The sequence below is a fragment of the Typopeltis vanoorti genome, chromosome 24 (assembly GCF_054136105.1).
Source record: "Typopeltis vanoorti isolate ZY-2024b chromosome 24, IOZ_Tvanoo_1.0, whole genome shotgun sequence".
NCBI classification, from domain to species: Eukaryota; Metazoa; Arthropoda; class Arachnida; order Uropygi; family Thelyphonidae; genus Typopeltis; species Typopeltis vanoorti.
Window position 1 is genome coordinate 53180795 of NC_143572.1, and position 125721 is coordinate 53306515.

Here is a 125721-nt window from a genome sequence, read left to right on the forward strand (position 1 = left end):
AAAGAAAACAAACAAAAAAAAAAAAAAAAAATCGAATTTTTAATGAAATGTGATCCCTGGAGTCCCATGAATTGATAGCCAGATAATAATAAATATTAGTTTCGTGTAACAGTTTTGAAAAATAAACGGTTTCTGAGTAATCCACCTAAAGGGTAGGTCGAATTTGTTAAAGATAGGAACGAATGATTTTCCAAAATGAAAAATAAAAAAGAAAGATGAAATGATTGTGAAGGATGTTGCATATGAGATTTGCAGGTGTTAATTATTTAATGTAGTTACATCATTTAAAATATCTTTGCTGGTAGGCAATATATTAGGATTTAACGTAGGCATCAACATCATTTATTAGCCCTTCTTCGAAGGGCTAATGGATGGTGACCGAACCATGGCATGTTTTTATAAATGGTTGTTATTATTACGTCCATAAGAGTTAGAGAAACATTCAAGAAAGTGTCACTCCCCACCCCCCCTTCAAACAATCCTTAACACGCTTAAAAACATTAATAGATAAGTATTAGCATGCTGGTATCGTAAATCAGAATTAAGAAAAAAAGATTGCACTTAATTTGTAGGTGTTGAAATCAAACATATATTTTTCAACTAGAATTCTGTAATCGCGCTCCTTCTTCAGCCATTTTCTGTTCACTGCTGGACGAAGGCCTCTCCCAAATTCTCAATTCAGTCCTATCTTGAGCTTTTCTATGCCACTGAGTTGCAGCTATCCCTTTAATCTCATCCTCTGGCAGTCTCCTTGATTTTCCTGTAGCTCTTTCCATCTCTGGGATACCATTCAGATATTAAGTTTGTCCACTTTTGAGTGTTACTTAATGCAATATGACCTGCCTGTTCCATTTGGATCTTTTAATGGCTGTATAATGTCTATCACCCTATCCAAGAATTTCGCATTCTATCTAGAATGGTAATATCGAGTAATGATCTTTCCATTTTCCTCTGGGTAATTCTCAACTGTTGGTCAATTTTTTTTTTTAGTAAAAGTCCACGTTTCACTTTCATATGTCATGACCAGAAGTACATGATTGTCGAATATTTCTTTCAAGGCAAATCGAGATGTTTCCTTTGAGTGCTTTCCGGTGTTTTCCAAAGGCTATCTAACCACGTATAATTCTACACGTAATTTCTACGTCACAGCTTCGTTCTACTGTGATGTTTTGTCTGACGTAAACATGGGAGGTTGCCATAGCAATTTCCTGGTATTTAAATTTATATTGGCTTTCTAGTGATTATTTTATTTCCACTAGGAGGAGTTTGTTTTGGAGCCTCCGTAGCTCAGTCGTTATAGACGAAACCCTTTTTCGGAAAGACCTGGAGTTCGATTTCCGTCAGTGACGTGAAGATCATTTATCTGGTCTCTTGCGATGAAATTTGAGTTAGCCGGTCTTATACGAAGATAGGGTTTTTTTGCACTTGGAATTCCACTCTGGTTTTTCGTCCCCCAAAGCAAGCCGGTCCTTGAACACACGCATCTACAGACGCATCAGGAAGCACAGGGCCAATCACCTTATCCTATATATATATATATATCCCACACACGAGAGGTACAAGAACCTATAGCACATCAGTGCCGTGTGTGAGGTACAGATAAAGGTTGAGAAAGAAGAGAATCTATATCAACTATATTAATATTTAGTGTGATAGACGAACGTGTCTTTTATGCAAAGTTTTTCATAGCGCGGTAGCTTTGGTGTTTTCTACTGATATAAAGTTCTTTTATTTTTTAATATGAATTCTACCAAGGAAACTTTTGAGTGAGTGATACAATGGGAAATAACCTGAAAGCAATTCTCTAGACTAATCTGGTGGATTTTCAAGCCACTTGTCTCAACAAGCAGAGTGGTGTTTCACAATGGGAGATAAAAATTATCCACCATTTCATGGACCTATTTCGATATTATTTCACGTTCCCATCCCAGTGAACGCTCCGCAGTTTGAAATTATATTTCAAAGGTGATTTATGTGAAGAGGTTGCAGGAACAAATGGATTTCAGATATTTTGTGGTTAAGTGCTAACAAACCAGAATTAAATAATACAACCGCGCAAAATTTTTCAGCTAGTCATTTTAAAAGTACATCACAGAATTAGTGGTCATCCCAAACCAGGGATGCGATTCCGGAGAACGTAAAAGAAAAAAACAAACAAGTGTCCAGTGACATGAAATGCGAATTGAATAACTAACAACCACGGATGGACAATCTCCACTAACAATTTTAATCCGTCTCATATATATCAATAAATTGGTTTAAAACTTGAATAAAATCAGACCGATTATCAAAATTGGCATTCATAACAATTAATTGTTCGTTATCCCCAGTTAAGTTATAATTTCTAACCCACTGTAGGCCGACACTTGTAAGCAATTTGGTCTGTCATCTCTGGAACCCAAGATTTGTTTTTGTAATATCCCAAATCCACTGACGTGTATATTTTTGAAACATAATAGCAAATTGATTTGGAGTTAAAAGAATCCAATGCACGCGTTAATACACTTTTATTGGAATAGCTTTATATATGGGTGATAGCACTTTCTGAATGTTGACTTGGTGTAATCTAGATGCCTAATAAAAATGTAAATACAACATCAGTTCCATTCTTTATTTAGCTTTATTGAAATATGTAGTTGAACAATTAGTAAGTAAACCTCATGTTCACTATGAATACTTGCTTGTAATAATAGTCACACAATGACAGACAATAGTCAGAACTATTGTTAGGTACATTGGTAAACATTACTTGCAAAGGGAGTATACGTGATATAAACTTCAATGAAAAAAAAAAAATGGTCCCATGTTACTACTGATAACACGGCACTTGAGATATGTATACATACATATACATATATGTGTATATATAAACAGCGACCAAATGTAGTCGAGATGCCATTTCTACAAGAAATTTTAGTAAGAAAAGAAATCATCACAGTTTAAATAGTTTCCTGAGCAGTCTTCTTACAGATGAAAAAACGAAATAAAAAAATCCTTCAGACACTATTTCCTGACGAGTTCCGTTGCATTCTTCTACTTATATATGGCGTAGCAAACAACATTAATCCACTGACCGCTATCATGGTTCCAGCTACATAAAATCCAGGGTCATACGATCCTGTTCCGTCGTAGAGCCAACCTAGAATACAAAGAAACGAAAAGATTTCTAAATTGGCGTATTTGTATTTTTCAAGAATAACTAATAGTGCACAGTAATTTAAAAATAAATTAAACTTTTTTGCAGATTATTTTAATCAGGAGGGGTTGTCTAAGTAATAATGAGCAGTATTAGTTATAAAACCAATGTTTTAATCATATCTAACATTCTGGATGGCGAGATGTAATGGATTTCGCCGGATCCAGTTCTGATGGAATTAAGGGGAAAGATCGAGAACCTTTTATAATGAAAATATTTATTTTGAATTTTATTATACTCCATTCAAGAATGTGCGAGCAAAACTAATCTAAGATGGTATGGTCACTTAAACAAAATGGGAGAGAAAAGGTTAGTAAAACAGTGATTTGATGCCAAGAGTGCAGGAAAAGATACAGAAGTCCAAGATCTAGTTGGATGATTCAGGAAGATTGACTTAAAAAACCGAAAAGCTAGATGAGACAATATTGGCAGGCTGACAAGTAATAGACTAATTTAGAGGAAAATTAATGAGCCTGCGTAACTCAGTCGGTATAGACGAAGCCCTTTGGTCGGAAACATCTGAGTTCGATTCCCGTCCGTGAAGTGAAGTGAGGAACCTTTATCTGGTCATTCTCGCGGAAAAGTGAGTTAGCCGGTCTCATACGAGGGCTTTCCGGGTGAAAAAACCCGGAAAATCGGGTTTTTTCATGCCTCAGAACAGACAAATCGGCTCTTCGAACACGCATCTATAGACATAGAACACTCAGGAATAAGGATTGACCGATCTATTCTGTGGGATTTCCGGTTTCGAATCGTAACGGGCTATTAGGCCTAATACGTAAAGGAAGAAGAAGAAAGGAAAATCACAGTGGCCTGCGCACCTCTTGAAGGTATATATCAGAAAATTAACAATGATGATAATATAGTATTTACTTCTTTTGAATATAGAATTCATGTCACCGAATTAGAGATTGCAAAATGTAGCAGGTCGCTTCATTATGACTTTATATAAGCCTTTACCCTAAGTTTTAATTATAATCCATTTATGTATTCCAATACAACGTTATATGAAAAGACGTAAATGTATTTCAATCTTATGCTTACATAAAGAGTGATTATAAAGTCCTTGTGCAACTTCAAAAACTTTGGATGTACAAAACAGCATGCGAAAGCTGAATTCTTACAGTTTTACAGCTCGAATTTTAAACCTTCAACATAACCACCATCTTTCATGAGATATCGCAAACAGCTTTTTCAACTAATTGAATTCCCTAGTTTATGCTCGGTGATTTCGTGAATTACTTTTGCGGTTTTATCCCATAAAAATTGACCGGTGGGTCAAATCAGGTGAACGAAGTGGCCAAGCAATTGGTCCACCTCTAACGATCCAACTGTATTGAAAGATGCAATTCAAAAATCGTCACACATGGGAAGCTCAGTGCCAGGCTGCGCCATCTTGCTGAAAATAAGTAATACGGTCAGTGGTGAGCTATGGAAATTTAAACAAAGGGCTCGCATCGTCGAGCAAAAAAGGCCTAACTTATCCCTTATAATACTTATATTGCGACTTTGTAGAGCTTCTGAGATATGATGTGATAATTCCTGGGATATCAATCATTAATGCTAGATCTTTTAAAAATTCCAAATTGGGAAGTCGGTTTAAAAAGTCCTTATATTTATCGTTCGATGCAAAATGCTTGCATAAAGCTGGGTAATTTCTCTACAAAGCAAGAGCCGTTCGTAAACTGCAAGCTGCCCATCGTGGTCCAAATACACAGCCGATCTTTAAAATTTCGATACCAAGGTCTTTTGCAATCGTATTTAATTCTCGTTGATTTTTTGGTGATTGATGATAAAAAGCATATAATTTATCCATAAATATTCAAAATGATTTACAGTATTTCTTTAATGTTTTTTATCGAATCATCTGATGCTAATTGTAAACGATGAGCGCAATGGCAAATCACAACGTTGGGAAATTTTTGTAGAAGTTTGATTGCAACACCTGATTTGTTTCCTAATATTACACTAGTTCCATCAGAACAAAATGCAATGAAATGATTTTTTATATAGTTATCAGAAAATCCATATGAATTTAAAGTAGCAATTATAGTAGCATGTATACATTGCACGGTGGTATTTTCTACTTCTACAAGATTATTAAACAAGAAGAACAAGGGACTCCCAAATTTGAGAAAAATTTAACAAAGGACTCGCACAAGACCCTTATAGCTCACCTGAATACGGTGCTATCTAAAAAATTCAACCGTTGTAGTTTGAGGAAGAGGAAATTTTGCTATACTATAAGTTACCATTCATTGTTATTTCTCCAAAAATGAAGGGGCCGATAATGCATGGCTTTCTGAGGGCATATCACACATTGATTTTTGGAAAATCTTTTATCTTGTTTCTCTTTTCTTCAAACGCAGCATTTGTAGCGGTTGACGTTAACCAATAATGTGGAAAGCTGCCACATCAGAAAACGTCAACACGTCTAAAATCTCACGGGAATTGGCAATTTTTGACATTAGTGTTGACCGAAATTCAGTCTCACATGATAGTCTTTTTCCTGTAACATTCGAACCATCCCAATCTTGTATGCATCTTTTTATGCAGTTCTGCTTTCAAAAATTTCCGCACTGTTGATGGCAAAATGTTTAGCTGAGCAGATGTACACCGCATCGATTTTCGTAGACTCCTTTCAAATGCTTCCTGATCTATAGTACAGCCTCCTCGCTTGACTGGTGACCTAGTTTTTCCAAACTTTTTCATCCAGTTGTTAAGTGAATTCCTAGACTTCATTTCTAGAAGCCATATTACACACAGTTAACCCTTTCTCCCACCATTTTCAATAGATTAAAGGTCTGGAAATAAAATTCACAAAAAGACAACATTGATATGTCAACACTGTAAGAATTAAGTTTTTATATGCTATTTACTATTTATTTCTATCATGTGTAATTTCGTAGAGGGCGCTCTAGAAAGTCAATTATTACAGTCGTCTGCTGTCAATGTGCCATGTTAGCAGTTTTTCGATTATAAAGTTGTAGTTAAAAATGTCAGCGCTCTATCAAGTTGTAACAGTAAATGTAAGTAGCCTTTGGTATCTGTTTTGCCCTACCATTTGCTATTTGAACACGTTTGCAATTTCTGACTAAATTTTCAATAAATCGTGTGGTTGACTTACGTCACGTTCTGGAATATAATTTCTGTGATTGCAATATTGTCCGAGTTACACGCTCGCATATTTCTGGATCTGGAATATGTAAATAATACAACAAAAATAAGTAAAATAATAAATGCTTTAGCTCTAGGTTTACAACCTTTCGTGGGTGAGAAATATTAAAAAAAAAAAAATTGCACTAGTCATAAAAACTGCAGTAAATTTAAGAATATGTCTGGTAAGTAAAATTTCATATATTATTAGTAGTAGTAGCGTTTCCAACAATTCAAGAAAATTACTATGCTAAATTTTTATAAAATTTAGTATCGTCAGTATAAATTTTCCTGCGTTCGATTCTCGTCGCTGACGTCCTTATAAGGACTGGCTTAAAGGGGCGAAGCAAGAATGCTTTTCATCTTCCCCGTTATCTGTAGAGGACAGTGTAGGGATACGGTGTTATTGAGCTATTAAAGCTCTGATCATAGCAGGAGAGTAACAGCAATAGCCGAGCCTCAGTTAGAACTTCATTGGCTACAGCATTGCCATCCATTACCCTCCAAGGGTATTAATCACCGCATCTCACGGTCGATTAATTCCAACTGCTAAGGATCTTTTTCAGATATAGCCAAGTTAGCCGGTCTTGGGCGTGGGTTGCGCAGTTTTTCTCCCCAGTTTATCTGGAGGCTTTCCTCCCGCAAAGCAGGCAAACCGGTCTTAAGAGCACAACGCTTCACAGACAATTACACATGGTTGAGCGTGGTGGTGGTGGTGGTGGGGGGGGGTAATGACCCCACCTCGTAGTGAGTTCTGAAACCCAAAAATGGGAGGCGAACCTACATGGGGCTGTAGTGCCGAAGAATAAGATTGCAATAGTGGTTGTCAATATAACTGAAATCTTACTAGTGAATAAGTTTATGTGGAAGTTGGTAATTATATTTATATTTGGTATAGATATTGTCAGCTGTAATAAAATAGAATAGTTAGCTTAATATCAAGACCTGTTATTAACCTAATTTTAAATCTAATATCATATCCGTATTTAAAATCAGAACAATTTCGCTTACAGTAATATAATTTTTGACAAGATACTAAAACAGATTCATACTTCCTTGCTTCATTATTTCGGCCTTCGATTTATGATTTGTTTGAATGATAAAGCTTTGCAAGATAATCTGGTAAAACAAGACTGTTCTGTTAGCAACAGAAGAGCCATGGCAATTCGGAAAAACAAGCTTGGCAGTCTATAAATGCCTGATAGATTTATTATGGTCTTTTGGTATCATGAAAGATGAATTTCGTCGCTTCGCTTATTGGAAGCCTGGGCGTGTTTGATAAAGTTCCATGTTTGGTCTTGAGTAGGGTTTCTGGAATATGTAAAAAAATACAACAAAAATAAGTGAAATAATAAATGCTTTATCCCGCGCACAGTACTGATGTGCTCTAGGTTTACAGCCTTTCGTGGGTGAGAAACATTAAAAAAAATTGCACTAGTCATAAAAATTGCAGTAAATTTAAGAATATGTCTGATAAGTAAAAGTTCATATATTGATTATTTTTAGTAGCGTTTCTAGCAATTCAAGAAAATGACGATACTAAATTTTTATAAATAATAAAGGCCAAATCTTTATGAAATTGGAAGAACGACGTCACATGTGCCTTTCGATTTTGGAAAATGGCGTTTGTTCAATTCTCGTCATAATAGGGTGAATTTTACATACGCTAGTTACTTGAAGATTGTTTAGTCGGCCTTGTGCGGAGGTAACAGTTCTTTTTTCTTTTCTTTTCTTTCTTTATCTCTTCCGAAAATTTGAGTTTTTCATTTCGCAAAAGTTAAATGAGTGAAACAAGCCCTAAGTAATTTTGTAATTCTTCAATAACACTAAATTATCATGTCATAAATTATCTAAATAATCAGATTTGATCGATGATTTACCTGTAATTGGAGGACCCAAAAAGCAAGCAACACCTTCAAACACAAGTAGCAGTCCAAATCCATTCGTTAGTTTATCCAGACCAAGTAAATCCACAAGAATAACAGATGTGAGGCTTACATACGCACCTGGTATTGTGAAAAAGAAATACAATTTTAAAAAAATAATAATAAATAATAAATAAATAAATAAAAAAAATATATATATATATAGCATTATATAAGAAGTAAAGCTAAAATATGAAATCGAATGTCTTAAATTGCACTCCTTAATCAAAATTAAATTTACAATTCCGTTATATTAAATCATTTAGATTTAACTCAAGCGATATAGAGATTATGAGATAATAGTTCTTTTCTAACTCACTGATTAAAATGCGGTTATCGGATCAGGGAATGCCAAACACAAACAGTTGGCAGATTATATTCTTTACTCTGGTGTACACACATCAACCGTTAAATTTTTTTTTTTCTTCTCTTCATTTTCACCATTTCAACTTTCTGGCATACCAGATTTAAGTTTTGTGTATCATTGAAGTGATTTTATACCTCAGTGCTTAAATCTGTGTGTCTCCTGTCGTATCATCGGAAGTGCGAGGAAACAAAACCTACCGATTCTATGTATTTGAGCTAAACGTTTTGCGTACTCTCTTTGGGATAAGTACTTAGTGATTTAGGAACTAGAGTATATGAAATTAAACTTTGAACGCTGATATCCACTATGCTGTACAGCAAAGGTTCCTGGTTAAATTATATTGCACATGTTTTTAAATTTAAAAAAAAATCATGTACGGAATATACAGTCTTACCATAAATACAGTTACAACTTCAGCACGCCCACAGAATTGCGCGAGCCTGATTCCGTTAGTGGCACTGTGGGCAGCCAACATTTGCGTGTTTTTCAGTAGAGAGAGTCTAGCTGTATAGGTTAACATACATTGGGGAGATTATGAGAACTGTGTAGCTATAATAGCACTTCACAAGGTTGGAATGCAACCACCTGCTATTTTCAACCCGCTAAAAACACTCGGGATCAGCGGGTGTGTTATTGGACTACTAATATATTGATATTAGTAGTCCAATAACATTAGGACGCAACAGCTTGTGAGGGCTGTGAAGGCCTCCACCGTAATCCTGTAAAAATGCAGAAAGTGATGTTGCAAGAGATGAACCTTTCGCAGAGAAAGATGTCACGTGTACTAGCTGATGACCTAGGGACGAAAGCCTATCGTCGTTCTACTGGACAGTTCTTAACACCACAACTTATGCGGCAGAGGGTGATAAAATCAAAGGCACTTCTCCGGGGGTATGCGAACAGCAGACACAGAGATATCCTCTTCACAGATGAAAAGATTTTCACCATTACGAGAAAGAGGTCAAAATCTCCGTCAAAGTGTATCAAGACACCGTGCTGGAACCTGTGGTAAGGTCCATGAACAGCACCTTGTTTCACGGTAAGCAGGGGACCTTCCAACACGACTCCTGTATACAAAGCGAGGACCACACAACAGTGATTAGAGGCGAATGTGCTCGATCACATATCACCATGTGATTGTCCGTCTGGAAGTTTTTTATTCGATGTTATTATAGAAAACATAAAAAATCTTTAAATTATGTGTGCATGTAAATAACACAGTGTGCCATAACCCGATTCCTTAAACATTTTGTTTTCTTCCATCGACTAAGTTTCAGAGGTTGTCGGATTTCCCCCCCCCCCAAACGATTTTTTTTTTTTTTTTTTGTAAAGCAAAGAGAAGAAACAATTGATAGCCATATTTTGCCTTCTCCAGTTTTTGAGAGAATTAACTAATTTACTTAATTAACCAAATGAACATGAACAAGAGAGGAGGTGGAGATGTGAAAAATTACATATTGAAAGCCTCATGACTTAAGTATGAAGCATTCTTCAATGAGCCAAAGGATGTAAAAATGTATGGCATAAAATATAGGAGTGTCAGCCCAGACTATGAACGCCCACGCCTGAACGTAATAAAGGCTTACACTCTTCTTTTTACGAAAAAAAAAAAAAAACATTATTTTTTTAAAGAATCGTAATGTTAATAATGTTCTCTTAAACTAGAATGTGGAAAATTGTAATTCACAGATTAAAAAACATACCTGCTGTGGCTCCAAATGTAGCTGCATACATCATCATCAACACATAGCTGGTGGAAAAACAACTCAAGGCTGTGGCCAGACCGCTAATTGTTAGGCTAATATTGTACAGCCATAATCTATTGATCCACGGTTTGTCAGACAAGTAGCCTAGAATAACCCTTCCTACAGTATTAGAGATACCGATGACAGACAGTACATAGCTGCTACTTTGTTCGTCACCGATCTTCATCTCGGTGACGCGGTCTTTGGTATAGACGTATGGTACATTAAAGCCAATATTGGTGAGAAAGTTGGAGAAGCCAAACAGTAGAAAAACAAGATTCTTCAGCAACGAGAAATCCATCATTTCCAACAATGCTTCGGATATTTCTTTGGGGCAGAACCGAATCCTCTTCTTCTTCAGAGTCACATCGCTCTTCTGCGATCGCGTAGATGACACCAGATGGGTCTTGTACAGCTCAGGATTGGAACGAAACTCAGGCAGGTTGCAGACACTTCCACTATAGAAGATGTCTTTTTGCAGCATCAATCCCACGCGTCCCGCGCTGTGATGACGTCGACAGGCCACTTCCAGAATGTGACAGTCTGAAAGTTCGTGTGCAATAGCGTCCTCATGGAGGACAGGTAGAGACATGTCATCCTTGGTGCCTTCAAGCAATATTCCATTGCCTAGTCGGCGGACAGATGACATCGTGATGAAGTCTGATTTAGGCCTGGGTAAAGGCACGAGACACTTGGACGGCCGCAAGGTGATATCGCCTTGACTACTATACTGGCGTAAAGGAAGGTTGCCGTTTGAAAAGCACTTCCTATGTGTCTCCTCGACGGCGTCGTCCGTCTTTCTACTAATGCAAGGTGTCTCTTCTTCTCGTACACTGGCCGAATCAAGAACAATAGTCTGCGGAGGTTTTGACTGCTCCAGCGGCCTAAAAAGGGCGCCAAAAACGGCGCAATTTAACACTAATCCAGAAATAATGAGCATTGCTCCTTTCCAGCCATAAGTATCTACTAACCACTCCGTTAAGGGTGCCATTACAAAAGTGCCGATCCCGGATCCACAGACTGCAATTCCTGTTGCAAACGCTCGCCGTTTCTCGAAGTAGCAAGTGACGCAGACAATAGCTGGCAAATACATTAATCCAAAACCAGCACCTGTAAGGAGAACAAACAAACCAAAAATTAATTAATTACATAATTTAAGAAAAAAAAAAATCACGATAATAACTTCTATTAATAAAAACAGTCACAGAATTTGACATTGCTTTACATTCTTTTTTTTAAGAGTCTGAACAACTTAAAATTAAAGAAATGTAAACTTCAAATATATTTGGAGGTCCTCTACCGATGGGCATCTTTTACCGTCTCAGATCACCAGAAACCCAACCCAAAAGACATTTTGGGATGGGCTTACAGATCTAGGTGAATTTCATTTCCTAGACTGTATTTTATTTATTTATTACATGACATATTTGACATGAAAATCTTTTTCTGATGAAGACTAGAATTTCAATTTTTAAATTGAAACTCAGAACTCTACCGACAGATTCATAACATTCCAGACAGTAATGTCATTTTAGGACTAGAATCACAAGAATGCAGAGTTATCTGCCTTATCGTTCTGTTTCGTCTATTGGTGGCAGCTAGAAAGAGAGAGACAGTGGTAATCTTTTGGCGAATAATGAAGGTGGAGACCGACCTCCAAAAAGGACTAGTACCATATATGCCCTTTTGGGAATGAAAAAGAGTGGAGGATTTATTTATTTTTACTTTCTATGTTAATGAAAATCTGTAGGTTAAGAATTCAAAAATGCATAGTTTGTTCAAGGAAAAATTAATTACGTTATATATATATATATATATATATATATATATATATATATATATATAATTAATTAATTAAATTACAGGTACTCACCTGTGCAGAAACCAACAGACACAAACAAATAAGGGACATTTGGAGCCGGGAGACTGAGCAAAAGCCCTGTTGACGCCAGTAATGCGCCTACAATGGTAACTGTACGACAGCCATATTTATTAGTCAGACCACTGGCAAATGGACCTAAAGAATGAGGGGAAAAAATAAATAAATTGGCACGAAATGTGAAACAGTTCATAGAAAATGAGATATTTGCTTTAAATGAATAGTGACATTCATATACTAACTAATGTAAAATTTTCAGCAAAGCTTAGAATGTTATTCTAATTCATTTCTAGAAATTTCTGTTCCTATTGCTGATACCATAAAATAAAAAAAAATAACAAAAACAGAATTTAATTGAAAGATAAATATCAGAACCATCTGTCGATTCCATTTTAATCAAATTATCCAGTATTCAGCTTTGATAATCGTTTATCAAAGCTGAATACTGGATTATAATTCAGCTTCATTCATCACAGCAGATAAGAACTGGGATGAATGAAATTTGGATTCAGTGATTCAGGAAAAAAAAACTGCATATTATTTTCTAGTTATGCATATCTCGCCATCGGTTAATTGGAAATGAACGTAGACTTTAATTAAAAAACGACATTAATGATTCAATTGTTATTCAGTATTTACAAGCTTTCGGTACCTATCGACGTTGTCTCCTCCTCTTTTTTTTTTTCTTTCTTTTCTGTTGTTTTGAAATCTTCCTCAACTCTTTTGCCATCTTCCACTGGACCTCCCCGAACAATCCAGTTGACTTCATTGAACAAAAGTGTGAGCCGCATTCTGACAGTGTCCAAATTCTGATCCTGATCAAGATGATGCTCTTCTTGTCCAAATTCTGAATTTGGACAAGAAGAGCATCATCTATTCTGTTCATAACACCGATCTTACCACTCGTAATAATAATTGGAGTATCTTTAGTGATAAATAAATATTAGTAAATTTGTAATCGTGGCAGCATCAGTCTGTTTTTCTCATCAAAGATAACATCAAAGTCATTGGTGAACTTATCTTCAATGTCGAAAAAATGAGAAACTCATCGTGGAGAATTCATGAAGATTAATCAAAAGAAGAAATCGCGTATAAAATTCGCTAGTAAAGTCATTTATGTGTGCTTTTAGAGAATATCAAGAAAAAAATTTCTATTTTCTCTTGAGAAAAAAAAAAAGAAGAAAAAAATATATATATAAACTCGTGGTTCAAAATGTTTTCGTGATCATTAGAAATAGATGAAGAATTACCACAAAAGGAATCAAAAATCAAAAAAACGATACAAAAAGGTAAAGTATTCAGAATATCTGGAGCGTAGGCCTGGTAGGCTGAGTATATAACACTTGTACTCTCTAATCAATAGGCCATTGGTTCGAATTCCACTGCGAACATGGATATTTGTGAATGTTTGTAGGTAGGCGATGATTTCATCTCCTGATGTGAGGCTACCGCCGCACTTTAGTGGTGGCTTGAAAGTACTACTTGGAAATTTATCATGTATGGTGTCCTAGAGTAAGGTTTCCAAATTATCTAAGTTTTAGCCCGACCATGGTGTTGATGTAATATGTAGAATTTTGCAGTCCTTCTTGGATATGATTTGCTTAAAAAATTACTTCGAAAAGTTTTTAAATGACATAGCCACAGACAGAACTGTAATAGGAAATATCTAGGATAAATTAAATCGTGACAACATAATAGTTCACTAGAAATAATCGAGAAAAGTCAGATGGAATAGATGTTCGATTTGGAATGTTTTAGAAAAAATCATCCACCACCTAAAGACATCCAGTGCCCACTGTGGAAGTTGACTCCTCGGCACACAGGTGAATGGTACACTATTCACTTGACCAGCTAGCTAGATGCAGCATTAATTCTTATGAGAAAAACTACATACTTTCATGTGCGCATTCACAAGAAACGGTGCATGTATCAGGAAAAGTTTTTTTTTTTTTTTTGTTCTTGTTGTTGTAGATCTTGATATAGCATATAATAAGAAATTGTACTATTTATACACCAGTACTGTAATCTCCAAAGTTCAGCTTGCATGTGAAATTTTAAATATTGAATATATTATTGATAATTGGCGCCTCTTATGCTGAAATCAAGAAATATTAAAAGAAATTCCATTTACGTTAATTTCCTAAAAATAAAAATCTATTTGAGGTTTCTTTCAGGGTAAGCATTCTGCCTTAGTAAACAGCATTGGTGCACTTTGTTTATTGAAGTATTGCTTCTGTAAACGAGTTGTTCGTGTACTTTTTTTTTTTTTGATCAAACGTTAAGTTAAATTTTTCTCTTATTATTCCTTCAGTTTCGCATATCCAACATTACGAATGATATTAACAATGGAAATCTTTTTATTATCACTTGTTAATTATTATCATTCAAAATCTCTGTAGCTCCTTAAATATTAAATCTCTTCATTAATCACAGAGTACTTACCAATACAGAAAGTGACTCCAACCATAATGGAAGCAATCCATGCTGTCATTCCTTTGCTTTGGCCAAAGTATTTGAGGAATTCGTAGTAAAATATACCAAATGTATAAGTCACTCCATCGGCTATAACGTGTATCATGAACGAAGCAAAAACCACCACCCATCCCCATCCTCCATCGGGGGGTGTTATTGCCGATGTTGTCCCACTATCCTCAGAACGTTCTTCCGCTTCCTCTTTTGGTCGTTTTGCCAAACCGTTCTCCATGACCTACTGACTCTGACACGCAAGAAGAGATTCTGCTTGCCCACCTCACTTTGGATCACACCAATAACCATGAAGTCAGTCACCTTTAGCCAATTATCCGCTTCACTGATAAGCACCCCTTCCAGTGTGAACAAATAGCGGAATCTCAGCAGACGTTAACTAAAATACGGGACGTCAGCGGCCACCAAAGATTCTAAACACCTGCAAAACGGAAGGGAAAAAATAATATAAAACTCAGACCAATTTCTGGAACTATTTAATACTTATTATTTTTATTTTATAATTAATATTAATCCATTATACAGTACTTTTCTTTTTGATTTTGCAACTATAATGTTAGCCGATTTTTTTTAAATCTTTTTATTAAACGGTACCGTTGTCTGACATAAAAATAAAGTCTGTAAAATGTTTGCTCTTAACAGTAATCGATAGGTTACTGTCATTTAATAAATTTAGATCTTATATATTTTTTTCCAATAAATACATATACTTTTATTGAGCAAAATAACTTAAGTTTTCGACATGATCTTCTCTGTGGTAAATTAAAAATGTCCAATAGCGATTATGGGGCTACTTTGTCATTGCAAGCCGAACAAAGGATTACACGATCAAACGAGATGATTTATTATAGAAAATGTTTCTCCCTGTCACTCATACATAAATCAGTTGCCAGCATACTTTTAAATAATAAAAGAAATATAAAAATGCGCATATCTTTCAATAGGATAGAATAGTATGGTATCGTGGGCCAGATTTGATTCTTCAACTGTATAAAATACGCGTGAGTTTTTTCCATTTATTTAGAGATGTTTGTCTTTTTTGGGGAAAAATTAAATGCATTCACCAATCAATCCTCTTGGGAGAATTATGTTTTTGGAATGTGCTAAATTTATAACAGTCATTTATTCACCCCCCCCCAGTTTCTCCCACATACGTATATATGTTCGTAATTCAATGTCTCTGAGCAAATGGTATGCGGAATGCAATGCATGTGATGGTGTGCGTGTCGTATCTGTTTAGAGCATTGCGCTTCGTATGATCACGTGACAATTTCTGTTTCCACAGTCGTGTTCTAAAATTAACATCCTCCATGCACAGCTGGACTTTTCAATCTCAGACTGCGGAGGACTTGACGGAAATAAAGCACGAAGGACAACACTTACAAACGGGAAAATGATGCGAAGCACTACTGAGCTCTCATAGAGCTTTTCTTTCTTTTTTTTTAACGTGATGTTGCTGCAATCGGTCAACGGGATGATGGAAGATGAAAACATGAAACGCACCAAGTCAGTCATTAAGGCTGAGATTCTCTGCGCTGGTGTAAACGTTTTAGTTAATGATGTAAGGTTCATAATATCTACTTGCAGTTTCATTTTTTTAAACATGTTTGCGAAGGAATCAGAACCGAAAAAATGAATCTCTAAAATGTTCATTTACTTAAATATAAAAATTAAGACTTAATTAATAAGGATTCCCAAGAGTTAAAAACCGTGAAATTTTTTTTTACCTTTCTAATAAAAAGAGGGTTGGATAGAAAGAAAAAGAAATAGTCGTGGCAAACTGAAAGCAAAATTCTCAACCAAGTGTCAACCTGTAGGGTTAATGCTAAAAGCATATATAAACAGGATATATAACCGAATAACATAAAAATAAGCGTTGCAGTGCTGTTGCACAACAAGAGAAGAGTTCGGTAGATGAGCTGGGAGAACCCATCACTATCCCTTTGATCTATTTGTATAATTATTTTTCGGGAGATGAAACAGCCAGCATTAATTGCCGAGTCAAGTAATTTAATATCTATATTTTTTTTTAGTAATTCTAAGATAAGTACAAAAGAGGGAAATGCCATCCAGACTAATTAAAACGTTGGAGGCCTAAAGTAATGTTTTAATAAGGATACATTAGCATCTTATTTTGAAATTCTTCAGTTTTGTGTGGTTGTTAGCAGAGGAATATTTGCAGGATCCTAACTTATTTAATTTCGGCTGTCAGGTGGCTCTGATGATAGCACGCGGATATTGTGCGTGTTTTACGTAATAATGCCATTTTTAGTATAAATAAATGTACAAATGAATGGGCATTTTAGCCGATGCCTTGCATTTTTATCTCATACTAATTTGGCATTTTTATTTTCTCGAGCTGGACGTATTTTTAGAAATTTGATAAGCTTCTACACTGGCTACCATTTTAATTGCAAACGATATCATAACGCGATTTCTCTAGCAGTAAACGCCGTTACTATAGAAACTCCAGATCGAGGGTTATTGCACATAAAGAATGCAAAATACGAATAGCATCACGGCTTTTAGAGGATGACTCATTAGTGATGCCAGCGAACTGCAAATGGCTGTTTTGCCGTTCTTTGTCGTATAAATAAAGTGTTTTTCATATGGTGAGGAGGGAAGAATTACCTGTAATGATTGAAGGGACGATGAATAGATTAAAATGAATTATTGGTCTGTGCGGAAGTTTCCTTCAAGTACTTCAGGGAATACCATACAACATGTGAGGCCTAGCATAATGAACCTAGTCCTTATCTTTGGTTCCGCGATTGCATCTCATCCAGAAGTTTATTTTTATTCATTAGAGATTATGCCAGATTTCATAAGATACATCGGTAATAATAACTTGTGTTTCTTATAATATCCTTTATGCCCTGAATTAGTACTGTTTATCCTTTGTCAGACCTGGTTGTAATAATACAGTCGATTTCTTCGCAGTAGGTACTGGTAAGTTTGTTACTATATGAATGCCCACTACACTAATCTTTTGATATTTCTTATCACATCATAAGAAAATATATCGTCAAAAGGCTAATATCTCGAAAAATTTTAGTGACCATCAGTGATTGATTGACTTTGATGGGGAACGACAGTAATGCCATTATAAAGAAGTTACATTTTCTTAATTTGGTTAGCGAGCACGGTTATTTGAAAATATCAAAGAGAAAAAAAAAATTAAATCACTTCAACGTTAGGCCATATATTTTAAAAATATATATTGAAAAAAGGCTGATTTATATAATTTAAGTATTATACTGAAGTCCTAGCAATTTATCGACTGTTTTTAACTCCATTCATTCTCAAGAATATGACAGCAGCTTTATCTTCTAGTGATGGAAATAAACAGACGAGTAAATACGACAAAGAACGGTAAAACAGCCATTTGCAGTTCGCTGGCATCACTAATGAGTCATCCTCTAAAAGCCGTGATGCTATTCGTATTTTGCATTCTTTATGTGCAATAACCCTCGATCTGGAGTTTCTATAGTAACGGCGTTTACTGCTAGAGAAATCGCGTTATGATATCGTTTGCAATTAAAATGGTAGCCGGTGTAGAAGCTTATCAAATTTCTAAAAATACGTCCAGCTCGAGAAAATAAAAATGCCAAATTAGTATGAGATAAAAATGCAAGGCATCGGCTAAAATGGCCATTCATTTGTACATTTATTTATACTAAAAATGGCATTATTACGTAAAACACGCACAATATCCGCGTGCTATCATCAGAGCCACCTGACAGCCGAAATTAAATAAGTTAGGATCCTGCAAATATTCCTCTGCTAACAACCACACAAAACAGCACTAACAGAGAAAGTCAAGTGCTATAAATATTAATAAAATGATATTAGTGGCCATGGAGGCCTAAGAGTCATCTATTATGGTTATAACAGTTAATAAAACTACTAGCGATGCTACAACAACAACAACAAAAAAGCTAATAAAATAATCCGGTCAGAATGGAAAAAAAAAGAAGAAAGAGAGAAAATCATCGTATTAATAACAGAATGCCAACAAGGAGAAGAGAAAATGCAATTGTAATTTATTTTTATTTTATTTATGTTAAGTGTAACATAAAAGTACTCAAATAATAAACCACGGAAAATTTTTTTTTAGAAAAAGCAATGTCCTTGCATGTACTTAACATTCACTGCTTATCGCCATAGCAACAGTAACTTTTTTTCTTCTTTTCGGTCTTTATAATATTAGTCGTATTTACCGTTAACCTTCATATATTCTGGCACCTGCCACGACCTTGCTATTCTTGGCTCATTAGTGCTTTCCGGCGAAGTCTCACACAGGGAAACGCTTGGATTTACAAACACTCACTCAAACGTCAATACTCAGAAGTATCTGTGCTATCCAACACTAATACGTGGAGTTGCCAGATTTTTCATAGGGGATAGACCTATTTCGAGACAGTTCGCGTACCTACAGTAAATGCGATTATAGCAGCAGCTAACCTTCTCTATCTTCTTCTTTCTTTCTATCCTCCCACTCGACGTCTGATGGGCATGTTTGTTCATAGCGAAAAGCAACCACTTCAAAACCACAAATAGCCGTGTTTACAAAGTTAATTCTCTGAAGGTCTCGCTTTTCCCCGTAAACACCGTAGCCTTGTTATAAGGTTACTCTATGACAACGCAGGACATCGTCGTAAGTTCTAACAGCTGCACAAGGCAATCTGAATCACAAACAACCTTGACAATAGAGAAAATGCCAATCTCCATGCACTACGACAAATAAGTATTTTTTTTTTGTTACGGATTTTAATAAATAAAAAAAGTTATTGATTAAATGACGTACAGAGTGCACTGATATTTTGATACTATGGTAAGGTCTGTATTATGTTTGAACATACTTCGTAAGATTTGAATGTAATGTAAAATTTTGTATGGTTTAATTAGTTAACAGCGTTCCCCCTTTCAAATTCTAGAAATTATAATGAAGCAATAAAATGTCTTGCCTACCCTTCCCTCTCTACGTACACACATCTTCGAAAACTTTCTGGAAAATACTTCGGTTCATATCTTCGCATAAATCATAAAAGCCAAATGTCTCCTTAGAAGCCATTTCTCATTGAGGGCTCTATGTAATTCCAAGAACGAGATGCTAAATAGTGGGATGACAGCGTTAATAATTAAATAGGTCCGTAATTGATAATTTACTTACAAATACGTCACATCTTTTCGCCTAAATAAACATAAGCAAATCAGACAGGATACTTACTATAACTCCCTACCATTTCTATAAAATTGCAGCATTCAGAATAAAGATGTCGTTTTACACTTATGTTCCTTCCTTCCTTACAACAATTAAGAATGCATATAGTACAAGTTGCTGAGTAGTATACTTACTGGACAAGTTTTGCATAATTAAATCATTAGTTATCTGTATAAGATATTTTGAAGTCACTTAAAACCATTATAGACAGAAAGCAGATAATAAGTAAAACATCCTTATTATCTTATATAATTACATGAATTGTTTTTGTACTGGTAATTATAGTTTCCAAGAATTTTTTTCGGAATTTTCAGTGTAAGAAATTGACCCGATCTTGCAATACTAATTATTTATTGTTAATAGTATTACGATTGCTGTTTCAAGTGTTAAATGATTATTATCAAGCGATGTATGATCACTGTTCTCCTTATGTATTCAAGATACCATGTAATTTTATATAAACTTGGTTTTTAATCCTATTTTCCAAGTAAGCAAACAGACAGGTAAGTCAAGTTTGCACCTGCATGTAGTGCAAGTCCGAGGCAACTCATGGTAGTGCCACTCTAGGCAACTAAGCTTTGATCACTTTCCTTAGTATTTTTCCCTTAATGTAAAGCACATTCCCTTGCGTAGATGTATGATGCTATGCATTAAAGGCATTGGTCACTACCCATACCGGTTTCGACCTTTATTGAGGTCTCGGCAGTGGGAGCCCAGACCTGACAATGCTAAGGTTGAAGTAATGCAGAGCTTATGAATTTTACCTAAACAACTTGCCACAAGGTGCTTTGACCTTTATACCCAAGTTAAAAAACTTTCTACATCTCTCTCTCTCATCCTGAGATTTTATTTAATAAGGTCAAAGCACCTTGTTAATCCACCTTTACCACGAGTTGCCTAGAGTGGCACTACCATGAATTGCCTCAGACTTGCACTACGTGCAGGCGCAAACTTGACTTATCCGTCTGTTTGCTTACTTGGGACATAGGATTAAAAACCAAGTTTATATAAAATTACTTGGTATCTTGAATACATAATATACCCTAGTTAAAAAAACTTTCTACAACTGTCCTCCTTAATACAGGCCTAAACCGTACTCGTAGAGTAGAATTTCAGGATTATGTATTAGCTCATCAAGATACTAAATATACTGTTGGTTCCCAACTTTTTCTATACTGGATTACCATTAAAATTTATCTCGAAGTACAGTCTGCTATTAAGATGAATAAAAAGATAAGTTATGAGCATAAAAAAGACCTGAAATGTCTTCCAGATCTGTTTTATAAGCATAAAACATGTCGAAAGGTATTTCGTAGTAGTAATATTTATTCTTTATATCTTTTACGAGACAGGTGCGCTTGTCCGTAAAGATATAAAGAATAAATATTGATAATTCCATAGCTAATATTGTTGCCACATGAAATGATAAACTCTCCTAGCGAAGTCTTATAATAATAATCGCAATAACTTGGGATCATTAAAAACAGGGAAAAGTTTATGATTAAGATTAGAGGTAAAATGACTTTTACCTCTAATCTTAATCATGTTAAGATTTTCCTGCTAGGTAATTCGGTGTATACCTACTATATTTATAATATATAATGAGAATTCAATTTGAAATCAGTGGTATAAGAAGGTCGTTTTTTAGCAAAATCATATTTGGAGAACAAAATGATCTGTGCCAGACCATGCTTGTTGGCAGAGAAGTTGAATATTCAATACGCTATCCCAATCTAAATACTACCATAATTTAATACATTACTTAATTAACGAATTAAAAATACCACGCTAAAGTAAATAAAATATTTACATACTATTTTTTAAAACTGTGAAACCAGAGTGACAGGCTTCATTTCGTTTTACTTGATACACATCACAGAAAGGTCGACGAACTGGGTGGTTTCATAAAAGGTAAGATGTATTATCTTTAACAATAGCCTTGAGCTCCACTGGTGTAGAGAAGAAAAAAGATGCCAGAAGGAAAAACAGGGGAGATGAGGTCACACCAGTCTTTGAAATGAACAATAGCATATGTCATTTGATACTTTTTGCTTTCCTGCATTTGTCATTGACTTGATGTGCTTATATAAAAACTATACATAATGACGCAATGCTGATTTCGATAGTAGGTTTGCTGGCTTCAGTTCATTGGTTGCTATATTATTACGATGACTATGTCAAACGAATAAGCATTTCAGGTTAGCATTCTAAGGCATTAGCAATGAGGTTTGAGTAAGAATAGCTTGTATTTCTTATGTTGTATTACCATCACGTTTTCTTAATTACGCAACTAACTAGCTTGCAATCGACAAAATATGAATAGATGGTCACTAGAAATATCGACCCTTTTATATCTATTTGCATAGCAAGCCTATATCCAACTGGAAATCAGTCATAAAACTGAACGCTTTTCACAGAAAGAAGTGACAGGAACGAAATCCGACCATATATACGAGATATGGCAACGAAGTAACTAAGCTAATTTTTTTTTTTTTTATGTGATACGTAAGCAACACTGGGTGAGGCAATGCGTGTTGGAACATATGCATAACAAGTATTGTGTAACAATACTTGTTTAAAAGAAATGTTATAAAAGAAAATAAAAAAAGTCAAAGCATTTCCTTACAAATTTTGGAATGTTTCAATATGTATCTTATTTTAATTTTAAGATCATTAAAACAAATTCAGAAAATGATTATGAATTTTTGCATATGATTTCAAAATATAAACGCATATATTTTATTATCCATAATTATAAAATTTACAATGATAGGCACTAATTTAATTGGTCATTTTAAAAACAACACTTCATTTATTTAAGATATTTTACTTCATTTTAGGTACTTTGGGGACATGGGGAATGGACGAAAAACATCTGAAACTGTCATCCATCCATTTCTCCACCGTCCGAGACGGGTTTAGTTCCTTAATTAAAGGTTGCAGGTAATTAATGCAGCTGAATTGTCACTCATGTAGTGCATCCCTTAAGGGCGAGTATTTTATGTTTGCAGATGTGTGTTCACGGGACCGGTTTTGTCATCCCATTTTGAGAGACGAAAAACACAGAAATCGTCCTTCTACTTACATAATTGAGGATAGGAAGACCAAAGTCGAAGAGCTAACATCATGAAAAGGGTCATGTGCTTTTTTTTTTTTTTTAATTACATCAGTTTGCTGTAAAATAGAAGAAAGGCATACAAAGTTGAAGAAAGTTAATTGCTTCAGATTTTGAAGCGACATCTCATTATTATTTATAATATTTTAAAAAATGCATTTATTAATTTTTTTTACATAATCCGAAGCTGCTGTTCTAGAGACCAAACTTGGAACGTTTACAAACCACTTCAGACCGTGAGGCGTTGATCTCGTATCAGGCGATGAACTCCATTCGACCAAACAGGCCAGAAAATTTATTTGGAAAAGAAGCCGTCTCACTCCATCAACCGAAACGACAGATCAACGTAGATCATGATCCTCCTGTATTAAATTGTAGTTGTTATCCGAGTCCAATCCGACTTGCGGAGGGAAACCTATCTCCACGTGAGACATCCTAACTTCATTTGAAAAGCTCTTACGAAAATTCCTTGCTTCATAGACTGGATTCGAACTCGGGTCTTTCCAACCAGAGGACACTACTGCTACTTGCAGTTATGACCGAAGCAACTAAGGCTATGAGTCCAGTGTATTATGTCTATTTAATTGCATGTGTTCTTCTAGTCGGTTTGTTTTGCGGGATGAAAAATTTACGTTTTCGGAAGGGAAAACCCTTCCACCTCCATATGAAACCAACTAACTCACCAGTTGAAAATCCCTTATAAAGGTTCTTCACGTACTAGACGGGATTCGTGTCAACCGAAAGACATTGTCGATACCGACTGAGCTACGACGCACTACCACGAGTGTTTGCAATCACACATATCCCTGTTAGGATATTATGTACAGGGTGTCCCAAAATTCACACAAGAAGTAATTTTGATAGAAAACACAAGTTTTTAATTAAAAATTGTAATTTCTTATTGATTCATAAAGTATATAGTATAGGATTATGCATGGAATAACATATCGGGTAAATGGCTTCCACGGCTTTGCTGGCACATATGCACTCTTTTGTCGAAATTTTCCATGACCGTTTTGCATAAATGTGGCTGAATTTCGTTGATACAGCGCTCAATTTCCTCCTTCAAGGCGTGGGTGGTCGTAGGCTTGTTGGCATAAACCTTAGACTTCAAAAAACCCCAAAGAAAAAAGTCCAACGGCGTTAAGTCACATGATCTGGGCGGCCAATTCTGATCACCAAAACGGGAAATTACACGACCAGGAAATGACTCATGCAGTAATTGAATTATTTCTATATACTTTATGATGCCACATAAAAAAATAAAAATAGCACACGCAAGTCTTAAAATGTTCTACCATGATGGCCTAGCCAGCTTGTGGTTGTTTCCTGAGGAATATTGGCAAGCTCTTCAGTTAAAATAATATTACACACACACACACAATTAATCGATAAGTCTTCGATCAATTGTCTCTGAACACTCAAGCTGAAATAGAGTTTTTTTTTTCTTTTTCAGAGTTTTATCTTCAAAGAAAATGAAGATGGCCATGGATCTATTAACGGTTGATGTAAATTTTGAAAATTTACAAAAATTTGTAAATTAATCTGAGTCCTTTTAGACTTCATACAAAATTCAACTCGTTTTTGAACTTCATGCATGTCTTTGATTTGAAAAGTGTTGTATACATTCATACAAATACCTAACCGATAGACGTGTATAGGAATATTCTTTTACCGAGATGTTGGTCTAATCATTAATAGAAGTGCTCCATTAAATTTTGTTCCATCCGTGCAGAAGCGAGACAGCCATTTTTCATTGCCTCTCTGCTTAAAAAGAAATGGCGCGACAGATCTTTGCAGTGATTCCAAATACTCAATGGGATTAAATCTCACATCGAGATGACTGCTATATGCTTACGGATCGACGTATAAAAGAAATCATAAAAGAAAAAGGTACTTCATGAATTGTGAAATTTTAGGCACAAATACGATATTCTTAAAAGTTATGAAGGAAAACACTATAGATATTAATGTACATTTAAAAAAACGAGCAAGAAATGCTGCTGAGATTGATATAATAATAAGCAAAAAAAAAAAAGTTTTTCCCATAATCGTTTGCACTAATATTTTTGTCATGCATTTGAGGTAATTAAAAGTGACATTTACTCTCTTTAAATGTCCCGTTGCAAGACAATGGCGCGTCAAGCTATCCATGCCTATTTTTATTCAAGGTTGGCTGCCTTGCATCAGTTGATCGCATAGCAGATTATCCGATTTGTTTCATAACATCAACCGGTTATGTATTTACGTAACATTTATAATTAATGTGAGAAACAAAGAATATGAAATCTTTTCCCAGTCCTTGTTGGGATCGACGTGTTAGTTGAGTTTTAGTACCTTATATTGTATATGGAGTGTGCGCGTGCATTTGAGGGAGCAAAATATCCTTCTTTTATGAAACCCGCTAACTCACCTAAATAAATACTCGGATGTTATACATCAAAAGATCCGCATTAAGTCTAGAGCCGTATTGCGAATGCAAGAGTAATGTCAATGAAAATACTTTATATTTTCAAATGTAATCAACTGCTTTTAATTATTTTTTTTTAGATACCAAGCTTGATGCTTTACTATAATAAAATTGGCATTTTACAGATAAATTTAAAATTTTGATATTATGCAGTCATAAATAAAATAAACATCATAATACAAATTAGTCAAAATAATTCATTAAGTGGATATTGAATACCACATTATTTCTTAGCCGATTAAGAAACTCAAAGAAAGGAAATTTAATCTAAGAGTTTCGTGCCGAGTATAGAAAACTATAAAGTTCGGCGAGTCCAAGTGTAAGCCAACACCTGGTAGTGCAATACTAGGGCAACTCGTAGTAAAGGTGACGTTGGCTTATGCTCGGACTCGCCGAACTTTATAGTTTTCTATACTCGGCATGAAACTCTTAGATTTCATACCGGAAATGGGTTTTCCTATCTTTGAGTTTCTTAATCGGCTAAGAAATAATGTGGTATTCAATATCCACTTAATTTTGAATAATTTTACTTCGCCGAGGTGAAGCCTGTTGGCTCTTATTTCAATAATTAGTCAAAATAATAAATTAAGGAATGTAAGGTTTGCATGAAGCAGCATTTAAAGTCGGATTAAAATAAACTTTTAACCGGTGCCGTATATATGCATACGTGTGTGATGATTTCCGCCAAGGAAAGGTTGTAAACCTCTAGTTCATTAGTATCGTGAGTAGGCAAGAGATTTTATTTTCTTATTTTTTGGAAATTTATTTTATTTATATTCAATGCCAAATGGGCAGATTGCTTTTAAAGTAACTGTTATTTCAGGATTATGTTCTACCGCCTTTCTGAAAATTACTGTACAAATCAAAATATTGATCTGCAATTTATTTTTTTGTTGTGCTCAAAACTGGTATTAACATCAATGGGAATGCTACATAAATATTTGTATGTCAATAACAGTATTTGCTTATATGGATAGGTTTAGATTAAATTATTATTTTTGCTTAAAGAATTTAGAGCACGCGTAGCAGTATTTATATCAGATATCATGGGGAAATATTTTTGGAATTAATAAGATTATTTCTTATTTAACAGAATGTACACACACACACACACACATATATATAGCTGTTTTATTCGATATTTTATGGTTTCAAGACTTGTATACCTGTGTCCCAAGTATGTATTACAACATCACAGAGGTGGAAGATCAGCTGCCCTTAACAGGTGTCTGTGACCCGACAGGCCTCGAGTCAACACTCCCGTCCAATTACACGGCTGTTGCGTCTGCTAACAAAGAATGCTAATAGTTTTAACGGAGTCTGGAAACGCCATATGTTTAGTTCTGTTGCTAGGCGCATTAAATGCACTGCTGCATGTTGAATAAAACGTATTTTCTTCTTCCTTTTTTTACTCAAAGGATTGACAGGCTCGAACTATTTTTAAAAGGATTTATATTGTATAACTTCTTCATTTAAAAAGTAGATCAGTTCACAATACAGACCAATATATATATATATATATATATTTTTAATAAATAAATAAAAACCAACCAATTTTATTATCCTTGGGAGAAATGTAGATGTTCATATTTGGTATCACAAAGTATCGTCTGCTGAAATAAACAATGTTTATATAATTTTGCAAGTCGACTAAGAGATTTTTTTTTAATTTTAATTTTGCAATATCTGTGTAACAACAAAATAAATAGCGCTTACAGAAGAAGGCAAATTTGAAGTTCACCTTGACATTGGAATAGTAAAGTAGGAGTGAAATGATTCACGAAGGCATGTTTCATAACGCGAAGGAAGTTTCGTAATATAAAAAATAAAACAACAAAAGTCTTCATAAAATATAATCGAGTTAGAGATAATTACATGTTATTATAATGTAATAGAAATACTGATTTAAATAATTACTATAAATAGTTCTTATTTTACCGCTTTCGCACAAAAATACATAATTCAACGATAGAATGGCAGTTTTTTTAAATCTCTTGAACTCTCGTTCAACAGATAAAAAAACGCAGTTTTTTTAAGTGCTGTTGAGAGTTACTTTTCTTACAAATATAATGTACATAGAAATACTGATTTAAATAATTACTATAAAGTAATTTTTTTAGTGTTCAAATGAACGCAACAGTAAATTCTAAAAGAAAATTAACAGAATAAAATGCTTAATAATTATTTATTTTTATTATTATAACAGATTTAACTCGTGTGACGCAGTTTTTTATCGGTGTAAAAATGATCAAGAATTTTACATCAGCATTCATTATTGTCAAATAATCATACTATTTACTTGTAAACTAGTTACTTTCTTGTTGTTAAAATTCTTTATGACATGACATTATAAGAAGTTTATACTGGACTGTTTTGTCATTCACACTCAAAATAACAAGTTCTGCTACCTAAATGTATGGTAAATTCATTTTGGTAACAAGAAACTGTAAAGATAATTTATCATAATTAATAAATATCTCATATCATAAAAAATAAATATCTGAAATCTTTCTCTTTCTTTCCATCGTTTAACGTCACGCCTGTATAAGTTATTACCAAAGATCCATAAATTAGGTCTTGTGGACGAAATGCGCTGTCTAAATTATCCATTATCAACAGTAACCTTGCTCCTAAAGAATCATATTAGAACTTACGAATTAGTACATCAAAAATACCTTCAGATGTGGGTCCAAAATTTTCTGAACCAAATAGCTCTCAATTCGATGTTTCAGCTAGTCTAATATAACATCCTTATTCACCAATGTTGCGGTAGATGCACATCGAAAAGGTCGACTGTTTTCTCCAGTAGTGGAACCATACATGCACTGTCTGAATCAATAATATGGTTTGCCAATGGGTAGTCCTTATCTCCATCGTTGCCGCTTTATATATATATATATATATGTGTGTGTGTGTGTGTGTGAGAAAGAAATTGAAGCAGTTCCCTCTGTCTCCCAAGCCAATCTTATGTTTTCTATTTGCTGATGATGTGTCGATGACATCTTCGTCATTTGGAAACATGCCGGTTTGGTTGGTCGAGTTAATTGCGTAATCGCTCTCCCTCCAACAAGTTGTGGGTTCGAATCCTACTGTGACATGGATGTTCTGAGAAAGTCTTAGCGATTACCACCCTGCTTATACAAGGGAGGCCTAAATTGGCTTGCAAACATTCCATGTTTGGTTTCTAGATGAGGGGAACCGAACTGATCCTTAGCCCACCGCGATACTAAATGTGTGATACAACCTTTTTTGTGGGAAAGATTCACAAAATTACTATTAAATTTCAGAAAAGTAATACATTACAATTTGTTCTGGTAATATATATATATATATATATATATATATATATATATATATATATATATTTGGAAGTTTATCGTAAATTCGCACATAGAAGTTGCTGTCTTCATGGTAAATGTTTACACCACCCTGCATAATATATTATACACCTCGAGAGATGAGAACAAAAAAGAAAGATCAGCTATAATCATCCTTAATCTTCAAAAAGCCATTTATAAATTATTATTTCGATGGAATTTCCACTCATATTTCTTTGTTAAAAAAATTAAATCCAAGGGCTGCTTACAAAACAGTCCAAAGTCACATAGCCTCTTGAAGTTTCCTACAGACAGTGAATCCTGTCCTAAAATATCTAGGTGTCTGTAGAATTTAGTGTTTTTGCAGAAAGAAGCTTTGGTAGAAATGATAGAAGATGAACATTTTATCGATTAGCTGATAAAAGACAAGAGAAAATTAGGTAGTTACCCAGTAAACCGCACTATGGAATGAAACATACTCTTATTTGAAAAATAGTTTCGTTTTAAGGGTTGTAGCGAAGTTATTTGTTCACTTGGGACCCTTAATAGGAATCAAAGCTTGATTTTGTATGATGCGTGGAAGTCGCTTAGTAGATCTAAAAAATAATGCGGTAATGTTGTTTCAATAACAGCCTTTCAGACTTATTGATTTTCTTCAGTTGGATTGGATATTTTGGCCGATGTCACTAAATGTATGGAGGCTAGCGTGTTATATATGTTAATTGGGTGTGTTCTGCAGACGGGTTTGCCTGTTTTGCGGGTTGAAAAAAACCGAGTGTCCCAGAGGGAAACCCTTTTGTATATGAGACAGGATAACTCATCTTCAGTGAAAAAGTCCCGATAAGTTTCCTTCAGTAGTAGATAGGTGTGAAAATGCAAAGCAAGTCAGACGTGTTGCAATCATGTTAAGCCAAACCGCTATGTGTTTAATAGTTGCAGATTTAATGAGTGGTGCAAGAAACACAAATTCATTAATAATCCTAACATCAATATCGTTCAATGTTCTTATTGTGATAAACTCATAATCATTCTAATTTAATCTTTATATTTTGCTCTAGAATTTTTAAAACCTGATTTTTTTTTTTCTCGGAAAAAAAGAATTATGATTAAGCTAACTGTTGAAATACGCAATACATTCACCCCTTCTCTGCCTAATTTGGACGGTATTGACACAAAATGTTTTTAACTGTAGCGTAGTCACTAGCATGTGTACATTGCATCACACCAGGAATTACCAGTAAGTATATTTTTGGTTCTTCTTAAGCTTAACACATTCTGCGAAGTGTGTCAATAAAGTAGAACATAGAAAAACCTGGCTGTTACTATGGTCTCTGTAAAGAGACTTCAAGAAGGACTGTTGTCGTATTTTATTTTTCTACTTTTAATTCTTGCTGATGTGTGTGTGTGTATAGCATTTGTTTTTCAGGGCATTGACATTTTAACAAACTACTTCCTATGCTACCTAATTCTCCGAATCTACTTATTTAGGAGTACTAATGAAATTCGAGACATTAATCTAATTACTTTTACAGTGTTGTGCAACTGTGTCAGCCTTATATAACAGAAACATATATTAAAACTAGTTAACACTGTTTTCCATCTTTCTTAACATCCGAAGTTGTAATATTGTGTTAACTAAACAGTATACAATTTTACCCGATTTTTCCTTCTTAATTATAAAAATTAACATCCGTGCAAAAATTACAATAAAAATGGTTCACCCAAATAAATAAGTACACAAAACAAAAAAGTATTGAAATAATTAAAAACTGAATTTTAAGTTTTGTATTAAATAATATTTAATTAAAATGCCACTTCCATTGAAGTGATAAAATCATATGATAAATACGATAAATCGTAATTTAGACTGCGTAAAATCCCGGTGTCGATTTTGAGAATTAAAGAATTGTTTGGAGATAAGTCTTTCATAATAAATCATTTTCCAAATGGTTATGTGTATTCTCTACTGCACTGCTTACTGCCCCACCCCTCGATCAGTTTAAAATAGATCATTGGGAGTACTTCATATAGAAGTCGAAATAATGCAGATATCTTGGTTTTAGATACTTTAATATTTGAATAACTTGCGTTTATCTGCACTCTTGCGTGCATCTGGCTGACAGCTGAAGATAGATGCTAAAATGTTTATCCCCTTTCTCCCTTACCATCCAAGTTGATAGAATTCGTATTTATAAGCGCGAAGACAGCTGGAATGCGAGAGAAATTACAACATTCGTTGTGCGACAGATGTAAACATTTTGGAAGGCTGCCATAAGAAATTATATGAAGTTTATAACTTCAGTGACAAAGTTGTTGTATGAATAACAGTTTCATTTTTTCTTATCAAAAAGAGTTATTAAAACCACCTCACCGGCCATTATGGATCAAATAGGCATCCTCATACCCTTCGTATCCATCATATGTTTCAATGTAATATCAATGGTATTACAATTTTAATATGCACTTCGCATCCATGGTAACTTGGACGTATATATACGTCCTGACCGGTAGCGTGGTTAAAAGTTTCATGGATTGATTTTCCCTTTAGTAAACCTTAACATTAAGCTCACCGCTCGTTTTTATTCTTTCATATATGGTTAGCAGTTGGAAGCATTTTTAAACTAGTTGATAATGTGTAGTTACTCTGTTCCTGTGATAATATGAAGCGTTAAGCTGATTATATATTATGTTAGAGATCAAGGTTGGCCACAACGTGTCTACGCGTCACTTCACGAAAAGAGGAACAAAATAATAATAAAAAAAAAAAAAGCAGAGAGGAGAGAAAAAAAAAAGGATTAATAAAAATGACTGCAATTAAAAAACGTTTAATTCGAAACATTAAATGAAGTTTACTTTGAAGAAGTAAAATAATTTTAAAGTCGAAACACAATAATTTTAGTTGCTTATTTACTAGTAGAGGCCTTCTTTGCATCCGTTTTCTTAGTAAGCTCCTTAAAATTAGGTGTGTAATTAGTCAAAGCAGTTCTTACAGCTCGTTACAACCTCGCCATGCGCACACTCACTCCCATACAATCGCATCGATCAAAGGCTGCGGCTCTTCTTGAGTCTTAACGGAATTATTTTGGCTCCAAAAGGACGCTTAGTATGACCACCCATGTTATAGATCATAAGTGGACGAATTGGAATATGTGACACCTCTAGGGAATCCAAGGACTCATTGCAGGAGGGCACTCTAAGCTACACAACCCATGTCAGGTGATGTTTACAGTAATTGATTCTTTGTCTATAACCCTACGCTATCTGCTGCCAATAATAGTATTTTTTATCTGTTAGTTGAGTGTGTTCTCTGGCCGAGTTGTCTGTATGTGGGGTGAAACACCCGAAAACTCAGGCGTTTCATCCCACATACATATTAGAAATTCATGATGAGAATCGAACTCAGATCATTTCCAGTTGAAAGGCTCAGTCCCGTCGTTCTTCCAACTGCGGTACGATAAATGAATGAAATAATAAATGAAAGCAGTAGTTGATTTTAATCTGGTAAATTTAATGTACTGTATTCCTATTATCACTTTAGTAAGATACACGTTAAAATATTATTGGCGAAACTCACTAAATGCATTGCAAGAAAATCGCTCCTCTGTTTGAATTGATGCATGCATATAAGAAAGTACGTCAATGACCAAACATGTTAGCAATATTAAAAGATTTTAAGATGAACTCCTCCAATTCCATTATAAATAGATGAAAAAATCCAGATTTTCAGGAGGGGAGAAAAACTCTTTCACCTTCATTGGAAAAGCTTTAATAAAGACTATTCTCTTCTTAGATGAAATTCGAACCCGGTTTTTCTTCCTCCTCTGAGATATAAAGGCTCTGCTCTGTGATGAGGGAAAGTTATATCTAGAATGATGTCACCTCAACGAGAAATCCAAAGAAGATGAGGTCATTTTCGTATAAAAATTTCAACTTTTTAGATTAGAAAATGCTTCGACATATTTTTAAAATCCTAAAAATCATTTTAAAAATCAATTTTTAATTTGTATTCTAATAGGAGAGCTACTGAATGCAAACAGCATTCTAGTTGTAGATTCTTCTTCTGATTTCACATCGTGGTAGTTTGGGTAATACTATATGGGATTATGAAATTACAAAACAGAAAAAAAGTCATTCGGAAATTATAAAAACAAACCCCTCTGTTTTCTTTAAAAAATTGTAACGTGATATGAGGTTTTATTATATTTTGTTACAGAAGATACAAAAATCCTAGAGGACAAATGCGACATCATTTAAGATGATCCCTGAGCGCTTCTTTTAGCGCTTAGTATCCTACCAATAACTAAAACACTGAAACCATTGTTTTTTTGGGTTTTTTCTGTTCTCCATATATATATATATATATATATATATATATATATATATATACACCAAACCTGTATACCATCCAAAGAGAGTGGCGCACAGTCTTCTCGTGTCATTATCTTGAATCTACTTCAGTTCATGTTTTAGTGTAGTTTGTACAGAATACTGCATACAATATGAGGCTGTTGCTCATAACCAATCTTGTGGCTGGATAATACAGCCAGGAAGATGGTCCTTGGTAATGTAATTCATTTTTTTTTTCAACAAGGATTTCTCTTCTTTTACAGATCCCTCCTCCGAAGAGACTAACGGTTAAAATAACAGAAAACCGCGAATAATCAAAGTCTCTAACTCTTCAGTGTTCTTTCACTATCACTGAGATATGTGAATGGAGGTCTTTGTCCAACGACAGTGGGTAAAAGGTGATGAAATGCTGAGTTTAATCGCACGAAAGAGTGAAGTCATGTGCTGACGTCCCACAAAGTTTTGCAAACCCAAATCAGAAACCAAACGATGACTACAAATCTTAAAACTATTTTTCTTACTTCCAACATCTCCTGGATGGCGTATTTACTTTAATGGAAAGATATATGCAGTCCGTTGAATTAAACCATTCTCTGACTGCTGGCTTCTGTATTCTTTTCATGACGACCCACAAGTCCTAAAACAAGATTACAAAAGAAGCGAAACGATTTCTCTGTTTTCAGAAACAAAGCTTGAAACATAACGATTTTTAATGCGAATTTAATGTAGCAATTGTTGTTAAGATGTCATATCAACACATAAATAGTTGTTACGTAAGATGAATATGATAAATTTACCTCTCACTGAGGGAAGTAATGAAGTTTTCATTACAATGAATTAATAACTTAGGCTCCCTAAGTAAATGATTTTCACTATCCAGTTGAATGATAGCACTTTGCTTAATAATAATTAAAAAAAAAAAGACCTGAAATATAAATGGAACGAAGAGGTGGATAGGTAGGCATAAAAACGCTTGGGGTGGACATAAATTTCATTTCCAGTCCAGGATTGTCGTTATGGTCTCATCGTTTGAACATTAGTATGAAACGGATAATTTTCAATTTCAATAAGAAAATAAATGCTGAGCTACTTCAGAACATTATTCAGCAATCTCTGCTAATCGATGACTCAACCAGGAGGTTGAAATCATCAGGTTCAAATACCGCGATAAGAAGTATGACCTAACGGAATTATTTGATGATTGCGTTTTTTCCCAGAGTGGTGGCTATGAAGTTGCCAGTTTTTTTAATGTAATTTTTTCTCTGAAGTCTGGTTTCCGGAATAAGCTATGCGCACAAAAAAAAGTCACATTGTCGATGTTCGTGCAATAAATGAACTGTTTGTCTCAGAATACAGTGTTAAATAAATAAATAAAATCGCAGTAAGAGGTTTAACATTTCCAGAACAGTCACATACACATTATAGTATATTGTGTATGTATCTAATAATATAACAATATGCAGTGCTATACAGTTGATAAAATGTAGTTAGTTCACTATATGGATTGTATGTTAATGAAACAGAGCATGTATTGTTTTATGTAAAGAAATTGAGATCGATGTTATCTCTCTTTACATGAAGAACGTGCATAGAAAGAATTTGAAGTGGTAAACGAGATTATAAATAACCTACAGTTCAAATATAACCTTGATCTTGAAACATTACGAGCACCGTAAAAACCTAAATATATCTAGATTCATTTTTGTGACGCATTTGAAGCCCAGATGTTCTCGAGGTCTGATATAGCAGACATTAATGCTGCAGTCCAAGTTAAACGTGTTTAAATGCTTTAATACGGAAAAATGTATTTTATACTATAATTAACATTTTTGAATGAATATCATTAACACTCTTAATTGTCATGCGTATAAATCGCAGCTTAACTCTTATTTGAACCAAATGACATCGGTAAATAACTTGCAGAATGCGACAAATAAAAAGATAACGTTTAATTAGATGAATCGTTAAATCTTATTTACACAGCGGATTTATTTCATTCACTTGTGGTGTTTATTTCACCGTTATTGAGCACATGTAACCATGACAACAGCCGTTGCTCGAAGAAAGTGGCTTTTTTATTTAATTAATATGAAATATATATTGATCTTTAATTGACCATGATTTATAAACATCTAATACCAACAAGTTCCGCCGACGAGGCTGTCCGGCTTCTTCAGGGCTTATAACGGTAAAAAAAAAAACTCAAATTGGCTAGTACAGAGAAAATGGAGTAACACTATCGTATAAATTAAACATTAAAACAGAACGCGTAACATTACACGCATGGAGCGCGTTGTGTTAGCCACTGTTATGAGAGCACGTTCTGAATAGTTTTGAGCGAAATTAATTTCTGGCAGACTGAGTGATCTTATTAAGGTTTTCCATATGTCAGCTATTATCATTCCCTGCCTTCTGTTAAGATTTTCTCCAGAACGGAGGACCAAAATGGCTTCTTTGGAATTTCTACAACGGAAATCTTCTTCTAGGTAAGGCATGGAACTGCTATCCCAATCAATGGTATGGTTAGGAATCGCGAAATGATGGGCTAGACCTGATTGTCTGTTCTGTTGTTATTAACACCTCCTATATGTTCTTTTCTTTCGGATTTCGAGGCTTCTCGACGTCTGTCCTATATAGTTTAGACTGGGATGTTGTACTTTTATAAACCTTTCAACATCAGAGTTGCGTTCAAACCAGTCAAGACTGTCCGTCACGTTTTAAGATCGCCAAAAGACATTAATGCTTTTTTCAAACACGCTGGAGTGTACAACGTCTTATGTGCTTGTGGTCTAAACTATATAGGACAGACGTCGAGAAGCCTCGAAATCCGAAAAAAAAGAACATATAGGAGATGTTAATAACAACAGAACAGACAACTCAGGTCTAGCCCATCATTTCGCGATTCCTTACCATACCGTTGATTGGGATAGCAGCTCCATGCCTTACCTAGGCATAGAGCTGCTATCCCAACTTATTTACAGTTTTAGTCCTCCGTTCTGGAGAAAATCTTAACAGAAACCAGGGAATGATAATAGCTGACATATGGAAAACCTTAATAAGATCACTCAGTCTGCCAGAATTTAATCTCGCTCAAAACTACAGAGCATGCTCTCATAACAGTGACTAACACAACACCTCCATGCGTGTAATGCTACGCGTCCTGTTTTAATGTTTAATTTACATGATAGTGTTACTCTATTTTCTCTGTACTAGCCAATTTGAGTTTCTTTTTTTCCCCTCTTCTTACCGTTATAAGCCCTGAAGAAGCCGACAGCCCGTTGGCGAAACTTGTTGGTATTAGATGTTTATAAATCATGGTCAATTAAAGATCAATATATATTTCATTTTAACTATAAGTTTGAATGATCAAATAATGAACAGTGAAACCTAAACAATGAACAGGTCTTTTATTTATTTATTTCGTTTAAAATGCACAGGATATGTTACAGATGCATAGACCAGTAATGTAAACTATAAATGAGCGTTTTTTTTTTTTTTTGCATTTTACGATAAAAACATTAATCGTCCAAAAATGCGACTGAAGCATTCTATCAGAAATGATGACACAACAATTTTACAACGCAAAACGTAAAATATAAGGATTTCTCAACTTTCCCCAAAACTGTTACATGACTTTTTTTTTCTTGATAGCAATAATGAGAGACTACGTACTCAAACATTTTCTAAAGTGAGTTCTGTATGAATCATTTTATTTCTTTGATTTCTTATTCACAACAAAAAAATGAAGAAATTTTTCTCCATTTTTTTGATCAGCATCATCTAGAATTTTATTTAATTTTCAATTTCATTCTTCGGGTAGGACTGGGCTTAAGGGCGATACTGTCCACTAGCGTCAAATCAAGAGATCGAACTTCCTCCCCCCTCAACAAAGCTAAGACTGAGTGAAGGTTGACAACCATCTGAAATTGAAACTTCACACTTTATATAGGACATATAAAGTCCTATATAAATTATCGTACCTATATATCGGTACGATAATTTATGATAATTTAAATCAGGGATGGCCAACCTATGGCACATGCGCCAAAAGTGACGCATTGAACTCCAATGATAAAAATGTAAGCCTATTTATGCAAAACGTGTTAACCAAAAACCGATTTGTAGAAAAAAAAAGCTAAAACTTAGTAATTATTTTTAACGATTTCGTGCACATTCACTTGTTTGATCCTGAGGCGCCAAGCGTTAGTAACAGCAATGCGTCGCAGGTTTTTGTCAGTTAGTTTACAACTGATATTCGTGCGCTAAGGAGTTGTCCTTTGTGAACATTTGCAGTTCTGTACTTTTTCGAAAATTAAGCCTTGTTTTTACATTCAGTTATCCATCACAGTGCAAAAGAAGAAAAACAGAAGGTAATAGTAAGCGTGAATTCAATGAACAGTGGGAAAATAAGTACTTATTTATAGTTCTTATTTTCACATAATAAAAGACATTATCTTAATAAACACTATAAAACACATCAGACTGAAATAGAAAGAAAACTGAAGTTAGTGCTTGGGTCTGAGTTACGGAGACAGAGAATTTTGTTTTTATATTAAATCAGTATATCATGTCTATATTAACATAGTTTTACTGGGTGTTTTCAAGGGTACAAGAGTTGTATGACATCTCAACATACATGAAAAAATTGGCGCATGGAACGTAAAAGGTTAGCCACCCCTATTTAAATACCTTTCCTATTATAACACTTTAATTCACGATTACTTCGAATTTTAAGTGTGTTTTCAAATTGTGTAAGCTCATATTAGATTCTTGCTGTCCATATTCAGACTGTGTAGTGAATTTTTTTGTCGTTTGATATTTGAAATCCTTACAGAATTTCAAGAGTAATCGAAACATTTTATCAACTATGGAACTTTTTTTCAAGAATCAGTTCAGACCTCCAAATAAGCAACACAGTAGTCACAGTGAAATTCATTTCCCACTTAAAAACATTCACAAAGTTTTCATGCCCACAGTGCGGTACGAAGCATTCAGTTGGTTGGACAAGTAAACTGTCCTTACAAACCAGACTGACAACCTTTATTTTCAGCCATACAGAGAAGCTTCTTAAGATTCCTGATGCGAAATTGTAGGACAGATATTCTTTAGATACATGTGCATTAGTTGGTCCTTAGATGACTTTCATACCCTACTAATGTATTGAGGCCTGAAGTGGCTTAAAAAGTACTATATTTAGTCTCTGAAGTACGGTTGGTGTTAACTCACCAGTTAGTCCTCGCTAGTCAGGTGTGTAAGCCTAGGATGAGTACCACAGTCGCCTGATATATCATAGTCGGGTATTAAATCCAAGAATCAGTCAGTTTATAAGATTTTGTTAATGCTATGGTTAATTTTTACCCTGTGTAACAATCAGTGTTGAATAAAATGTTAAATACTTAACAGTGTACTTAATCAGTCTGTGAGGCATGGAAGAAAAACAAACATTTTGTTAGTGATACATTCGCATTATTTATTGATTGATGATATATGATCATTTCCACACACACGTTTTTAATTTTAGTACTTAGGTCTTGTATGACTTTTATTTAAAAAAAAAAAAACCGTCAAACAGTATCTTTTGCGCTGCTATAAACAACTGTCGAGGATAAAAGCATTCGGAACTGTCCTACAAACTCTCAATAAAAGAAACTATTATTAGGTCTACATACATATTCATTATTATTAATGTGTTTTCTGAATTCTGATTGGCTTCGAAACAATCAAAGAACATTTAGGTTACGTTTTAGAATCTATATAACGAAATTATATATTTGGGGAAATATACAAAAAAAAAAAAATCTATGATACTTCTTTCTCCTCTTTTGAAGTTTTTTTTATTATGTACTATTATCACTGGGTACGAAATAAGCCTAATTATACTCCTACCTGCTGTTCATTTATATAGTTTAGGTTACCGTGTCGCGGCATCCCTGAGCGTTCTAAAGATAAAATGCTTGCGTATTATATGTTATATTTTTTTTATTGATCGTATTCCATTATGATAAAATCAGTGATAACCGACAAAAAATATAGGCGCTTGTAATGTGCCCAGCATGTATCAATAGGCGCGATAAACTTAGATAAAAATACAAACCACTTACGAGATAAGAAACATGTCATGGAATTGGCAAACCGACGATTCAACTGAAACTGCTTTTTAATTATTTTAAAATTTTTATTTTTATTTTAACTCAACTAGAAATTCTTACTCGTCACGGACAAGCAGGAAGTACTTTTACCATGTTGTAGTAGTGCATTATCATTTGTCATGGTAGTGAAATACCATTTGACAGGGAGCTTCAGATGCCTCCGCTATGCCACGTTCAAAATGAAATAAACAGGCAAATACATAACATATTTTCTTTAAAATTTCCAGTTTAAAGCTATTTTTATAACTTCAGTAGTTTGGTTTCAAGAGTGGGATTTTCGATGTATCTAATCCTTAGCACTAATCTGCTAAAGCTGGGATTGAAAGAAAAAATACGTATTGATATTCCTGCCATATTTGGAAATAAGTTTTTTTATTATTTTTAATTTTTTTTGTTAAATATTATGTTGCTTTTCTAAAATGTGAAAAATTCAAGGTTTTAATTTAAATTGACTAGCCCGATATTGTGGCATTCATATCATCATTCATGATTTAAAAAGGTTTATTTATTTATTTAAGCACAATTCGCTTGGGAATGCTTATTTTATTCAAGATACTGCTGCATTTTTACCACTTAGAGGCTTTGCTAAATTAACTTGGACGTAGGTTGACAGGGAATGGTTAACTTCAACGTCATAGAGTTCTATAATCCAGCATTTGTGCCAGTGAGCTACGATTCGATAAAATAGTCCGGCATTTGGTAAACAAAGTTGACAGCAGTCAAACTGATGAATTGGGATTGCCAAGAGATAGATAGCACAGACAACTACTGACCTGGATCTGAAAGAAAAGAAATACGTTGGTGTGTGTGACCGAGAGGGATTCGACGGAGCACAAAAACAGAAGGGAATGTAAAATCTTTTTCGCAGTCTTTCGATAAATAAATAAACTTAGCTCCGAAAAAGAAGAAACTTCCTAGAAGGAAGCTTAAAACCTGATTTGAGTTTATTAAAGGAGACCAAATTACTATAATTGCAAAGAATGTGACTCAATACTTAAAAAAATTACTATTTAAATTTTATTTAGATTTTTAATAATAACGATGGCCAATAAAAACATTTTTCGCTTAAGGCTCCCCTAATCCTAGAATGGCTCTTGTTTATCGGAACACTAGAATCATTCTGTAGACAGTGATATCCGGTTATAGAATACGAACCGGGCACACTCACAGCTGACAGGCTTGATAACAATATATGATGTCATCGCCTCACTCCTCCCACCGCTTTCTGCATTTGGCCCATAGCAACAAGGTTCTTACCGGCCGGCTAGGACGTGTTGCATTTCCCCCCTAACCGTACAACTACTTCCATCTCGCGTGTCAGCGATACGTGGAAAATAAAAATCGAGAAAAATGAACTAGATAGCCTGTAAAGGCCTCGGTACGTAATCAGAGTTGGTTGCGTTGTCATTATGATAGGGAACGTGTACCGAATGACAAATTTGTACCAAAGAGATTGCTTAAAATTCTTCAAGGTTAAGCTGTTTCTTACCAAATGGTTCCCACGCATGCATGAAATTCAAAGAAGTCAGATAAATACATATTGAATTCTAAATAATTATTTGGTCGATAATTTTAAGACATTATTAGTCAATCTCTTTCTATCTCCATGGAAAATGATATAATAACGCCGGGTTAATTTCTTTTTATTTATTTAATTATTTTTATTTGATTTTTTTCTCATCTCATTATTTCCTACATCAGAGACATTTCTATAAAAATATGGCAGTTATTTAAATGTGAGCCTTCGTAGCTCAGTCGGTATAGACGAAGTCCTTTGGTCGGAAAGATCTGGGTTCGATTCCTATCCATGACGTGAGGAACCTTTGTCTGGTCTTTTTCGACTAAAGGTGAGTTACCCAGTCTCATACGGTGGTAGAGAGTTTTTTTTCCACCAGGAAACTCGGGTTTTTCGTCCCTCAGCCCAGGCAAACTAACCCCATAAACACACGTTATGAATACTTGCCCTTAGGGAATGCAGCATTATAAATATCCTGTGAAAGACTCTTTGTCTCTACTTACAGTTAAGTTTGCAATCAATTAGTTATTAATAATAACTATGGTCCTTCGTGTAACCCTTGTAATTAGTTCATTATGAAGTAGTGTCATTTTTATTTCAGTGCAGTTGCCATCGCAGCTGATGAAATGGGATGTATTGTGTTACCCTGATTCATCCTTCGGGTTCTCCTCGAAGGTCATTTATGGATCCCGGAAAAGTCAGACCAGTTCTGGAATGTCATTTAAGCAGGTGTTTGTAGGACAGAGAACTGTCGTGCTAAGATTTGAAGAATCATACTTCACAGAATTTCTATTGCAGGTTGTGGTTAATAGTACGGTTTGGAATTAGCTAAAGCTATAAGGTCAGTGTATTATGTCTGAAAATTGCGTTTTTCTGGCTGGTTTGCCCGTTTTGAAGAAAAAAAAAAAATCTCCATATGAGTTCGTCTGATTGACATGATTCATAGAGGAAATCGAACCCAGGTGTTTTCAGCTGAAGAATCCAGAGTATAAGGTGTCAATCGGTTGAGCAAAATGTCAATACATTTATTTTAGGCTCTGGCATGAACCAAACATTTTGGTTCAAAAAAAAATTTAGAACCAAAAACTGTTACTGATTCTCTTACTAGTTTTTTGAAGCATCTGAATACTTTAGCGCAGGAGTATACCTGGGATCTCGACACGTTTTAGCCGAGATTTCAAATGTTAATTAAAAAAAAAAAAAAAAAAAAATGGACAAATCGATTCTAAAGATTTTTTTTCAAAAAAAAAAAAAAAAAACTCAGATTGATTGTTAACTGTTTTAAATTCCATTACTAGTAGCATAATTACCAAACAGAAAGAATGCCGGGGGGAGGAGACCTTAGTGGATTAACTCAATAAAAGTGCTAGTTTTCATTAAGTTGACTAAATTGAGACTATCTAAAGCTTTCAAGGGATTAACTGAAAACTGAAAGTTAACCCACCATACCCACTAACTCAAAAAGTTTTAAATGTCTGTATAAATCATTCTGCAGTTTTCCAGGATTACTGTCCTAAATCGTAATATATTCTGTTATTTTAAAGCTAAAACTTCATAGATCCAACAAAATAAGGACTGGATAAAGTAATAACAGTTATTATGAATTGTTCTGCCATTTTATTCTTTATGATTCCTCAGTTAGTCTTCAAGTGAACACGTCGTTATTCAATTTTTCTTTGTTCCCACTTATCTGTTCAATTGCACTGACCATTTACAGTATTTACTTCCGCTTACATAAGCAGAAGGTCGTTATAACATTAAATGATAGTTGACGTTGCAGTACAGAAGATGCATAATACATAAGCTCCTCATGTACAAAGATAATCACATTATTTACTATAATGTTTTGTAAAATTTTGGGGACTGGAATGGAATAACCATACTGAAACGTACCGTGACAAAGATGTATGGAAGTAAATCTTAAACTGATCGATGTATCATCGAAATTATTATAATCAACTAAATATTTTTGTACACTGAAAATAAGCTCATATTTTGGCATATTTTTGTATTATATTTTCGTAGTGGTGACGCTTGGCGAACGACTTTAAATGGAAGACCACGAAAGTCTATCTCATCAGTGGCATTTTATTCTAAGGAAAGCCAACTATGTGATGATAAATAAAACGGAACTTGAGTGTTTTCTTTAAATACTCGATTAATGTATTTTTTTTTTTTTATATATATTTGGAGGTGAGTTAGCCTCAAACGGGGTAGGAGAGTTTTTCCTCCCACTAAACAGGCAAATCAACTATGATAGAAAACACACACTTTACACACCGTTTTTGTAAATACATTTAAAGATTAAGTTGTTCCCATGATGTATATGTACAGTAGTGAACAAAAATGTTATTTTTCGCATTTATCTTCGTTTTTTTTTTATATCAAGTATGTTTAAAATAAGTTTATGTTTAAAAAATATGTAATTCATTGATTTTTTTCATAAAAATAATTTTTCTCTGTGGAAGGAAGAAATATAGGCTCGATTCTAGTGAACAAATGAACGTAACTTTATTTAGACCTTTTTTTTTCTTTTTATCCCAGCCGATTTTTCAGTCATTTAGGATTTAGTTGTGGTGCTGAAATTTTTTTTTTTATATGTAAATACCTGGAATTTGGCTTAACATGTGTAATTAAAATATTTCGATCGTCAGTTAACTGGATTAATTTTTGCATAACTGAAATAGTTCTTTCGTCAATTACTTGGATTTCAGTTAAATCCATTACGGATGTGAATACTTAGGAATATGTCATCTCAACTAAGTTTACGAGGCGTAAACTTAGTTCAGCATAAAAATATCATGTTTATTAATTCCTTGGGTTACTTGAGAAACCTCTCGTGGAAGAAAAATCTTTCGCCATCGGTATGAGACCGGCTAACTCACCATCATTTGAAAAGTCCTTTAAATGTTGCTGTTTTAGACGGGATCCAAACCCAAGTGTACAGCCGATCAAGAGTATCTCTCTCTTTCTACGGCACTTTTCAGTACATTTAATTTCTGTAGGTACTTGGGTAAATGTTATCCCAAAACATTCTTGTAGCACATTCTTATGTTGACACTAGTGCTGTAATTTGAAACTCTTTATTTGACCCAGCCGTGGTATGTTAGGGTCAAAGGGGAACACAACAAATATTATTGTGTACAATGCTACTATCTTACTGTATTCTTCTCAGACTAGTTTATACGTTCTGGATGACCATCAAGCAACTGTACAAACATATACAATCTCCCGTATCACCTTCTGATATTTAAAATTGCTCTGTTGCCTTCCACTTTCCTATGCTGACCCTTGGTCAGATCATTCTCTGGTTTCTGTTATGGTTAGCTAGTTCTAGTAAGCGATGTAACTGCGCTATGAAATGAAGTGTATTTACTAGAAGGCAGGTTCATATATGGTGACTGAACAACAGTGAAACAGCATGAGACATACGAGTAATATGTGATTTATATTACTGTGAACGAATGGGACAGTGTAAAGCACACGGGACCTTTTTTTTAAATTTGTATCTCCAAACCATATCCCTATTAATACATTTGTATTAATGATATATTCTTGCAGAAATGGGATTTGCAAGCTATTGGACGACGGTTCTGCTTAACATCCAGAATTCTCATTTATAACGGATTCAATTTTGATATCTTAGTAACTAACCTGAAGGCAATTTCAGGAAGAGCTAGTTCTAGCAATAAGTCCTGCTTTGCCTTCAGCAAAAAACAATCACAGTTCTTAAATTAAATGAGAGTTTAAAGTGCGCGGAAGTATTAGATGTCAATAGATGTGCAATTTAATGAGGGTTCCTGTTTATATGGTGATGCTGACAGTACTTTGATATGAAATACGAGAAAGAAACGTATTATGGGCATGGATGCTTATACTATAAATAGTTTAACATTATTAACAGCATAAATTATTCAGTAACGAATCTCTCAACGAATGCAGATAATTGCGAAACATCAAAAATACGCTTGCAAAAAAAAAAAAAAAAAAAAAAAAGTCAATAATAAGGCAACTTACAAATGAAAAAGTCACCAGTAAATTCCGAAATCATCAAGTAAATTTACCAGTAACTTGAAAATAAATACATTTTCCGGAATATGTTGGAATAAAGAAATAAGAAACTATCATACACAGTCATAAGAAAATATTAATACATGACACTGTTTAACTATCAACAATATAATAAATAATAGAAATTATGCAAGTTTTTTTGAGGTTTCAAACGATGAAATTAATAAAATGGGATTCGATTTTTACACAAAATAAGTGTGCCTAAAATTATTTCAGATCTGTCTATAAAATTTTTTTTCAACCACGCGAGTACTTTAATTCTAATTGCTTAAAACCACAATATCTATCTTACTTCTCTTTCATCAATAAATTCCTTGAGCTGCCACTGGCAATCCATTCCACCTATTCACCATCCTCCGATCAAAAAATCTAGTCTTCACACCCTTGCTAACCACACTAACAATCGCCGGGAGTGGCCGTTATTTTCTCACTTCCTGACATGCATTGAAAAGTCTTCTGTGTCATTCTTATAAAATCCATTAAATAAGGGGGAGATGTTTCTATCATATCCGCCCCCCCCCCACACTTTTTCATCTAACCTTCTTGACTCACAGACCTTTATTCTGTTATCATAGAGGGCATTCCATACATCCGTCACAATCTTAGTCGCTCGCCTTTGGATCCTCTCTACCACTTTCTCATCCGAAACTACTCCAGATGTAGGCTTCTTAAGCCTTATAAAGGGGAATAATAACCTCTCTATTTCTGCTTGTAATTTTTTTTAACATCCAGGCAATCTGATAAGCCATTTCAGCCACCTTTGCAATATGCCCTGCAAACTTCAACTCCGTATTCACAACCACTCTTAAATCCCTGGCCTCATCAGTTTCTGGTAGTATAGTTTTCTCCCTATAGTGCACGATTTGCGATCTCTTCATTCCAAAGTGCATGACCTTACACTTGAACTTCGACTAGTAGCCTCCTATCCATTGTCCATGCCAACGGTAAATCATTCTGCAGAATCTGTATATTATCTTCGTGTATCAATTTACACAATTTTACGTAATCAGCAAATATATTTCTCCTTAAATAATTTCCTACACCATTGATGTAAAAATTAAATAGCCACGGAGCAAGTACAAAACTCTGCGGTGCATCACTAATTATTTGCTTTCTTCTGAATTCAGTTTCTCTCCTCATATACTACTCTTTGATATCTCTTCATCAGCTATCCTCTTATTTGTACTATCAGTTTCATATCCAGTTCCATTTGCTGTAATGGCTTCACAAAGTCCAGTAGTACCATCTAGTAATAATTTCATTTATTCAACTCAATTGTAACTTGATTATATATATATATATATATATATATATATATATATATATATATATATATATATATAAAAGCAGATTACTAAGGAAAACCTATCCTTCACAACATTATGCTGCCTCCTGCCCACTCTGTGGGCAGGAGGCAGCATAATCCATATCCACTCATTCTTGAATTCTGCCTTTTACCAGCTTCTCCCTCCAGTGCCTTAACTACCAGTTCTGCGATACTCCAAGATAAAAGTAATTTGTTATTTCTACTTGGAGCCTCTTTATACAACGGAACTATTTTGTCTTCTTTCCACTCGATGAATACCTTCGCATAGCTGAGACTTAAACAACTTGGATAGCGGAGCTATCACTTCCTTTGCATATTATTGTAATACAATGGTTGATATCCCATCTAATCCCATGTCCATACCATTAAGGTTCTGCAATATCCTAAGCATCTCCAGTTCATCAACCTCTATTCTTATACCAGCCAAAGTCACATCTGGCAATGCAGTATCTTCTCAAACTGGATGATATATCCTTGAAAGATAACCACTCAGTAGTCAACTATTTTGTCTCTTTCTGTTACGTTACTACTATCAACACTACAAGTTATCCTTCCACATTCTTCATTCCTTTTACTCGCCACACAGCAAAATAAATCTTTGGGATTCCTTTGGTCTGTTCGACTAATTTTCCTCTCATAGTCCACTTTTGCCTTATCATATTGGTCGCGCTTCTTGCTTCTGCTTTGTACTTCTCATGAACTCGCTGATCATGTTTTTCTTTATAAAGCCCTCCACAAACTTTTCTTTTTTATGCGACTCCTGCTTAATAATACTCCTCATCCGTATAACTCTTACCTTATTTATCATCATAACTCAGGGTATTAAGACTCTTACTTATCTTCATGACGCTGCAATCAAGAGTCCCTTGCTCCACCCTGAGCTAGCCGGGCACAATTATCATGTGCCTTCAGTTGTACAAAACTTCAATATATATGTTGTTATATTTGCACGATTTCTCGACTATTTATCTTGTAAAAATCTAGTCCCGATAGACTATTTGTTAAAATAAAACTCTTATGGAACACTCAGTACCAAAATTCCTCTAATTCTCGCATTCATATTCAAATAAATCTTATATTTTATATAGAGGGATACAATGAGTGCGCTACTACGCCAGTAATCTGAAACGTCTGAACAAATGTTCTGAATTTATTCAATGCAGATTTCTCCACTTCTTCAATCTAAAACGTTTATACTTATTTGAATATTTCTGGTCGAATATCTGGTAAATATCCAGGAGGAATGACTGCATTCCTCCTGGATATTTACTATTGCACATATCCATCAAGCGTAAATTCTGCTGTTGCTTACCTCATTTAATATTTTTCAAATTATTGACATCACAAACATCCAGAATATCCTTATCTTCTGTTTTTATGTTACCTTTATCATTTCTGACTCCTTTTGCGGTACTCTTTCTTCCATTTATCAGCTTTTTCAGTGGATTCAGGAACATATTTCTCATATCTTTTTTTGTTGTTATTTAGCTACTTTTAACTATAACTCAGCTTTATTACATTTTTCTCTGTATTCTCTAAGAGCACATGGTTTAAATTCCAAGAACTTGCGATAAGATTCTTTTTTATGGCCTTTAACTTCTTGAGTACACTATGGAGTTATGTTTTATATTTGCAGAGTTTCATACACTCTTCCCTGACTGAGTTAATCAACGTTTTCTTCAGTTAAACGGATTCAATTTTTTTTTCCAATAATATAAAAAAACGCACACTTCACATTTGCAAGCTTCTCAATTTTAGGCGTTTCATAGATGTGTTTTTTCATCCCGCTCAAACCTAAATGTTTTGATAAAATCGTCCAGTTAATCTTCCTTGTGCACTCTTGTATGCTGAACCAGTCTAATATTGTTGAAGAGGAGATGTAGCTGTTTAGTTCTCCATCCAGTGGCGCACCCAGAAGGGGGGGGGGGCTTCCCCCAAAAAAACGGAAAAAACACTAGAAAAATGTTTTCATAATTAATAAAATTCATTTTTTTATTTATGTCGTGTCTTCCATTTCAATACTACTTATGAATTAGCGATTATTGCAGATGCTCAGTCATAGGTCGTATGCGATGCGTAGTGTGTATTCGCAAATCGTCTACTCAACTCGCCTTCCCCCCTCCCCCCAATATTAAACCCTGAATGCGCTACTGTCTCCATCAAGAACTTTTTTTCCCTTAATTCCCTCTTACTCATCATAGAATGCAATTTGGTCGACTTACTCTTAAATTATCAGCATAGCTATAGTGAAGCGTAAGGAAGGAAGAGAACCAAATAGTTCTTCAAAACCTTACAATCGTTATGTGGAGGTCCTTCACAATTATCTAGCTTGAAGCTTAATCGAGCCCATGTACATTTTAATAAGCAGTAAAGCATTGCCAATAGAAAATATAGTGAATAAAATATATGAAATATTCACCTAAATGAATTTTGGGTATTTAATACTAATTTAATAACATATCATTAGTATCAAAATTAAATATTTAAATTGTCATAATTTTCTATTAGTTTCATGTATTTATAGAACGATTTTCAACTATGTATATAGTTCCTTTCGGTTCAGTATTTAGTGTATGCAAAGCGGTTCGTATTTTAATTTGTGTGTAGAGGCTTAAGTGCTGTGAGGACATCATGGAGGCTTAATGGATTTTTTACAACACTCAAAAAGAATTAAAATAGAATTTAATACTTCCTATATTTCGTCCTAGTCACTAGGACATCTATTGGGATTACAAAAACAATTAATGTTAATGCACACAAATATCATACAATACTAAGCCCAATCACGTGGGTGACACTAAAGTCCTATCTAGGTGGATCGCCCTCTAAGGGTGGCAGTAGGTGGCCTGGAATGTAAGGTGGGACCGCTGGTGATGAGTGTTTCCCAAATCTTCGGAAGCTTAATGCAACCGTATTTATTAAGATTTGGTTGGTTTCTGAGAGCTGCTGCTGCTTCTAAGAAAAGTCTCTCTTTCTTGAATTTGCTGTGGTGGAGCATAGTGGTTTTCTTCCATGATACCCTGTGGGTGGTGTCCAAAACATGGTCAGCCAAGCCTGAATGGCCATAGTTGTGTTTACAGATGTAAGACTTGTGTTCCTCCAGGCGGATGTATGCTGATCTGCCTGTATGTCCAAAGTACGCCAGCTTACAGGAACAGGATACTTTGTAAACTCCAGGCAGAGAGAGAGGAGGGAGCTGATCTTTCGTAGAACGGATAAGGGTAGCAAGTTTGCGGTGGGGCTTATATGCTGTGTAGGTTGTACTTTTTTAGAATCTTGGCTATTTTTTCGGATGTGCCACGGATGTAGGGTATGGTGATGGCATTTTTAAAATCTTGTTGACGAGAAGGACGGGGAATGGGGGAGGAACTGATTATTTTTTTGATACTGTGATCGCTTTAGCCATTGGAGAAGAAAGTGCTGTGTATGTGGTCAAGCTCAGTAGTGAGGGCGGTTTCACTGGAACAAAGATTGTGGGCTCTCTTGGTAAGAGTTTTAATAATGCCATATTGTTGAGAGGAGTGGTGGGAGAGTTTGTGAATCTACCTGTGTGCGTGGGTTTTCTGTATACAGTGAAGGCAAGTGTATCATTAGGCAGACGTGTGACTAAGGTGTCTAAGGATGGGTAAACAATTGTTCTTTTCCTTTTCCATAGTAAACTGGATTCTTGGATGTAGGCTATTGAGATGACTGAGGAAGGAGTCTAACGTATCTGGGCCATGAGGCCAAATAGAGAACACCTCATCTACATATCTTAGCCAGATAGAAGGCTTGAATGGGACTGAATCTGGCTCGTTTTTCGAAATATTCCATATAGAAGTGTGCAAGGGGGGGTGAGAGGGGAGAATACATGGCGGTTCCCTCTATCTGCTTGTAGATTTTGTTCTTCCAAGAGAAATACCCAGTTTTTTATATAGGAAGTGGACCTTCCGGTGAGGGCGGGGGTCAGAGAAGGTCCACTTCCTATATAAAAAACTCGACCCACTTTAAAGCCCTCACAGAAAATTTAACCTTGAATAATGCAGACATATTGGTAAGCTTTGATATCTCCACTTTGTTTACCAATATTCCTTTAACTGACATCTTATCTCTCTCTTAGAAAATTTTTCCTTCTGACATCTTAGATCTCTTTTCCTTTGCCATTAGCTCTGGGTATTTCTCTTGGAAGAACAAAATCTACAAGCAGATAGAGGGAGCCGCCATGGATTACCCCCTCTCACCCCCCCCTTGTCCACTTCTATATGGAAGATTTCGAAAAACGAGCCATTGACTCAGCCCCACTTAAGTCTTCTATCTGGCTAAGATATGTAGATGAGGTGTTCTCTATTTGGCCTCATGGCCCAGACACGTTAGATTCCGTCCTCAGTCATCTCAATAGCCTACATCCAAGAATCCAGTTTACTATGGAAAAGGAAAAGAACAATTGTTTACCCTTCCTAGACACCTTAGTCACACGTCTGCCTAATGATACACCTGCCTTCACTGTATACAGAAAACCCACGCACACAGGTAGATTCACAAACTCTCCCACCACTCCTCTTAACAATATGGCATTATTAAAACTCTTACCAAGAGAGCCCACAATCTTTGTTCCAGCGAAACCGCCCTCACTACTGAGCTTAACCACATACACAGCACTTTCCTCTCCAATGGCTAAAGCGATCACAGTATCAAAAAATTAATCAGTTCCTCCCCCATTCCCCGTCAACAAGATTTTAAAAATGCCATCACCATACCCTACATCCGTGGCACATCCGAAAAAATAGCCAAGATTCTAAAAAAGTACAACTTACACACAGCATATAAGCCCCACCGCAAACTTGCTACCCTTATCCGTTCTACGAAAGATCAGCTCCCTCCTCTCTCTCTGCCTGGAGTTTACAAAGTATCCTGTTCCTGTAAGCTGGCGTACTTTGGACATACAGGCAGATCAGCATACATCCGCCTGGAGGAACACAAGTCTTACATCTGTAAACACAACTATGGCCATTCAGGCTTGGCTGACCATGTTTTGGAAACCACCCACAGGGTATCATGGAAGAAAACCACCATGCTCCACCACAGCAAATTCAAGAAAGAGAGACTTTTCTTAGAAGCAGCAGCAGCTCTCAGAAACCAACCAAATCTTAATAAATACGGTTGCATTAAGCTTCCGAAGAGTTGGGAAACACTCATCACCAGAGGTCCCACCTTACATTCCAGGCCACCTACTACCGCCCTTAGAGGGCGCTCCACCTAGATAGGACTTTAGTGTCACCCACGTGGTTGGGCTTAGTATTGTATGATATTTGTGTGCATTAACATTAATTGTTTTTGTAATCCCCGTAGATGTCCTAGTGACTAGGACGAAATATAGGAAGTATTAAATTCTATTTTAATTCTTTTTGAGTGTTGTAAAAAATCCATTAAGCCTCTAACATGAGGTTCGTATTTTAAATAATTAGCATATCAGTCCCTAGGCAATAATGTCAACGGTGTCTAGCTACAGTCTCGTTCCCATTCTGATCAATGTTATGCATAGTAAGTTGCCTTGTTGTCTGAATAAATAATTAGTCATTTAGATGCATTGCAAATAATGAAATACAAGTAACCCTCGTATAACGCGGATGTTAGGTTCCGCAGAAATGCCGCATTATATAAATCGCGTTATGCGAGTCTCAGATCACGTAGAAAAAGTAAGGGTATGTTCTGAAATTGTTTTTTTTTTAAATTATATAAACAACAATGACATATCCAACAAAAAATATTTTTATATAATTCAGGTAATTCATGTAAGTTAAAAAAACATATAAACTATGAAAGAAATACATAGTATAAAAATTACAAATTGTACTTAAACTTCATTGCACATAATGCATAAATGTTTTAGGCAAATTAAATAGTGCATATTTTAATCTTTCATAGCACGAGGATTTGAGGATTGGTTAATAAACACTGATTTTGTCATGTAATCACCTGATGCATTACTACAAAACAGTAGAGTAATTCTATCTTTGGAAACTTTGAATCCAGGAGCTGATCTTCCATTTTTCGAAATATGGGTCCGTTTTTGCACTTTTTTCCAATATAACCCGGATTCATCCGCATTGAACACCTAGTCTGCACTATAAATGTTTATAAACTTTGAGAGTTTTTTGTTTAATAAGATTTCCATCCATAGGAATTTTCTTTTGAGGTGCAATCTTCTATCGCAATCATTAGAGATTTCTCCATTTTCCCATTAGAATATCGCGTACACGAGCAACGCGCTTTGCACTTATCGTTGACCCAGCAATAAACACTTTCTCGGATTTTATGTTTATTTTGTTTGATTGTTCGAATTGTTGATTCATTTAAATTCAAAGTCCCTGCAAAAACTCCTGGTTTTTCTCCATTTTTCAACCGATCCAAGATTTTGAATATTTTTCTTCGAGAGCAATTAATTTTGTTTTCAATGTTGGTTTTTCCCTTTCGTTGCAGTTTGTGGCCATTACTATAAAAATATTTTTTTACACAAAAAAGCAAGCATTACATATTGTATGTAACTCACCAGAAAATAAAGTGCTCAACTTGAGATGGAGTATGATTTTTAATGCACTTTCCTGGCAGAAACGAGGGAAGTTTTCAATAATAAAAATTATACGTAAACGTAAATACGGTAAACAATTGAGGTACATGCGTGCTAAAGGGTATTTCCCCTAATATAAATTCGCTACTTATATTACATTGCGGGATACAGGCAGACACAAATTTAACGAAGATAAAATTTGATTTTTAAGTCGCGCGGTGAAAAACATGAAAAGATAAAGGGTTACTACAGTTTGTAGACAGTGTTTTTATCGGAAACGTGTTGTATAAGTATCGCGTTTAACAAGGGTTACTACAATTTTAGACCGCGTTGTATAAGTACCGCGTTATACGAGGGTTACCTGTACTTTTAAATGCAGGAAAAGTTTACTATTTAATTTCAGCATGAAAGAACAAAAGCGAATTGATTTTACTCACAACTATTTAGAGAAATTCTCTCGCTGTGAAAAAAAAAAAAAAAAAACTTTCAAACAGCATTTAACGCTACATATGAATCAACAGTGCACATGAATAAAACTCACATATAACGAATCCCTGAATCTGTAATTACAGAGTTTAATGTACTGTACAAGTGACACCAAGGATCCCAACATTTCTAATTAAGTAGTGCAATTGCATCTTAATTTACTTCATAAGGGTGACGACAACTGCATTCAGCATAAGAAAACTCTTGCATCAAACACTGTTCTAAATGTAAGAGCTTTCTTCCTCAAAACTTTACGTGTCGTCACCCATCATATTCCCCAAGCTAGAGCGTTCTGTTGGATTCTCTCCAGGACTGTCATTGACTTCTTGTTGTCGTCCTTAACCTGGCAACGCTAACGCTATCGGTGCCGACGGCCGATTACCACTAACTAAAAGTTCAGAAGTTTTCATACCCAGCGAAATCGCTTCGGGCGGTCCCTAAATCCTGTTGCCTATTAAGAGATCAAGAAATAGGGAGGGATGGTAGTGGGGGAATTAATGCAAAGCTGTTCATTTTTGTGTGTGTGTGTGTGTGTGTAACTGTAAAAACAGTTTGGTAGCTATGTATGCTCCTTATCACTTCCAGGAAGAATGCACGATGTTGGTTCTTGAAAGTTACTAATGTTATTTGGCCCTGTAATGAGTACAAACGTCTGTAATTTTTTTGAGAAATAAAACTACACAGGCATTAATTTACTTTTAGTAGTCAGAAAGCTCTAAAAGTCATTTTACTTTCAGGATTAGATTGTCAAAAATACTCAAATAGCACCCATGCAACAATTTCAAATGTACACCTCGGTATGAGATTGGCTAACTCACAGTTGAAAAGACTTTATAAAGGTTTTCCGCATCCTAAACGGAACTTCAAACGCAGACGGAGAAAAATAAACATTAGCAAATATCCACAAACAAAACGCAATATTGCCTATTACACTATAAGCAAAACAAAAATGTTACTTAATATACAAACGATATAATGGCATGTGTTTCTGTATTTATTAAACAATTAAAATCATTTATTACTAGATGTCGCTGTAGATCTACTTACGTTACGTAACCAGATAACGGTTACGTTAATACTAAGATAAATTAGAAGAAAACTTTTACAGAATTTTTTCCATTTAGCTAATATTAGGCCAGGCCAAAAACCTTAGTAATTAAAAATAATACGCAGACCACAACTGTTAGTGTCGCCAACAAAACGAAAACCGAATAGCGGACTTCTATAAAGAGAAGTCAAGGAAATTCTGTCTTCAACAGACAATGTAAAGATTTGGGTCAATATACTTCTAGCAACAAAAGACATCCTCTCTTAATTGACCAAATCGAATAAGTATTCATATAAAGAAAGGACACTGTAACCTCTAGACATTATTGTTTCATCAGGTTTTTGGCTGGTTTTCAAGACAGCAGAGATTCATTGTATTAACTCGTAGAGAATTATACATAAATAGATGAGCTGTTCTAAAATAACGATGCTGAGTTATAACTGCAGCGATATCTAAACTCCAGTCGTTTGAAAACAAAAAAAAAAGGGGGGGGGGATCACATGGAGACGTGTCGAGTATGGGGGTGATGAAAAAAAATCAAATTTTCCGGAGGGAGGAACTTTCCTTCTCCGCATGAGACCGGTCAACTCATTTCAGTTGAAAAGCTCTGATAAAGGTTCTTTGCGTTTTACATGAGATTCGAATTCAGGTCTTTCCATCTAAAGGGCATCGGCGATATCGACTGAACTTTGGAAGCTTCCGTCTTTTTCGTGAATAGTGAAGCGGAAGGCTGATGCACTTGGTGAAATATACTGTGCTTGCAGTAGTAAAGTTGGGTTTATGTGGGAGTGTTGTTAGGGTTAAGCTTCTTTCTGTTTATTGAATTTGCAGTTTTGTAACTTTGAGAAGTCTTCACAACTTATGTTGGCCAAAAATTTATGCCTCGATTCTATTTCATGTTTTTGAGCAAATCGAATGGTGTTTAAAATTAGCACAGAACCAACTTTGAGTTGTTTTTATACCAGTGGCGCACAAAGAGGGGGGAGGGGAGAAAAAAAACACTAGAAAATTTTCCAAAAATCTTTTCCTAATTAATAAAATTCAGTTTTTAATTTATGTTGTGTCTTCTATTTCTATACTACTTATGAATTAGCGATCATTGCAGATGCTCAGTCATAGGTCGTATGCGATGCGTAGTGTGTATTCTCAAATCGACTACTGAACTCGCTCTCCCCCCCCCCCCCCGCCAAGATTAAATCCCGAGTGCGCTACTGGTTTATACCAGTTAAGTTTTAGTTTCCAGAAGCTTCTAGTCTCTCGATTTTATCGTAAATAAATTTAAAAGAATCATTTGTATGCATTTGATGAAACATTTTATTAATAGAGATAATTAAATATTTTTAACTGTTGCGAACTGCCATATTGTAGATATATTCTACAGTATTTCCGTAGTCTTATATTTACTTCCATTGAAAATGAAATGAACCATTGTCTGGAAACTTAACGGAGAGATCTCTTTGCGAAACAATGCCAGAGAAAACATTTTCCCATTCTGTAGACAATTCATTCATTCAGCAATATTAGCTAAAGTCGGATTTACTGTGTATATCTATTTACAGACCAAGACCGGGCATTCAAGAAAGGCTAATCTGCAATACAAACACGACGCAGATGGCAGCTCATCGTTTATCCACACAGCCAGTGGAGAAACTATTAAAGTAAACCACGCAAGAGGTGAACTGTACCCTTCTCCTGTGGTTGCAGCAATTTGACTCGAACAGTAGGCATTAAAGAATATTTAGAACAAATGAGATATCGAATTACTGTAGCAGTTTGACGAAGTTTGATTGCAGTGATCTCTTTCTCTAACGGTCGTCATATTTCTTTTATTACTTGCAAAACTTAAATTGCATACAAAGCCCAAGATATATCGCTTTCCTTTAACGGCATATTTCTGTTGCTCGTTTAGTATTTGAATTTTAAAATGAAACAGAGAATGGAAAGACAGAATTGAAATTAAACGTTGTAAGTCTTTACAAACAGAACAAATAATAATAATAAATCTTAGATATGCACAGTATCTTTTGGGATTGATGTTTACAATCATTTTTGTCAAACAGAAAATAAAAGATTTTCATATTTCATCAGCTACGTAATACCTATCTTTGCTGGGCATCCACTTCTTTAAAAATGTCAGATTTCAATTTTAATTTCTGGATTATACCTGCTTTTTCTGTTGCAGAAATCGAATGTAATATTCATGTTTGTGTAATGAAACAGACATTATCTTTCCACAGTTTTTCCAATATGGAAGACCTTCGTATTCATATGACACACAGTACAGAGCAAGTCTGCTATAGTGCATGAAGAAGGAATTTTACAGTCGGGTTAAAAACTTTGTTAAGATGGGTTTGCTATTCTCCAGAGAAATAAATCCGCTAACGCCTTTTAGAGTCTCGGTAGCTCAGCCGGTATAGACGAAGCCCTTTGGTCGAAAAGACTTCGGTTCGATTCCCGTGCATGACGTGAGAAACCTTTATCTGGTCTCTTTCAACCAAAGGTGAATTAGCTGGTCTCATACGGGATATTTTCACCGGAAACTAGGGATTTTCGTCCCACAGAACAGGCAAACTAACCCCGTGAACACATGGATTTACAGCCATAGTGTTCACAGCCATTCCTCCTTCCTGATTCATCAGCTATATGCCGGTCCCAATCCCAGATAAAATGGTAACTACTCTGTAAAATCTCACCAGAAACACTTTGTGGCAAGAACAGCCTACAAAGTTACCAAGAGTTGGGCAACTGAATGGTTAAATCATCATCAACACCTTTTATTCCCCAAAGGGAGTAGACGAGCCCGTCTATTCTCAACTCTTTTCGATATTAGAAAAGAATCCAATATCTACTCGTAACAGTAGATATTGAGCCAGCTACACAGATAGCTGGGCCAAATAGTCCATAACCTAACTCTCTAACTATTATTGTCTGAAATAGTGTGTTCTAAGGTCGATTTTCTTGAATTGCGGGATTAAAAACCCTGAGTTTCTGGGAGAAAAACCTTACATACCCGTGAGATCAACTAACTCGGGAACTGGTCGAAGAATGACTTAAAAAAAGTTCCTTTCGCTTGCGACTAGAACCGAACTTAAAACTTTCTTTGAGCGGCCTAGCGCTATAGATGCAAATTCCATTTGCATTCATACGACTATACAGGCATTTAATAGCAGTTCTTTGGTATTAATGACTGCATATTCTAAAACATTTAATATCCTCTAAAACATTTAGAGGATTATCAATAGGAATGATAAAGCTGGTACTTTTGAGAAGGGGTGCTTATGATGTTAGATTTTTGCAAACGATGGCAATGACACCCAGAATATGTTCAAGTGCATTGGCTTTCTGTGTGCTGGGAAAGTTATCTTCAGAAGGATTTCTTTGAACTAGAATTTCTTTGTGGGCCAAGGATCTCTCTTAGACCGAACGTGATCTTTTCATGGTCTCACACTGGGAAATGAATGTCACCTACATCGAAAGACATCAAATACCAATGCCACAATAGGACAATCAATCTTTTGATAACCAAGTGGAGATGTTATTCTCTAGGTTACCAAGAGTAGTAAATTAAAAAATAAAAATAAAATGTGCATAACTAATTATATTTTTTACTACGGTTGTTGTTATTACATAAACACAACTCCTATCGCTTGTCCGGAGAAATTTTCAAAAATTCACTCACAGTAAGAATCCTACCACTGCAAAATCAGTGCCTTCATCTCTATGCAGTCGACATTGCTATATCAGTATAAAAACGTTTATTTTTTTTGTGTACTTTTCTCCTACCTTTGATATACAGTATATATACTCGTCCTCTTCTTTCAAATCCATTAATCTCTGCTCTTTGGAACAGTCTTTTTACACCATTTTCTCCAAGGACTACAAACTTCAGTAGTTCCACAAACACAGTTTTTTTTTTACTTTCTCCTTAATCTCTTGCTCCACACAGCCGTTAAAAATAATATCAAGAACTTTTTTGCCATTATTGATAAGTTGCGCTGATTTCATCAGTGCAATGCTTTTTTAATTTTGGATATCATCAGGGTGGCTACTAGACACAGAGATCAAAAATAGTATATGGAGGAGTAGAATCCAGGCGAAAGTAGGTGACTATTGGTGGACCACGGGACTCTGTGCTTAGACCACTGCTGTGCAATTTGTACATAAATTATACAGGAAATAATTTTGAGGAAGATTTTCAGTTGTTTGTTTATGATGCAAAGTTGGGTACGCTAATAGTTACTCAAGGCGATGTAGAGAGCTTGTAGGATGATTTGAATAGGCTGACGCTATGGACAAAATATAATGGATGTCAACTTAATATGGAAAAGTGTAAACTTATGCATTTTGGGATACAAAGATTACAAGATGTGTACCACATTGAGGGAACTGTACTCCAGGACTCTGATAAAACCAAGGATCTGGGGATATTAGTAGATAGAAAGCAACTTTAGAGGGCGTATTGCTAAAGTTGCCAGGATAGCTAAAGGATTACTTGGTTATTGAAGAACACGCTAACAAGCAGAGATAAGAGAATTATCGTTCTGCTTTATATAAGCATTGATACCACTACATCTGGATTACGTGCTCAGGCCTGCTCATCTTGGTTTCCTGGAGATGAGGAAGTGGTGGAGAGGATCCAGAGGCAAGTAACCAAGATGGTGAGTGGTCTGTGAAATGCTCGCTATGAGGAGAGATTGAAGTCCTGTAGATTGCAAAAGTTGATTGATAGGCAGATAGAAACATTTAAGTTACTTAAAGGATTTTATATGACTGATGCAGGGAAAATGTTTCAGCACTTGGCTAGAGGGAACAGGACAAGAGATCATCTCTGGATAGGTAAGAGCGTAGTTAGCAAGGGCACGAGGACCAGATTTTTCGCTTCGAGAGTGGTGAATGAATAGAATGGATCACCTGATGAGTGCTTTGTATGTTAATTGTTTCAAGGAGAGGTATGAATAGATATCGTGTTGATAATGTTGGTCTCCTACGATTAGTCTTAGGACTCTCCATGGAGGTGCCCGTGCAATAACAATAATAATAAATATAAAAATTTCACTGCTAAAATCATAATAATATTTGTCACGTTTATTTGCAAGATTTTCTTATTATTGCAGTTACAATTTTGTTTCAATGCTCTTTGAGCTTTATTACGATTTGAAATTATTAGATATGCTGAGTTTGATGGCAGACAATAATTTGAAAGCGTAATAATAACTTAATCGTTATTGTCTGCCATATTTAAAAGAACTTGGCATAACTAGCAATTTCAAAACACAAAGCTTAGGAAGAAAACAATTTTTAAATTACAAACTTTTTTAATATAAGAATAAGTTTGTTATTTAATGTAGCATTAAAATTAAAGCTATTAGTCACTTGATGACTTCATGTAATATTTTTTTACTGTAATTTGCAAAGTATAAAAAATTTTCTTGTCCCAAGATATTCTGAATATTTTAAGCAGTGCTTTCTCTTCCCTGAATTTTCTCATTCATACAAGAAAAAAAAAAAAAAAAAAGACCTTGCTTCGACTTGTTTACGGCAGTTTTAGTGTTAATGGTGCATTGGCGTTATTACCGTGACAATAGTCTTCAGCTCTGCTGAGTGCATGAAGAGGAAGTATTATTGCATCAGATTTCCTGTAAGGCTTCCCTTTACCGAAGTTGAATCTGCATAATGACCCGGAAGTTACGTATAATTCACTGGAGCACACATAACTTGATGGCATAGTTTACAAAGCTCACTGGATTTCATTAAGCAATCTATAGATATTTAATTTTTTCATAATGAACATGGCTCTTGAATAATAAATTTCCGAAAAATTCGTCCAGTAGTTCAGGTTGTGATGCCATATTCACCGCATAAGGTTTTTGTTGTTGTACTAATCGATAAAAACATTTCAAAGCATATATACAAAATACGAAGCAAACAAAAGTATATGACTGTGAGAGAAACTGTCTCTCTTCCCGGCATTGTTTAATTGCAAAAGTAGGCTATTTTCACTGTGCTTCCCTATATTTTATATTCGGGATTTATTATATAAATACCGTCGAATTCGTGAATTAAATTTACCGAAATTAAAAATTAGTATATTTATTTAAAATTATTTTAAAATCCTATTTCCCAAGTGAGCAAACTCGACTTACTTGTCTGTTTGCTCACTTGGGAAATAGGATTTAAAACCAAGTTTATATAAAATTACTTGGTATCTTGAAGAAAAAAAAAAAAAAAAAATATATATATATATATATATATACACACACACACACGCACACTATATAGTAACTTGGTTGTAACTGGATAATACTTAAAGCTAGTTTTAAAGCATAAAACTTAAGCTTTTGAATATTCAAATCATATGTGGCACTTGCTAACAAGTTTTGGCATGAATAAATGCAGCTTTTCTGCCTACTATGTGGGGGATTGTGGCAAGCTCGGTCTAACTCTTTTAGTAGACAACAAGAATTTCACACCTTCCCCCCGAAACGCACACTCAAGGTTATGTTGTTCATGTTTTTAGACTAAAGAGTTTTCTGATATTAAGTTTGGCAAAATTTTCCATGGTTAAGTTAAAGACTTAAGTGTGCCCGCATTTTTTCTCTCTTCCTCATACACGGACATGCAATTTATTATTTTTCAGAATTCTGTTTCGCAGTTAGTTGATTGCATAACAGCATAATATACATAAGTGAAAAGGCAACATTATGCTGTTATGTAATGCATTACTCTTCATTACCATATTACATAATGGTACTGTTATCTACTGTATTTATGTGACACAATTCCAATTGTATACATACGTAAAATAGTAAACCAAAAAGTGAGGACGGGCAGTTGCCTGCCAAACTATATAGTAATATATATGTGTGCTTGCCTGATGATACCTCACTTTGACATATGTTACGTATAGTTTCTAATTACATGCATTGTGCGTAATGTTTAGCGCTTTGAATATTGTAACTGTATGATGTTTAATGTTTAGAATTAATCTAGGCCAAGAACAGATATTAGTTATATTTGTTCTTTGCCTGGGTTAGTTATTCTAACCAAGTAATAATTATGCCGAAATGTTTGCTAATGTTAATGGGAGGTTTAGGGATTATTATACTACTACTCAGAGCCTTTTATTTGTCTCCCATGTAGACGATGACTTGAGGAACCACCATTTCAATCAAAAGGGGGTTACGGGTCTCATACGGCGGTGGTGGATTTATTCCGGAAATTCAGGGTTTTTCGTCTCTCAAAAAAATGCTTAGGTTCGAACTCATGTAGGATGTGAATAACCTTTTGTAATGACTTTTCAATTGCATATGAGTTCTAATTCCAATTACTCACCTTCGTTATAGTTAAGACTTATTCTATAGATCGCTAGAGTCCATCAAGTGATTTTTTTATCAGTTTTTTTTTACCAATTTTGGATTGCCATTAGAGGTTTTCAGTGAATATGATTATATATTAGAATGAACCATTGTAAAAAGTTAATCCAAAGTGCTCTAGAAGTTTTAGAGACACATATATACATACAGATCAAACATTTATTCTTATATAGATAGCCGGCGCCATTGTCTCTTTTGGGGTCGCTTCATTCTGTGCACAGGCTACCACAAGTACTATCGTGTGTTAAATACTGTGATGGCCGTGGGGCGATCGACGTGGCGTGCATTGAGACGCTTTCTTCAGAGAGCTAGGCTGGCTTTTGACGTCCTTACATTTGGCAACTAACGTTATAAAAAAATTGCCTAAATTTGTACCCAAGGTAAACAGATCGAATCATATATTCCAGAATTGTTGCCATTAATGCCATGCTAGCTTGCTCTGTTCTATTTCTTGAGAAAACATGATGGGGGGGGGGGGGGGATTGACCGACTTAGCACGAACTGTTGCTATGGGGTAGGTCTAACTGGAACCACGGTTATCAACAGTTTTCATTAGCAGAGAGAATAAGCAAAGCAAACTTTCTTTGATCGAGGTGCTCTGTATACGTGCGTCAAGAAATACCAGAGTGATAAATTCGGTGCTTATCTTTTATTAACAAAGCCTGATAATGCTAATGTACTTCCGGTATATTCCGAAGAACACCCAGTTCTGCAGAATTTACCTCCCAGTTCTTCTATCAGCTCATACTTATTCGTGTCTTAAAAAATAAATAAAATAAAAACCCTTACTCCTTGCAGTGCCTTTTTTACCAACTTTCCAGAATTTGAGCGGATATCAAGAGATTTATTAACAAGAAAATCGCACATTAACTAATAAATTTATACAAATATTTCTCTACTAGAATCCGGAAACATCATCGCCGCATTTTTTTACATACCAATCCCATCTGCGATAACAGGCAAACCGACAATATATTAGTGTCACCGGTGGTGCAGGGAACAAGTAATTCAAGAACTCGGATCTAGAGAACAAACATGGTACTTTTTTTTTTTTTTTATCAAACTATTTCAGCTCTCCAAATAAGCAGAGTGGTGGTCAAAATTGGGGGGATGAAAATCATCTACTACCCGAAAACATTCACAGCCATTCATCAACAGTGGGAGATTCGAACTTACACCCTCCAGGTGAGCAAAGTATCTTCTCGAACAACCAGGCCAAGGATGCAATATATTACCAGTTGAACCCAAATATCAGCAGAAGTATTAGCAACAATTAGCTGCCAATTCCAGGGCAGCGTCGAACGCTAGAGGGAACTGAAGACATATATATTATAAATATGAATTTAATAGTTTAAGACAAATATGAAACAATTACGTTTACAAGCCACGGCAATTATTTCCCAAAAGGTTTGACAAATGAAGTCAAGAGGGTTTCTGTCAAAATATGTACAGTGCCGCATGGCTTTACTGCTTTCTTTACGCAATTTGTTCAAATTTGAATCCGGTTCTATGCAAAACTTTCGCATTACGTCTTTAAATCATATGACTGTGATCATGTTCATCAGAGCTGGACTTTCTTGGTTAGAGGAAACGAAGGTAGTCTTACTGTTCAGAAATACATCTTATTTTCTGAAATACGAAATGTTTCGTATGGATCGAAAAAAAAAGAAAAGAAAAGAAAAGGCCATTGTTTACGACATTGAACATATTAAAAATATCATCTTTTCAAGGTACATTTTTTGTATTGCACGCCAAGGGTATTTGCTGCCCGGGTGCAAACTTTTATCGGCTGCCTCTAATACTGCATTGTATAATCCAAGTTAGATATTAGCTACATAAAATGCCGCCCTATCAATGTTGCCTCCCGGGTGCGGTGCACCTTTTCACTCTCGGGTTGGTGCGGCCCTGGTATTTGAGATCTCTCCTGTTTCTCTCTCGAATTTGCTTTCCAACCCGGAAAAGCAAAATCTTCTGAGTAGGCTTCAAGTAGAGATTACAAGAAAAATGAAAGTAACTGCAAAACAATAAATATTTTTTGATATTCGGTTCCTTAAAGGAAATGCTGATTCCATTTCTCTCCTAATTTTTACAAAATGGAACATTACAGAAAATGAATCTCATATTAAAATGTCTTCATTCCAAAATGGAATGGAGGTAGGAGACACCCTTTTCCAATCGGAGGAGTGAGTATAGTGGGTGTCTAGGAAAAGCATTATGCAATATCCCAAATGTAAACTGGTGGCCAAAGGGTAACGGTGTGGAGCACTTTTTCCTGATATGGATTCGAACGTTTGGTCTTAGTGCCTAGAAGAATGCCGATGGATATGCATCACTTCTGTATATCGCAATACTTCGTACATTGTGGCAGTTTCAATACAGAAATGCATTTATTAATATGACAAACTGGAACATCGTTTGCAGCCACACTCGTTCGTTCGACAATGGTAGGAAGAATGGCCCAAATACTTAACCTGCAGCGCGTTAAATGGGCTGCAAGTTGGACGTGCTGAGAATAAGAAGAAAAAGTTACAGAAATCCTTGCAAATAGGATAATTCACTCACACATTGGATGATGATCTTTTTCTGAATTTTGATGTTCGTTTTAAAGCATATTATAGAAGATGTAACTTAATGATTTTGGTCGACCATAAGGTTCATTACAACACTTTCCAAAAAACCTTTTGCACTGGCTTTATATGAACTAAAATTGAATTCGCTCTTCCTTTTGTGACATACATAGAGTCACTTTCAATATAGAGGCCATTCACTATAATTGACAGGAGATTCATTGTTCGGTTGTACGGTGAATGAACAAGAGTTAAAAAAAAAAAAAAGTCATTTGAATAAGCAACCGTACCATCAGAACTGTGACATGCGCAGTTACAACCTAAAGACTAATCACAGTTGTGCAGTAAAGGATGATTCACGGAAATTCCGAAATGCCTTTGAGTATCGTTAATACTAAAATGAGTTTCCGTAGCTAAGTTGGTTTCGATGGAGCTCTTTATCAGGTTTTTCAGTCCTAATAAAGATCCCTGATATTCAATCTCCTGGGAGATGACACGTGACAATGCTAAAACAAAATGCTAATCCATTAAACGGACGCTGTTCGCGTAGTGGGTGAAGTATCCTATTATCTTTTTACTAATGTTCAGTTTCTATTGTGTAGAATCATCGCATATATCAGTGTCGTAACTACGAGCCTATACAACTCGGTCCTCTTCCTCTGATCATCTTGCACTGCAGGATGTTTGTATACCAAAGGGAGTATATCGAATGCCAATCACCATTTGCAATTATCCCATTTTACAATGGTTTCCACTCGTCCCTCTTGCGGCGACAAATGGAATATCTGTAACGAGGTGAGAATGTACTATTTTAAAAAGGATTATCCTTAAATGATATCACACTTCGGGGATTGGATATTGCGACATTTTGTGACGAAGGTCATTGCTTGCGAAATGATTTCCAATCATACAATAAGTCAAATCATTTTCTCTTTATTTTATAATACAACCGCAAGCTTGCGACTGTTTCCGAAGACGGTAGAAACACTACTACATTTTGTACAACATTTTTCTGTTTCCCAATTTTTTCTCCTTTCAAAAAAAAAAAAAAAAAAAAAAAAAAAAAAAAAAAAAAAAAAAACTTGTTTTCCCCTTCCCCAACACGATAAATAAAAGATTGTGCTTGATCCCCGCTGTTAAGGTCATTTTAAATAAAGGAACGTTGGCGGAACCTTTGATTATAGATAGGTTGACCATTGCTTCTATAACACAAAAATGCCACTGGACTTATGATCAGATCATGTAGATCAGGCAAACATTTAAGTATCAAAAGAATGAATATACGTATTAGTTATAAGGGGATTAATTATTCACAAGCTAAGAACCACTGTTTATCCGGGATTGTAACTGATTATTTTCTTGTATGATTTAATTCAACTTTTTTTTTTTTTATTGCAGAACCCATATTGCCATGGAAACGAATACAACATTCATTACATTACATTTATCGTGATAAACGAAACAACGCTATATATTTATATGGTTATACGTGTGCAGGAAAGGGGGGGGGGGGAGATTAGTATTAAATGCAATGCAAGGATGCAAAAATAACAAAACATCGACGTCGGAATACAAACAGCCGATCCTTAAAAATGGACTTTATAGTCTCACACAACAACCATTCTCAATAAAACTAAAGCTTACAACATGCGTCTTATTTACATCATTAGTAAATAAAACAGAACGCTTATTGTAATCTTGAAAAAAATTTGAAATTATGAAATTACAATTTCAGAATGAGCAATAGAATTATTTAAATTATTATTAAATGATCATTTTCCATTTCCAAGCATTATGGTAAAAGTACTAATGTTAAATGTCATGAATCCTTCAATTCCCTTATATCAGCCTCCATGTCATAAAATATTTTTTTTTTCGAAAAGGTATTTCATAATTCTGCATCATCATTTCAAGAAATATGTAAAAACATTATATAATGAAATAAATTTATATACAGTATATTGAATCAAACATCTCTAATTGGACATTAAAAATAAATGTATGGCACTAAGTATTCACATGCATAATATACCACACGTGTTCGCGCATTCTTACATAATACTTAAAGGATGGAAGAATGCTATATTACAACTTCTCTCCATTTCCAACAAATAAAGGCCATTACAAAAAAAAAAAAAAAAAAAAGAGGAGAAAAAAAAGTTAAGTGTAAAATAGGAAAATCGCCTATTTAATAGGAGGATAGTTTTCATTTTATTTTTTAATAATACGAAGCGCCAGATGAGGGTATATTTATACCTCTTAGGATGCAATTCTTGCTGAATTTGTGTAAATGTTAAGGAAATTCAGGGGAAGTAGATAGAATTACTGAAATTGGTCTGTAATATGACATGCAAAATTGGCACGAACTCGTAAAGCGAATGATGTAATCTACTTCTTGCTCTTCATCAGCCAAAAAAAAAAAAAAAAAAAAATACACTTGCTGTTAAAAATAACTTCCCCACCCCTCGCAAATTAAACTTCATTTAATCATTCTAGTCTACTTTTGCAGCATTTAATAACAAAAAAAATTGTAGGATGTATATTGATGAAATTATAGTTATTATTATTATTTAAGAAAAGGTATTCATTTAAAAATATATATGTAATTGTTTAACACTTGTGAAAACCTTATGAGAATTGCATCAGCCTCCGGCATTGAACCCATTTTGACAGTCGGTTGTCTAGGCTTACGATGGTCTCATTTTGTGCATGCGCATTTTGCTCATCTTTTGCGGATAGTTTCGCATATATTCAAACTCTCCCTTTCATTTAAAAAAAAAACAAAAAAAAAACGAATACCTACAAAGAGACTAATAGATTTCCAATGAATAGAAACCTAAGAATCTAAGATTATTTTATATATAACAAACGAGATGTGTGTGTGGGGGGAGGGGGTTAGGTACGTACTATGCCAAGAAACACGGAGCCATTGAACGGTGGTTTGACTCACCACTTTCCCGTACTATCAGATAACAAATGACAGAGCTTAAGAACCATCCGGGTAGTAGCCCTAAAGAGGAGAGGAAATTGCTGAACAGTTATTAAATATTTCACACTATTCTTTGTACGGTATAAAAAAACTTTTACTTATAATTCTTCTCCCTACTCGAAATATTTTGGCTGATATCGTATTGTGTGGCAATAAATGAATGATTTATACTGCTCACTTATTCCGAATTCATCGTAAGCTCTTTATACTTATTTTTATTACGCAATTTACTAACAGCTATTAACGAAGTGTTACATAATAAAACCACCAGAAACATCCTGCAAATTTATTAAAATTATGCAACTTAGGAGCAGCCAGGATTAATTTGAGAATTGTGGAAGAGGACAAATCTGCGGTGCTGAAATAGTATATATTGGAATACGAAGGATGATTTGCAAAAGCTGTTTTTTTTTTTTTAATCTAAAATATTATATCGATAATATTGTACCGCTCAAGCTTTTCTGTTTCCTCTTGTTGTACTATTATATCGTATATCCCTAACCCTCGATTACGGTTATTTCCAAAAGTTTGTTATTGCGAATAGCAGTGCACTGGTACAATATGTTTTGTTATTAGATTATACCATTTTGCAAATTAATTTCAGTAACGCGGAATTGTCTATTAATATTGGATTGAATATAAATAAATCAATATGTATTTAATTAGTTTTAATAATTGTAAATAAAATGCATACAATTTAATAAAAAAACTAATCGTGCATTGACTTTATATTGTATATTTGTATTTAAAAATATTAACGAATTTTTTGTCTTAGTATAATGCCGCGCTTTTAATTTCAATTTACATAATTAGTTTGCCATTTACGCAGACAAACAGCAAGCTATATATTAAATTAAGAACATATCCAAGATTATTTGCCCCAATTGTTGAATCCAAGATTTTTTACGTTTGCGATATTGATTGATGTTTCGTGTAATATCTAATTTTCTGCTCTTCAGATATAGCTTTGGAACTTTTAAGGATTTAAGAAAAGCGCTGTAGCAAGTGAATGCCAACTGTACCCTTTCCTACACCCAGAATATGCACCTGGGGTAAATGAATGCGTTCTCTCTGTCCACCGATCTCAGTGACAGGGAACTTCCGGATAGCACTAATTCTAAAAAGAGTATTTACTAAGTTTTATATTACTATTGTAATTTAATATTACTAGTTATAATGCAATACAACATAGTGCTCTATGAATATTCCTAAGCTTCGTGAAGTAAAAAATAAATAAATAAATAAATATATATATATATATATATATATATATATATTATTACAAAAATGGGTGGTGTTAAAGAACATCTAATAATTTTATTCTATTTCTTATCTTCCAAGGCAGCAAACAGAACAAAATGAATAAGTGTATACATTAATATTCGCGTTCCGAAATTTATTCAGCGTCTTAAAAATCAACCTAACAAAATAAACTCCTTGTACATAATAAAGGAAAGTATATTAACCCTGCGATTGTGGCTTTCTTGTCAGAACTCTGAGACTGACAAGGAAAATACCCCTACTGGCATTGTTATAACAAAATTATTATAATAGTACATTGAGGACAAACAATTTACTGATAATATGATAAAATAAAATTATAAACCATGAAATGAGTATTACCTTTTTATCAGACAAGCTCAGTGCTTCTATACTAACTACGTTGACAAAGAAGACAAGGATGCCATGCTCCTCAGCTGATGTTAGGGCATGAAGAATAGCTTCAGCTGGTTCTCGCCTCCCGCCCTCTCTCGCGAGAACTTTCGAGAATGAAAGGCCACAAACAGTGACTACCTGCCGGTTGCTAGGGTAATAAGGCATAAATTGTGTCTGAGATAGTTGGGCACTGGAACTTTTGGCCGATGATTTTGATTTTACTCTGTGCGAATGTTTTTTTTTTTTTGTTGTTGTTGTTGTGTTAGTCCTCATTTAGCAAGATTTATAAGACCTACTTACACAAGTTTTATTCGAATTGGAGGAAAGCAACACGCAAAAGTTTTGTCAAGTTAGTCATAATAACGCTGCTTACCCGCCCACAGATATCTTTTGAAGAAAACGAGACGACGTGTTTGCAAAAGGAATAAGCATTGCGATCTAATCGGTCTTCTGGAAGTTCCGAAAATAGAAATATATGCTACGCATAGTTTGTATATAAACTGGCAGACATTGCCCACAGAAGATCCGGCATTGCATTGCGAAAAAAAAAGTTTTATATTTATGTTATCACATATAAAATGTTTAATAAATAACTCTGGAATTGTGTATTTAAGTATTTTTCTAGATAAATTTTAGTGCACCATTTTTATAAAAATAATTCTTAGATTTCTAATAAGATACATTAGGAATAATATATTTGTCAGAAGAAGAAGAAAACTATTTTCTGCATTATATGTACTCAAGTTTTGCTGCTAATAATATTACGTAACAAAATGTACCATAAGTTAAAGATGTAGGTTTTTTTTTTTCCCTAAAGGATTTATAATGCATACATTTGTAGTTCAAATAATTTCGTTTAAGGTTATATCTAAAATTATTAATGTTATAAGTATATTGTTATTATAATATGTAGAGAAATTGGTTTAACTATTTATCTTCATTTGAATGTGAATGCAAACCAAACTCATTTGATTTGTTTACTACAGTATCCTACATTATTGTTATATATGTTGTTTAGTAAGAACAGAATTTTGTTTGATTCCTGTCATGATGTGAGGAATCATAAGGGCCTTTTCAATTCAAGGCAAGTTAAATATTGTCATATGATGATAACCGAGTTATTCTTCTTACAAAACAGGCAAACTAGCCAGCATCCGCGATGAGTCCACGGACTCCTTGGAGGTGTCACTAATAATAATAATAATAAACACACAATTAACAGGCAAAAACAAGTTCAGTGGGCTGATTATATAGTGTATGGTGAGGTGGCCTCCTACAATGAGTTCAGGGATTCATATATAATAATAACAATATGTGTGCAGAAAATTTAAAATTAAATATACAAGTTTATAAATTTCTTTAAAATTATATCTGAGATTATTATATGTATATTGTCATTATAATATTAGTGTAGAAATAGATTTAACTATTTATCTTCATTTGAATATGGATGAAAACAAAACTCATTTGATTTGTTTACTACAATATCCTCCATTATTGTTATATATGTTGTTTACGAATTGAACTGGTTTCAGTAACAACACTTATAACCGTTTGTATTAGTAAGGGAACGATAATTTATTAATTATTCTGGGGGATGGGAATTTATGAATTAGTGTCAAATTCAGAGTGGTTTAAAACATTCTTTCAAGAAAATTACATGGAATTGAGCTGACTCGTTGAACATGCCAATGTCTATATATATAGTTAAGGAGAAAGAGCTTTGTGCGTAGGTGTAATTTATATACACATAGACAGGAATCACTGCATTATCTCATTATATCATCATTACTTCAGTTAACCAATCCTTGAATGGGTGGTCATCTTACACCTGGAACAGCACTTTGTATATTTAGTTACATAGAAAATGAACCTAGGTAACCTAGAAAGTTTTTAGAACCAATTATTACCAATTTTTTTGCAATTTTTTTTTAAGTTGTAAAATGTAATGATTGTCCAGTTGGTTTATACAATATAGTAATAAACCATAAGATCCATGAAGTCTGTATACTGATTGTAACAAAATGCAATAGTTTAAATTAAAATTAAGGGGGGAGGGGGTAAGACCCCAAATATGGAATTTTTCCTTAACTTCTTATGGGAGTCTCTCTAACTTATGTGTGCAAACATGAGCATCACACATGAGATCATACTTGACATATGTTGAACATAGTTTGGTATTTCCTGGACATTTCACTAAGCTACATGCAAATAAGACAGAATATTTTGATCTGAATACAAAGTAAGTTGAAATATAATACATTTGCAATATACAATTGGGTTTTTAGTGTAACAGTAATTGCATCATCAGCTTTTTTTTTTTTTTTTTACTTAGATAAAGTGAAAATGTTTTCACGATTGTAGTGTTTACCTTCTTTAAATTTTGATTTCTGCCATTTACATATTTTTAAAAAAATATACAAAAGGAAATCTATCAACTTTTTGAAAAATTTCCTAGCCTCCATAGCTCAGTTGGTATTGACTATGCCCTTTAGTTGGAAAGACCTGGGTTTGAATTCCATCTAAGAAGCGAAGAACTTTTATCAGGACTTTTCAATTGAAGGTTGGTTCACCAATCTCATGCAAAAGTAGCAGGATTTTTTCTCCTGGAAACACTGATTTTTCATCCTTCAGCACAGGCAAATTGGCCAGAAGGATACACAATATATATATATATATATACACACATAAGAAACTACTGGAATAAGGATTAATCAACACATGGTAAAGTGTGGATCTCCACACACAAGCATATATCAGATCAGATTAGAAAAACAAAGTGCATTATTACAGCAAGCCTCTGTGGCACTAGTTCCCAAACTTTTTTTGGATCATGCCTCAAAGATTTTGATGCCCCCTCTAGCATAAAAGTCAACTGAGTTCTGAAAAAGTATAGTATAAATAGGTACTTCAATTAAAAAAGGAACATAGGTAAAACTGTTTTTAATTTGACTTTCTTCATTGAATATAAATTTTATATTACACTTTGTATATTATAAAACATAAATAAAACTCAACTCGGAAAAATAAAATCCAAGTTTATGTGATCTTTGAGATTGATGTCTGCTGCAAAGAGTTTTTATTTGAGGAACTAATTTAGTCAGTTTCGATCTCCACGATTTTTGACTATATATTCGTGATGAGGTGGTGAATGCAACATCATTTTCTAGTTGCTCCCCTCCCCCCCCATGGGGTGTATGCCCCACGTTGGGAAACACTATCTATGGAGTCACAACACTCATAGAGAACCATTAAAGAAAATTATCACACATATGCTGACTGTTACAATATTCAAAATGGTTTGCCTTAAATTCATTAAGATTTTTCACTTATCGTACCCTCAAGCAATACAGTTCACTGGTCAGCCAGTCTCCAATTATAATTAATTTGGTAAATATTTCTTTCTTGCACATCAGTTATACTATCTTTTCTCTAACTCTACCAAATTCTGTAATTCATATTTTTGTGTTCAGTCTTGGCAGCCAATATTTTGTAGATGATATTAATTTAATCACTCATCTCTGGACCTTTTTTTCAGACTTTCACATATTCCCGAACATCATATCAAAGAATACACAGTTAACAGACAAAAACGTATTTTTGAGGAAGATTAGTGTAGTGTGGACTGGTTTCCTATAATGAGTTCCAGGACCACACATACCAGTGCTGTCGTGAAATGATAAAATAACAACATATAAAGATTGCATGCAGTAGGAAAGATATTAAATATTCCCACTGCATAATGGGTGAACAATGGGTCACCCCTGGAAATTGTGTAAGAGTGTGGTTAACAAGAGTATTAGGACTAGATTTTTTGCTTGGAGGGTGGTAAATGAATGGAATGTGTTGCTAGAGGTGGTTGTGAGTGCTTCATCTGTGAACGAGTTTAAGGAGAGTTTTTATTATTATTTTTTTTTTCTTAAATAAACATCGTCACCAGTTTCCTGATATGTAACTATGACAGAACTATGTGATTAAGTTTATATTATTATTAATCTCCTATCAACAGTTTTCCTCCAGATAAATTTATTACTTGTGAGCACTCCGATATTGTCATATCTAACATTTTGTACTTCTAAGGCACTTCTAAATGCAGTGGTGGATTACTACTTATGATAAATGATGACCTGTGTCCTCTCAGAGCAGAGGATTTTGCAGACAACGGCACTAATGGTTTTGAAATCATATGGTGTGATATTTAGTCGGGTGTTGCTGCAAGCCAGGGGACATAGAGGGTGAAGTGCAGGAGATGTTAAGGCAGTTTAGTTTGGCAAGTGCAAGAAGAATGATTGTTATTGGAGATTTTAACTACATCAGTATAAATTAGGAAGAGGAAACTGCATGCAGTAATAAGGGAATGGAATTTCTGGAATTCTTGAGGGACAAATGTCTTAGGTAACATGTAGTAGAAGGAACACGAGGTTTTAGGTTTGGTCATAGCCTAAGAAGAGCTGATTATAACTGAGATGGCGTCTCTGCCCCCACTTAGAGAGACCATGTTGCTGTGACTTGGAAGATGAATAGACATGCAGGAGTATCGAAGAGAAAGGAATTATCAGGCAGGTGATCATAATCATCTTAGATATCAACTTTGAGCAGTTGCTTGGGAACTTGTGAAGGAATATTTATTAGCAAGCTGTATATGAGTGAAGAAGAAGAACATACAATTTGGTGTAAACTGGATGACAAACAATATCAAACAGGAACTACAGGTTAAAAACAGGTTATGGAAGAGATATAAGGAGAGCAGATGCATGAAGAATATAAGACTTGGGAGAGTGACCAGTATGGTAAGTAAGGCAAAACTGGAATATGAGAAGAGATTCATTTTGAGATCCAAAGAAAATCATAAGGAATTCTTTCATTATGTAGCTGGTAGGAGGAGAAATGATTGTGGAAGAATCACATTGCTGGATAAAAATGAGAGTAGAGTGACTGATACAAAGGACATAGTGGACAAAGGAGCAATTTGGCTTCATGCCGGTTGATCGGCCATAGATGCTATCTTTGGGGTACGACATGATGGAAAAGTTTCGAGAGAAGCAACAGGAGCTACATCTGATATTTATTGATCTGGAGAAAGCGTATGATAGAGTGCCAAGGCAAGAAGTCTGAGGGAGAAGAAGGTACCGGAGAAATATGTCAGGTTGCTGCAGGAGATGTACAGAAATGTGAAGACAAGTGTTCGAACCTGCCTGGGAGACAGAAAGTTTTCCAGTGACAGTTGGCTTGCCTCAAGTGTCTGCATTAAGTCCGTTCCTGTTTAATATTGTGATGGAGGTGGTGACGGAGGAAGTGAGAGAAGACGTGCCTTGGACTATGTTGTATGCAGATGACATTGTGCTGTGTGCAGAATCAAGAGAAGAAGTGGCAGCCAAACTGGAAAGTTGGAGGAAAGTACTGGAAGAGAGAGGTATGAGACTGAGCAGAAGTAAGACTGAGTATATGTGTTGCAAAGTAGATGGCAGCCAGGAGACAGATCTAGAGCTGGAAGGAAATGTCATCAGGAAGGTCAGTGACTTTAGATACTTAGGTTCAACAATGAAAGAGGATGGTGAGTCTGAGAAGGAAGTGGGATACAGGATGGAGGAACTGGAGAGAGATGACTGGAGTGCTATGTGATAAGAGGGTGCCGATCAATCTAAATGGCAAAATTTACAGGACAGTAGTGAGACCAACTATGACGTATGCTTTGGAAACTGTGGTCCTGAGGAAAAATAACATCAGCAGGATGGAGGTAGCAGAGATGAGAATGCTTAGGTGGATGTGTGGTGTGACCAGAAAGGATCATCTGAGAAATTACTATGTAAGGGGAACGGTGAAAGTTACGAACTTAGGAGCAAAGATACAGGAGGCAAGGTTGAGATGGTTTGGTCATGTGATGAGGAGGGAGGAAGAGTATGTGGAAGGAAAGGTTATGCAGATGGATGTACAAGGGAAGAGGAAGTGCGGACGTCCAAAGAAGAGATGGTGGAGGAGGACGAGGATGAAGAACTTGGATGTGGCTACAGCCCAAGACAGGAAGTTGTGGAGGAGACGCACCACAAACAGCGACCCTACTTAAGTGGGAAAAGCTGCAGAAGAAGAAGATACAAAGGATATAGTGGAGGTGTTCAGTGAACCCATTATTGGGGTATTTCATTCTGGTGAAGCAGGTTTTAATACTAGAGGAATAGGGGAAGGTTCAAGGTTTAGAAGTGCAAGAAAAGAGTGTGCTTCAAATACTGAGTACTCTGGATGTCCATAAAGCAATGAGATTTTGTCACAGGTTTTGAGAGAATGTGCTAAAGAATTGCAGTTCCATTGATCTGGCTTTTCAGTGAAAATCTAGCCAAAGAAAAGGTGCCAAGGAGTGAAAGAGGGGGTAAGATAGTTCCCTTGCATAAGAGTGGTAATAGAATGGAGGTGTCAAACTATAGACCAGTTTGTGTGTCATCAGTTGTTAAAATTTTGGAAAAATTTATGAGGGATAATTTTTACAGCATTGGGCAGATTAGGGTAATGTTATATGTGAGAGTCAGCATGGATTTGTTAAGGGGTGCTCTTAACAACTGAAGAGTTTGGTAGATAGGAAAAGGAGAGGTGATATGATTGAGACTCTTAAACTGTTGAGAGATAGTTACAGGATTGATGCTGGGGAGTTCTTTCATTTGATGGGACAGGAGGGAGGAGTGAGGACAAGGGGTCATCCCTGGAGGTTACAAAAGGAAGCTGTGAGCAAGAGGGTAAGGAATGGTTTCTTTGCATAGAAGGTGGGCTGAACAATGGAATGCATTGCCTGATAGAGTGGTGAGAGCATGGGCAGCCAATGGGTTCAGGGAGAGTGGTATAATAGATTTTGTGTTTTCTAGAGTAGGCCTTCTACGATGAGTGTTGTGACTCCTTGGAGGCCTGAATCATCATAATAATAATAATAATATACCTACAGCATATAAAAATGTACCCTTTGATTCTAAAATACTCAATAAAATTTTTGCTTTCAGAACTGATCAACTGCTGTCCTTTTTTCTTAGGGAGCAAGAAATAAGTGAGAATAATGATTTCTTATTGTTTCACTAATGGTATGATACTATGAGGATCTTTTCCTTCATGCTTACATGGTGATCAGAATACATCTTAAAAATTATGAAAGAATTACCAACATTAGAGCAAAACTTCAGCTTAACATAAATCAAAATAATCACTTGACGTTTTGACCTTCACAAGGTCATCATCTGGAGTATGCACATATATACAAAGAAACAAAATGCACTGCAATCTACATGGTATGCTAAAATTACTGGTCAACCGTTAAAACTATTGGCCTGATTATATCCAAGCTGGACTCCTGTTATTATTATTCTCTATTAGGTTACAAATTAAATTAAGCTAGAAAACAACATGTTCACACAAAAAAAAGGTTGCTCATAAATTTAAACAACTAAAAATGATGTCCAGTAAAATACTGAAAAATTGCTTGGAATCCTAAAGTCAGGATTTTTTGAAAACTTGAAGAACTAAGCAGGCTGAATGTGTGCCATCCAAATTCTTGGGATTTTTTATGCCATCATTATTGTTAAGATTAGGGCGGTTAATCAAAATTTCACAGGCTTCTTTAAATTTCCATTCATACCAGGTTTTTTATGATATAAAGAATAAGTACTTTTTCCAATCTGTTTGATATAGGGTGTTAAGAGCGTGATCTGAGAGGCCTGCTTCACCAAAATTGTTAATTTAATGTGTCGTTTGTGTTCTTTTTTAGGGATAGGGATTGTAAAATTTGACATTCTCCATATTGTTGTGAGCACAAAATCAGTTTCCTCAGCATTTTAGACTTTTGAGGCCTCTCTTCTGATGGATGCCATTTAAAATAATTGATAGTTTGGGCTAGCTATCTCTAATTGGATAGGGTGTGTGTGTGGGGGGGGGGGGATTGACTTCCCCTCAGTCTTTAAATTATATAAATTTTTCTGAATAATGATTCTACCAATTGAAAGGTGAGTCTATGGTATATTAATATAGGTAGGATGAGGGTTAGGTAATCTGGAAACCCTTTTGTCCAGATATACTTTTCAAGCCACTTTCTAATCTGGATGTCAGTCTCACACTGGTTGTTAAATTTTCTACCATCATCTAAAAATATTCACAAAAATATGTAGACTTCATGAGAGGTCTTGATAATAATCAGTTCTCAAGAATTCCCAGTGTGTAAATTCTTATACTTGATCTGAACTTGTATCCCTCACATCTGCTATTGATAGTGAATCTAATCAAATACTCTTAAGATAACTCATCAGTCTAACTGATTAAATTAATAACTTCCACTTTCTGTTTTCATACTGTATTTTATTGATGTCTTCGTATTAGTAAGGTTAATATTAGTTATGCCAGTGTGATAAAACTAGATAAGTCCCTACAAATTTTTATCTGCAGGTGCTAATTTTTTGATTAATCGATCTGTTTTACTTAAACCTTATTCTTTTGTAATGAATTTTAATATAAGTTGACCTCAACCCTTTGGCCACTAAATTTTATCAAATTCTTTTTTCAGATTGCATGATTCATTTTACTCCTACCTTATTAATCTTTAAAATTTATAGAGGCAGTACAAGACAAAGAGGTATAATCAGCTGCAAGAGGAGTGCAAAGAGAAGGTCAGGAAGGTGACTTGGTTGGTAAGGACTGCAAAAGCATAGTATGAACAGAAATAATTAAATCAGGCCAAGGAAAATCCTAGTGGTAGGTAGATGAAAGAATGATTATGGGAGGATATGTTATTAGGTGAAAAATGGTTGATTTGTAACTGCTGCAGAGGATATAGTTGAGGTATTCAATGAGCAATTTATCATGATATTTCATCCTGATGAATGTAACAGCATGAGGAGCTTGAGTGTAGAGAGTATGGTTGAGGAGGCACTGATAATGACTGAGTAGGAAGTATATGAGGAGTTAAGTAAACTTGATAAGGCAGTTGGACTTGACAACATATCACTGCATGCCTTGAAAGAAGTTAATTTTTTTCACTTGGTTACAAAGTATAGTTGATGAGATGTTGCTATTTGACACCATTGTTACTACCTGTATGTGGAAAGTACACAACTTCTATATTGATTTAACTTTAGTATCTTCCTGGATGTAGCTCCTACTGAAGATATCTGGGTAGTGGCCTTTCCCATAAACCACAGCAGTATTATTATTATTATTATTATGGGCTACACCAAGTAGTCCTTAGACTTATCAAGGGAGGCCCTAAACATCATGTCAAGAATTATCCAACATTTGTGCAGTATCTTTCATACTTTGCTTTGAACTCATTCACAGTCATGGCACTCGCAAATGGTCTGGAAACCTATTTCACTCATTCACTATCTCCAAGCAAAAATCCTCATTCTAACACCCTTGCTAACTACATTATTATTCAGTTTCCATGGATGGCAGCCCCCTTGTTCTCCCACCACCAGACCCATTCTGAAAAATTTCCTCTGAATTAATCTTGTAAAAACCATCTCAGTAATTTGTATGTCTCAATCATATCACCTCTTTTCTGCCTAGCAATCAGTTTCTGTAATTCACAAATCTTCAACTTGTTCTCATAAGGTTCATTCCATAGACCTGCTACCATCTTGGTCACTCGCCTTCGTATCCTCTCTGCCTCAGTAGTCAAGATGGGGTCTTTTCAAGGCTCGATAAAGAGGAACAATAACCTGTTAGTCTCTGCTCGTCAAACTATTCTTCAGTAACCAAGTAATCTGATGAGCTGCTTTAACCACTTTTGCTATGTTCCCCCCCCCCTAAACTTTAACTCCCTATCCACTAACACTCCCAAGTCCCTGTATACCAAGTCCCAATGTGGTATACAGCTGGTAATCTTTTCACCACAAAATGCATAACCTTACACTTTGCCACATTAAACTGACATCCATTCTGCTTTTCCTAGTCTGCCAATCTATCCAAATTCTGCAAAATTTTGAGATCATCTGTATTAACTATTGCTCTACCCAACTTTGTATCATTGGCAAATAACTGAACAGTTCCTTTCAGATCCTTTCCTATATTGTTAATGTACAAATTAAACAATAGCAGTCCTAGAACAGAATCCTGTGACACACCACTGGTCATAGGCCTTCTTTTGGACTCTATTCCTGAATAAACTACTCCATATCTCTCCATTGACCACCCTCTTATCCATTTCACCAATCCTATATCTATTACCATGTGCTGATTAGATTTTTTCTAATCAGCACATGATTAGAATTCCATGTCGTATCCTGTCAAAGGCCTCTTTTGCAAAGCCCAGCAGTATTACTGTAAACCCATTACTTTATCCAACTCAGCTGTCACTATAGTATTATAAAACATGAGCAAGTTACTCAGGCATGACCTACCCTTCACAAAACCATCCCCCCCCTCCCATAACAGTATCCCATTTCCATCTACCCATTCCTGTATTTTGCTCTTGACCAACTTTTCCAGTACTTTGGCAACTTCTGATATGCTGATCAGTTGGTAATTTGCTACATCAGTCCTGGAGCCTCCTTTATGCAGTGGAACTATTTTCCCCTCTTTCCACCCTCTCAGGACTAACCCAGATAATATATACATGTATGAAAGGCAGTATGCCTTGCATTACAGGATACTGGGGCAATTAATGGGAAGTCAACAGTCTCTGCATATAAGTGGTAAACATGAAACTTTGCTTACTTATGCTTGGGTAAAGGATTAAAACAAGACCATAATATACTTTGTAACAAAGTGAAAAAACTTTCTACAGCTATCTCTGATCCAGAGTATTTTAATATGGTGATACACTATAACTACCTGTATATGGAAAAATATGACTTCTGCATTAATTGCTAACTGGGTATCTTCCTGGAGAGTAGAAAATCTGTATAATATAATATCTGTCTGTGATTTAGTATCGAGTCATAGTCCCACTGGTGATACCTCATTAAAGGGTGAAACCAGTCATATCCCATCTCCTTCTCCTAATCAAGAGGCTTTGGATATTGAATTCTCTCAGTCTATCTTCATACACATTCCAAAGCCAACTTACTATTTTAGTGAATCGCCTGCATAAGATAGTTGTCTCTCAAGACAACCCTTTCTAATACCGTATATCCTTATCACCATGAAAACCAGGTGACCAAATCTGTTCACAGTAATTCAAACAAGGCCTTATACAATATAACTATAAACCCCTATTTCTGTACATCAAGGTCCTCTGGATTATTGCCATTATCCAATGATGCAGTGGTGCACCGCGGGAGGGGGGGGCAGGCTCCCCAAAAAAAGAAAAAGGAAAAAAACACTAGAAAATTTTCCAAAGATCATTTTTTCTTAATTAAAATTAATTTTTTTATTTATGTTGTGTGGTGTCTTCTATTTCTATACTACTTATGGATGAGTGGTCATATAAGGTTGGAATACCCTATAACTCTTGGTAATCACGGCTGCTGTGAACACAAGGTGAATGAGGTAGTGCTCTGGCAGAGATCACAGGTTTCATGTATTGGTCTCAACTCGCCCCCCCCCCCAAAAAAAAATTAAATCAAGTCCTGTTGCCTTATTGACATCACACTTACTTAATTCCTCATGTACCGCTTGCTTGCTCACAAGTCATCCTTCATACTGATGAGGATGAAACATCCTGATGAATTGTTCACTGAATACCTGAACCATGTTCTCTGAAGCAATCACCTTCATCTATTATCTTGATCTTACCATAATCATTTTTCTGCATGACTTATATCAGAAAAACTCTAGGATTTTACTTAACTTGATTTACTAATTTCTACTCATATTACCCTTCTGCTATATTTACCAACTGAGATGCCTTCTTGGCTTGCTCTTTATACTCTTCATTCTTCATGCAACTGATTATTACCATTATTCATCTTGCGCAGCCTTTGCAGTACCTTCTTCCAGATTTCATGCCTAATCCCTTCATTCATCCATGCGACACTTACCTTATTCAGGTTTATGATATTTGGAATATATTCACATGCTAATGTTGTTAAACATCTCTTGATTGACACCTACCTTATTCAGCCTTTTGACCTTTGGAATAAATTCACACATTGATGTTAAATATCTCTCAGTCAGTGTCCAAGCAGTATTTATCTCCTTCCTTTCCATCATTACATGTTATAGAGCCTATAACATTACATGTTATAGGCTCTAAACTGCTTCCAAAGCTTCTCAGGCATTGTAGTTCCACATATATCCTTTCTCACTCACAATCACATCTCCTGATGAAATGACACTGACTGCAGAACGATACTGGTTTGATGGGTGAAGCATAAATGCTTTTCATATTCCCCTTTATCTGAGAAAGAAAGTTTTTTGACTGGAGAATTATTGAGCTTTAAGCTCGCCCTGAAAGGGCAGTGAGATTAGCTGTGTTCAGCTGAGCATAGAATTGACTTAGGGCTTTTGTATTTGCAGAATTCTGCTTCATTGTAGTCTGAAGCTTGCTTGATCAGCGGGTTCAGATGATTATTTGTCTTGGTGAAGAACTTTACTGCTAGGTCATGGGAGAGCGATGTGATGTAGGGAATGTTGACTTCTCTGTGAATCTGGGAGTTTCTGATAAACCATGGGGAATCTGAACTCATTCTCAGGGATTGTTCTGTATCCTCTGCAGCTTTTGAATATTTGTATTCGAGGTATAGCTCTATGCAGGAGATGCGTAAGTGATGGCTGGGCGTATTACCATCCTGTATATGAGTAGTTTGTTCTGAGTGTCCAGTTTGCTTTTTTCTATTGATCATGGGGTAGAGCTGCACAATTACTTTGGATGTCTTCGAGCTTATGTGTTTTATATGACTGGTGAATTGTAGTTTTTGTCGAGCATTATGCCGAGATACTTGACTTCACTCTGCCATGGGATCTTAACTCCCAGTAGATGTATGTCTTCCTTGGTCTGAAACTTCTTTCTAGTGAACAGTATGGCTGAACTCTTCTGTGGGTTTGCTTGGATCCTCCAGTCCATCAACCATTTCTCTAATGTGTGAATACTGCTTTGGAGTCTTTTGATGGCTAGTTTGGGGCTGAGAGATCTTGCTAATAATGCAGTAACATCTGCATATAGCGCAGTGATTGTTGAGCTTGGGTTTTGAGGGATATCAGCTATGTAGATAGATAGAAAACAGCAAGGGGGGGGGGGCCAGGAGTGAGCCCTGCGGCACACCTGCCAGGACCAGGACGTTGACACAGTTTGACTTGCATGAATCTGTCTTTGAGGTATGAGTGAATTATTTTTACTAGATTAGTTGGTATATTGAATGTGATGAGCTTGTAGAGACTACCCTGATGCCACACCTTATCAAAAGCCTTCGCAGCATCTATGCAGACTGCAGCTGTGTGGAGGTTCCAGTTGAAGCCTTTGGTGATGAGTTCAACCAGTCTGTGAATCTGTTGTATGATAGTGTGGTTTTTTCTGAATCCGAACTGCTCATTAGGAATAATACCTAGTTTATCTGTTTCTGATTGAAGCCTTGTAAGCATGACCTTTTCCGCAATCTTTCCAAGGCTGGACAGAAGACTGATAGATCTGTAGCTTTCGGGGAGCTGGGTGTTCTTTCCAATCTTTTTGATTGGCGTGATATCCGCTATCTTCCATGTTAAGGAAAAATACTTGAGTCTGAGAATGGCATTGATTATGTTGACTACATGCACAATGGCTTTTCTGGGGAGTAGTTTGATTATTTTGTTTGTGATTCCGTCATATTATAATTTCTGTTGGAGAAGTGGGTGTGACTGGTTCTGGGTCATCCTTTTGTTGTGTTATGACCTGCTTGACTCAGCGGTGAATCTTGTAGATAAGATTGATGTTTAAATTTTCATAAGAGGGGTTACATCGAGTTTCCAAGCAGTCTACCAGAGCCTCTGCCTTTTCCTTGTCTGAATTGGAGGTAAAAGTTGCCTTTTAGTGCGATTGGTTCTCAAGAACTTTTAAATGGAGTTGTCCTCTGGGTTTAGCTTCATTAGCTTGGATTCCCAATCTTGGTTTCGATGTTTTTGGAGAGCTTCGCAGACTTGTCTATTTAGTTTATTCAGATTTGTTTTATCTTGTGGAGTGCTTGTGTTATGGTACCTCTTTTTGGCTTTGTTTTTCAATCTGATTAGATCCATGATTTCCTTGGGGATGTCCTACTACTGGGGTGAAAGACTGTAGTTTGGGTGACTGACTTTATTGCTTTTTTTATTTGACTGGTTAGGTTGTTTACAGCAAAGTCTATCTCCTCTTTAGTGTGAATAACAGGGACTGGGCCAGTGTGGTTAGGGAGAATTCTGGAGAGCTTGTCCCAAGATATGAAAGAGTGCGGAAGGGAGAATTGTTCTTGTGTACCGAGTTTAAACAGAATGGGGGTTGTGGTCGGAAGAAAGTTCATTTAATGTCTCCAACTGATACTGGTATCTGATGTTTTTGAGGATGACTATGTCAAGTACATCTGAGCTTCCAACTGAGCTGTGATGGGTGGGATCTGTGGGTCCAGCTACAACAATAGAATTTTGTATTGAGTAATGATTTAGAGTTCGATCTCTGTCGTTGATTGTGGAGCTATACCAGGCTGTATGTTTGGCATTAAAGTCACTAGCCATGATGATGGAGTCTGTGAAGCTGAGAATGGTGTCCAAGTCAGATACCAGTAATGGAATGCTGGGTGGATTGTATACAGCATAGATTTTGATATTGCCAGCATTATTGGTATGAACTTCAATGCCTGTTATCTCTAGGTTCTTGATTTGTGGATTTGTCAGAACATTGTGGCTTAGGTAGTTTTTAATGTATATGGCTGTACCTCCTCCACTGCTGGTGAGTCTGTCTGTTTTGTACATATAGTTCCGTAATTTACTAATATTATGTCAGGATTGTGTCTGTGAGTGAACTCTTGTTGCAATTCCAGAATTTTGTTACTCAGTCCATTTGCATTCCATGCAGTGATCATGAGAGAGTTGAGATGGAATTTTCTTTTATTCATTATTGAGGGCTGTCAAAATTGAGTGGGTACCTTGTAGGAATCTTTTCATGGAGGATGGTGAAGGATTTGTCATGCTGAATTCTTGTAACATGGTAGCTAGTGAGGCAGTTGGTACTGATGTTAGATTAGAGCTTTTTTGTTCATGGGATGGAACAGCCTTAGTTCGTGCAGCCTCTGCATAAGTTTTGGTCATTGCTGCAGTTTGTTTTCTTTTCTGAGTTGTCGAGCTGGAGATTATTTGGACTGGGGTGCAACCTGCACAGCTGCCTTGAGCATCGCTGTAGTATGTTGGAAGGGTAGTTTTTGCTGACCCACAGTTCTTTGGGTATGTAATGTATCCCTTGTAGTTGGCAGGGTGAGGTCCTCCATAGTTGCTGCATTTAGCTGGTGTGGATCTTGGCTTGGTGCACATGATGGTCTGGTGGCCCTTGCCACATTTTAAATATCTGAAATTTGCCTTGCAAAGTTTTTGGACATGGCCAAACCTGACGACTTTTTCCTTACTGGCTCAGTAGAAATTCTGAGGCCACAGATAGCGGTCAGTTCATATATCTTTTTCTGTGCCTTGTTAATTTCTACGAGCACCAGTGGCATTGGCCATTTATCTGACCTGAACATCCTGCTCATTTTTACTGGGGTCAGGCCCCGACTCATAAGGTCAGCAATTATTTCTTCAGAGGTGACACCTTCAGTTATCCAGCAAAGTACTACTTTGAGATTCTTTTCACTGGGTAAAACAAATGTGTGATCAGGAAGACTTTTGTTATTCATTAGTTTTGTCATTTGTCTGTAGTCAGTGACTGAGGCTGGCTGGATTTTGACTCCTTCATCTTGATTTTTTAGCCCAGGAATATGAGATTTTATGTTCCCTAAGGGCTGATGTGACAGTGATCCATTTGTCCATGTCCCTTAGTATAACAGGTGGAACCTTTTTAGTGTTCCTCAGGACATCTGGTCCTCTGTAGTTCTACGTCTATTGTTAGAATGTTCCCCTTGTGAGTTGTTTTGACAGGGAGTTTGGTGACAGAGCAGTAATGAATTCTTCTTGTGATATCTCCTCCTCTCCATCCTGATTGTTAGATTGAATGTACTGCTTTATAAAACCCGGCCAGTCAGATTCAAGCTTGCCTATTATGAGTACCTCTAGAGACTGCTCCTTATTAAGGATCTGGATCTGCTTCTTGATGTTTTCCATATCCAAGCGGCGATCTCCTGCCAGCAGAAATTGTTTGACAGCAGTATATGTAATCCCACAGGGCTAGGGGCCTGCCAGCAAAGAAGTAGACTGAGTTGGTCTCCTAGCAATATTTAGTCTTATAGCATCCTACTAAATGGGGAAAGGAGTATCAGTATCTCACTAGGCCACAGATTTGAAAACCTACCTCCCTATAAAACCTTAAATCCACCATTGGTTATCATTGCAGGTGGGGCCTGCCGGCCATTTGACCTCCTGCATGTTTCATGCAGAGGGGAGACAATAGGAATCAAACTGTGTCAGCACCAGTGCAATGTGAGATTTCTGAGAAACCTTGTATGCAACCTAATCAGGCTCAGTCTAAAATAATATCCATTCTCATCAAAATCCAAAAGCAGAAATAATCTATCAATGACACTGATCCTCACATATTCTCCCTTATATACTACTGCCTAAGATAGTTGTTGTCTCTCGAGAACTCAAATTTATTTTCTTTATACCCAAATGCTGTTTCTTCATTCCAGTATATATTGCCATAAATAAAATCCCCCTTCCCTTGTTTTTGCCAACTCCAATTGCTTATATATTTCTTCATCACGACTTTCTGCATTCACTGGTCTATGGACTATTGTGCCTAAATATCTCTTTCTGTCAATCTCCACCTTACACCATGCTGCCCCAAAACCATTGCCATTATTTCACCTCTTGCATCTTCACTTTGTACAGACAATTTCCCTGCTATCATCGTCAGTAGTCCCTTCTCTTCTTGTCTTTTCTAACTTCATAAAAAAACATCATACCCTTCCATTTCTGGTATCATTAGGATGTCATTCTTATCCAATCATGTTTCAGTTATTCCTATAATTTTGGGATGAATAAACACAATCAGCAAGACCATTTAATCTCTCTTATTTTTGATGCTCCTGGCATTTGTAAATAAAGCATAACAATTCACTTTTAGGTCTATAACTAATCCTACCCATGCCACTTGTTGGTCATGATTTCCTTGCACCTTTCCATGTCCAATTGCCTTTATCACCACATAACACTATCCCCCCATTTCCCTGTTTATCTTGCATTCTTATACTCTCATCATCTCTCACTATTATTATTTCCATTTACAACTACTTCAGTCTCACAAGTTCCCCTTTTCCTGATCTTTCACGATCTCTTGTTCACATCACTCATTATACTTCCTTCTAGAAATAGTCTCTACAGCTGATTCACACCAAATCCATCACTTTTACACAAAGCTATTGCTTTCTCAAATGTATTTCACACATTTATAAACTCCGCTCTCTTCTCTTCATACAGCTCTACCAACATATCATTAATGATTCTTGCCCTTCATCTCAGCTCATTACTATCATACCTTGGCAACACGCTGATCACCTTTCCTACCACACTGTTATCTTTTGCTCTCTCCTCAATAACCTCCTGATATCCATCCTTACACTCTCCTTATGTCCAACCACATCATTTGTTCCCTCAACCATTTGCTTCTCTCATCCAAAGCATCAGTTATCTTGCTAATCTCTTCCTCCTGGAAAATGGACCTTGTGGGCCATCTCATTTGCCACACACCTAATAATGGAATCTCTATATATATTGCTACTCTCGAGTTATTAGTCACCTTTTTTTATTCTACTTTCCTTCATTCTATCCTTTTGCACTTTTTCATTCCTACCTATCAAACTTCTATTTTCACTCACATATTCTTCATCTCGTTTTCTTTCCAATCAATTTGTTCATCAAATCTTGCATCCTGGCAATCATGCTACCTGTTGCTCCTGCAGTATTGCTCCCTCTGTCTGTCATTCCTCGTTCCTATTCCTACCTTTCTGTCACTTCCATTGTCTCACTTACTTTCATTTTGTGATTCTTTGCTCCCACAATCATTCTCACTTTCATCCCATCAGTTGGTTTCAGAGTTACAAAAAAACTCGCAGTCCAACAAAATATTGCACTTTTGATATTCATACCTTCTTTTGTCTCCTGTTTAGTCTCTCTACAAACACATTCCCTCCATGTATGCATGCTATGCTCACAATGATGAACCATTCTTGGGAAAAATGTAAGTCACTGCATTGACTACACATCTCATTCATACTGTCATGTTGTTGTCGTCCACTACAAGCTTCAAATTTAGTAAAAGAAATATCCATACCAAACCCACAATCATACAGTTATGTTAAGCTATAAAAAATAAAATTTTACCAAAATGCAGTCATCACCACCAATCACTACAAAAAACAAGTGTTGTTTCTCAATGGCTTGGCATCAAGCAACCCTCTAGCAGATTATTACCATGCCACAAGCTTCATATCCATCTCCAGTTTGCATAATATAGTTGCATAATATACTGTCAAAGGCCTTTTTTCAAAGTTCACCAGTATCATGGTTTTGCTCTTCACAAAACTATGCTATTGAGTATCATATTCCTATTAAACCATTACTGAACTAAACAAAATTATCTTGTTAGTTAGTTCACTGGATACTTCTAAGTGATATGCAGCCTAAAAAAAGAGGTACCTTTATAATAGTCATTTGTGCTAATGATGTCCTTTTATTTTTATTTAGCCTATTTGGAAAAGAAATTAATAAGCAAAACTATATACAGACTAATAATTCAGTTAACCAATTGATGGTACTATCTTATGTAAATGCAAGTTCCTGAGGTCTCCAGGGAAGATGTGTGTGTGTGGGGGGGGGGGAGTCATCACTGATATGATGCATAATCTGCATAGCAAGCACCACACATGCAAAAGAGTGACTGTGAAATTCCCCAGATGTAATAATGTAATAAGTGGACACAGTGGCTTTTGTTCAGTCTTAAATCTGTTTAGCTGTCTGCAGAGGTGTTGAAGTAGATTGAATTCTGGAAGTTTGATAGTTGCATCTGTAATTATGTACTTGTTTGTAGTTTGTTCTAGTCTTCTCCACCAGTTCTGGGGACCATCATCTAGTACTTCCACTAGCTATTATAGGAGATCTGGAGGTGGAGAGATAGATATCTTGATGTATAGGAAGGTACATGCTATTTCTGATATTCTTTGACGATAGCGTCTTCTCTTCTGAAGCTTGGAGGAGTGATGTGGGAAAGAACAGGTAACCATGGGAGAGAGCAGTACCAGAGATGGTTCTGTTTGTTATGTTAAGCTATGTCCACAAGAGTCATGGTAATTGGCAAACAATACTCTGCAACAGGGAAGAACAGAGCCAGGGCTACTGTTCTAAGAGTTCAGGCATTACAACCTCAAGTTGTTACTCTCAGCTTGTTTATGATGATGTTCCTGGCAAATATCTTTAACTTAGTTTTTTCCAAATGTTTTCAAAATGAGACTATGGTTGTGTGACACAAAGGTGACAAGGATTAATTTCATGGATTAGAGTCCTGTTGAAAAAGTTTATTTTTGGTTTTCTATAAGCACCATGGCTATTTCGGTTGAAAGCAGAAACAACATCGGCATAGATAAACTTTCGACTAGCTATGGAAGGATGTTACTTGTGTGCAGGTTGAATAAAGCTAGGGGCAAGGACAGATTCTTGTGGCAATCCATTCTGCAGGATAAATGTTCTGCTTTTCTTGGAGAGTATTTTCTCCAATAAGAAAAAAATTACTAAAATTCTCCTAAAATAAGAAAAAAATCTCCAATAAAAAAAAACTCTAAAATTGCTAGAGTATAAAACTCTAGTAATTTTAGAGTTTTTTGACAGATGATTATTTTGGCTGCTTTATACATTAAACCTTTCTTTCATATAATGTCATAAGTTGATGTTAGGTCTATGAAGGCCATACTGTTTTTAAACCTTTTTTGATATCCAGCTTCCATATGTGTTGTGAGAGTTAGGACCTGGTTGCAGCAGCTTCTGCCAGGTCTAAACCCAGCCTGTTCACTGGATAAAATGGATTCTATTTTTAGAGAAATCCTAGAGAGGATAATCCTTTCAAAAAGTTTGTAATGCTGTAGGGTGGTACTTATTATGGAATCAGTTGACTTATTGAGTTTTGCAAGGCTTTGACTCATGCCAAAATTTTGGGAGCTATTCATCATTTATTATTGAGAAGAAGAAATTAGATAGCTAGGAGTTTGCTCTTTGGTTAAGGTGAGTAAGAAAGTCTGAAAGGATGCCATCAATGTCAGGAGTTTTATCAGTTTTAATTAGTTTGAATGCTGCATCAGTTTCATCTAGAATTACTGGATTGGAGTCTGCTGTAGTTGTGGGACATAAGAAAACTTTCTGTACAATACCCTGATGGAATCAGGGTACTTAAATGATGGATCTCTTTTTTGGTATTTGTGGAAATTTGGGGTTTAGCTTTTTTTGTGTTAAGAATTTTGCAGTAATGTTAGGGGTTTACTTTTCCTTTAGCTCTGTTTGGAGTACTGATACCTCCCAGCCAATGGAGCAGTGACCAAGCCTTTCAAACCTGATCTGGTAAAGTTGAGCTTGTTCATTTCTTCATGCCAGTGAGCTTTTCTGCCATCATCCAAGGACCTTAAGAGGACAGAAGCAGTGTCTAGATGGTTCTATTGTTCAGACTCTGCCAGAAGAATACTATGTTCAGTTGACCAGCATAGTGTGTCGATTTTTCTGAATCCTTTTTGATCTGCATTGATCTCTTTTTCTAGAAAAGAGATCAATGCAGCTTGGGGGATTTTCAAAAACTATCTAGTAGATGCAATGTCTAAATGTGTTCCAAGGGTGAGAAGGTTAAATAAGGTAGGTGTGAGATGGATGAATAAAGAGATTAAGCATGCGCGATACAGAGAAAAAGGGCATTGTGGAGGCAGCATATGAGAAGTGGAAATAACTAATTTCATGAGGTCTACAAAGACCACGCAAGGAGGGTGACTTGGTTGGTGAGAGTAGCTAAAGAGAGGTATGAACAGCAATTAGCTAATGAAGCCAAAAAGAATCCTAGGGAGTTCTTTCGATATGTAGCCAGCAAAAGAAAGAATGATTATGGAAGGATGACATTGATTGGAGAAAATGGTATAAAGACAGCTGTTGCAGAATGTGTGGTGGAGATACTTAATGAGCAGTTCATAAAGATCTTTCAATCTTGTGAATGTGACTTCATGGAGAGATTGAGAGCAGTTGATGATGGGGAGGAGAGACTGAACTGACTGTAAGTGAGCAAGAGGTGTTTGGGGAGTTGAGTAAACAGATGTAAATAAGGCTGTGGGACTTGATCAGCGCATATTCGGAAGGAATGTGCCAGGAAGTTGACACCTGCCTTGACATATTTTTTTAATACGAGTCTTGCACTTGGTCAAGTTCCTAAGGAGTGCAAGATTGTGTCACTTCATAAAGGAGGTGATCGAACTCAAGCATCAAACTATAGGTCTATCTGTGTGTCAGGTGTTGTGGCTAAGTTATTGGAGAAGCTTGTGAAAACTAGGATCCAGAGTTGGGTTGACAACAATGGCATTATCTTTGATGGACAGCATGGATTTGCTAAAGGGAGGTCATGTTTTAGTAATCTACTTACTTATTACAATAAAGTGACTGCTTCCTTGGACAGAGGAGAAGGATACACAGTAATATACTTGGATTTTGCAAAGGCTTTTGATAGAGTAGCTCATGATAAGTTGACAGTCAAACTAGAGCAGATAGGGTTGGATATTAGATTAGTGCATTGGGTTGGAGACTGGCTATCTGATAGGTATCAACAAGTTGTGTATAGGGGTGCGATATCCAGGAAAAGGAAAGTCACTAGTGGAGTGCCTCAGGGGTCTGTTTTAGGGCCATTACTGTTTAACTTGTATATTAATGATATTGGCAAAGATTTGGATGGAGATATTTAGTTGTTTGCAGATGATGCAAAGTTGGAACGAACCATAAAGAGTAGTGAAGATGTTGTGGCCTTACAAGAAGACTTGAATAAATTGAGTGATTGGCCATGGAAATGGTGATGTGAGTTCAATGTTGCAAAATGTGAGGTTTTAAAATTTGGAAAACAAAGATATGATGCAGAATTTATTCTTGGTGAGAATATATTGTTGGAGGTAGAGGAAATAGGAGATCTGGGGTGATAGTGGATAAGGATCTAAAATTTAGGGGACACATCGCCAAAATTGTGAAGACAACACAAAGGCTTCTGGGAATGATGCGGAGGTCACTGACGTGTAGAAGTAGGGAGATTCTTGTTCCGTTGTATAAGGCTTTGATTAGGCCACACACACAGACTATTGTGCCCAGATTTGGTCACTGGGTTTTCAGAAGGATGAAGAGATGTTGGAAAGGGTCCAAAGGCTAAGGTAGTTTTTGACCTCTGGAATGTGGAGTATGAGGAAAGATTGAGAAGATGTAATTTGCAGAGTCTAGTGGAGAGAAGGAAGAGGGGAGATATGATAGAGACCTAAGTTGGTAAGGGGTTGTTATAAGATCAATGGTGGAGAAGTTCTACAGAGAATAGTGGGAGATCAGGGGAGAACCAGAGGTCATCCCTGGAAACTGTATAAAGAGGGTGTGAGAGGCAGGTTTTTTTCGTGCAGAGTTGTGAATGATTGGAATGCCTTGCCTGAGAGTATGGTGTCTGCAAGGAGTTTGAGTGTGTTTAAGACACAGTATGATGAGATGTGTGTGTTATAAAAGGACCTCCCACATGAGTCTTTGACTCCATGAGGTCTTGGGGTAATAATAATAAAATCCTCTTGAGATGTGTTTTTTGCCAGATAATATGTGAAGTTTAGTGAATCTTTCATAGTTATCAACTGTAAGTGGAATTATGTTGTTTTCAATGAATTCAATAAATTCTGGCCAGTTTGCTTTCTTTAAATTCCATCAGGGGTATTGGGAAACTGTTTATTCTGAGGATTATAAGTCCTACAGTAATTAGGCAGGGACTGTGCAATAGGGAAAATGAGGCAAGTACTTGATAGGTTGAGGTGAGAGAGGTTGCTTGCTGTCATAGAGAAGGTGCAAGCTGTTTGCTAACATTCAGTCTGACAATTGCAGGATTGTCGTTTTTATTGTATCCTCATAATGTAGTGTGCAAGTTGAAATCTCCAAGGATAATGCCAGCATGGGCTGGCTGAGGAAGTGCAGGGCTTGGCCAGTCAAGTAGAACAGGCTTATATATATATTGTATGTATTGAGAAGTTGTCCAATCAGATACCAACGAAAAAGTCACTTTGCAAATGGTCCAGAGATTCTTTCTCAGTTACTTTTGTGTAGATTGCCAGACTATATCTTTCATCATTGTGAAGAATGTAACCTGGAATGGTAATATTTCCTTGTGGGGATGTAAGTATTTTGTAGGGTAACAATGTCTACTTTGTGTCTGGTAATGATATTATTTAGTACCTCTAATTTTGATCTAGTGAATCCCTCAATATTTAACTGGAGAATAGTTAAGCAATTCCAGATGTTCTTGTTTGGTTGTGTTCATTCATTTTTTTAAGGTGACTGATATGATTTGGAGAATAGTGGACTTTTCAAATGTAGCCCTCTGCTTAAACTATGGACATGAACCTTGTTGATGTAACGTTCAAGCTGATATGTCTACTTTGATACTGTGTGGTCATTTCTTGTAGTGTTTAGGATACCATACTCAGTATTTGCCCCCTCCCCATCAACTTCTGATGCTAGAAAGTAGCATCAGAAGTTGCTACTTTTTAGCTGCAGGCTACCATCAATCCCCCAAAACAGAGGCTGTTCCTGACATGGAGCATACATGTGCAGCCACACCTTACCCAGTGGACAGTCACTGTGGTTAATCTTTGGGTACCTCCTAAGAGGCATGCTTATTAGGCAGCATAGAGCATAATGTCCTTTGGTAGAAAGATGGATTCAGTTCCCATTGTAGTTTGAGAGGAACATTTCTAAAGCTTTTTAACTAAAAGTGAGTTAGTCAGTCTTGTACGTGGTTGACAGTTTTTTCATCACATAAGTAGAAAATAATTTAAGGATGTAATTCAGAAGGCTATAATTTGAACCAGTATTTCCCAAAGTGTGGTATGTGTACTCTCAGTGGTTTGTAAAAGGTCTTTAGAGAGTATAAGGAGGAGAATTTTACTTTTATAATTTTTGTCACCGTATTCTCTATATATTCTATAATTAACTTTTCAATAATTAAAAAAATCCAAAGGAAGTTTTAAACAAAATGTGCCTCTTGGCATGTATCAAGCAACCTCCATTAGGGCCATGTCTGATGAATGGCATGATGAGGTTCATGAACAGTATGAACCATGTGGTTCAAACTGTTTGCATTAAAAGTTTAAATTCAAATGATTCAAACCACACAGTTATAATTTTGCTAAATTTCAAAATAATTTGTATCTTAAATTGTAATGGTTCTCAGTAGTTGTTTCATCATCTGTGCATGCATCTATATATATTTAATTGTGTTTGTGTTACAAGTTGTCATGGATGTACAGGTTATACACACTCAGATAATGCTCTTACTTTTTTTTTTAGCAGTTGTGTTTTAGCACCAGTGAAAAACCTAATCTTAAGCACTAATAAAATGCAACCATATGGGCTTCTGGACAGAGTTTGTGTCTTTTAAGTAGTGTTAAGTAGTGCATGTCAAGGCAACTCCAATGCCAAAGGTTATTTTCTCATAAGCTCTCAGGTAAATTTCAGAATTTCTGTCCATGTTTGGCTATGAAATATGGAGTATGAAGTATAATATCCTCCATTTAATAGCAGATGTGTTATTAGTTATCAACAAATCTTAAAGCATAGTCTAATTATAATTAATATAAATGAATATTAATATTTAATTAATATTAATATCCCTTTTTTTTGTAATACATAAACAACCCTTTAATATGGATCACTGGTTAAAAACTGGATGTTTGAAATGCAAGGAAATCAAAATGATGGTGGTAATTAAGAAAGAACATGTTGATGCATCAGGATCACATATTTGTAATGAGTTCAAGCCATGAATTTATTATAATGCAAATGTTAAAAAATAAATACCTTTTATAATCATTCATGTGTATTATTATTATATGGGCATGGAGTTCGAAGACATCGTGGGGGACGCAATCTATCCACACAATCTACCATACCTCTTCTTGAACCCATTAACAGCACTCGCAACTGACTCTGGCAACCCATTCCACTCATTCACAACTTTCCAATCTAGTCCTCACATCCCTACTAACTACACTTTTATTCCACTTCCAGGGATGACCATTTATTCTGGTCCCTCTAGCCAAGTGTTGAAACATTTTCTCTGCATCTACCCTATAAAATCCTTTAAGCAGCTTAAATGTTTCTATCATATCCCCTCTTTTTCTCCTATCAACCAACTTCTGCAATCCACACACCTTCAACATATCCTCATAGGGAACATTCCATAGGTCACTCGCCTCTGAATTCTCTCCACCACTTCCTCATCCCCAAGAAACCCAGGGGACCAGACTTGAGGCAGTAATCCAGATGTGAGCATATCAAGGTCTCATAAAGAGGAATAACAACTTTTTTATCTGTACTTGTTAATGTGTTCTTCACTAGCGAAGTAGTCTTATGGACTACTTTAGCAACTTTAGCAATTTGTCCTCTAAACTTCAACTCTGTCTACCACCACCTCTTAATCTCTAGCTTCATTTATTTCCTGGGGTACAGTGCCATCGATATGATACACAGCTTGTAATCTATTTACATTTCTCAACATTAAGCTGACATCCATTAACCTTTGCCCATACTGAAGCCTATTTAAATCGTCCTGCAAGCTCTCCACATCTTGATTAACTATTTCTACCTAATTTCGCATTATCAACACACAACTGAATATTTCCTCTCAAATTATTTCCTATATCATTTATGTACAAATTAAACATCAGTGGTTCCAGCACTGATCCTTGCAGGCACCACTAGTCACCTGTTTTTGCCTCGATTTTGCTCCTCCATATACCACTTTTTGATATCTGTCCAGCAGCCACCCTCTTATCCACTTAACCAGTGTCATATCCATCCCCATTTGTTCTAATTTGCATAGCAGAGTTCCATGTGGCATTTTGTCAAATGCCTTTGCAAAATCATCATGTAGCCATTTCCTTTATCCAATTCAAGTTACTCTATTATAAAAAGTTAGTAAATTACCAAGGCATGACCAACCCTTCACAAAACCATGTTGATCCTCAAATAGTATCATATTTTTATCTACCCATTCTTGAATTTTCTTTGTTTTTACTGATTTTTCTAGTACTTTTACCACCATGCCTGAGATACTGATTGGTGTATAATTTGCTACTGCAGTCTTAGAACCTCCCTTATGCAAAAGAATTATTTTGCCTTCTTTCCACTCCTTTGGAACTCTATCAGAGCCGAGATTTAAATTAAAGAGCCTAGGAATTGCCATTTCCATTGCACATTCTTGCAAAACTCTAGCTGATATCCTATCTAATCCCACAGCTGTATTTACATTGCGATTCTGCAACATCTTAATTTTTCCACATCTCTGTTTCCACATTTGTGTCTGTCACAAAGCACTGTCTTCACTAGGATAATATACCCTTGCAAAATGGTCACTCAGTAACTCCACTATTTTATTCGTTTCTGTCTCCTCATGACCATCATCACTTATTAAAGTTAATGCCTTATACTGTTCATGAGTTTGTTTGTCACCTTTCTCTTTATATGCCCTCTACAGCATTTTCTTCTTCTGCAGCTCGTGCTTAATGATATTCTTCATCCATCTAATTCCTACTCGAATAACCTTTCTTACCCTATGTATACAATTTAATACTGCTTCCTCTAGATCAGGGGTTCCCAACCCTATGCCCGCGGGCACCATGGCGCTCATCGACCAATTTGTGTGTGCCCGCCGCTGTTCAACCGTGTGCCGTATAGTTTGAAATAATCACGCAACAATTCATGGCATGCTATATGACGCATGCGTTAATGACACATGACAAGTATTAAACGCATACAATGTAAAGTAGACGCGCATTCGAAGTTGTTCATTCCAGTTTAAGAACTGGAATATCATCATATTCTCGTAATTGTGAAGCACTGGCCAATGAAATGCAATGCCAAAGATCACACTAACTTACATATATATATTTAAATTTTTATATAATGTAAACTTTTAAGTAATAAAACATTTGATTATAATGTAAACTTTGTATGTATTCATTTAACAAACAAATTCAAAAAATTTGCTTGAAAAAATAGGTGGTGCCCGTCGCCCTATCGGTATTTTAGAATGCGCTCTAGGAAACAAAAAGGTTGGGAACCCCTGCTCTAGATGAACCTTAACTATATCTCATGCACTACTAACATCCAGCAGTGTTTTATGCCACGATACAGATTTAAGCTTCTTCCTAAGCATGTCATAATCACCTGCCTTGTAGTTCCACAAATACCCCTTCTTGATATATTCCTCATGTTTTACAATCTCCCAAGTCAAGACTGCATGGTCACTTTTACCAATTGGAGCAATGTTGTCACCTTGGTTATGGCTAGCTCTTCTGATCCTATGATCAGGTCCAATACTCTTCCATCCCTAGTCCCTTCCATCACATGCTCCCTGAAGTAATTATCTCTCAGCAGATGTATAAATTCTATTTCCTTCCTGCTATGTGATCTTTCTTCCTTCCAGTCTATATCTCCATAGTTGAAGTCACCCATAATAATCACTTGACTTGTACTAATTTGGCGATGCATATCTTCCAGATCATCTGTGGAACTCCCTGGCTTATAGCAACACCCAACTGTATATTTTGTCTTACTGGCCTTAGTAAGACAAAACTCCTCCTACCTCTCCTATTTATTTTGACTGCAATTCATTTGCTATCATCGGCAGTACTTCTCTCCCCATCCTAGCTTCTCTAACCCTGTAACCACATCATCTGCTGTTAGCCAAGTCTCACTAATGCCTACAACTTTTGAGGTTGCACTAACCAATGCCAAAAACTCCTCCCCCTTGTTCCTGATACTTCTGGCATTAGTATATAGAAACTGTAGCATCCTTTTAGTTCCCTACCAACCTTTAACTTTCTGAATTGACTACTCTATTCAATATTTTTGCTTGAAAAACTAGATGTCACTTGGTCATCCTCACACTCACTCACTCACTCATGTGCGCCTTCACACAAACTCACTTGCTTCCACCTTAATTGCTTAAGTTTCCCTGAATTTGCATGTCAGCATCTCGGTGAACAAAGCTCTCTCCAGACACCTAACACCAAAACCTTTCAGATGCAGTCCATCCGAATTGTATAAATCCTGTTTTCCATCAAAAAGAGACCACAGATTCTACATCATTATCTTTATACAATCTACGTATAGACCATTGGCTATCAATGCCCTCCTCAGTTCACCTATGTTATAGTGTGGTAGGAGACTTACAATTCTCACCTTCTTGCTTTTCAGTTTTGTCTCTTCTAACAACTCCTTTACATTCTCCCTCAGAATACGTCTCGCCTCTCATTTGCACCAACTAAGACAATCATTTCCTTTGACTTACCTTTTTGCATTCGGATGGCATGGCTAATATCATGAATTTTTGTGCCTGGGAAGCACAATTTTGTCACACTTTCATTAAGTACTCTCCTGATCTTTAAATCTCCATACATAATTTTCTCAACTCGTTGTTATTTATTATTCCTTCAGATCACCTGCTTCTTTCTTTTTTTAGTCCTCCTTAACTCTTGCCACTTCTGCAACAATTTCATTAAGCGTTTGAATAAAATAATATAACTTCTCCCAAACTTCCTTTTTTCCAAAGGTGTATGCTAGTCTCACAAAATTTTAAAAGGTGTATACTGGTGCTGCAAGTTTGGAAAACACGGATATGAACAATTAATCTCCACAAGAGCACAATCTGATAGCAGATTTTGATCTGAATAACCTGTGTTTCATCCATTTTTGTCTCCTCAAACAATAACTTGTTGTTATTGTTCAAGGACTGTTTATTATTATTATTATTACTTGAGATCTCCAGGGAGTCAAGGACTCACTGAGGGAAGCTGTAAATTACCCAACCCAGCTATCATACCTTCCCTTAAATTCATTTTCACTAGATGCATTCACTATCCCTAAGGGAAAATTATTCCACTCACTCACTGCTCTCTCTGGGAGAAAACCTAGCTCTTACCCCTTTCGTGACTAAGAACAACCTTAATTTCCATGGATGCCCCTGTGTTCTCTCCCCACCTTCCATATAACAAAAAATTTCATCATTTGAAATGCTATAACACCCATTCAAAAGTTTATAGACCTCATATCACCCCTCTTTCTCCTGTTACCCAGAGTCTGTAATTCACATACTCGCAATCTGTCCTTATAATTTAAATCCCATAATTTGGATATAATCTTTGTAAAACTCTTCTTTGCAATCTTTCCACAGCTTCTTTATCCCCTTGGAAACAGGGAGACCAAATCTGCACACAGTAATCCAGGTGTGGTCTTATCAAAGCCTTATAAAGAGGCAAAATTACTTCCTTATCCTTACATGTCAAGGTTCGCTTCAACATTAGCAGTTATCCTCTGAGTTGTGTTTGCAACTTTTGCTATGTGACTTTTGAACTTTAAATTCTTATCCGCCAATACACTGAGATCCCTTGCCCCTTCAGTTTCTTGTAGCATAACCCCATTAATATAATATGCTGCTGGAACTCTAATCACGCCAAAGTGCATAACTTTACACTTACTAACATTAAACTGACAGCCATTTTTGTTTTCCCAGATTTCCAGTCTATTCAAATCATTTTGTAATTGCTGAATACCAGTAGCATCCATGATTGCCCTGCCTATCTTCGCATCATCAGCAAACAACTGCAAATCTGATGATAGACCCTGCTTGATGTCATTAATGTATAGATTGAACAATAATGGCCAAAGGATTGAACCCTGAGGTACACCACTGGTTATTTATTTTTATTTTTATTAATCTTTGTACTGGTTATGGGCAGTACTACCCTTACATCACGTCCAGACATCTCGTCCAGACTTGATATAGGCCTAAGCCTTTACAAGCTGTATGGGAGTGATGGACTGCATTTCAGTGGTTATGGTATGATTCGCTTGGAGAGACTGCTGCTGGAAGGTAGAGCAGTGAATAGAGAGAATGAATCAGATCGAGAGGGAAGTGATGTGGAAGAGCAGGAGAGTAAGACAGGAGAGATTGAAGAAGTGAAAATGAATGGGGAAGTGAGTGGTATGAGTATAGAAAATGAGAGAATGGGTGTGCAAGAGGAACAGGGAAACGGGGAGGCTCAAGGTGGACAGGGGTACACAGCGTGAGAAAGTTGGATGCTCCAAGAGGAAGTGAGAGCATGTGTAGGCAGGAAAGAAATGGGATGACCAGGGATCAAGAGGAAACAGATGAAATTGAAAAGGGTTCTAAAATGAAGAAGCAGAAAGGGAAATGGTCCCAGTCCAGCATGGAGAGATCACATCAAGTGAGTGGTATCAGTGGATCTAGCTGTAGATCCAGAAATGAGCTGTCGTGTTTGTATACCAATGCCAGAAGTATAAGAAACAAGGCGGATGAAATGGTTGCACTAATTGCGTCTGTTCACCCAAAGATTGTCAGAATAAGTGAGACATGGTTAGATGAGGACGACATCCTGACAGGAATAGAGATGGAAGGGATTTTTACCCCTTCTATCCTCACGAAACATATCGTGAGGATAGAAGGGGTAAAAAGGAAGGGGGACATAACTATTTTTCCATCATCAATAGGTGATTACCTATTGATGATGGAAAAAGATTTATGTCCATACAAGGTAGAGATGCAAGAGGGAAATAGGGCCAGTGGTTTTGAGGTAGAGGTGTGAGATAGAGGTGAATAGAATCAAATACTTGGTGGGATGTTGTTATAGACCTGGTAATGTGGATGGTAGTGATAGTGAAATGTATAGTCAAATAAGCCAAACAAATAAGAAAAGGGTGATCATTATGGGTGATTTTCATTATGGCAATATAGACTGGAATGAAGAGATAGCAACTGGAAGTAAAGAAAATGAGTTTTTGAGGGATAACTACCTCAGACAGTATGTAACAGAGGGCACACGAGGATTAAGGGTCTTGGATTTGGTCATCTCATCAGAGGATGTAATTATAAATGAGGTGTCAAATGATCCACCAATTGGTGAAAGTGACCATGAGGTGATTACCTGGTTGCAAGGACCCCTGTGAAAAAAGGATATATGTGGAACTACGAAGGGGGGGGGGTGATTGTGAAGAGCTCAGGAGACAGCTTGCAGGTGTAGCATGGAACGAGGAGTTAGCTGGAAAAGAGATCAATGCAGCTTGGGGGATTTTCAAAAACTATTTAGTAGATGCAATGTCTAAATGTATTCCAAGTGTGAGAAGGTTAAATAAGGTGGGTGTGAAATGGATGAATAAAGAGATTAAGCATGAGATACAGAGAAAAAGGGCATTGTGGAGGCATCATAAGAGAAGTGGAAATAACCAATTTCATGAGGTCTACAAAGACCAGGCAAGGAGGGTGACTTGGTTGGTGAGAGTAGCTAAAGAGAGGTATGAACAGCAGTTAGCTAATAAAGCCAAAAAGAATCCTAGGGAGTTCTTTCGATATGTAGCCAGCAAAAGAAAGAATGATTATGGAAGGATGACATTGATTGGAGGAAATGGTATAAAGACAGCTGTTGCAGAATGTGTGGTGGAGATACTTAATGAGCAGTTCATAAAGATCTTTCAATCTTGTGAATGTGACTTCATGGAGAGATTGAGAGCAGTTGATGATGGGGAGGAGAGACTGAACTAACTGTAAGTGAGCAAGAGGTGTTTGGGGAGTTGAATAAACTAGATGTAAATAAGGCTGGGGGACTTGACTTGATCACCACGTATTCTGAAGAAATGTGCCAGGAAGTTGACACCTGTTCCTAAGGAGTGGAAGGAGGGCAAGATTGTGTCACTTCATAAAGGAGGTGATCGAACTCAAGCATCAAACTATAGGTCTATCTGTGTGTCAGGTGTTGTGGCTAAGTTATTGGAGAAGCTTGTGAAAACTAGGATCCAGAGTTGGGTTGACAACAATGGCATTATCTTTGATGGACAGCATGGATTTGCTAAAGGGAGGTCATGTTTTAGTAATCTACTTACTTATTACAATAAAGTGACTGCTTCCTTGGACAGAGGAGAAGGATACACAGTATTATACTTGGATTTTGTAAAGGCTTTTGATAGAGTAGCTCATGATAAGTTGACAGTCAAACTAGAGCAGATAGGGTTGGATATTAGATTAGTGCATTGGGTTGGAGACTGGCTATCTGATAGGTATCAACAAGTTGTGTATAGGGGTGCGATATCCAGGAAAAGGAAAGTCACTAGTGGAGTGCCTCAGGGGTCTGTTTTAGGGCCATTACTGTTTAACTTGTATATTAATGATATTGGCAAAGATTTGGATGGAGATATTTAGTTGTTTGCAGATGATGCAAAGTTGGAACGAACCATAAAGAGTAGTGAAGATGTTGTGGCCTTACAAGAAGACTTGAATAAATTGAGTGATTGGCCATGGAAATGGTGATGTGAGTTCAGTGTTGCAAAATGTGAGGTTTTAAAATTTGGAAAACAAAGATATGATGCAGAATTTATTCTTGGTGAGAATATATTGTTGGAGGTAGAGGAAATAGGAGATCTGGGGGTGATAGTGGATAAGGATCTAAAATTTAGGGGACACATTGCCAAAATTGTGAAGACAACACAAAGACTTCTGGGAATGATGCGGAGGACACTGACGTGTAGAAGTAGGGAGAGTCTTATTCCATTGTATAAGGCTTTGATTAGGCCACACATGGACTATTGTGCCCAGATTTGGTCACCGAGTTTTCAGAAGGATGAAGAGATGTTGGAAAGGGTCTAAAGGCAACTGACTAAGGTAGTTTCTGACCTCTGGAATGTTGAGTATGAGGAAAGATTGAGAAGATGTAATTTGCAGAGTCTAGTGGAGAGAAGGAAGAGGGGAGATATGATAGAGACCTAAGTTGGTAAGGGGTTGTTATAAGATCAATGGTGGAGAAGTTCTACAGAGAATAGTGGGAGATCAGGGGAGAACCAGAGGTCATCCCTGGAAACTGTATAAAGAGGGTGTGAGAGGCAGGTTTTTTTCGTGCAGAGTTGTGAATGATTGGAATGCCTTCCCTGAGAGTGTGGTGTCTGCAAGGAGTTTGAATGTGTTCAAGGCATGGTATGATGAGCTGTGTGTCATAAAAGGAACTCCCAGATGAGTCTTTGACTCCATGAGGTCTTGGGAAATAATAATAATAAGTGTTTAATAATAAGGGAGCCTGTGTAGCTCAGTGGATGTGGCGTTTGCATACCACGGCGCTTGGCCGCACGAAGGAAGACATGGTTTCGAGTCTAGTCGGCGACTAGAGGAAATTTTTCTAAGCCTTTTTTCGACCGGTTCCTGAGTTAGTCGATTTCTGGCACGGGCAAGCAGGTTTTTCCTCCCAGAACCTCGGGCTTTTCGTCCCGTAAACTTAAGAAAATCGACCGTAGAACCCACATTATTTCAAACATTAAATATATTATGTTAGGGACCACGAGATGGCGGCACATTTGAGCCGTCTCTCTTCACTGTGTACTGCTTAATTAGTGATAGCCTTGGGCCATCTATCTCTGATTGGTACCAGTGGAGATTGAACTGCCCACTCAGTCTCCAAAAGTTAGATAGGGCTAAATGGCCTCACCTACTCCCGTATACGGGAATAAAAAAAGCCGTTAGCTGATTTTTGATAATAAGCGTTTTACCCTATGCCTGTTCTAGTTATCATTGTAGTCATTCTCTGGTGGCAACGCCATGCCACCAGTGTGCCCTGTAGGGCCCTCAAGGAAAGAACTTTTATATCCTTCTGTGTAAGCCCAAGCTGTTTTAAGTCCTTATAACTATCTGCACTCCATATGCTATGTAAAGAGATGGTGGTGCTGGTAAACCTCGGAGTTGCCCCCATGCTCCTCCCATATCTTACTAACTAGATCTTGGTTATTTTTATAGTAGTTCACTTTATTATTATGGCTCTAGGCTAGTGGGCGCCCTGTTCCCACCACCTGGGCATCAACTACCCAAATGTCACCATCTCTTTTAATCACTAAGTCTGGCTTAAGCAAACCCACCGAGGTCCTATAATGTGGTTCCGCCGCAGTCTCCCAACCTTTGTTCTTAAAGTGGTTGTTCAGAATGGTGATCACGGTGTCATGCCTCCTCACGTGGACCCCATGGGTACGGAAGCAACACTGGGCTATATGAGACAATGCTTGACTGTAGTGGCAGCCAGCCCTACAGTTTGAGTTGTCACTACCCCATCGAGCTGTGCGGGCTCAAGTAGGCAAGACATTGATCCTCGTTCTGATAAGGTCAATATACTTGAACTTGGCGAGGAGTCTGGTGCCATCCCTTACCCAGTCATGCTGGGGAGGCACCATATATGATTCTATTAAAAACATCATCTACAGAACAGTGCAACAGAGATGCCCATCTCTTGTGTTCTGTGGTTGCTGACTCAATTAAGGTACCCTGATAATGGGACCGCCCTTTAGCCTGCCTAAAGTCTTCTTGTATTAATGGGCTATAGAAAGCCTCTCCGCAGATATGGGAAGAAAATAGTTCTAACTTCGCAATTCTTGATAGCCGCAGGCATGGGATCAGCAATCTAAGTGATGGAAACCCAAGCCCACCATCCTTCACCCTCGTGTGGAAATTAAATCTGGTAGATTCACACCCACTGTATACCACTTTTTGATATCTGTCTGTCAACCATCCCCTGATCCAAGTCAATAGATTATATTCCAATCCCATATTTTGCAGTTTATGCAACAGCCTATCATGTGGTATCCTATCAAATGCCTTAGAAAAATCCAACATTATCATAGTGTATCCATTCCCCTTTATCCAACTTGGCTGTAACATTGTTATAAAATATGAACAAATTGCTTAAACATGACTTTCCTTTAGTAAACCCATGCAGAGTATAGAATGCTTGTCTACCCATTTCTGTATGTGAGTTCTTACCAACTTCTCTAAAATCTTCACTACCACACCAGAGATACTAAGAGGTTGGTAGTTAGACACACATCAGTTTTTGCATCCTTGTGCAACGGAACTATCATACATTTCTTCCATTCCCATGGTATCATTCCTGAGCTGAGACTCAAGTTATACAAATGTGTGAAAGGCCTAACCAATTCAGCTGAACATTCCTTTAACAACAGGCAGATATTCCATCTGTCCTATTGACAAATTCTTATTCAGGTTATGCAAGAGCTCTTCAACCTCATTTTCATGTACCTCTAACTCTTCATCCAATGTAGCAGTAGCACCATGCTACATACACCTGGTTGATATATCTTAGCAAAGTGAGTACTCATTAACTGAACAATCTCGTTAGCTTTTGACACTCATGTACCATCTGCATTCAATGAAGTTATTCTTCCTTTTACGTGCAGCATAACGAAAACATTCTTTTGGATTGCCTTTAGTTTGCATGGCCATACTCTGTTTTAGCTTTTCTCACAATACTTGTTACTTTTCTGGCCTGAGCTTTATATATTTCATAACTCCTCTCACTCTTATTCTCATGATATTCTTTCCACATCATCTTCTTCTTGTGGATCTCTTGCTTAATAAGGCTGCACATCCATTTCACTCTCAACCTATTTATTCTTCAAACACTAGGGATACAAGAGAGTAGGAGAAAGAGGACTACCCCAGACAGTATCCTCAGCTTGCTGGTCAAACTTGTTCTGACAAGTGACATAGCCAAATGGATAACAAAATCAAAGAGATAAACAATATCTGGTGCTGAAATAAAAGATATATCACTGCATATTCGGGAACATATCAATATGCAAATTATAACATAGATGTTTTCTAGACCCAAAGTACAAAAAACAGTTTACTGTTTGCAGAATTTTTGCCAAGTATCATGCCATCTTTGGTGCAAATGATTAGGATATGGAGATGTACTAATATACAAAATAAAATAGAACATTTTAAGTTAAATATCATTTATGTAAATATGGAAATATGACATAGCCATATATATATATATATATATATATAAATATGCATATAACAACCATGGAGATAATAATAAATTTAGTTTAATCCTTTATCCAAGTGTGAGCAAACAGAGTTTACACCTGAAAGCATCTTCAGGACTGGGGTAAGGTGGTACAACACCAGGCAACTCGTTGCAAAGGTGGAGCAAGCCCACAACACTCCTATCTCAGTATCTCCCGTAATGCAAAACACATCTCCTTTCGGATATGTATAATGTTATGCATTAAGGGGAGGGTCACTACCCAGACTAGTTTCGACCTTTATTGGGGTCTCTTCGGTGGGAGCCATCTTTCAACTTTCAGAACTTTCAACCATGGAGATAAGTCTATTAAATGAATGTGAGTCAGGTTGCTCTGTTATGTAAATAGTAAATGTCAGATGGTTCACGAGTCATCTTCAAAAAGAAGTTTATTTCTGTTGCCAAAACTGTATTCCTGGCCTTCTTCTTCTGTGTCCAGTAGTTAGTCTGTAGAGAGCAAGAGAAGATGAATGTTTAAGTTGGCATCCCAATCACCTCAGTTGATTTTTTTTTGAGTTGTTTCTATTAGGGATCTTTGCTAGCCCTCTTCAAAAATGACAGGAATATGACTGAAGGCATGTTGTTCTGAAGTTATGATTTAACTGCTCATTGAGGTTCCAAGACATGGAACATTATGTAAATATGTCTTGACTGGTTTTGTACAGATGAATTTTGGTATGAGTGTATTAGTCTGAATGAATTAGCACAATGTCATCTGCAAAGCAGAGAGACTGCTTTTGTGAGTTTGTCTTGCCAAATCTTTGAGTTATTCTCTTCCGTATCCATTTCCTGTAAGCCTGAATACATAGTCAAAAAAAAAATAATAATAAAAATAGATATGGTGCTGAAGAGTCTCCTTGAAGAACTCCAGTCAGATATGGAATTGGATGCAGCTAAAGTTGTATTACAAATACAGGATGGCCCATAAGTTATCTGTCTTTTATGTAACTGCATAAGCTTTAACATCAGATTTTTTTTTTTTTTATTATTATTAGTTATGATAAACCACATCACATAATGCCTTCCATTTTTGGTTTCACAAAGATAGGCCCTTTCATTGGAATGTTCCATGACTTATGGGCCAACCTTTATTTAGTAGTTGTTTCCAAAGCTCTTGGAATTCAGATACTTTCTAATTCTTTTGGATATTTGGTGCTTCAAAATCTTTCATTGTAAAATTGCTACACGTAATGAAAAGTTCTTTTTTGGATTTTTGTTTCTGGCAGAGCACTAGTGAAGTTCATAGGTGAAATATTCAACAGTTTTTTGAAGTACCACACTAAGAGTTCATTTGAGTTTTTAGGTATCTTGCCATTGTTACTTTTTATTCTTAGTGTTCTGGGCATCCTTTCTTTGGTGTAAGTTATATGGAACACATAATTCCCGATTTCATGCATTAGGTCACAGTGAACACTTATCTGAAATACCATTAATGTTTAGTAGGAATTAGACAGAAAATTATATATAAATACTGATAATTTTGGATGTTTGTCAAAATTATTCGTAGCTATATATGTTTGATAGACATTTCCATTTAAATTCAGTTAGTAGAGCAGGGTATTGTAGCTATCTTTATATAGGTCTTTCTGATATATATATGTGTGTGTGTTCCATTGAAGTCTATGACAGGAAATTGCATACTGAGCAAAATCATACTTGCCATCTAATAGTTTTGATTTTTTTTTTTTTTTTTTAATGTGACTTCCATCCACTAAAGTTTGTAAAACCATATACAGTCAATCCTCAACTTATGATATATGTGACTGACTTATGACCATTCCTAATTATGATGACCATCCCATTAATACTGAATATCACCTTTCCAGAAACCCCATGGATGGGTGTTATCATTTTTCTCAAGGCATATTATTTAAGAAATATTTTTGGTTATGTTAACTGCTACTAAAGATGAGACAAACCCTCAGTGATGTTTGGAAGAAATGGCTGAAAATCCTGTGTATGAAATAGCATTAGAAGAAAAAGCCTTATAAAAGATTGTTGACAAGATAGCACTGCTAGCTAAAGAGTTGGAGATTGAAATTTCTTCACATATTGCACGAAAATATACTTTTGTGCAAGTTTTTTTTACTTAGTTATACCATAAATTAAAGATGACAAGAAATTATATTCTGTTTAATCCTTTATCCAAGTGTAAGCAAACAAAGTTTATGCATGAAGTATCTTCACGACTGGACTACTTGTATATAGAGGCTAATGACTTCACATCGATTACCTCAGTATCCCATAATGGAAACCACACCTCCTTTTGGAAGTATATAATGCTATGCATTATGGGAGGGGCCACTAACCAGACTGGTTTGACTTTTATTGAGGTCTCATCAGTGGCAACCAGATTCAGAAAAGATACCAAGGTTAAAGTAATGTAGAAGTCAATATATTTTCCATATACAAGTAGTGAAAAGATGTATCATCTTATTATTAACTTACTCTGGACCAGAGATAGAAGTTTTTTCACTTGGTTTATGTATTTAAATTATACATATAGTTTAAGCTGGATGGGTATAAAATAGCATTTTGAGCAGAAAAGAATGCCTATTTTTTTTTTGAAGGCCAAGGAAGTTATTGGTGTGATGTGTTTATGCCAGAGAGGCTGGAGGTAAATGTCAGTCCAAGGGGGAAATATGATCATGTCTGGTGATTTGTGTGAGGGGTAAGGTAGGCAAAGTAAGATTTTTTATAAGAAAAAAAATGAATACTGCATTTTAGTACATCAAAGTTACTCTCGCTCCATTGAAAGATGTTAAAATGATTCATAAGGCACTAGTTGCAAATGATCGATGCCTGAGCACTGTGTGGTTTCTTGAAGTGTACTTTCATCAGCAAGGCTGTGAATAAGATTATCGATCTTTGCTAAAAATAGGTACATAAGTTGTCATAATTATAAAAAATCTGAGATGGAAAAACAAAAACTTATGTGAAAAGAATTATAAAAGATTTGGCCTTAATATTGAAGATACTGTATATCTTAAGTACAATAACAATGGAACAATTAAAATACAAATAACAAGCATTTTAAAAATCACTATCATAGCATAAGTAAGACAACCATTGGTCAGTAAAATTCCTAATTAATTTTTTTTTAAAAAAAGGGGGATATTATTATTATTATTATTATATATTATATTATATATTAAGGCAAAAATTTTACATCACTCAAATAGCTCTCATGTAAGTTTTAGTTTTTGACCTCAAATTTTATATAACAGTGTTTTTTTTTTTGAGAATGGTCAGTTGATTAATTGTGCATGTTCTCTGTCAGGTTTGCCACTTTTGCAGAAATAAAAAGCACAAATTCACAGGAACAAAAGCATTCTCACTTCCATATGAGACCCCAGTTAGTAATAACTGTGGTCTATAGTTGAAAAGTTTAGACCTGAATTCGAATCCTGTTCTAGGATGCAAGGAATGCTCATAACACTTTTGCAGTTGACCCATACTGGCTAGCCCAGTGTTTCTTAAACTTCTGGATAGTGTGGATCCCTACATGAAAATACATATTTTTTTTTCAGAACTCTATGAAATTTTCATAAGAAATTATGATAATGAACCTGCAAAATATTTTAATCAAGAAACATATGACAATATTACAAATAATAGTCACATAACTGTTATAAAAATAAGTGAATTTAATAAAACTTAGTTTGCCCCAATTCACTTTTGTTTTTTTCTTAGAAACTACATCTAATACAAGTTATAAATGTCTTTATGCTCTGGGGAATCCCTACAAGCTTTTGCAGAACCCTAGGATTCTGTAGGACATACTTTAAGTAACACTAACCAATCTCATACAGTAGGTATTCTCCTAGCAAATAGGTCTTTTCATGCAACAAAGCAGGTCAGGGTGACATGCATCATTGGCCTTGTAGCTTGAGACCAGCATTTTATATCATAAGAAAGTGAGTTAATCTAGCCATAATTCAAACCATATGAAACTGGCTAACTCAACTTTGGTTGAGAAGCTTGTGCTTGGACAGAATTTGAATCCTGTAAATGGAACTACAAGCATTTCTACATAAGATCAATTCATTATCTTTCTTAGCTAACAGATGAGCACTCATTCTTTTCATTGTATTCTCACTACTCTAATCCTCAGTCACTGATAGATTGCTGCCAATCAACTCCACATTCAAATCACACTTTGGTAAGAATTCTGTAGATAGTTGAAAGTTTTTCCACTTGGTTATACTATAAATTAAAGATGCCAAGAAGTTATATTCTTGGTTTAATCCTTTATCCAAGTGTAAGCAAACAAAGTTTGCATGTGAAGTAACTTCACGACTGGGCAACTCGTATATAGAGGTTAAGGACTTCCCATCACTTGCCTTAGTGGAAAAGCTTTCAACATCTATCTCTAATCCAGAGTATTTTAGTAATGAGGTGCAACACCTTTTGGCTACTTGTATATGGAAATATGACTTCTGCATTACTTCGACCTTGGTATCACTTCTGGGTCTGGCTCCCACTAATGAGACCTCAATAAAGGTCAAAACCGGTCTGGGTAGTGACCCTTCCCATAATTCATCATCATCAAATTCCTGCCATGTATCCTCAAAGGGTGTACAGCAGTGTTTCTTAACGTGGGGAATTTGAATATTTTGTGGGACAATTAGAAAATGTAATGTACATATTTATATTGTACTTTTGCCATCACTTGCCTTAGTGGAAAAGCTTTCAACATCTATCTCTAATCCAGAGTATTTTAGTAATGAGGTGCAACACCTTTTGGCTACTTGTATATGGAAATATGACTTCTGCATTACTTCGACCTTGGTATCACTTCTGGGTCTGGCTCCCACTAATGAGACCTCAATAAAGGTCAAAACCGGTCTGGGTAGTGACCCTTCCCATAATTCATCATCATCAAATTCCTGCCATGTATCCTCAAAGGGTGTACAGCAGTGTTTCTTAACGTGGGGAATTTGAATATTTTGTGGGACAATTAGAAAATGTAATGTACATATTTATATTGTACTTTTTCAGAACTTGGCTGACTATTATGCTAGGTGTGTGTGTGGGGGGGGGGGACATCAAAATCTTTGAGACGTTGACGTGGGACATGATCCAAAAACATTGAGAAACACTAGTGTACAGGATATGATAGTACCACATGAAAAATTTAGATCATTACTAACTTCCTATCTACAATTTTCCTCCAAATCAGTCTGTTACTTGTCAAGACTCCAACATTATCAGATCTTATATTCTATCATCTAAGGCACTTTGTACCGTATCAATCCACCTATATCTTGGTCTTCCTCTGGGTCGTTTTCCTGCCAACCTGGGAGAGAACACTTATTTTGCTAATCTTTCCACTTGAGATTAGCTCTGCTAATGCATTCCTGGATGCTAACAATGTCAAGTTCTTTCCTAATATCCTCGTTTTTAATATGATATTGCCATTGATGCCATCTGTTCAAGCCTGTAATCTTTCTCAGGACTCTTATATCTGCAGTCTCTAGTCTTTGGTCAAGTGTTTTATTTCTGACCCAGCTCTCAGATCCATAAGTTAAAACTGGTTTGAACACTGTCTTGTATATTAATTTAGTGTTCTGACTAATTTCTCTCTTATTCCATATGAATTTATTCAATTGACTTCCTACGATACCAGCTTTGTTGATTCTGTTGTCTATTTTCATATTTAATTTACCATCTTCACTAAAAATCGTGCCTAAATAGCTGAAATGTTTTACTTGTTCCACAGGTTCTCCGTTCACAATGCAATTGACATTTTCAACGATTCTGCCTATTTTTATTGTCTTTGTCTTTCTATTGCTAATCTTCATACCATATCTATTACAACAGTTACCCAATTTAGTCAGGGAATCTTGCAGATGCCATAATGCATACCATTATGTCTCTAAGGATATGTGCTTTGCATTATGGGATACTAAGGCAAGTGATGTGAAGGCATTAGCCTCTATGAGTTGCCCAATCTTGAAGTTACTTTATGCGCAAACATTGTTTGCTTACACTTGAATAAAGGATTAAACCAAGAATATAATTTCTTGGCATTTTTAATTTACTGTAGATAAGTGTGTGCAAAGTATTCCTTTAACTTTTTGTTTTTCCTTAGCTACTTTTATTATTATTCAGGCCTCCATGGAGTCAAAAGACTCATTGTGGGAGGTCCTTCCCAAGAAACACAAAGTCTATCATACCACTCCTTAAACTCATTGACCGTTCTTACTCTCACCACTCCATTAGGCAATGCATTCCATGGTTCAACCACCCTCCATGCAAAGAAACCACTTCTCACCCTCTTGCTCACAGATTCCTTTCATAACTTCCAGGGATGACCTCTTGTCATCACTCCTTCTTGATGTTCAACCAAGCGAAAGAACTCCGTAGTGTCAACCCTGTAACCACCTCTCAACAGTTTAAAAGTCTCAATCATATCACCTCTCCTTCTATCTGCCAAACTCTGCAGTCCACATTCCCTCAGCTGATCCTTATAACTATCATTGTACAGTCCTGAAATCATCTTTGTTATCTGCTTTTGTACCCTTTCAACAGTTAATTTATCCCTTTCAAATCCTGGGGACCAAATCTGAGAACAATAGTCCAAGTGTGGTATGATCAGGGTCTTATACAACGGAATGATAAATGTTTTATCTCTGCAGGTCAGCGTCCTCATTATTGCAGCAATCCTCTGTGTTACCTTCACCACTTTTGCAATATGTCCCCTAAATTTCAGGTTTCTATCAATCATCAAACCTAGATCTCTCATCTCCCCTACTTCGTCCAGTATAACTCCTCCCATAGAGTATGCAGTGTCCCATCGATGTTTCCCAAACCTTTTGCTGCATTAAACCGACACCCCATTCATTTGCCCGTCTATCTAGCTTATTCAAATCCTCTTGCAGGGCTGCCACATCTGCACTGTTATTAATAACCCTTCCCAGCTTCGCATCATCCATAAACAACTGAATATTCCCTTGCAATCTACTGACAATGTCATTGATATAAAGGTTAAACAATATAGGTCCCAGTACTGAGCCCTGTGGGACTTCACTTGTAACCCTCTGCTTCCTTGAAACTGCCCCACTATACACAACTCTCTGATACCTATCGGACAGCCAGTCCTGAATATAGCTTTGCTTCCTTAAATTTTTCTCTGTATACTTCAGGACACCTGTTTATTATGAATTTTTTGTATGTTCATATTTTCTTCTTTTCCAGGACTGCCTCTAATTTTGAGTTTACCATGAAGTTTGGATTTTTCTACCCTCTCGCACAACTTCCTTACATGTCAACTCTAAGTCAATCAGTGTTTTCATCATAGTTTGCACCAACTCCCAAGATTTGGTTCTTGTTTGCAAAATATTTTGTACAGTAATATTTGTATATTTTAGTTCACCTCTAAGCTACTCAACTGATTCTTTAAAACTTTCATATTTTTCATTTTTATCCTACTTAAAACTAAATGGTGATCATTTCCTGTTTCCTGTTGCAAATTTCTTGTATCTTTAACCTGCACAAAGATTTGTGGATATTACAAATTCATATAGAAATATTGGAATGTGATGTTATAATGACTAAGCCATGTCTTGAACTGAACATTACTTACTATTTTTTTTTCCCAGAATACTTGTGTGTGTTGCATTCATTTCCCACTTGGTTGTTTTAAGATCTCCAACAAGGTTAGTTTTTCCTTTATGCCAGCTACCCTCTCTGACAACTTAAAACATTTCTTCTACTTCAGTAGAGTTTGTGTGACAATTATGGATTAGATTATACTGGAATCTAAGAGGAATAGAATTTTTTTTTTTTTCTGAGTCTGCCCCCCCCCCACACACACACACTGATGAGACCTCAATAACGATCAAAACCAGTCTGGTTAGTGACCCTTCCCATAATGCATAGCATTAGACGTGTCCATAAGGATATGTGCTTTGCATTAAGTTCCGTGGGACCTTAGGCAAGTAAAGTTCATTGTCCAATTCCTCATTTTGAAATCTGCCTACATCCCTCTACTTGAAATTGTCTGCTATGTTGAATTTTTATAAAACTAAGATAAGATATTAAAATATTATTATTCAATAGTGGAAGCTATATATTTGTTAGTTTTTGATGGGAAAGATTTATGTAACTAGGACAGATGTGTGACAATTATGGATTAGAGCAGTGCTTCCCAAACTGTGGGCCGTGAAATAATGAAAGCAAATGTAAAATGTTTTAACACAGTTCTTTTTTTTTTAATGTTAAAAGAAAAATATTTAATTTTTATTATTTCGTTTTTGTTATTGTTTATATTTTAATGGAAAAAATCACACAGTGTTGGTTCAAAAATTTTGCTTCCTGCGTATTTCCTCACTTAATGAATATTAGTAAATATATGCTTATTAATATAAGTTTCATTTCAAAAGGTATTGATAAGAAGCACAAAAAAAGCTTGCAAATGCAAAATGAATATAAATTGTATTGAATTTAAATAAAATAAATATTATAATGATATATGTCTGTATTAAGATTTTTTTCTCGATGGGGGGGGTGTGTGAAATATTTTAATTTTTCCAAAGGGGGCCTTGGCATCCATAAGTTTTGGAAGCACTGGATTAGAGTATACTGGCATCTAATCATTACTAGAAATTAACTTTATAGGACCTGAATATTAAAGTCAGAAGGAAACTGATTAGTTGAGAAGGAAACTATGGCAAAACAGTTGGATAATGATATTGCAGCTGTTTTAACTTTATGGTAATTTGGAAGGTCGTATCACAAGTTTTTCAAAGTGAAAGTGACTGCGGGGATAGTCTTGGTTGTTTCCTCCATGGTAATTATAAATTATGTTGCCTAAAAATCTTGATTTTTCTTTTTCATATCCTTATTACAAACAGATATCATACCACTGATTTCCCTGTCAGTACTGCATGGACTTCAACTGCTTGTGGTGCACAATCCTTAGTACACAAAAAGGCAGGTCAAAATTTTTTCAGTTGTTTATGTATTGGCCAAACATTTTTAAGATTCTGCGTCAGTTTTTTTTTTTTTTTTTGATAGACTGTTTACACATAGGATAGTGATCCTCTGTTGTTTCAGTAGATTTGGCCTTAAAAACATTACTTTTACAGCCACATTTATCGATAATAGTGTTCATGGCAAGTTTATGCTGAGGTACAGTAGGATGAAACTCTATATACATCCTAGCATGTGTGTATACTTTATTACACAGATTATTATTACAAGAGAAACTCTATGGAGTCCAAAGATTTATCAAGGCAGGCTCATACTGTTATACATAATGCTTATATCTCTCCTTAAAAACTTGTTCACCGACAAGGCAATCATTACCATCTCTTCTTGTGATTGCCTTTCCACCTATTCCATTCTACTCATTTGCCAGTCTTTAAGCAAAAAAATCTAGGCCTTGTGTTCTTGTTAACCATTACACAACTTCCAGGAGTGATCCCTTTCTCTCCATTCAAAAACGATTTCTTTGGCATATATTATTATTATTATGTAACACCTCCAGGCAACCCAAAGATTCATCGAGGGAGGGCACCTGCTCTACAACTCTGTCTCCACCGCTAGTATTTTCACAGACAATCGCAAACATCCATGCCCACAGCAGGATCCAAAACCTTTTGGCAGGAGACCAAATACACTAACCACTTGGCCTACCAGGCATGCTATGTAATACAGTACTCCTTTAATAACTTATGTTTCCATCATATCTCCTTTTCCATCTGTTAGCTCATCTTTTTTGACTCGCACACACCTTTGGTCTGTCATCAAAGGGATTACTTCACAAACCCATCATCAGTTTGCTCACTTGCTTTCACTCCTCTGATTTACAGCTTAGCTGTCATCTCCCCCCCTAAAAAAACAAAAACAAAAAAAACAACTAGGCAACCAAATCACTGCACAATAGTCCAAATGCAAAGCTTTAAAGAGGCTAAAACTTGCTTATCTTTACTTGTCAATGTGTTTCTTAATATCTAAGCAATCCTTTGAGCAGTACTGCCTATTTTGCAGTATGTCTCCTGAACTTCAAACTATCTACCATTATTCCTAAATCCCTATGAATTTCTTGCAGAGCAGTTTTATTAATGTAATCCACATGTTTTCCTTTTGCATTATGGGATACTAAGACAAGTGATGTGAAGTCATTAGCTTCTATATACAAGTTGCCCCAGACCTGAAAATGCTTCAGGTGCAAACTTTGTTTGCTTACACTTGGATAAAGGATTAATCCAAGTATATAATTTCTTGGTATATATTGAATTTATAGTATAACCAAGTGGAAAAACTTCCAACATCAACTTCATTGTAAACTATAATTAGAAGAAACACACGTATAAACCACAGTGAAAATTATTTAATTGTAAATATTTCATCCTAAGTATCTTAGGACATCATCAGTACAGTATTTAAACAAAAATTAGGAATAACATACAGTTAGGGCGCATGATTACAATAGAATCTCATGAAAACGTGCATAACGTGCTAAAGTAGTACAAAAAAAAAAAAAAAAAAACGTTAATTATTTAACACAGTTTTGTATGATAATTTCCCATACTTTAGGAATAGTAAGAACGTCGTTGCGGTTTAGGTTTGGTCTGTGTAATAAGGCTTCAGAACTTTCTTTGTATAAACGTTCATGTTTAAATAAAGATCTATGTAAAAGTTTAGCCTTTTCCCAATGGATCCTATGGTTTGGATTTTCAATTCCGTGTTGAGAGAGGCCAGATTTCTGCGGTTTAAGAAGACGAATGTGGTCTTGATGTTCCGAGATGCGTTTCTGAACAGACCTACCTGTCTGTCCAAAGTAAGATAATTTGCATGAGCGTGGAATCTCATAGAAACGCATCTCGGAACATCAAGACCACATTCGTCTTCTTAAACCGCAGAAATCTGGCCTCTCTCAACACGGAATTGAAAATCCAAACCATAGGATCCATTGGGAAAAGGCTAAACTTTTACATAGATCTTTATTTAAACATGAACGTTTATACAAAGAAAGTTCTGAAGCCTTATTACACAGACCAAACCTAAACCGCAACGACGTTCTTACTATTCCTAAAGTATGGGAAATTGTCATACAAAACTGTGTTAAATAATTAACGTTTTTTTTTTTTTTTTTTTTGTACTACTTTAGCACGTTATGCACGTTTTCATGAGATTCTATTGTAATCATGCGCCCTAACTGTATGTTATTCCTAATTTTTGTTTAAATACTGTACTGATGATGTCCTAAGATACTTAGGATGAAATATTTACAATTAAATAATTTTCACTGTGGTTTATACGTGTGTTTCTTCTAATTATGAACGCACCACAGGTTTCGTTATTTAAAAAAAAAATTGTAAACTATTGCTGTCTGCAATTTAGCATCATTTACAAAAAAAAAAAAAAATTAAATTAAATATTTCACTTTAAAGCATTCCCAATATCATTAATAATATACAAATTAAACAGCAACAGCTCAACTACAGAGCCCTGTACTACATTACTGATCATTTGCCTTTTCTTTGATGCAACTCCACCATACACTATTGAGAGCTAATCCATCTTCACCTTATCCATGGTCACTTTCATGCCCATTCCCATTTGCTCCAACTTGTGTAATAGATTCCCATGCGGTAGCTTGTGAAATGCTTTGCAAAGTCTAGCAATATCAAAGTGTAGTTATTTCCTTATCTAGCTTAACTGTCACTTAAAAAAAAAAAAAAAAATCATCTAACGCCTTTTTATTCCCGTATGCGGGGAGTAGGCGAGGCCATTTAGCCCTATCTAACTTTTGGAGACTGAGTGGGCACTTCAATCTCCACTGGTACCAATCAGAGATAGATGGCCCAAGGCTATCACTAATTAAGCGGTACACAGTGAAGAGAGACGGCTCAAATGTGCCGTCATCTCGTGGTCCCTAACCCTAACACAATATATTTAATGTCTGAAATAATGTGGGTTCTACGGTCGATTTTCTTGGGTTTACGGGACGAAAAACCCGCTTGCCCATGCCAGAGATCGACTAACTCGGGAACCGGTCGAAAAAAGGCTTAGAAAAATTTCCTCTAGTCCCCGACTAGACTCGAAACCAAGTCTTCCTTCGTGCGGCCAAGCGCCGTGGTGTCTAAACGCCACATCCACTGAGCTACATAGGCTCTAACTGTCACTTTATTGTACAATAAATTACTAAGACAAGACAAGACAAAACCTCCCTTTCACAAAGCCAGTCCTGTTATTGGTTACAACATTACAAATGTGATCACTCAGTAATTCAACTATTTCTGCTTCTGTCACCTATCAGTATTCATGAAAGTCATCCTCCCATAATCATTCTTTTTACTCATCACATATTGAAAGAACTCTTGAATTTCCTTTATATTCAGCTAATACCTGATTTTGACTCTCTCATCATGCTGGTCACACTTTTGTACTTTGTAGTGCTATGTTCTTTCTGATCACTTTTCTCCTTACATATCTTCCACAACATTTTCTTTTTCTGAAGATCCTGTTCAATGATGCTACTCATCCTTTTAACACCCATTATTTACCCTCCTCAGCTTTCCTTAATACCTCTCTACTATTTCCGATGTAGTACTGACATTCTTCCCTAGCAGTTTCTTATGCCATGGCACTTTTCCAAGCTTACTACTGAGTTTGTCATAATCACCAACTTTGCAGTTCCATATATAACCATTCTTAATTGAAAACTCTACATGCTTATTTGCTTCCCAGGTTAAGAATGCAAGATTGCATTCCCCATCAGAAACAAAGTGACTGCCTTGGTTATGGATGTATTCTCTGAATACCAGATCCAGTATTCACACACTCGGAGCACCTTCCATCACACACACTGTTCAGTTAAATTATCTCTCAGCAGCCCATAATTTTTCTGGATCAGGATATCCAAAAATGAAAAATTCCATTTCCTCCCTCTCCCCTACATGCTCTTTCCTCTTCCTAATCGATATCTTCATAGTTGAAGCTCTCCATTACTATGGAGAGCTTCAACTCCATAATGGATGACATTCAACTCCGTAATGGATGACATGCACCAGCAAATTAGCTCTCCGTGCTAATTTGCTGATGCATGTCATCCATCTTTCTGTCCTTTCATCTTCCTCCCTTCAGTCTATAGCAGCCACCAACTATATGTTTTGTTCTATTGGCTTTTTATGTCACATAATAGCTTCAATATGACCATTTGATTTGATATTTAAGATGGTTGTTTGGTTTTTCTGTGATTAGGATACCTAAGAAAGGTAGTTGCCCTTTTCAGTGGCAAACTGGATGCTTGAATGTTTAGATATTGCAATATTTTATTCTTTTATGTTATTTTTGTGTGACCAGGTGGGAAAACCCCAACATATATGTATCTGAGTTGATTTCTGGGTAACTGTGGAGAGTAACTGTTTCAAACAGTCTATATAATTAATGGTGGTGTTACAGGTAAGCTCTTTTAGCATACTTTTGTAATAAGAACCTCTCCAGGTAAAAATGATTTGTATGTACATCAATGATGCAATATCAGAATGTGTCCTATATTTGAAGAATAAATAGGGTGGGAGTGAAATGGATGTACAATCGTATTAAGCAAGAGATCCTTAAGAAAAAGATGACATGGAAGGTATGCTGTTCGCATAAGGATAATGTTAATCCTGATTATTATAAGGAGTAGGTCAGAAGAGTTCCAACTATTGTACAGAAAGTTAAGTATGAGTATGAAAAGAAACTGGTTCTGCAAATGAAAGATAACTCAAAAAAATTCTATCATTGTTTCATAAATAAATGACAGAGCAAATGTGAAAGAATAACTCTCATCAGTGTGGATGGTATGTTGGCGATAGATGCAGAAGAAATTGCTCAACTAACGAGTGTCTGTTCTGCTAAAAGCTGTCAATCTAGTGTGAAGACCTTGAGAAATTATGCAAAATCCTACCTTGCCATGAAAAAAAATTTGCTCACCTAAAACCTGCTTATCATTTTTTTTTTAATGATATATACAAATAAGCCAATTGGCATTCCATAAAGTGATTACTGGTGATGTACACTCGGGTCTCTTTTTTATGCGCTGTTCATTATGTACAATGGTACCTAAATTTTGTACCATTGTACATAATGAATAGCGTGTTGCAGCACATTCTGGCGTAACGTGTAAGCAGTGAGTTTCCGTGAAGTTTAATTTTGCATGTAGGTGTTTGTCTTTTCATCATGGAAAGTCTAAATTTTGCTAATTTTTATTTTAAAGATTTAATTTGGCCCAACAGAGAAAAAAAAAGCACAAAGAAAAGCAATTTCTTTGGAAATGAAAATTGCAGTTTTAGATCGCGTAGCAAAAGGAGAGGGATCTACGGCGATTGGTAAACATCTTAATTTAGGCAAATCTATTATAAGAGCAATTAAAAAAATGAAGTTGCAATAAGAAAATCTGTCATTTCTGGCACAAAAGAAAGTGCCAAATTATCATCGTACTCAAGAGATATTTTATTAGAAAAACGGAACGAGCGCTCGTAATTTGGATAGAAGAATTAACTCAAAGAAGAATTTGTATAAGTGGTTATTTAAATAAACAAAAAGCTATTCGGTTTTATGAACAGTTGAAGCATTTTCTTCCGCTTTCCGGGCTGATAAAGCATTTTCGGCTAGCAAAGGATGGTTAACCGGGTTTTTAAAAAGGAATGCACTTCATAACGTGAAGATTACAGGCGAGGTTGCAGCAGCAGATGAAGAACCAGCCAAAAATTTTCAAGAGAAGTTAGCCAAAATTATTGAAGATGGTGGATATTGTCCCGATCACGTGTTTAACGCTGACGAAACAGGATTGTTTTGGAAGAAAATGCCTAGTCGAACTTGCATCGCAAAGTCTGAGAAAAAAGCAAGTGGGTTTAAAGCAAGCAAAGATCAAGTAACGTTGTTACTTTGTAGTAATGCATCAGGAAATTGAATGTTGAAATCCCTCCTAGTAAATCGATCTCTAAGACCACGTGCTCTAAAAGGCAAAAGATCTAAAATAGCTATCGGTACATTGGATGGCTAATACAAAGGCCTGGGTAACAGCTGCTGTATTTACTGAATGGTTCAATAATTGCTTTGTACCAGAAGTGGAAACATATATGAAGCAAAAAGCTCTCGATTTTAAAGTTTTATTAATTGTTGACAATGCACCAACATCCAAATGTGCAGGTAGTGTTTTTTTCACCCAATACAACAAGCATTATTTAGCCATTAGGTCAAGACATAATTGCTACTTTAAAAATATTACATTAAGCACACTTTTCAATTTATATTGGATAAACTAGGAAATGAATCATTAACAGTAACTGACGTTTGGAAAAATTTTATATTTTGGACTGCTTAAATCATGTTGCATCTGCTATCACTGAAATAAGACCACAAACTTTAAATGCCTGCTGGAAAGCAGCTTGGCCTGGATGTGTTGCAAACATCTACATTATCAGCTGAAATCATTACTTTGGCACAGGAAATTGGTGGAGAAGGTTTTGATACATTTAGTCAGAATGATGTAGACTAATTGCTTGTGGTTATTGCCTTAAGTGACGATGACATTATTGGATATGAATTAACTTTAGATATCGTCGAAGACCAGAAAACGATAGTGAAGCGGAAGAAAAACCTGTCCCGCTCACTGCAAATATAATTCAAGAAGGTCTTGAACTGTGTAATAAATTGGAAAATCATTTTCTTGTTAATGACACAAATTCTGAACGAGCCTTTAAATTTCCACGTGAGCTGAAGAACTGTATGTCTGGATATCGCGAGCTGTATAAAAAAAATTAGTAAAATCATCATCGCAAAGTTTAAATACTGATTACATTGTCAGAAGAAAACAATCAGCATAGAAAGAGGGTGAAGCTAATTCTGTTTGTGAAGAATTGTTGCCTTTACCATACAGTTCTGATGCGCTGACTATCTCTTCTGATGATTAAAGTGATTTTGCACCAGTTTGCAAACGTTGCCAAATATTGTCTAATAGCGACGATAATTCTGATGACAAAAAAAAAAAAAAAAAAAAAAAAAAACGTTACTTTTCAATAAAAGTAAATGAATAAAGCTTTAAAACAAACTTAGGTATTCTTATTTTTCTGAATTTTTATAAACTTTTTTTATGCGATTTTAAGGTTATTTTAATTCATTGGTTCGGTTTTAGAAAAGTATGGAACGTATCCGTAATTTTTCAACATAAGTTATGCAGTTTTCTGTGGAACGTATCTACCGCATAAAAAGAGACCCGACACTGAATTTTTTTTTGGGGGGTGGGGGACATTTCCATTGTGTGAGAGCCACTCTGAAAAGGGGAAATGAATAAATCAGAAAAATGGGAAGAGGAATCAAAATAATGTTGATTTTGGATACACCATGATACTTTCAGATTATTATTATTATTACGTGACACTTCCAAGGAGTCCAAAGACTCGTCAAGCGAGGGCACCTATTCTAGAACTCTGTCTCCACCACTTAACCCACCAACTACAGTGAATCGTAACTACCATCATCATCCACACCAATGCCATCTACTGTCCATCTCCACCACTAGTATTTTCACAGATAATCACAAACATCCATGCCCATCACGGGATTTGAACCCAGCCTTTTGGCTGAAGAGCAGATATGCTAACCACTCGGCCTACCAGGCCAGTATATTTTTTATATAATCCAGTGATTTATTTAATTTATAGTATAACCAAGTGAAAAAAATTCCAACAACCTTTCTCTAATCCAGAGTTGCTTAATAATGTGTGACACCTTTTGGCAACTGATATAGGAAAATATGACTTCTGCATTACTTACCTTAGTATCAACTCTGGGTCTGGCTCCAACTGAAGAGACCTCAATAAGGTCAAAACTGGTCTGGGTGGTGACCCTTCCCATAATGCATAGCATTATATATGTCCATAAGGACAGGGTCGGCGGAAGCAGGCATGCAGTGAATGCGGGCGCTGCCGCCGGTGCACCGTTCATAAGTTCATTTTCAACAAACAAAATTTTTATCATGAAAACAAAAAATTCTTAGAATGATCAATGTTAAATAAGGCCGGATACACCGAATAAAAATTTTAAAAAATTGTATATTGCCGCCTCTTTGATCAGCTGACTGTTTACAATTTTGCAGTGAGAGCAGGCTAAATGCTTGATTGCAGAATGTTGTGTCTACTGCAGTCTAAAGTGAAATGGTGAACGGTTTTTATGTGCAGAAACGAACTTTCATACAAAACATTTGTTGCTAGTTAACCAGTCATATGGTACGCATCTCAGTAGGCCACTGACAGTAGCGCAGTGCGGACTATTATTTCGTCTCTGTGTCGTGTTGTGTAATAATTTCTTGTATAAAATAGAAATGGAATCAAAAATTTAAAAAAAAAAAGTTATCTGGTGCACAAAATCGTAAGCGTCATGCTGCGAAAGAGGCAGATATTAAGAAACGAACTGGGGCTCTTAATAAATTTGTTAAAATATTCTGATGCAGATTGTAACCAACTCGATACATCAGAAATCAGAGTTGAAGAATTGTGCACATCACCCAGTTTTCATGAAAGTACTATTGCAACTATTGAATAAGATAACAAGACGCATGATTTAAGTGAAAATCAGTTAGAAGATTTAGTTGGGAGTAAGAAAAAGATGGCGGTTGCCAAGTGCTTATATATATGATCCGCGATTCTGACATTTGATATAAAATGTGATTCAAGGAAATTAACAAGTATATTTATTGGCAGTGAATAGTCCTACTGGTATAGTCAACCGGTTTGGTTCTCAAGCAGATTCAAATAATCAACTTAGTAGGTAAGTCAACCCTTTTTTTTTCTTTTTCAAAACAAGGGCGATACGCTAGGCCTACTGCCATCAGCATCGCCATTGTTTCATCGCGTCAGTTACTGCATTAGAAACTGTCTATTATTACAATACAGTGGAAAAGGAAAGTCATGTCCTGCTCCACAGAACAAAACGTGGGTCCAACCATAGATGCACCGTATGAGGAACTTAATTTCAAACAGCTCCTGGCAATTTTCAAGCATATAGGAAATCTGCTTCACACAAAATGGCTAGGGTAAGGTAGTAGTTCACGAAATACAAGAAGTTGATACAGACGACGCTCAACTTTTAGAACTATTTCAAGACAGCGCTACCGAAAAAGCAACAACGGCTGAAGATCATTCCCTTACTGACCACACTGATTATCAGGAGGTTCGCGCACGCAAAAAGCGCAAAACTGCGACCTCCGAACCACCAAATATGGATGTAATGGAAGAAGATGACTGTTCCTGACTCTCCTACTTCCTCAAGGGAAAAGATTCCCCCCCGATTATTCTGCGTGAAAAGAACAAATGAATGCCACTAAGGAATACAATGAACAACTTAAAGATCTCTTACCACAATGCAAAGAATGTCACAGACGGGTGTTAAAATTCACCCCAAGACTGTTATGGACTATCGTCGATTAACATCCGAATTAAATACCAGAGGAATTCAGTATCATACATTCCCACTTGGTTCTGAAAAAAATCTCAAGGTGGTGATCAGAGGTGTATCTGAGGATGTCTCCACAGACGAAATCACTACAGATCTGCAGCTGAATGATTTACCACCAATTAAGGTCAGCAGAATGATCAGGAGGGACAAGACCCCAATGCCACTAGTGTTGATTGAGATCAGTCAAACCTACAAACACATATATGACTTGACGACCATCTGTGGATTGAAAATCTCGGTAGAACCGTTAAGGAAGAGAGCTTCAACTGGGCAATGCCATAGATGTCAAAAGTTTGGGCATGCCCAGAAAATGTGTAGGGCCGAATTTAAATGCTTGAAGTGTGGGGTCGGTCATCCAATGAACACATGCTCTAAACCAAAATCTACCCCGGCCAAATGTGCCAACTGTGGCGGTCCTCACACTGTCAACTACAGAGGATGTTTGCATAATCCACGTGATAGAAAATCTGAAGAAGGAACATTCTCTTCTTCTATTAGCTCACCTACATCAGCGACTACTTCACAGCCTCCTAAAGTTTAGAATAAAGACTCAGAAGCCCATCTGCTGAAAACTGAGGCCTCTCAAAAAACAACTCAAAAACAGCAGTCTAGGACATATGCGGATGTAACCCTCAGCATCACACCCAAATTTAACAGCTATCATTACCACTTCCTTGGCAAATATGCTATTAGATTTTAGCAGATCTAATCCTTCACAAAGTTCTACTAATAGATTTCTAAAAGACACCCAAGTCATCATTTCAGCGCTCACTAATGAACAGTAAAAAATTAAAACCAGGCTCCCTAGAGATAATAGCCTGGAATGCAAACGGTTTGAGAAATAAGATCCTAGAACTTCAAAATTTTGTCCACAGACATCAGCCAGATGTCCTTTTACTAAATGAAACACACCTAAGACCTGCAGACAATCCCAAAATTTATGGATATCAATCGTACAGAACTGACAGATCAACCCACAGAGGTGGAGGCACGGCAATTTTCATCAAGAATTTTCTCTCTCATCACTCCACAAACATCCCTCCTACCTCCAATCTTGAGGTCACCGGCATTGAGATTCTCACGAGTTCTGTCGGCAAATTAAAAATTTTTGCAGCATACCATCCCCCACAAAAATCATTATTATTTTCGGATTTGAACGCCTTATTTGATACTGGAGAGCCTACCATTGTGGCAGGTGATTTAAATGCCAAGCATTCTACCTGGAATAGCCATTCCACCAACAAAAATGGACAAATACTACAGAACTATGCTGATTTCAACAACCTTCATGTAATAGGTCCTTCTGATCCCACCCATCACAACACTTATGGTAGGGCTGATGTATTGGACATAGCCATACTGCAGCACATCAGACTCCATTCATTACAATTTAATGACAATCAATGATCTATCATCAGATCATAACCCAATACGGTTAAAATTAGGAAATCTTGAAAAATTATCCCCACCCCCTCACTCATTTATTCCTTGGGAAAGGCTCTCCAAGGTGCTTCCAAAATATATTTGTCCTGTTCTCATCATTAAATCAAAAGAGGAAATTGAAACAGCTGTCAAAAATCTAACAGAACAGATTACAGTAGCCTGTGCAGCAGTTGCTACCCCTGCAACTACCCACAAATCCAACCACTTGCCTGAAGATATGACTCTGATTAGAGAAAAAAAATAAGGCTAGAAAAAGATACCACAACGCCAGGGCGCCACAAGACAAGCGGATCTTAAACAGGTTCAATTCTGCAGTGAGAGATGCACTCGCAGCTCAGAACTCAACTCTGGGAAGAAAAACTGACCTCCATCTCCACTGACAATCACTCTGTATGGAATCTTATCCGAAAGATTAAAAACAGAAATAAACCTCTTCCCCCCTCTTCAAACAGATTCAGGTCTCATCCACACTGATGCTGATAAAGTTGAGGCAATAGCAAATCATCTTGGAAAAACAATGCAAACCCGCATACGACCACCTTGATATTAGTCATATCTACAAGATCCACCGTAACGTCAGATATTTGCTCAATTCAGCTCTCACACATTCCACTCAAATTGCACCCAAGTCACCTGCTGAAATATATGCTATTATTCAGAAATTCAAGAATAAAAAGGCTCCTGGACCCGATGGC

At 36.0% G+C, this 125721-nt stretch overlaps 1 protein-coding gene across 3 annotated transcripts; it reads right to left on the reverse strand.

Moving 5' to 3' along the window:
• Positions 1-2597: 2597 nt before the first annotated feature.
• On the reverse strand, positions 2598-69081 carry LOC150093204 (monocarboxylate transporter 9-like). 3 transcript variants are annotated; one of them, XM_090413291.1, is made up of 7 exons: positions 68922-69081; positions 27113-27171; positions 14711-15173; positions 12263-12406; positions 10348-11499; positions 8233-8358; positions 2598-3139 (listed from the first exon to the last, which is right to left on the reverse strand). In XM_090413291.1, the coding sequence occupies exons 3-7, from the start codon at positions 14970-14972 to the stop codon at positions 2997-2999; spliced, it is 1827 nt and encodes a 608-aa protein (XP_090269417.1). In that variant the 5' UTR covers positions 14973-15173; positions 27113-27171; positions 68922-69081; the 3' UTR covers positions 2598-2996. The 3 variants fall into 3 exon arrangements, with proteins under 3 accessions (XP_090269417.1, XP_090269416.1, XP_090269415.1); XM_090413290.1 differs by having other exon boundaries at positions 27113-27174; XM_090413289.1 differs by lacking the exon at positions 27113-27171.
• Positions 69082-125721: the final 56640 nt, after the last annotated feature.

What these genes read in the sequence shown, in the direction of transcription:
- LOC150093204 (XM_090413289.1), bottom strand. Translation starts at nt 14,972, where the DNA reads ATGGAGAACGGTTTGGCAAAACGACCAAAAGAGGAAGCGGAAGAACGT. An exon ending in GTCTGTTGGTTTCTGCACAG is followed by an intron (nt 11,500 to 12,262) that starts GTGAGTACCTGT and finishes TTCTCCTTACAG; the next exon opens with GTGCTGGTTTTGGATTAATG. An exon ending in TTTGGGTCCTCCAATTACAG is followed by an intron (nt 3,140 to 8,232) that starts GTAAATCATCGA and finishes TTTGTATTCTAG; the next exon opens with GTTGGCTCTACGACGGAACA.